This window comes from Mobula birostris, chromosome 26, assembly GCF_030028105.1.
Source record: "Mobula birostris isolate sMobBir1 chromosome 26, sMobBir1.hap1, whole genome shotgun sequence".
In the NCBI taxonomy this organism is placed as follows: Eukaryota; Metazoa; Chordata; class Chondrichthyes; order Myliobatiformes; family Myliobatidae; genus Mobula; species Mobula birostris.
Genome location: NC_092395.1, coordinates 38,411,897 through 38,556,075, shown reverse-complemented (window position 1 = coordinate 38,556,075; position 144,179 = coordinate 38,411,897). Strand labels below are relative to the sequence as shown.

Sequence of the window (144,179 nt, the reverse complement as noted above, 5' to 3'; positions counted from 1 at the left end):
CAGGAAGTGCTTCCATCACAAGTGTTCGTCGTTTTCTGGCTGAAAAATTTCCCACTAAAATTCCCTGTGACCCCTTACCCTAAATCTATATTCTTTAATTTTATCCACAAACACCCAATAATAATACTAATCTTCCCTAAACTGCTTGCACATTCTACTATCGTTTGTATAGTATCATCTGTATTGTGCTCTACATAAGACTCAAGGCAGGAGGAGAAGAGAAGCAGCGCGCTGTGCGTGCGCAGCCCTCCGGTGAAAAATGATATCATATCTGTTAAATAGGGGCCGTGGACAATTCTGATTTGATGAAGATGGATGTGAAAGCACAGAGGAACGTCTGGAAAAATTTCTGAAACACTCGTTCGCTGCTGTTGTTACTGTGCGGTCGGGAATCTTTCGGAGGGAAGGCCTCAAAATCCCTGGCTTTGCCTGCTGGTGGTGACCGAGAAGGAAGTCGAATCGTTCGGACAGAGATGGCGCTCAGTACTCGGTGTTGGAGAGCTGATCAGAGCTCGAAGTTTTCGGATGATTCAGAGTCGGACCGTGGTCGGGTATGGCAGGGAGAGTTTTTCTTCCTTCTCTCCGTCTGCGTGAGATGTGGGACATTTGAGAGACTTTGAACTTTACTGTGCTCATGGACTTCTTCATCAAGTTATGGTATTGTTGCACTGTTGTAACTATATGTTATAATTATGTGGTTTTGTCAGTTTTTTTCAGTCTTGGTCTGTCCAGTGTTTTGTGATATCACACCAGAGGAAATATTGCATCATTTCTTAATGCATGCATTACTAAATGACAATAAAAGAGGACTACGTGTCTTCATAATCTAAAATAAATCTAAAAAACAGCCCCCCTCCCAGTACATTGGACTCTCAAATTGTTTTAGTTGTGACATGCATCATAAAAACAAAATGCTGGAAACACATGGCAGATCAGGCATCAGCTGTGGATGGATTAACAGTTAATTTTTCAGGTTTCTATAATTCCTGTGTTCTCTTCTGCTTTTGTTCTCAGATTTCCAACATACACAGGGTTTTTTTATTTAAATTTCACTGTAGGTAAAAATCTAACAGATGCAAAAAGTCCATCATTTGTTTGCCTGTGTTCAGATAAATCTAATCCTGTAGTTGCTAAACGGCCCACTAGATGTGAGCTTGACTGACTTAATCACCCTTCCATCACCCTTGATTCACAATTTGTCGCCAACCATAGTGTTCACAACAACATCTTAAAGGATCCAATTGGGAATGTGGTTGATTTTATTTTATATGGCAAGATATTTTGATGTGGAATGCATTGAAAAAAAGGATAATGTCATCAATTCAATACTATTTTTCAAAATGTAGCTGAATATACAAAGAAAAATGTTGCTGAGATACAGGGAAATATTTGAGAAAAGTGTTAACTGCGTAGCCCTTTCAAAGAATTAGAATCAATTGTAATATCACTAACATTTGTCATGAAATGTGTTCCCTTTGCAGCAGCAGTACAATGCAATACTTGATAACTATGGAAAAACCGAATTGCATTAAGTATATGTGTATTCAATAGTTAAGTAAGAAGTGTAAAAACAGAAATAAAAAGTAATGAGGTAGTGTTCATGGGTTCAGTGCCCATTTAGGAATTGGATGGCAGAGGGACAAAAGCTGTTCCTGAATCACAGTGTGTGCCTTCAGGCTTCTGCACCTCTTTCCTGCTGGTAATTATGAGAAGAGGGCAAGTGCTGGGTGGTGGGGTCCTTAATGATGGTGCTACCTTCCTGAGGCACCGCTCCTTGAAGATGCCTTGGTTACTATGGAGTCTCGTACCCATGCTGAAGCTGACTAATTTTACAAATTTCTGCAACTTCAATCTTGTGCAGTTGCAACCCCACACCAGAGGGTGATGGAGTCAGTCAGAATGCTCTCCATGGTACATCTGTAGAAGTTTTCAATTGTTTTTGGTGACAAATGAAATCTCCTCAAATTCTGAGTGAAATATAGATGCTATCTTTATAACTGCATCAATATACTGGGACCAGATTAGGTCCTCAGAGATATTGACACCCAGGAACTCAAAATTTCTCACTCCCTTCACTAATGATCCCTTATGAGGATTGGTTTGTGTTCTCTCGTCTTACTCTTTCTGAAGTCCATATTAGCTTTTTGGTTTTACTGATTTTGAGTGAAAGCTTGTTAGAAACATAGAAAACCTGCAGCACAATACAGGCCCTTCAGCCCACAAAGCCGTGCCAAACATGTCCTTACCTTAGAAATTACCTAGGCTTAACCATAGCCCTCTATTTTTCTAAGCTCCGTGTACCTATCCAGGAGTCTCTTAAGGGACCCTATCGTATCTGCCTCCACCACTGCCGGTGGCAGCCCATTCCACGCACTCACCACTCTCTGCGTAAGAAACTCACCCTGACATATCCTCTGTACCTACTTCCAAGCACCTTAAAACTATGCCCTCTCGTGCTAGCCATTTCAGCCCTGGGAAAAAGCCTCTGACTATCCACACTGTCGATGCCTCTCATTATCTTATACACCTCTATCAGGTCACCTCTCATCCTCCGTCGCTCCAAGGAGAAAAGGCCAAGTTCACAACCCAGGCAACATCCTTGTAAATATCCTCTGCACCCTTTCCATGGTTTCCATGTCCTTCCTGTAGTGAGGTGACCAGAATTGAGCACAGTACTCCAAGTGAGGTCTGACCAGGGTCCTCTTTAGCTGCAACATTACCCCTCAGCTCTTAAACTCAATCCCACGATTGATGAAGGCCAATGTACCATATGCTTTCTTAACCACAGAGTCAACCTGCGTAGCAGCTTTGAGAGTCCTATGACACCACTCAACTAGCTGGTATACCTTGCTCCTATACGCGTTCTTGCCACCATCTGAGACTCTGCCAACAATGGCTGCACCATCAGCAAATGACAGATGGTATTTGCGCTATGCCTAACCACACAATTATGTCTGTAGAGAGAGCAGAGGAAGTTGCTGAGCACACATCCCTGTGGTGCACCAGTGTTGATTGTCAATGAGGTGGAGATGTTATTTCGGATTCGCAGTGATTGTGGTCTTCCGGTTAGGAGGTCAAGAATCCAGTTGCAGGGGGAGGTACAGAGGCCCAGGTTCTGCAGCTTTTTGATCAGGACTGCAGGAATGATAGTGTTAACTGCTGAGCTATAGTCAATAAACAGCATCCTGACATAGGTACTTGTATTGTCCAGGTGATCCAAGGCCATGTGGGGAACCATTCAGATCATATCTGCCATAGACACATTGTGGCGATAGGCAAATTGCAGTGGGTCTAGGTCCTTACTAAGACAAGTATTATTTCTAGCCATGACCACCTCTCAAAGCATTTCAACATTGTAGATGTGAGTGTCACTGGATGATAGCCATTAAGGCAGTTCTCGCTGCTCTTCTTGGGCACTAATTGTTGACCTTTTGAAGCAGGGTGCGAACCTCTGACCATAGCAATGAGAGATTGAAAGTGTCTTTGAACACCTCTGCAAGTTGGTTGGCACAGCTTCTCAGAGCCCTACCAGGCACTCCATTGGAGCCTGCCACCTTGCGAGGATTCACGCTCCTGAAAGACAGCCTGATGTCAGCCTCCAAGACAGAGATCACTGGGTCATTAGACGCTACAGGGATCCGCATAGCTGTGGTTTTATTCTCCCTTTCAAAGCGACCATAAAAGACATTGAGCTCATCCGGTAGTGAAGCATCGCTGCCATTCGTGCTATCGGGTTTTTTTCCGTAGTAAGTAATGTTCTGCAAACCCTGACAAAGATGGCATGCATCCAACGCTGCCTCCAAACTCTCTTGCGATTGTTTCTTAGCTCTTGAAATAGCCCTCCATAAGCCATATCTGGTTTTCTTGTGCAGTCCTAGGTCACCAGACTTAAATGGCACAGATCTAGCCCTCTGCAGACTATGAACCTCCAGGTTCATCCATGGCTTTTGCTTTGGGAATGTACAGCAAGTTTTCGTAGGCACACACTCATCCACACCGGTTTTAATGAAGTCAACTGCGGCATACTCATGCAGATTCAAAGATGAATCCCTGAATACAGGCCAGTCTACTGACTTGAAGCAATTCTGTAAGCACCCTGTGCCTTGCTGCTCCACGCCTTCTTGGTCCTCAGTGCTGGTGCTAGCAGAGCTACAATGGGCAGAGCAACCTCCATCTCCACTGTGGAATTCTGTGTTTCCATGACCAAGAACATTTTGAAATGCCTTTACTTGTGCCAGAACAGAGAATAAACAGCTGCATCTTCCCAAAACATTCAAATTCACATCAAATCTAGCTTCAAAAAACATTTAAGTAATAAAGATGGAAAACAAGTGCCAAGACAAAAAGGAAAATGATACTCAAAACTGGCCTTTGAGCATAAATATCACAGACTGTTATGGCATTGAACGAGACAGTTTGGCACAATAAATCTATACCGACTCTGGTTAGAGGACCCCACCCATCTCACGCCATTGCTATTGGATCCACATCCCTGCATAAACTAGTGTCTCTCAAGACTGTATCTGTTTCCACAAATAGTTTACTACTTCTGCATAAAAAATAAATGCATGTTCACTTTTATGCAAAACATTTCACCCTATTTACCTGTCTAAACTGGTTATTGTATGGTCCACCTCTACCTTGCTTTCTCTAGTCCAATCATACAGCTGGTATCCCTCATCACTGTATTCATTTGCCACCTTCTCAGTAATCCTCACAACCTGTGCAAAGATCAGTTTGCAGTACCGAGAAATGAGAGATTCCTTGGGTTAAAAACTGGAAATAATGGAAAATAATTCTAGATTGGCTTTGTAAACTAGTCTGTATCAGCTCTCAGGCAGGGTCATAGTTTTGTCCATGGCTTAGGTTCTGAGCCTCAGCACTTAAAATTGTACAAGCTGTATTATGAAAAATGAAATCCATTTGCTTGGTGCTTTCAACATATTTGCCTCTACTTGGGTGTCACCTTTCCTTCAACAGGCCAAGCAATTTCAGAACACTATGCAATTTTTTGGTCTGAATACTGCAAACCAATTGCCAAAACTAAACAACACACATCAAAGTTGCTGGTGAACGCAGCAGGCCAGGCAGCATCTGTAGGAAGAGGTGCAGTCGACGTTTCAGGCCGAGACCCTTCGTCAGGTCACTCTTCCTTCAGTTAGTCCTGACGAAGGGTCTCGGCCTGAAACGTCGACTGCACCTCTTCCTACAGATGCTGCCTGGCCTGCTGCGTTCACCAGCAACTTTGATGTGTGTTGCTTGAATTTCCAGCATCTGCAGAATTCCTGCTGTTTGCCAAAACTAAAGGTGCAAATTTTCTGCAATGCTAGCCTACAGGAGGAGTGAAATTCCATTCCACACTCGAAGGATTGGCACACTTCAGGCTTTGTTTCTAAGATAAAAGACCGGATGCCTTTTACTTTCTGCTGACTCAATATGTGAATTGTTAAATATGCTTGAAGGGTCAGAGTCATGCAGTATGGAAACAGCCATTCGGCCCAACATATCCATGCAAGCTAAAGTGCACTCAGCCATACCAATCACATTTCTCAGCATTTTCCCGGTAGTCTTTAATAGCTAAAAAATAGTCTTAAATGTTGTGCACTATTCTGATTCCCCAACTTTTATATTAAAACCATTCCATGTATTCAGCACTCTGAGTGAACAATGTCCCTCCCCACCCCCCCAGATCTGGTCTAACCCCTACCCTAGACCTATGCTCTCTAGTTTTATCCACAGATACCTAACAAAACTAGTCTGTGCTAAGCTGGCACATTCATCTTGGATGCAATTTTCATTGTTGAATAGGAAGGATTTCTGTATCATTTCAGCACAAATCCCTGAATAGCTCCTCAGTACTTTAGATTTCCAATAGCTTTAGTCACGATGTGTAAAGGAAAAGCTAAATGCTGGGTGTTTTAATGTTAAAACAACTGATGGTTTAGGGTTTTAAAAGTAGTTTGCTCTGTGCTCCTTTTTGTTTCGGATTTCCGACATCTGAATTTTAAAAAATTCCTTTGTATGTAAAAGTCAGAACTGATATTGTAAAGTCACTTTCTGCTTGTTTAAATTGAGATGAATTTAATCCTGTTATCTGCTAGAAGTCACACTGAGATACTGACTCACTTTATCACCCTTCCAACTCCCCTCACCTTGTCCTCCAACAAATGCGCATAACCCGCTCTACAAATTATCTCTACATTATACATTATTCCTGATGACCAATTCAGCACATCATTATGGTGTGACACAGAGTCAGTGAGAAATGAATAGTTAACAAATGCATTCGGATGTTCCTGCACAACTTTTATATATTGATCAGTTGCTTGAATTATGATCCAAACTATGCATTATAGTAAATCTTCATGGTTTCATAGATTAACCATTCTATTGTAGGGAATTCCTTGGAATAGAAATACTCAATAAATGCAAAACCTGCCAAGCTATCCCACAGGAATGCATCTTTTTCATAATACTGATGTAGTCAAAACTGATGCAAAGTAAAACAAAACATGATATTGATCAGAAGTGCGCAGTATTTGCAAGACTTAGAGTATGTTATTGACATGCAGTAAATGGAGCAGCTTAGAATTTAGTGGTTGGCAGAAACTGCAGAACCGACTTCTGGAACTTTGATGCAGAATAATTAAATATGAATGTAAATGTTGTGGTTAAAGTGATAAAAATTCCAAAGAAATTGTTTTTGTTGCTGTGTTCGATGTCTCTGTTTTATAATCAGGGCCGGTAGGCTGCTTGCTGGGCCTTTGCTGCAGTTGCAACTGTGGAAACACAACTGTTCAGGAAAACAAAAGAATTTACCATACTCAGTGAGCAAAATCTTATAGACTGTGCAGAAAACCTCAAGTCACAAGGATGAAATGGAGGATAGATGGACAAAGCATCCAATTACATTCATGATATTGGAATTCAAATAGATAATTCATATTAATTTGAGGGAAAGGTATCTTTAGTGAATGATTCTATTCCATGCAGACTACCGTGGTTGGCTATTATAAATCTGGGAAGCTATTCAGGCTTAAAATTTTGTGTCTATTTATCTTTTCTTCAGTAGTGTTCAGGAACTCATTGTCTCTGAATAATGTTAAACAAATTACATGGTGAAACCATATCAGGGGTGTCAGCAATTTTATTACAGTATTATGTGTATCAGATTTGTCAATTTATTTCTCCAATAGATCTTCTCCAATGATCAATTTTGTGTTGAAGTCACATTTTCTCTTGGGTTCTACGATGCTCTTTTCATGGTCATAATAATCATTGTGTCAATTTCCAAACTGACTAACTCAAATGGGCAGTGAGCATTTTATAGGTTTCAACAGCCAATAAAATGACTAGAGGGATAAAGAGTGTTAGCTACACCCAATGGATGCAAAGACCCATGAAAGACGAGTTCAGTCTTCAGAGGCAAAATTCTGTTCTCCATATTGGTGATTTTACTATATTTGATTTCTAGACATGCTTGGATGCAAGTATGCTGTGCCATATTTAAGCACCCAACTAGAACGTTGTTTCCCATTTATGGTCTTTATCCAGATTTCAATTTTTGACCTTGAGTCAAAAAAAGCTTTATTGCTGGTGGGTATACACAAGCTTTGTACTGATGAAGCACGGGAACTTAGTGGTCATTTCCCTCTGTATTCCAAGGATTCTGATGTCAATTTAGTATTCTTGCAGATCCTCCTATTCAGAATAACTAATGTTGACAGATCAAGATGATGTATGGAGCAATTTCAGCACTTTTGTACAACACAATCAGGAGTGTTCATTTCTTTTCAATTTGTACTAAAAAGATTCTGAGAATCAGCATGATTTTTTAAACAAAAAGAATTTTTCCATCCAATTTGCAGTAAAGCTGTTGTAAATTTGATAGTTCACATCCTGTTGACAAAATTATTGGTCACGAGAAATTGAAATGGATGACTGAATCGAAGGTAATGGAGATAATGGCAAATCATGGACCAGTTTCTGATGCTGTTCACATGTCACCTGTTTTCCTGAATTTCAAAGGTTCAGGTAAAGATGTTACTATGCTAGCATTCACTATGATTTTCTTATCATATCTCAGAATCTATCACTCAGGGTTAATTCACAATAATCTAATCATATACATCTAGATATTAATCAGTATACTCAAAACGTGCAGGGCATAAATCTTCGACCTTGTCCCAGCCAAAATATCAAGGTAAGTTATGCAAGTTTCATTCTACCATCTCCCATCAAGCATATAGAAAAAGATAGAATGTTATTAACATGTTAATATGATTTTCTTCTACACAAAACTAAATTCTGAAGATAAAGTAACTTCTAAATTTTATTTATTATGCAAAACTGAATAGAAGTGTTACTTGGAGTTGGAATTGGTTTATTATTGTTACATGTACCAAGATACAGTAAAAGCTTTCTCTTTGTCTGGCATCTAGGCAGATCATTCCATACACAAGTACTTTGAGGTTAAAAGAATTACAAAAATGCAGTATATAGTGCTATAGTTACAAAGAAAGGTCTGTGCAGGTCTTAGAATTGAGATGTGAAGGAGCAGATGATGATATTTGTAATGAGTGGATCTGCTGATAAATCACTTTAACTGTCATCCTAACCTGTACTAACACTTAATCCCCCACTGTACTGATTTCTTAAATCTCCACAAATACCTACTGTTTTCAATATTAAGCCTCTCATATTGCATTTGTAATCAGGTCTCCTCGTTCATGACCTTTCCACCAATGAAACATCCAATATCCACCTATCTATTTTATACAGTTGAATAAGGACACCTTTCATTTTCCTAAATTCCAAGGAATACAGAGACAAAGTATCTTGACAGGAAAGCTCACTTATCTCAAGAATTAGCACGCTGTATTTCCATCATACTACCTCCAATGCTACTGTATCCTTTTTCAAGATTCAAGTACACTTATGATCAAAGAATGGATACATTATACAACATTGAGATTTGCTTGCTCACAGGTAGATAAGGGGTTAAAAACCAGGCGTGGTCTCACAACAAAGGCTAAATGTAATGTGCATGAATCATAAATGTATGATTCACACACTAGAACACCTAAATTCCTTTAATTTTTTGCAGTCTGTCACCAATTTAGATAACAAACCATCTTATGATTTCTTTTATCAAAGTGCATAACCTCACACTTCCCGAGATTAAAACGGGCAAATGGAGTTTACCTACTCTATACTGAATAAAGTGGCCACTGAGTGTATGTTCATGGTCTTCTGCTGTTGTAGTCCATTCACTTCAACGTTTGACATGAAGTGTGTTGAGAGATGCTCTTCGGACCACTGTTGTAATACATCATTATTTGAGTTACTATCACCTTCCTGTCAGTTTAAACTGGTCTGGCCATTGGCTCCTAATCTCTCTCATTAATAAGGTGTTTTCACCCAGAGAATTTCCACTCACTGGGTGTTTTTTTTTTAATTTTCACACCTTTCTCTGTAAACTCTAGAGGCTGTCATGTGTGAAAATTCCAGGAGATCAGTAGATTATGAGATACTCAAACCACTCCGTCTGGCACCAAGAATCATTTCACAGACAAAATTGTTTAGATCTCAATTCTTTCCCATTTTGATGGCTACTCTGAACAAAAAAAAATGAAGCTCTTAACCATGTCTGCATGCTCATGCATTGAATTGCTGTCACATGACTGGCTGATTAGAGTGCATTAAAAAGCAGGTGTAACGAATGAAGTGGCCACTGAATGTACATCCATTGCAGAATGATTAACACCCTCATCACAACATGCCCTTGAACATATTTTTGTATCATTAGCAAACTTGGAAACCTTGCAGTCTGATTAACTTCCTCCGATTTGTTCCTTCCATCATTAGTGGAGATAGTAAACAATGGAGGACCAAGAACTGATCCCTGGGGTACTCCACCAATCACATCCTTCTGGCCTGGCTGAAATGTGTCATGATGATTATACTCCACAACTCCAATATCCAGTACGTAATGCAAGTCTGTAACATGCTGCCTATGGTTAACCATAATTTTGAAGTTGCAGCTTCACAGGTGTAAAAGAAAACAGTGCCTTTCAATTTCCATTGTCAATAAAATGATTGGAAAATCCACCATGATATCATTGGGTATAGGAATTAGATATGTAAAGATCTAACACTATGGAAACTCTTAGGTTTGAATGTAATTTGCAATGAAAATGTTCGAATACATAGTACCATTGCAAGCATGCAAAATAATGTATTGTGGTGACCCACTCTCTAGCACACACGAACCGGCTCACGAAACAGCGCGCGCAGGCAGAGAGGCCGTTGCCAAAAAGGGCGCCAGGCCATCTTCACGAGCAGGGGGAAAATCCCGCGTGCGGAAAGGGTCTGAGAGTATGCATTCCCCACAGCAGTCCCCCCCATGGAGGGCAGGAACGGGAAGGCTTTAAAGCAGGCTGCAAAGTTTGAATAAACCTCTTTCATCGCAACTCTAACTTACTGACTACATGTGGTTATTTTAGCACTGTGTGTAGCACACCGCTACAATTGGTGACCCCGACGGCCCAAATGATATTTGGGCCAGAGATGACCAACACCGCATCTGTTCACGCAGTTTCGTTAAAACTGCCAAGCTTTTGGCTGCTGCGACCCCATCTGTGGTTCGAACAAGCAGAAGCTCAATTCCACATTCGGCAGATAACCTCGGAGTCCACTCGCTACTACTATGTGCTGAGCTCCCTCGACCAGGAGACAGCTGCACAAGTTGAGGAGTTTATACAGTCGCCCCCGGAGGACGGCAAATACACAACATTCAAAGCCCTGCTCATAAGGACTTTTGGACTCTCACGGCGCGAACGAGCACGCCGCTTAATGCTCCTGGATGGTTTGGGAGACAGGCCGCCGTCAGCATTAATGAACGAGATGCTGGCCCTGGCTGAAGGACACAAACCCTGCTTCATGTTTGAGCAGGCGTTCCTAGAGCAACTGCCCGAGGACATATGCCTGCTGCTGTCCGACTCAGATTTCAGCGACCCCTGGGAGGTGGCGGCCCAGGCAGATGTGCTGTGGAATGCCAAGAAGGAGAGAGGGGCGTCCGTCGCACAGATCACCAAGCCGCGTGCCCAACGGCAGACCAGACCAGGCCCGGCAGCACAGCCTACAAAACCCGGCGACGGGAGTGAGGAGCCAAACGAACAATGGTGTTTCTTTCACCAGCGGTGGGGCACAGAGGCCCACCACTGCAGACCACCCTGCAAATTCCCGGGAAACGCCAAGGCCCAGCCGTCGCTGATGGCTACAGCGGCTGGCCATCAGGACAGCCTCCTGTACGTCTGGGACAAGCAGTCGGGACGCCGCTTTTTGGTCGACACCGGAGCGGAGATCAGCGTCTTACCTCCAACGAGTTACAACACCCGCAACAGAGAACTGGGACCCACCCTGAGGGCCGCAAATGGCAGCACAATACGAACCTACGGCACCCGCACGGTGTGGCTACAGTTCAGCTCCAGCCAGTTCACGCAGGACTTCACACTGGCCGCTGTGGCCCAACCACTCCTGGGGATGGATTTTCTACGAGCCCACAGCCTGCTGGTCGACCTGCAAGGGAAGCGATTAGTCCACGCCAAGACTTTTCAAACGTTCTCCCTGGGTGAAGCACAGTTGCCAGCCTCACACCTGGACTCCATTACGCTGTCCGACGATGAATTCACCAGGGTCCTGGCGGATTTCCCATCAGTACTGACACCGCAGTTCACGGCAGCCATGCCCAGACACGGAGTACAGCACCACATCCCAACCCAGGGACCACCCCTCCACACCCGTGCTTGAAGGCCTCCCCCGGACAAGCTCCGACTGGCGAAGGAGGAGTTCAAGAAGATGGAGGAATTGGGGATCATACGACGGTCCGACAGCCCATGGGCCTCCCCACTGCACATGGTGCCCAAAGCAACAGGGGGCTGGAGACCATGCGGTGACTACCGCAGACTGAACAAGGCTACAGCGCCAGACCGCTACCCTGTGCCGCACATTCAAGACTTCGCAGCAAACCTACACGGCGCAAGGATCTTTTCCAAGGTAGACCTCGTCCGGGGATACCATTAAATCCCTGTACATCCGGACGACAACCCCAAAACAGCACTTATCACCCCGTTCGGACTTTTTGAATTCCTCCGAATGCCACTTGGTCTAAAGAATACCGCACAGACGTTCCAGCGGCTAATGGACACGGTGGGACGCGACCTGGACTTTGCGTTCATCTATTTGGACGACATCCTCATGGCCAGCAGTAGTCGGCAGGAGCATCTGTCCCACCTCCGCCAGCTCTACTCCCGCCTGAGCGAATTCAGCCTTACAATCAACCCAGCCAAATGCCAGTTCGGACTCGACACCATTGACTTCCTGGGCCACAGGATTACTAAAGACGGGGCAACCCCGCTGCCCGCCAAGGTAGACGCGGTCCGCAACTTCCCCCGACCCAACACAATCAAAGGCCTGCAGGAATTCGTGGGTATGGTGAATTTCTACCACCATTTCCTCCCCTTGGCAGCCCGAACCATGCACCCCCTGTTCACTCTGATGTCAGGTAAGGGCAAGGACATTACCTGGGACGAAGAGGCCGCAACCGCTTTCGTTAAAACCAAAGAAGTCTTGGCAAATGCCGCGATGCTAGTGCACTCCAGAACGGACGTTTCTACTGCCCTCACGGTGGACGCATCCAACACAGCAGTCGGTGGAGTGCTGGAACAACTCATCGAGGGTCGCTGGCAACCCCTGGCGTTCTTCAGCGAACACCTATGACCACCTGAACTCAAATACAGTGCTTTCGACCGGGAGCTATTGGCACTATACCTGGCAATCCAGCATTTCAGGTACTTCTTAGAAGGGAGGCCCTTCACCGCGTTCACAGACCACAAACCACTTTCCTTTGCGTTCACGAAGGTGTCCGACACCCCTGGTCGTCCCGCCAGCAGTGAAATCTGTCCTACATCTCCGAGTACACGACGGACATCCGGCATGTCTCGGGAAAGGACAACGTCATGGCGGACGCACTATCCAGACCTACCATACAGGCCCTGTCCCAGGAGGTGGACTGTGCAGCGCTGGCAGAGGCACAGCAGGCAGACACTGAGATCCCCAGTTACAGGACTGTGGTCTCCGGTTTACAGCTTCAAGACCTCCCCGTAGGCCCAGGTGAGAGGACCCTACTGTGTAACGTCGCTACTGGCCAACCCTGCCCCGTCGTCCCAGCAGCCTGGCACCGGCGGGTTTTCGAATCCATTCACAACTTAGCGCACCCCTCCATCAGGACAACCATCCGGCTGGTCGCCAACATTTTCCTGTGGCATGGACTTGGCAAACAGGTCAGTGAATGGGCCAAAACGTGCATGCAGTGCCAAACGGCCAAGGTGCAGCGGCACACCAAGGCTCCGCCGCAGCAGTTCAAACCCACCCGCCGGAGGTTCGACCACATCCATGTGGATATCGTGGGGTCCCTGCTAGTGTCACGAGGAGCGCGGTACCTCCTAACTATCGTAGACTGGTTCACCAGATGGCCAGAGGCGGTCCCGCTCACCGACACCTCCTCCGAATCCTGCGCCCGAGCACTGATCGCAACGTGGGTAGCCCGCTTCGGGGTACCGGCCCACATTACCTCCGACAGGGGCGCCCAGTTCACCTCCAGCCTGTGGTCAGCTATGGCCAGCCTATTAGGATCTCAGCTACACCAGACAACTGTCTGCCACCCACAGTCGAACGGACTAGTGGAACGTTTCCACCGTCACCTGAAGTCGGCTCTCATGGCCCGTCTGGAGGGGCCTAACTGGGTGGACGAGCTTCCCTGGGTCCTGCTCGGAATCCGCACGGCGCCCAAAGAGGATCTGCACACCTCGTCGGCTGAGTTGGTGTACGGCGCACCCCTGGTAGTCCCAGGAGAGTTCATACCAGCCCCAAGGGGGCAAGAGGAAGAACCCACAGCAGTCCTGGACAGTGCCCGACCTGCGACCCAAAGACCTGCAGAACTGTAAGTTTCTTTTTGTACGACGGGGCGGACACCGGGCACCGCTACAGCGGCCCTACGTGGGGCCGTTTAAGGTGATCAGGAACAACGGGTCCACGTTCGTGCTGGACATTGGGGGGAGAGAGGAGGTTTTCACGGTGGACCGACTCAAACCGGCCCATGTGGACTTGGCGCAACCGGTCCAGGCTCAGGCACCGCGGCGCAGGGGCAGACCTCCCAAATAGAGGCCGATCCAGGGGAGGTATCGCCGGTTCTGGGCGGTGGGGGGGGGTTATGTGGCGACCCACTTTCTAGCACACACGAACCGGCTCACAACAGCGTGTGCAGGCAGAGAGGCCGGTGCCAGGCCATCTTCACCAGCAGGGGGAAAATCTCACGCGCAGAAAGGGTCTGGGAATATGCATTCCCCACAGCAGTCCCGCCCAGAGAGGGCGGGAACAGAAAGACTTTAAAGCAAGCCGCGAAGTTTGAATAAACCTCTTTCATCGCAACTCTAACTCACCGACTACGTGTGGTTATTTTAGCGCTGTGTGTAGCACACCGCTACAGCATTTCCTAACCAACATGTAATAAAACAATGGTGAAAATTATTGAAGGTTTATCATCATCTAACTAGATCCAGTGTATTAATTCTTAAGATGTAAATACTCATGGATATGGAGTAGCAAAAATCATACTCAGGATCATCAGAACCATTGTTGATCTCAGTATTAGCCCAACAGCACTTGGACGATTCTGACATGTTGGGGTTTGCACTGAATTTCAGCTGCTCCATGACAAACATTCCTGAACTGGTGAACTTTGCTCACCATCATCTTCTCACAAGCATTTATCATGTGGAGAGTCAGAGGCTTTTTCCCAGGGCTGAAATGGCTAACACAAGAGAACACAGTTTTAAGGTGCTTAGAAGTAGGTACAGAGGGGATGTCAAGGGTTAAGTTTTTTTATGCAGCGAGTTGTGAGTGCGTAGAATGGGCTGCCAGTGACAGTGCTGGAGGCAGATACAATAAGGTCTTCTAAGAGACTTCTGGATAGGTACATGGAGCTTAGAAAAATAGAGGGCTATGGGTAACCCTCTCTGTCTGTATCTTGTTTTACGGCGGTTGGCATCCAGCTTAATGGTGCATTACCGCCACCCTCTGCTCCAGAATGTGCACTAGACATACATTCTAAATCCCTTCACCCAATCTCTCTCTCTCTTTCACACACACACACACACACACACCCCTACACTTCACCCTCCCATCTTTGACCATCCTAGTATCCTATTCCTGTTTATTCGTCATGTTCTATAAAAAACCCCTGTACCCCTTAAAAACGCTAAAAATACCCAGACTTGTGCTCCTCACCCATGCCCAGCAACCCTTTTAATGTGAATTCCTGCATCCCCAACTCTCTTAATTTATTTCTCATCATCTCTCTCTGTATCCCATACTTCCTGCAACACAAAACTACATGTTCTACTGACTCCTCTTCCTGACATTCCTCACACAGTCCTGTCTGGTGTTTCCCTATCATTTTCAATGTTTTGTTTAATGCACAATGCCCCAGCCTTAACCTAGTCCACACAATTTCCTCTCTTCTGTTTCCATTACCTACCCTAGTAACTGCAACACTCTTTTGTATTTGATATAAATGCCTCCCTTTCCCCTCCCTGTCCCATCTTTCTTGCCACATTTGGTTGACTTTTTCCCAGATTACACACTTAACCTCTGCTTGACTGATACTAATGTGCATTTCCACATTTTCTTTCTTTAACACCCTCTTTGCCAACTCATCCACCCTCTCATTCCCCTTCACCCCTACATGTGCTGGAACCCATAGAAATTTTACCTGACCTCCCTGATTTGCAATTCTTGTAACTAACTGAAGGACTTCATAAAGTACATCTTGCCGACTGTTTGTGTGAAAAGACCTTAAACTTGCTAGAACTGAGGATGAATCTGAACATATCAATGCTTTGGCTTGTCTGGCTTTCTGCACCCATTGCAACGCAACCAACACTGCCAGCACCTCCACTGTAAACACCCCTAACTTATTAGATGTTCTTCTGCTGATTCCAATTTCTTTTGCTGGTATTACCACCCCAAACCCTGTCACTCCTGTTTCAGGTTCCTTCGCACCATCCGTATAAATGTGAGTATAGTCATTATACTTTTCCATCACATGACAGTTAAATGCATTTACCAAATCTGTTTTATATCTTTCTTTCCTTTTTACCTCTAACAAATGCCAGTCTATGTCAGGCCATACAAGCTTCCATGGAGCTACAACCGGATAAACTACTGAAGGACTTATCCTCAGATCAAATACTCCACATTCTTTCGCAATATCATTCCCTACCCGACTAAAGGTATCCCTCTGAAACCTCCCATTTTCCCAGCGCTCCTGCAACACTCCTTTAGTAGGGTGAGAATCATTGTGCCCCTGCAAGTTAGCCCAGTAGTTTGCCATCAGTTGCATCCTTCTTAGTTCCAATGGGTAACCCTAGGTAATTTCTAAAGTAAGTACATTGTGGGCCGAAGGGCCTGTATTGTGCTATAGGTTCTCTATGTTTCTATTTAGGGGTTAGCAATTAATTCTGGCCTTGTGAACAATGCTCAAGTCCCAGGAATAAGTTAAGAAAATAATGAGATATTGATTTTGTTATTTCTATAGTCTTATAGTCATAGCCTTTTCCATCATCCCCTAATTTTCTACTTATCTTTGATAACTAATTTTCTTCCTATTATCTCTCACTTGCACTGTTCACAGTTCTTTCTGCACATCCTTCCTAATTGCTTTCTTATTATTGCTCAATTTTAAGTCTATTTATGAGCTAATTTCACCTTTTCTTGATTTTTTTGTAACTTTTTGTTATTTGTCATTTTATATTCCCCTACTTAAATCTATGGCTCTCAATTTGTGTTTAACATCTTTCTCAATATTACTCTTTCAAATCTTCTTTCTCAATTTCTCATGTTGTATTTATTTATTTTCAGTTCCAATCTTCTCTTTTGCTGAGTTCTTTCTTGGTTTGCTTAATTGTGGAAGTAACATGGGTTTGTTTATTCCCCATTTTCCTAATTCCCTGCTTGACTTCCTCATTATTCTGATTATTTACCTACTCTTAAATTATCCTGAATGGATTTATTGTTTTTCTCATCCTTCTCCTGCAGTCAAGTTTCATTTAAACTGGAAATATATAAATTAAATAAAATCTGACTGCAGAAACACTTCGTCATTTTTATCTTTTCCTTTTCTTTCCATATCCTTCGTAACGGAACTGGTTTATGTTAATCTGATTCTGGCTTCTTTCCTTTGCTGATTTACCATACCATTATTGTGTATTCCACATATGGTATGCTGGCATTTATAGCGAGAGGATTCGAGTACAGGAGCAGGGAGGTACTACTGCAGTTGTACAAGGCCTTGGTGAGACCACACCTGGAGTATTGTGTGCAGTTTTGGTCCCCTAATCTCAGGAAAGACATCCTTGCCATAGAGGGAGTACAAAGAAGGTTCACCAGATTGATTCCCGGGATGGCAGGGCTTTCATATGAAGAAAGACTGGATGAACTGGGCTTGTACTCGTTGGAATTTAGAAGATTGAGGGGGGATCTGATTGAAACGTATGAAATCCTCAAGGGATTGGACAGGCTAGATGCAGGAAGATTGTTCCCGATGTTGGGGAAGTCCAGAACGAGGGGTCACAGTTTGAGGATAGAGGGGAAGCCTTTTAGGACCGAAATTAGGAAAAACTTCTTCACACAAGGAGTGGTGAATCTGTGGAATTCTCTGCCACAGGAAACAGTTGAGGCCAGTTCATTGGCTATATTTAAGAGGGAGTTAGATATGGCCCTTGTGGCTACGGGGGTCAGGGGGTATGGAGGGAATGCTGGGGCGGGGTTCTGAGTTGGATGATCAGCCATGATCATAATAAATGGCGGTGCAGGCTCGAAAGGCCGAATGGCCTACTCCTGCACCTATTTTCTATGTTTCTATGTTTCTATATGTTCATCTGTGGACTGCTGGGAACTACTTGTTCTTGTCAATAACACACATGCACCATCAATTTACAGGACATGTCACTCATGGACTTGGGCTAGCTATATGTATTTTCTTTTGTGTGTGACTGTATGTTTACTTGCCATCTTATGTGTGCTATATGTGCCTTGTGCTGTATATGGTTGCACCTTGGCCCCTAAGGACCACTGTTTCATTTGTATTCATGGGTATTCATGTATAGTTGAATAATAAGCAAACTTGAACATGAACTTAAAGCATGTGTGAAATGTACATCAAAGGCTTGCTTTGATGGTGCTAAGAAAGACCCAGAGGCAAAGAACTGCAAGAAATGAATAGAGGTGAAATTGGAGCTCCAGGCAGAGCCAACTTAAAGACCTCAGAAGTTAAATATAATGCACAAAAATCCAAACCTATCCAGTGACGAGCAGCAGTCAACGATCAGTATGCTAAACAGTTATCTGAACATCTTATTGAATATATTGCAACTATCAGTGTCTGGTTAGCCTCTCACCCCAGCATATCAATCCATTCTAAATCACAGCAAAGCCCCTCTTCTCCCCACCACCCCTACCCACTCTTTGCAAACTGTTCCATCCCATTTACTTTGAACAAAGTTGGATGTATGAATTGATCAAACATTCACTACACCCACTAGTCTCTTTAAAAATCTTCGAACAGAGAAGTGTCTATCACAAATTCTAAAATATTTACGTAGAAAACAGTTGGAATATTTGGGAATGGATTAAAATTGCTACTTTAATGTTAAATTGTTCTTTTTCTTTTATTTCTACTAACATGGACTATGGTAATGTCACAAAGGAACCAAAATCAATCACACAATAGCAAACATTTATGTCATTAATTTTAATGTCACATATTCTATTCCCCACCCACTCAGACCAACTCTCCCAGTTGTGGATTTATGTGGTCATATGGAATTTCCACCCTGGTGCATAGTCTTCCTGGTCATGGCCATGGACTGTATTGGTCAGTCATGTTCCTGCCATGCTCTCCTGTGTTAAAATGGACAGCGGGTACAGATTCCAGTAAACATCACACATCAATTCTCATTTCCATCCTTTAACTGTGATTCCCACTCTTTATTGCCTCACATACACACCTCTTGTGTGACATAACCAAAAGTCTCCCCCATTTCCTTATTTATTCAGACAACCTTTCTTTCTTCTTATACCATCAGTGACATGGACTTTTTGAGAAAACTTTAAAGGGCAAGGAAAGACAACCTTTGTGCTCAGAAATTAGCCTACACCCTGAAACAGGACGGGATACAAAAACAGCAACTGCAGGGATCACCAGTAGTATCCAAAGGAGAGATCATCAGAACATTAATTGGAAAGTGCAGCACAAGTATGGTGCCTTCAACATTTCTCAGGTTAGGGGCAGAGAAACCCTTCCTCTTCTCAGTCCCATCAACCACTGAACAATGAGGAACAGCACATGCTGGATACTATGTAAATCTCTTCCAAATCAGGGCCCACTCAAATCAACTGGACTTAAAATCATCATACAGCTTCACTGACAATATCAAATCAAGCCCAGCTTCAGCATTGAATACAAACTAAATAAGATAAATTTATGTGCAAGTATCAGGTATTCAGAGAGAGGTTAGGGGCTTACTGCACTTCACTATACAGAATTTATGAAGAGGTTAGGGGCTTACTTCACACTTTAAGCTAGTGTCACAACAAATGAAGTATTTGACATTTGTCAGTCAGTACCCGGTTGAACACACAGACCCCAATCTCACAAAAGACCTGATGTTAATGATAATCTCAATAAATGTCCTTACCTTTGTAACTACTTTATACTTTATAGTTTATTGTCGGCAAACAAATGATACTAGAACGTACAATCATCACAGCGATATTTGATTCTGCACTTCCCGCTCCCTAGATCACAAATATTAAATATTAAAAATATTTAAAATAGTAAAAATTAGTAAATATTAAAAATTTAAATTATAAATCATAAATAGAAAATATAAAAATGGAAAGTAAGGTAGTACAAAAAAACCCGAGAGGCAGGTCCGGATATTTGGAGGGTACGGCCCAGATCCGGGTCAGGATCCATTCAGCAGTCTTATCACAGTTGGAAAGAAGCTATTCCCAAATCTGGCCATATGGGTCTTCAAGCTCCTGAGCCTTTTCCTGGAGGGAAGAGGGACAAAAAGTGTGTTGGCTGGGTGGGTCGTGTCCTTGATTATCCTGGCAGCACTGCTCCGACAGCATGTGGTGTAAAGTGAGTCCAAGGATGGAAGATTGGTTTGTGTGATGTGCTGCACCGTGTTCACGATCTTCTGCAGCTTCTTTTGGTCTTGGACAGGACAACTTCCATACCAGGTTGTGATGCACCCTAGAAGAATGCTTTCTACAGTGCATCTATAAAAATTAGTGAGGGTTTTAGGGGACAGGCCAAATTTCTTGAGTTTTCTCAAGAAGTAAAGGCGCTGGTAGGCCTTCTTGGCAGTGAACTCTGCTTGGTTGGACCAAGTCAGATCATTTGTGATATTGACCCCGAGGAACTTAAAGCTTTTGACCTGTTCCACTTGCGCACCACCGATGTAAATTGGGTCGTGCGGTCCGCTACTCCTTCTGAAGTCAACAACCAATTCCTCCGTCTTGCTGACGTTGAGGGATAAGTTATCGTCTTCGCACCATGCCACCAGGTTCTTAATTTCCTCTCTGTACTCAAACTCATCATTACCCGAGATACAGCCTACAATTGTTGTGTCATCAGCAAACTTACATATTGAGTTCGAATATATTATTGAAGTGCACTGATACATTTTGTCTTCAAACCTCAATATGTTGGTCCACTAAGAAGTTTGTGAGTCCAGTGATCTTTCTCCAGTTGGTCAGCTGAGATTTGTCTTCTGCCTTTCCACCTTCCACAACCTCTACCCTCTTCTCAAAAGTTTTAATATAAAAGTAATTAATATTAATTCCAAAATCTGAAAGTGGAATAAAATAGAATACTTGGAAGTAGATTGAACTAATTCAATAAAAAATTTCCTTCCTGTACTTCTACTGATATTGACTAAGGCTGTTCACATTGACAGCACCTAGTCTACTTCCTCCCACTCAATACCACTGTTCTTCTCCTTCTTGTTGTTTTACGGCGGTTGGCACCCAGCTTAATGGTGTTATTGTGCAAACAGGAATTTAAAGCTGTCTCCGGGTGACATCACAAAGGAGCCAAGCTGAGCCAATCATGAAGCACCATGTCACAAAGCCTGCCCCAGTGCCTTAGGAGCACCTTTGTGACATGGTGATATAGCCAATAGCCCTGTTTCTGGTTTCCAGGTAATGTCTTTCTTGGTTCTTGGTTCTTGATCCTGCAAAATATTCCGCATGGAATTTAAACTGGAGGTGGCGGAGGGTAGGCTTAAGAAGGAGATTTTTGAAGAAGAAAAGCTGCCTTAAATTTAATTGGGTTTGCTTGTGTGACTGTGTTAGGATTAAGATTATTCCATGCCTTAATTGCGCGGGGGGAAAATGAATTGCTGTTCACATCTGACTTGGTAGTTAGTATTTCAAATTGAGTTGAGTGCCCTCGTCTGCTCCTAATAGGTTTGGGTTTGATGTGGGATTGGTAGTCTATGTTGAGTTGACCATTTAACATTTTGTAAAAACAGGTCAGGCGGTGTTCATCTAGACAGCAAACCCCACATGAACAAGAATTCTAGAAAAGAAACAGAGATAGGTCTATATACATACTTTCCTCTGCTTCTTCAAGTGAGAGATCCAACACTTCAAAATATATACAAAAAAACCATCTCTATCTTTATAGCAGTTTGTTTGCATCAATACTAGAAGGATGTAATATAGATATAACTATTATGTTTGAGGTCTAAAACCAGCCTATGTCCTGAATCTGGAAGATCTTCAAAATTGAAATACAGGGATTATCAGTATATGAGGAAGAGGAATCACTGGAATATTATTTGAAAGTTCATTTTTAGAAGTAATAATGTACAGTATGAAATTAAATCTGCATTTCCTCTTCAAAAATTCTCAGGTAAAGGGTTATAAATAAAGCCAGTTCTGTGTCATTAACCACTCACAGGGCAGGAACTGCAGATTCAGGATGATAACATCTTTCTAACATCACACTCAACCAAACCAAGTCATCGTCGTGGCTATCCCTCGAGGTCAAAGATGATGGTCTTCGTTCCGTACAGAGCAAAGACACCTGTACGTGTATTTGTCTAACGTGTACTTGATGTTGCACTCCAAGAAGCACATGATACTTCACAAGTCAACCAATTGATTCCAGTGGCATGGAAACCACGACGATTGGAGCTGATGGATTTGTTGCAGCCTTCACCCGCCTTCACAGCCGTTAGTTTGAAGTAAATTCATCCGCCTATTCCACCGTTGAGGTCTTGGTTGGATTGTTCTTTGTCAGGGACCTCACCCTCGACCTTACCGCCATGGGTGACCCTACCAGGAGCATTGCTCTCGGGATCTCAGGACCACACAAGCTTCTCCACCGTGACAAGGTGACAATCCACGGAGAAGCAAACCAAGTAAGACACATCTCACAAGCAACTTCTAGCTTCGTTGAAACCATCAACCAACACACCCCATTTCAGCTCAGGGAAGACTACAGAATAAAATTTCCTTTACATTTGTCAATTTTTTCCCAGGTAGGTAGGGAATAAGTTGCACTCAGTTTACTCCAGAGTTAGTTTATCACATTAAAAATATGCTTTTGTCAAATGACTCTCAATGGCTGAACTCAGCGTCATCTTTGTTTGATGAAAATCTCAGTAATATTAACCACCTTCACAAGCACTATAAACTGCTGTTTCATCTCGACTTCAGAACTAAGTTTTGATTCAATGAATTGCGCTTTTTGAATCCACCAAACAGCAATTTTTCAGTTCCAGATCAACAGCTAATGAGAATTACTAAATGGCTATTATTCTTAATTTGATTCCACTTCTCTTTTAGAACATTTGAATGAAACACATACATTAAAATTAAATTATGCGCTCTTCCAAGTGGGCTGGGCTTGGCAACATTGTCTCCCTTCGGTTCCTCCCACAACATCAACTGATCATATATAAGATAGGTCTCCATGTGAAGTCACAAAGCAACCAGGCACTAGTCACAGAGAAGCAAAGATCTCTGTCACAAAGTAGCCCCACGCCCTCCTACTCAAACTATTACATTGTCACATGATCACTTGCAGAATACTATCAGTATTCCCACCAATCCATCTCCAAGGACAAAAATGATAGGCACTTTGCAGCTTTATCTTCCATCCTCCAACTACGAAATCCCACGGTTCAAAGTCTATTCATGTATATCTCCATGTTCCAAGCCATGTATAAAATAATGAAGTATGAAGTATAAAGGATGTTCCCCAATAATATTCCCCAACCCTTCCGCTGCTACATTGACAACTGCATTGTGCTGCTTCATGCACTTATGCTAATCTTATCAATTTCATCAACTCTGCCTCCAGCTTCCACACTTAAATTCACCTAGTCCATTTCTGACAACTCCCTCTCCTTTCTTGATCTCTCTGTCTCCATCTCGAGAGACAAACTGTCAACCAACATCCTTTACAAACCTACCAATTCCCACAGTTATCTTGACTATACCCCTTCCCACCTTATCTCCTTTAAAAGGCTATTCCCTTTTCTCAGTTCCTTCTCCTCTGCTGCATCTGTTTCCAGAATGTGGCTTTCCTTTCCAGAACATCTGAGACATCCACTTTCTTCAAAGAACTGGCGTTCCTTCCCTCCACCATTGAAGCTCATCTGCATCTGCTCCATTTCCCGAACATCCACGCTCACCCCATCTTCATGCAGCCTTAGCAGTGATAGGGTTCCTTGTGTCCTTCCTCATGAACCTCCAAATCCAACACATCATCCTCTGCAACTTCCGCCATCTCCAAAGGAATCTTACCACTAAACATACCTTTATCTCCCCCACAACACCGTATTCTGCAGGGATCGCTCCCTCTGTGATTCTCTTGTCCATTCGTCCCTCCCCACTAATCTCCCTCCCGACACTTATCCCTGCAAGCAGCCAAAGTGATACACCTGACCATTCAGCTCCTCCCTCACCTCCATTCAGGGCCCCAGACAGTCCTTCCAGGTGAGGCAACACCTCAGCTGCAAATTTGCTGGGATTGTCTATTGTATCTGATGCTCCCAATGTGGCCTCATTGATGAGACCCATCCTAAATTGGGGATCACGTTGTTAGCAACTCAACTCCATCTGCTAAAAGCGGAGCTACCCAGTGGCCAAGCATTTTAATTCTGACTCCCATTCCCATTCCAACATGGCCTCCTCTTGTGCAGGATGAGGCTACCCTCAGGGTGAAGGAGCAACACCTTATATTCAATTTGGGTAGCCTCCAATCTGATGGTATGAATATCAATTTCTCCTTTCAGTAAAATAAAATTCCCATCCCTTCTTCTCTTCCTCTATCTCACACTTTGCCCATTTACCTCTTCTCATCTGGCTATCACTTCCCCGTGGGCCCCTTTCTCTCATAGTCCACTCTCCTCTCCTATCAGATCCCTTCTTCTCCAGCCCTTTACCTTACCCATCACCTGGCTTCACCTATCACACCCTTTTGATTGTGGTGCCTTCCCCTTTCCTTTCCAGTCCAGAAGAAGGGTCTTGGCCCAAAACGTCAACTGTTTATTCTTTTCCATAGTTGCAGCCTGCCTGCTGAGTTCCTCCAGCATTTTGGGTGTGTCGCCATGCATATCTCTGGTATTAAAGAGAAATCCAGAAACTCAGAAATTCTCCCTTTTCTTTGTGTCCTCTGAAGTCTTCCTGCTCTCCTGGACCAATTCAATGATATTTTCTGCATTATGATTATTCTCTAATATCATTCTGCAGCCCATGAATATCATGAGCAAAGATGGGTAGAAATTCAGGAAAACACGAGGAATTCGCAGATGCTGGAAATTCAAGCAACACACATCAAAGTTGCTGGTGAACGCAGCAGGCCAGGCGGCATCTCTAGGAAGAGGTACAGTCCTGACGAAGGGTCTCGGCCCGAAACGTCGACTGTACCTCTTCCTAGAGATGCTGCCTGGCCTGCTGCGTTCACCAGCAACTTTGATGCGTGTTGCTAGAAATTCAGGGACATCATCCCAGTATCACCTGTTTCATTAAAATTGACATTAACTCTCATCCTCAGATATAATGACAATTAACCACATGGTACACATTAGCACAGCTACATCATTCTCCAGTGACTTACGTTCAGTCCTGACCTCGATGCTGTCTTGTAAGGTTTCTATGTTCTCCCTGAGACTTTTTGGGTTTCTCCTGAACGGTCTAATTTCTTCACACGTTCCAAAGATGTGTGTTGTTTGGTTAAATGACCACTCTACATTGTCCCCATTGTGTTTCTAAATAGTAGAATCTTGGGAGAGTTATAAGAATTCAGGAGAATGAGTGAGTGAATCGTAGAGCTCCAATCCAGACTTGATAATCTATGTGATGTGTTTCACTGTTGACTATGAAGTTGAGTGAAGTCCCTAACATGGCAGTGCATAGCAAACCGTGAGTTGGCACAGAAGTAGAGCAACCCCCTGGACTGGTCCTGAGGGTCAGATGCTGAAAGTGACAGTGGTCCGTACCATAGGTAAAGCTGTCAAGGTCTTGTCTTGTCCATACTGCACCAACCACCGCTGCTGGGCAATAAAAGTGCAGGAGCAATGTGTGGTTAAGTGCCTTGCTTGAGGACCCAATCTGCTGCCTCAGCCGAGGCTCGAACTCGTGACCTTCAGATCACTAGACCAATGCCTTAACCACTTGGCCACGCGCTAAAAGTTGCAGGAGTTCAGAAATGTCAGTGAAGACAAATAATACATTTTACGTGTTAGTCGTTTAATGAGCAGTTTCAGGAGAAATAAGTGTTGGACTAGTATAGATCCAGTGGTGCTATGACTAAGGTTAGTAATAATTGTTAGATCCATCACTTAAAAAGAAGTCACTCAAGAAGGTGGGGCAAAAGGTGCATTAACCAATTGCGGTGAGTTAATAACTGTCGTTGGTAAGGTTTAGGCTTTTCAGTAACCTAGACTACTGTCCAGCTAATCCAAATGGCATCAAAAATCTTCAAGAAACAATAAGTTGATTCTGACAAGAATTTCAACCACATTGGTCTGAACCATGACAAGTGGTGTTCACTTGGAGAAATCTGTTCTTTATTGAAGTTTCAAGCTGTGTGTTATTGAAAGTCAGATACATCTTCCCTGCAATCCTTAGCAGAGTCTCTGCCAAAAAATCCTTCAGTAGACAGATGCCAACTTGAACTCTATTCACCACTCTGATAGACGATGTGACACTCATGGTGAAGTAGTGCCCAGATGAGTCCTCTATGGATGTCTAACTTTGGGAACTTTTCATTTCATCCAAGTGCCTCTTCCGGGTCTCACATTTTTCCATTTGGCAAGTTGAACTTTCCTTTAACTCTACAATGAATTAATGAGAAGCAATGTGATATATGTCATATCTCAGCTGAGACAATCTACCTAAACTAAGGTTTCTCAGAATGAAGGCAACCTTGTCTTGAGAGCAGTACAGGCACTTGTGCTTTTGGCTCCCTGAGGTCTGCCTTTTTTTATTCAGTCAGGGACGCAAGCCTCCCAGATTGGGCTAGCTTTGAATGGTCTTTCCTTAATTGCCTTAAAAGGATTGGTGGTGAGCTGCTTTCTTGAACTACTGCATTCCTCAAGTTGTGGATGTACTCAGAATGCTGTTAAGGAGTGGGTTCCAGGATTTTGACCGACCGACGGTGATGGAACGGCAATATATTTCTGAGCAACTTCCAGGTGGTAGTGTGCCCAAGCTTTTGCTGCCTTTTCCCCTCAGAATGGTAGGGGAGGTGGGTTTGGATCTTGGTGAGTTGATGGCATGTGGCCTACTAGTATAGGCATCAGTAATGGAGTGAGTGAATGGCTATGGGCTGGGTGCCTATCGGGTGCTGAACATTGTGCAACTATCAGTGGCCATCCCTACTTCTCACTTTACAATTGAAGGAATGTCATGAATGAAGCAGCTGGGAATGGCTGGGCCAGGACACTCCTGCAGAGACGCCCCGTGGCAGAGATGTGATTCCCAAGCACCACAAGCACCTTCCATTGTCTTGGGTATTATTCCAAGAGAGGAGTGCTTTTCTGTTATTCCTACTGCCTCCAGTTTAACCAGTGCTCCTTGATGGCATACTTAAATGCAGCCTTAATGTCAAGAACAGTTACTCTCACTTCATTTCTGAAGTAGCGCTCTTTTATTCATGCTTAGTCTAAGGTTGTAATGAGCTCAGGAGCTGAGTGATTTTGGCAGAGCTCAAACTGAACTTCTTTGAGCAGGTTGCTGTCTCGCAAATACCATTGGATTACGCTACCAATTGTCTCTTCCATTACTTTGCTTTTGATCCAAAACAGCGGTACAATAATTGGCTGGGCAGGGTAAGTCTTAATTCTTGTGGACAGGGCAACTTTTCACATTGCTGGGTAGCTTCCAGTATTGTAGATGTACTGGAGCAGCTTGGCAGAAAGCATAACAAGCTCTGGCAGCAGGGTCTTCAGTACTATTGCAGTAATGTTTTATCCAATGTCCTTCTCTGTTTCTTGATATCTTGGATTAGCCGAAGACTGGCATCTTCCATGCCAGGGACCATTGGAGGTGGCTAAGATGGATCAGCCACATGGCACTTCAGACTGAAGGTTCTTGCAAATGCTTCATCTTTCTGTCTTGCATGGAAGTGCTAGGCTCCCCCATCATTAAGATTGAGGATATTTATAAAGCTGCCTCCTCCTCCAGCACTGAGTTGTTTAATTTTCCACCACCATTCACAATTTTTACAAGAGCAGCTTTGGGAGCGTCCTGGCTGGCAGCATCATCGTTTGGCACAGGAGTGCCAAGGCATCTGACTGCAAGTCCCTGCAAAGGATTACGAGGACTACTGAGAGGATCATTGGGATCTCCCTTCCACCCATCCGAGATGCTTATCAGGAGTGCTGCGTGCACAGGACCCTTAGCACTGTCAAGTATAACTCACATCCATCCCATAATCTCTGTGACCACCTCTCATCAGGCAGGAGACACCGTACCATTAGGACAAGGACTGTTAGGATGGGAAACAGCTTCTTCCCCGAGCTGTGAGACTACTGAACTCTCTGCCACCACCCAGGTCTCATCATGTATGAAGCACTAGTAGTGTTATGTTGTTTACTTTTTAACTTGTGTTATAACTGCACGTTATGCTAAATGTCAGACTTCTGAAATATATCTCATAGTTTGTTAATTTATTTGTGGTAATCTGACTTAGTGCTGTGTGTGAGTTATACATATTGCGTTGAGAGGAACATTGCTTCATTTGGCTGTATACATGAAAACAGTTGAAAGACAGTAAACTTGATCTTGAACAACTAGATGTGATAGAAATGCAGAGCTTAGAATTGATACGTTGGTTGTAGGTCATATTAGCAGAGAGAACCACAGCCAATGGACCATCCATGAGCTCCGTGGCATCTTGTTTGCGTTCTTTGGCGTACAAACAGTCGTAACTTGTTGATTCCTCATTCTGACGTACGTTTGTTGTTGCCCCTGGCACGCTGTCCTGCACACTTCACTGAACAAGAATTGATCATCTTTGGTGAAAATGGTAGAGCAGATTATCCACATCATGAGGATGTAGATTATGGTTAAGTATAATTCTGCTGCTGCTGATGTCCCACAATGCTTCATAGATCCTGAGCTGCTAGATCTGTTTGCAGTCTGTCCCACTTCGCATGGTAGTGGTACACAATAGAGTGAAGTGTATTTTCACTGTGAAGATGGGAATTTGTTTCCACTGTGAGATGGTCATTTCTTATCGGGCTGTTTCGGCCAGATGCATTTGCCACAAGTCGATTGGAGAGGATGGGACCAAGTCGATTTTACCCTCTTGTTATTGTCCTCACTACCTGCCACAGAACTGATCCAGTAGGGACGTCTTTTAGCACTTAGCCAGTCCTGTCTTTAACACTGCTGCTGAGCCCCAGTAGATGGATGTTGAAGCCCCCAATAAGAATCCATTCTGCACCTTTGCCTTTCTCAGTGTCACCCTTGAGCATGGAGTTCTACTGATTCTTCAGCCGGGAGTTGGGGGGTGGGGGAGGTGGTGCAGTAGGTGATAATCAGAAGAAGGCTTTCTTGCCCATGTTTAACCTAATGGCTGTCATGTTGACTGTAAGGTATAATTCCTTCAGTATGACTCTGCCATGTTGTTGAGTGACAGAGCTCCTGATTTTGGGACAAGTCTGCAGATACTGGTGAGGAGGACTCTAAGGGGTCAACCATTCAGTTTTTGCCATTATCACTTCCAGTGCCGATGTTAATTCCTGGCAATCCATCTATTTTTTTCTCCTTGTGGTTTTCTATCAGTTTACTACAACAAAATGGCTTTCTAGGCAACTTCGAGAGTCATTAAGAGTAAACCATATTGCTTTTGGCTTGGAGTTACATTTAGGCCTGACCAAGCAAGACCTCCCTCTGTACAAAATGAACCAAATGGGTCTTTACAGCAATCAGCAATAGTTTTCATGGCTATCATTAGATTTGTTAATATGTATTTATCACTATTTGTCATAGTGGGATTAGAACATAGAAACATAGAAAACAAGTGCAGGAGTAGGCCATTCAGCCCTTCGAGCCTGAACTGCCATTCAGTATGATCATGGCTGATCATCCAACTCAGAACCCTGTACCAGCCTTCCCTCCATACCCCCTGATCCCTTCAGCCACAAGGGCCATATCTAACTCCCTCTTAAATATAGCCAACGAACTGGCCTCAACTGTTTCCTGTGGCAGAGAATTCCACAGATTCACCACTCTCTGTGTGAAGAAGTTTTTCCTAATCTCTGTCCTAAAAGGCTTCCCCTTTATCCTCAAACTGTGACCCCTCGTTCTGGACTTCCCCAACTTCGGGAACAATCTTCCTGCATCTAGCCTGTCCAATCCCTTGAGGATTTCATACGTTTCAATAAGATCCCCCCTCAATCTTCTAAATTCCAACGAATATAAGCCTAGTTCATCCAGTCTTTCATCATATGAAAGTCCTGCCATCCCAGGAATCAATCTGGTGAACCTTCTTTGTACTCCCTCTATGGCAAGGATGTCTTTCCTCAGATTAGGGGACCAAAACTGCACACAATACTCCAGGTGTGGTCTCACCAAGGCCTTGTACAACTGCAGTAGTACCTCCCTGCTCCTGTACTCGAATCCTCTAGCTATGAATGCCAGCATACCGTTCGCCTTTTTCACCGCCTGCTGTACCTGCATGCCCACTTTCAATGACTGGTGTATAACGACACCCAGGTCTCATTGCACCTCCCCTTTTCCTAATCGGCCACCATTCAAATAATAATCTGTTTTCCTGTTTTTGCCACCAAAGTGGATAACCTCACAATTATCCACATTAAATGCAACTGCCATGAATTTGCCCACTCACCTAACCTATGCAAGTCACCCTGCATCCTCTTAGCATCCTCCTCACAGCTAACACTGCCACCCAGCTTCGTGTCATCCGCAAACTTGGAGATGCTGCATTTAATTCCCTCATCTAATTCATTAATATATATTGTAAACAACTGGGGTCCCAGCACTGAGCCTTGCGGTACCCCACTAGTCACTGCCTGCCATTCTGAAAAGGTCCCGTTTATTCCCACTCTTTGCTTCCTGTCTGCCAACCAATTCTCTATCCACATCAATACCTTACCCCCAATACTGTGTGCTTTAAGTTTGCACTCCTGTGTGAGACCTTGTCAAAAGCCTTTTGAAAATCCAAATATACCACATCAACTGGTTCTCCCCTATCCATTCTACCAGTCACATCCTCAAAAAATTCTATGAGATTCGTCAGACATGATTTTCCTTTCACAAATCCATGCTGACTTTGTCCAATGATTTCATCGCTTTCCAAATGTGCTGTTATCACATCTTTGATAACTGACTCTAGCATTTTCCCCACCACCGATGTTAGGCTAACCAGTCTATAGTTCCCCGGTTTCTCTCTCCCTCCTTTTTTAAAAAGTGAGGTTACATTAGCCACCCTCCAATCCTCAGGAACTAGTCCAGAATCTAAAGAGTTTTGAAAAATTATCACTAATGCATCCATTATTTCTTGGACTACTTCTTTAAGCACTCTAGGATGCAGACCATCTGGCCCTGGGGATTTATCTGCCTTTAATCCCTTCAATTTACCTAACCCCACTTCCCTACTAACATGTATTTCCCTCAGTTCCTCCATCTTACTGGACCCTCTGTCCCCTACTATTTCTGGAAGATTATTTATGTCCTCCTTAGTGAAGACAGAACCAAAGTAGTTATTCAATTGGTCTGCCATGTCCTTGCTCCCCATAATCAATTCACTGTTTCTGTCTGTAGGGGACCTACATTTGTCTTAGCCAATCTTTTTCCTTTCACATATCTATAAAAGCTTTTACAGTCAGTTTTTATGTTCCCTGCCAGTTTTCTCTCATAATCTTTTTTCCCTTTCCTAATTAACCCCCTTGTCCTCCTCTGCTGGACTCTGAATTTCTCCCAGTCCTCAGGTGAGCCACTTTTTCTGGCTAATTTGTATACTTCTTCTTTGGAATTGATACTATCCCTAATTTCCCTTGTCAGCCACGGGTGCACTACCTTCCCTGATTTATTCTTTTGCCAAACTGGGATGAACAATTGTTGTAATTCATCCATGCGATCTTTAAATGCTTGCCATTGCATTTCCACCGTCAACCCTTTAAGTGTCATTTGCCAGTCTATCTTAACTAATTCACGTCTCATACCTTCAAAGTTATCCTTCTTTAAGTTCAGAACCTTTGTTTCTGAATTAACTATGTCACTCTCCATCTTAATGAAGAATTCCACCATATTATGGTCACTCTTACCCAAGGGGCCTCTCACGACAAGATTGCTAATTAACCCTTCCTCATTGCTCAATACCCAGTCTAGAATGGCCTGCTGTCTCGGTGGTTCCTCGACATGTTGGTTCAAAAAACCATCCCGCATACATTCCAAGAAATCCTCTTCCTCAGCATCTTTACCAATTTGGTTCACCCAATCTACATGTAGATTGAAGTCACCCATTATAACCGCTGTTCCTTTATTGCACGCATTTCTAATTTCTTGTTTAATACCATCCCCAACCTCACTACTACTGTTAGGTGGCCTATACACAACTCCCACCAGCGTTTTCTGCCCCTTAGTGTTATGCAGCTCTACCCATATCGATTCCACATCCTCCCGGCTAATGTCCTTCCTTTCTATTGCGTTAATCTCCTCTCTAACCAGCAATGCTATCCCATCTCCTTTTCTTTCATGTCTATCCCTCCTGAATATTGAATATCCCTGAATGTTGAGCTCCCATCCTTGGTCACCCTGGAGCCATATCTCTGTGATCCCAACTACATCATATTCATTAATAACAATCTGCACTTTTAATTCATCCACCTTGTTACGAATGCTCCTTGCATTGACACACAAAGCCTTCAGGCTCGCTTTTACAACACTCTTAGCCCTTATACAATTATGTTGAAAAGTGGCCGTTTTTGATTTTTGCCCTGGATTTGCCGGCCTGCCACTTTTACTTTTCACCTTACTACTTTTTGCTTCTTAACCTCTGGATATGGATACCTAGAATGTCTATTCTATCATCTTGGTTTGTCTGACAAGTAAACTCAAGTCAAAGTCAAGGTTGTGGTCACTGTTGCTTCCATACCTTAAAAAGCTCCTTCATGTCAGCTTCCTGTTTTGCACACCTTTTGGATAAAGGGTCTTTCTTCTTCAAGAACAGTTCCACAGCAAACTTTGTGGGCTCCCCTGCCACCCTGGAAAGATCCTGCTCTACTTCTTTGGTGGTACTGCAATATCCATTCCTTACCAACATTCCCCTATAGCTAAAACAACACCGGTTATATTTTTGGCGTGATTCTTGAAGGACTATTTCATGAGGTCCAAGCTATGAGACATTGTACAGCAAAGCAGTGAGTTCAACTCCAGCATTAGCTGTTCAGAAGAAAATTAAACTTTGCATCAAGGGAGTAGTATATTCTATTTTGGAATAAATGTCAGGACTTTTAGCACCTTTACAGAGATTAATGGAACGTAAATGCTAGTAAAATAGTCCAGATGAATTCTTAGCCATCTGTTTTCAATACAAATGACACTGAAAATGTTGCATTTAGAGAGGTGAGAAGACTAGAAAGCTGTGCTTTGGAAACCACGGGTAGATGAGGAGCTGAGGCACATGGAATGCTGTACTCCAGATTTACCTAATTTTCATTGGCCTTCCCATATTTATATTGAAACTGTACTAATTTCAAGCCACATCCGCTAATAACAAAAGATTGAATCTTCATATTTCCCTACTTAAAGAGCAAACTTAACAGTTTTTGCTGCCAAGGTTTGAAGACCCAGCCAGTTCCATCACGGTCATAACCTTCCCTGTCATCAAAGACATCTTCAAGAGGCATTGCCTGAAGAAAGTGGTATCCATCACTAAGGACCTTCACCTTCTCATTATTCCTGTAGGAAGGGGGCAGAGGGGCTGAAGACCCGCACAATTCAAAAACAGTGCCTTCCCATCCACCATTAGCTTTCTGGATGGTCCACGAACCAACGAAAAAGACCTTGTTATTCTTTTGTTTTGTACTATTTATTTTTGTAATTTATAGTAACTTTGTATCTTTGCACTCTACTGCTACAACAAAACACCAAATTTGATGTGATATACGTCTGAGCTAATGAATATGATTCTGATTAAGATCACACCATCTGCAACTTAACCATTAATTATCTACATTATCCATAATATATTACAAACTGCAAAACAACTCAGCAGAAACATTTTCATCAGCAGTATCTAAGCAAGTCTAAGCAGCAGTAACAATAAAACTTATCGCAATTATGTCACTTAGTATTGGAGGAGCAACTACTCCTGCAGATCAGTGAATATTCCTTCTGGGCCAGGGCCACTGGGGGGCAGTGTTGCTCCATTTTATGGACAGGATACTGGTACATACTCCTCAAGTAAAATCTTCATTGTTAGCAGAAACTGATAGTTTTTAGAAATCCCATGGTGAAATATCATTGCACATGCCATATCATTCTAGTGCTGACATAAAAGAACTTTTTCATGAATCATAGTTTTTTTCAAAGGATTTGTACATTTAAGTAGCTCTGGCTGTGCTGTTGCTCACATCAGTACACAGGATTACTTTCAGAATGCTTCACGTAGGTGGAAGCAATTTGTGCTGACAGAAGTCATGTTTTTTACCTATGCACCATACTGAGTTGCCAGTCTGTGGCAGATTTTGCAGAATAACACATGGAAATCACAGAGGAATATAGAGGGTGTAAATGTTTTAGTTGTATTAATCCACACACAGTCAAACAAGAGTAAAGGCAGAGTGCCCATTCCCTCAAGACACAACCCAGACACTACTCACTGGGAGTCAGATAATAGGGTGAGTAATGCACTTGTAAAAAGCTTCTCTCTAAATACTAGTGGACAGGATATAGACCAGAGAAGAAGCCACCAGGCCCAGTATCGAGCAGTCGTGGACCACAGCTGCCCAGGAGATGGTACTCTAGGACCTGGTCACAGGGCCAGGTTTAATGACATCACAGATGTGGTCAAAGTCCCTAAGCACATCAGCTAATGTCTTTAATCAATGGGTGCATCTGTGCAGCTTGTAACACCCACCTCCAGCCAGCAACTCCTGGGGAATATTATCCATCCCAACTGATGGTCACATACTGACCACTGCTCTCACAATCCCTCACACTCAGATGCATTCCTCAGAACTCTCACGCTCTTCCAAGCATTTAGCCATGTCCAGAGCAAACACTTGTACGACTCTCTAACAAACAGCACTTTCACAAGGAAGGTTGCTGAGTTACAGCAGATTTGGAGCAAACTATGGGGGAGATTTTTACTCTGCGCAGGCACGCACTGATGTTGAGGAAAGATGTGGTGCATCCATGAGATTTACAGCACAAAAGGTGTGGCATATTGACAACAGTTACAAGACGTATATGCCACTCTCTAAATGCGTAATAGATACCTAGCCTTGTGGTTGTCCATAATCATACATTGTGACAAAGGAACGTTATGATACCATCACTACTAGCTATATAAACCCTCTTCACCGAAGGTATCTTAATACACCATTGAACCTTGCAATAAAACTATTGAGTAGTCTGAGTACTTTTAGAGGCAAAGTGTTCAGCTAGGAAAGGAGCCCGCGCTATAGTGGTGATGAGGATGAATTTTGTATTTATGTGGAGCAACCAGCGATTGATGGAAACCCTAATGAATAAGCTGATTCACACTGACACTGTAATGGCCTGCTGAGGGCATGAGGATACTGACAATCTCCGTAGATGTGATCCTACAGGTAGCCACACAACTTGGCAGCACAAATAAGGGGCATTTCTAACACCAGACTTGAGGGTGAAAGGCTCCATCCTGCAGCAGAGGGTGAGGATGACCAAAGGAGCAGTCAGGTGAGGAATTTGGAGGGAGAGCCTGCAAATAAGATTTGGTGGAAACGCACATGATGTTTGAAGCATTATCCAAACCTGAAAGCATGTGTTGGATTCCAAAGGACATCATGAGGTTGTACACAGTTTTATTTGAAACCTGGAGTCAAGACTTCTAAGTATGGAGTCACAGCCAGCTCCAAGTCAATACCCAAACATCTTCCAGCAGCTGTTGCCTGAGATGTTGGCCTTGGATAAGATATAGACCTGCTTATAAGGGCAGGGATACTGCTTTTGATGCAAAATTCTTTATAATATCTGTGACAACATCCAAAATACTGCAAAAATATTTTCTAATCCTTAAATACAATTTCCTTCTTAACTACTTACAGTAACTGAATATTTACTTTCAATGTATCTTTGTGCCTCAATGTTTTCCAATCTAACTCTATTTAGGTAATACTCCTCCTTTCTATTTTTCTTTTCTTTTCTTCTACCAAAGCAGTTAACTTCACATTTATGCACAGTATACTGCATCTGCCATGTTAATTGGCCTCTTGTTCAGTTTGTCTAAACTGTGTGGAAGCTAATTGAATCCTCTTACCACCTCAGGCAGATGTCATACAACAAATAAGGGCTGTAGTAAAACCTCCAATAGTTGCCATCCACGTTCAGATCGCTGCTGGTCAGATTTCCTCTCCGAAATTCATACGTTCCAGGTTTATGCTCAAAGAAACATTGAGGTGGTCAGAAGAGGTAGATGGTAACGTAGGAACATTGTGACAATGGCATTGCATTAAGAGGTTGTGCATTGATAAATCCGTATTCCCATTGACGGTAGTGAATAGTCGCATCCTGACTTGTGTTAGATCTTATAATGAAGGTAATGGATAACCTGCTAATAGACTGTGTGTGAATGAGCATAATGTAAACAATGATACATATTTCCAAGATTAGATGGTGTGCAACTTGGGTGTGGTTTGCAGACAAGGAATTTGATGTTTTTGTCTTTCCAAGGAACTTGAAGGCAATCCATAGTGTGTGAGTAAGCCATTATGTATATACCCCATGTCACAGTTATTTTCACCAATAATAGATTGTATTTGGCTTCATTGACAGCAGGGTTAGGGAAGGGGGGATACAATCAATACTGGATGTGAGTAATGGATTTGAACTCCCTGTATGCCATAAATGCACAACCTGTACTGAAATGTCAGTGCAGTGCTCATGATGGATATTCACCCCTTGGTTGTTTGCTAATCTCAGCTTCCTAATCACAGCATTTTGATGCAAGATCAAAAACAGATGCAAGTAAACTTCCAAACATATGTATTGTTTAACTTCTGGTCATAAATGGGAGTTGGATTTCAATTTTTATATGTAAAAGGAAAGCAATAATCAGCTTGAAGTTAAAAACACAGCTTTGCAAACTAGCTCTGTTTATAGTATAGACACTCTGTGAGAAGTAAGATACTACTCACTGCACATGTTGTATTGGTGTTCAGAGGTGTAGTATAAGACGATGAGTTGTTTAATTTGTGTTGTTTCAAAAAGACAAGCTGACTAAGTTTAGTTCAAGAACAGATGGATAATATCATTTGGTATATCAAATAGCTGATGTGTTTATAGTTGGAAGGTTTTATGTACTCATGGAAGTCAGCTTCACAGCAATTGCAACATTAGTTGTGGAACCGTCCTCCAAGGTGCTTTTAGAGATTTTGTGTTAAAAGGATATCTAAGGAGATAACATATGTGTGTCAAGTCACCCAAATGGGAGAAAAGGATATAGATGTAGTGAACAGTTCAAGCTCATTAGGAATGGGGATAAGGAACATCAAGAAGCTGTGGAAGAAACATAAGGTGAACTAGAATCCATTCCACAAGCAGGAGGAAATCTGCAGATGCTGGAATTTCAAGCAACACACATAAAAGTTGCTGGTGAACACAGCAGGCCAGGCAGCATCTATAGGAAGAGGTACAATCGATGTTTTGGGTCGAGACCCTTCGTCAGGACTAACTGAAAGAAGAGCTAGTAAGAGATTTGAAAGTGGGAAGGGGAGGAATGGAGCCAAGAGCTGGACAGATGATTGGCAAAAGGAATATGAGAGGATCATGGGACGGGAGGCCTCGGGAGAAAGAAAAGGGGAGGGGTGAAGCCCAGAGGATGGGCAAGGAGTATAGTGAGAGGGATAGAGGGAGAAAAAGGAGAGAGAGAAAAAGAATATATATATAAAATAAATAACGGATGGGGTATGAGGGGGAGGAGGGGCATTAACGGAAGTTAGAGAAGTCAATGTTCATGCTATCAGGTTGGCGGCTACCCAGACGGAATATAAGGTGTTATTCCTCCAACCTGAGTGTGGCTCCATCTCGACAGTAGAAGAGGCCGTGGATAGACATATCAGAATAGGAATAGGACATGGAATTAAAATGTGTGGCCACTAGGAGATCCTGCTTTCTCTGGCAGACAGAGCATAGGTGTTCAGTGAAACGGTCTCCCAGTCTGCGCCGGGTCTCACCAATATATAGAAGGCCGCATCGGGAGCACCGGACGCAGTATATCACCCCAGCTGACTCACAGGTGAAGTGTCGCCTCACCTGGAAGACTGCCTGGGGCCCTGAATGGTAGTGTGGGAGGAAGTGTTCAGCAGAGGAGGACAAAGGGCTTAATTAGGAAGGGGAAAAAAGATTATGAGAGAAATCTGGCAGGGAACATAAAAATTGACTGTAAAAGCTTTTATAGATATGTAAAAAGGAAAAGACTGGTAAAGACAAATGTAGGTCCCCTACAGACAGAAACAGGTGAATTGATTATGGGGAGCAAGGACATGGCAGACCAATTGAATAATTACTTTGGTTCTGTCTTCACTAAGGAGGACATAAATAATCTTCCAGAAATAGTAGGGGACAGAGGGTCCAGTGAGATGGAGGAACTGAGGGAAATACATGTTAGTAGGGAAGTGGTGTTAGGTAAATTGAAGGGATTAAAGGCAGATAAATCCCCAGGGCCAGATAGTCTGCATCCCAGAGTGCCTAAGGAAGTAGCCCAAGAAATAGTGGATGCATTAGTGATAATTTGTCAAAACTCGTTAGATTCTGGACTAGTTCCTGAGGATTGGAGGGTGGCTAATGTAACCCCACTTTTTAAAAAAGGAGGGAGAGAGAAACCGGGGAATTATAGACCGTTTAGCCTAACATCGGTGGTGGGGAAAATGCTAGAGTCAGTTATCAAAGATGTGATAACAGCACATTTGGAAAGCGGTGAAATCATTGGACAAAGTCAGCATGGATTTGTGAAAGGAAAATCATGTCTGACGAAACTCATAGAATTTTTTGAGGATGTAACTAGTAGAGTGGATAGGGGAGAACCAGTGGATGTGGTATATTTGGATTTTCAAAAGGCTTTTGACAAGGTCCCACACAGGAGATTAGTGTGCAAACTTAAAGCACACGGTATTGGGGGTAAGGTATTGATGTGGATAGAGAATTGGTTAGTAGACAGGAAGCAAAGAGTGGGAATAAACGGGACCTTTTCAGAATGGCAGGCAGTGACTAGTGGGGTACCGCAAGGCTCAGTGCTGGGACCCCAGTTGTTTACAATATCTATTAATGACTTGGATGAGGGAATTAAATGCAGCATCTCCAAGTTTGCGGATGACACGAAGCTGGGCGGCAGTGTTAGCTGTGAGGAGGATGCAAAGAGGATGCAGGGTGACTTGGATAGGTTAGGTGAGTTGGGCAAATTCATGGCAGATGCAATTTAATGTGGATAAATGTGAAGTTATCCACTTTGGTGGCAAAAATAGGAAAACAGATTATTATCTGAATGGTGGCCGATTAGGAAAAGGGGAGGTGCAATGAGACCTGGGTGTCATTATACACCAGTCATTGAAAGTGGGCATGCAGGTACAGCAGGTGGTGAAAAAGGCGAATGGTACGCTGGCATTTATAGCAAGAGGATTCGAGTACAGGAGCAGGGAGGTACTACTGCAGTTGTACAAGGCCTTGGTGAGACCACACCTGGAGTATTGTGTGCAGTTCTGGTCCCCTAATCTGAGGAAAGACATCCTTGCCATAAAGGGAGTACAAAGAAGGTTCACCAGATTGATTCCCGGGATGGCAGGACTTTCATATGAAGAAAGACTGGATGAACTGGGCTTGTACTCGTTGGAATTTAGAAGATTGAGGGGGGATCTGATTGAAACGTATAAAATCCTAAAGGGATTGGACAGGCTACATGCAGGAAGATTGTTCCCGACGTTGGGGAAGTCCAGAACGAGGGGTCACAGTTTGAGGATAAAGGCGAAGCCTTTTAGGACTGAGATTAGGAAAAACTTCTTCACACAGAGAGTGGTGAATCTGTGGAATTCTCTGCCACAGGAAACAGTTGAGGCCAGTTCATTGGCTATATTTAAGAGGGAGTTAGATATGGCCCTTGTGGCTAGAGGGATCAGAGGGTATGGAGGGAAGGCTGGTGCAGGGTTCTGAGTTGGATGATCAGCCATGATCATAATAAATGGCGGTACAGGCTCGAAGGGCCAAATGGCCTACTCCTGCACCTATTTTCTATGTTTTCTATGTGTAAGGGCATGTGTAGCACTTGTTCCCCTTACAAAGATAAGTGCCGGGAGGGAGATCGGTGGGGAGACTGCCTGGGTCCTTGAATGGTAGTGAGGGAGGAAGTGTAAGGACATGTGTAGCACTTGTTCCGCTTATAAGGATAAGTGCCAGGAGGGAGATTGGTGGGGAATCCATTCCTCTGGTTTTGGTTTCTGCAACAGGCAACTTACTTGTCTGCACCATGGCATGTCTTTTCAGCTTACAGAAATTGTACCTGTATTTTGTAAATCCTTTACGATTAAGAAATGCTATCAGTGTAAGAAATTCTTTGTGTTTTAGAATTGATTTGTGATTTGGAAATGCTTATGATAGAAATCCACTGTGAGTTTAAATGTGTTTTAAAAATGTTTGGATTTAAACACGTATCATTAAAAATAAATGGACTGTATTTTAAACTACTTTGTTAGCTGTGAGCATCTTCTTGGTAGAGAGAGGGGTTATCACAATGTGCATTGGTAATATCAGAACCCAAGTGCAGAGGAAAAGACAGACTCCGATGTAGGCACAGCATGAGAGTTTATTGAGAATAATTCTAAAAGAACACCAATGGTTCGGCCGAACAATACAGCAAGAAATAATATTCTCAAACCGAGGATCCTGTGATTAGCACTAATCAAGCACCTGCTAAATAATGCAAGCAACACAGAATCCTTGAGCCTATCAAAATAAACTGAGCAAGTTTAAACAGAAGGCTCCAGGAGACCGCATTACAAAGGGTGAGTCACTCAACAAAAACACAAGGAGATTCTAAATGATTAATAACTCCTATTAAGCAAAAATTAACCAATTCAGGTGTTCTTAAAAACCTCAGAGCCCAAAGCTCTCTGGCGCCCTACACAGGCCTGAAGAACTCATTACAGGGGACCCACCACTCGAATAGTGGGTGTTGGCACTAAGCTCACCATGGGGAATAAACAGAAAGTGAACTAGTCTTTGACCTTTGGGTAGTAACAGTATAATCTCCCTTTAGTGAGAGTACTCATGGCTATTTATATCTGATGGTACTGAAGGTCTACATTTCAGTTTAGAGCTCAGCAAAGCCAGTAGCATCACATGTTAAAGGTATCTTTTGTTATCAGAGCGTCTGTGGTTTATATGAACTATCCTACTCAGACAACATCCCACTGGATTCCGCAGTGTTAATAGCAAAAAGGGAACTTTATCCAAGGATGCCAAATATTCTTAGTTCCACGCCATTGATGTTCTGAGCAGATGGGTAGCAGCAGCATGCTGACGGTTTCTCCAGCATCTAAGTGAACTGACAGCAAGCAAAACATCAGTCAGCTCCTTATTATCAGTGGGAAATCCTGCTGCATGCAAAATAGCTGAGACGCTTGCCTACGTATTTGAGTGCAAACAAGAATTAAAATGCTTTGCACGTGATAAACCTAAGTCTTCAATTGTGTTTGAAACTTAAACTCTCCTTTATCAGATGTATAATCCAAAAAATGAATACAATAAAGTGAAAGGATTCTGTGCTGTTTGCATTATTTAGCTTGATTAGCGCTAATCACAGGATCCTAGTTTTGAGAATATTATTTCTTGCTGTATTGCTTGGTTGAGCCATTGATGTTCTTTTAGAATTACCCTGAATAAACTCCCATGTTGTTCCTACATCAGAGTCTGTCTTTTCCTCTGCACTTGGGTTCTGATATTGCCAGTGCACATTGTGATATCCCCTCTCTCCACCAAGAAGATGCTCACCGCTAACAAAGTAGCTTAAAATACAGTGAAAGCTGGGTTCTGTCAGAGATCAGATAAGCAATCATTGTGCAGATGGATGATACGTTTATGGTTCCATAAACATATACTTAGTACCTGACTACAGAACAAAAAGAATAATGTGCAACTATTGAAGGTGGAAAAGTATGGCATGGTCATTTGTAATAAAATATTTAGCAGATTTCAACACATAATTAAAGGCAGATAGGATGCCAGCCTAGATAATGAAGCAAAGATGTAAAGGATGAACAATTACACCAACAGTTGGAGCTGGCGTGGCCACTGTGACTGGAAACACCACCATCTTGCCCCCTCCACACACACACACACTTCCTGGGCTGTGTGCACTCAGTCCGCTGCTGACGCTTGACCGTACTGCTAGATCCAGGTCAAACCACATCATCAAGTTCGCTGATGACACAGCAGTGGCTGCCCTCATCGACGATGACAACAAGACAGTGTACAGAGAGGACGTAGAGCAGCTTGTAGAACAGTGCAAGCACGACAACATGTTTCTCTTTTTGGACAGCACTAAGAGATATTTGTGGACTTTGGGAAGGTGCAGGCTGACCACTTCTCACTGCACATTAACAGCTCCCCCCATAGAGAGAGCTTGGAGACCCAAATTTCTGGGAGTACGCATAGTGGACGATCTCGTCTGGTCACCCAACAGCAACTCTTTAGTCAAGAAATCCTAGTGTCGTATTTACCAGGAGTTTGAAGAAAATGATGCTCCACCACTCCCCCCACCGTTGTAACCAATTTATACAGGAGCACTATTGAGAGTATCCTAACCAGCTGCATCAGCATCTGGAATTATGAAGTATTTGACAACAAGACTGTAGAAAAGATCGTAAGGACTGCTGAAAGAATCATTGGTATCTCTCTTCCACCCTTTCAAGATACTTATCAGGAGCTGCATATGATGGGATCTTTGCATTGTCAAGAATTCTTCCCATCTATCCTATAATCTCTTTGACCACCACCCCCACCCCCCACACCATCAGCAGGGGGTGCCACAACATTAGGATAAGAACGTCTGGAATATATTGTTCTGTTTGTTAATTTATTTGTGTGTGAAGGCAACAGTGTATGGAGGTAAAGTGGGTACGAGATTATACAGGGGACTTGCTATTTATGGTCTGAGACCAAGACTGCAAGATCGAGGCACAAGAAGCTGCAGATGCTTAAATCCGTATTTTTAAAAAACAATGTTTAGACTTGTGTCAGTGGTCACTTTTTACGGAAGAAGTGAGTTTGTGTGGCCGCTCTCCTCATATGCAGACAAAACCATGCTTCAGCTATTCTGAAATGTATGTGATTATGGCACTCTACTTTATTTTGGTTTCCTTCAGCTTTTCAATGTTTTCTTTCATGTGGCCGATTGGCAGGTGGGTGATCTGTTAATTTTTTGTGTGCAAGGGGAGGAATGGGGGTTTTGATGCTACTCTTGCTATTCTTTTCTGCGAGTGAGGGAGTCGAGGATTGTTATTGTCGCTGTTTTCTACAGAGGAAGGGGTGGAGGATTTTGAGATCTGCTAAGTTTGCTTCTTTTCTTTTTGTGCCCAGGAGGAGTTGAGGGACTTTCTTTCATCAACACCCACGGTCTTTCTGTATTTCATGGCTACCTGGAGAAGACAAATATCAGAGTTGCATGCACATGCATACTTTGACAATAAATGAACCTTTGACCATTGAGGTGATTCAGGGTCTCAAATGATAATTTCAGCAATTTACTTTCCTTCAGCTCCAGAGATACTGATCAAGTATAAGAGCAGGCAGTTAATACAAGAATTTTATACACCATAAACAAACACTCCCTTTCTATTTCAAATTATAAGATTATCAGAACGATGTACACTCCTTGTAAAGGTTATAACATGTGAATTTTGATGATATTTGCCAGAACAGAAGGAATTTACACTATTTCTGAAGCAAGATCTTTAATGGATACCACATTGAGAACAAGAGGCTGATGGGATATTTTATGAAGATAAAAATTTGAAGGGTGAGATGGAGAATAGGAAATCCCAATTTCTCTCAGCAGAGAAGTCATACCCAGAGGAGACAGAATTAAGATAATAGGTGACAGAGTTAGAGAAGAGTTCACGAAAAGTATGGCAGGGATCTGGAACTCTGCCAGAACAGATGGTAAAGACAGAAACTTTCCATGCGTTTAAAGTCACTTTGATGAGAGATTTGACCTGTGTATCTTTGGACTGGAAACTTCTAACTGGGATAAAATTGCTTACCTTTTTTGTTTGTTCAGATGGCTATGGTGGGCCGAATTTCTTTCCTGTCTGATGAAACTATGTTATAATTCCCAGTTTGAACATATCAAATAGTTCAAAATAATAATTAGTTACTTTGATTTACAATAAAATCTATTCATTTATTTGCATGTCTCTTATTTCGATAAAAAATCTTGATTGAAATTAATTATCTCTTCATCTTTTGAATTCTCTTCACCACATAAATGGCTCAAGATGTGAGTGTCATAAAAGATTCAACATTCATCTTGATGTCCTGACATAACAGCATCCTCAATATAGCAGGACCTATATTGTCAATGGACAACCCTACTAGTCAGAATGCACCAGACCACTGTGGCCAGCAGTAACTTTGAGCACACTGCAGCAAATCACACAACTAGTTTCAGTCATTTTCAATGCTGAAGAGGAGGAGAGTAATATCATTAGTAAGCAACATTATTTCACAGGTTACAGACCATTGTTGGATCTCCGTTTATTTTCTGACAACTGGATCCTATAAAGGATTACAAGGACTGATGGTCTCTCTTCCAACTATCTGAGATATTTATCAGGAGTGCTGCATATGCAGAGCCCTTAACATTGTCAAGGATCCCTCTCATCCATCCTGTAAGGACCTTCCCACCATCAGCCAGGAGGTACCATCGCATTAGGACAAGAGCTTCTGGGATATATTATTTTGTTTGTGAAGTTATTTGTGGTGCTGTTGCTTTCTGTGTTGTGTGTGAGCTATGCGTACTGTGGTGTGCACCTTTGTTGGGAGGAATGTTGCTCGGTTTGGCAGTACGTAAGTACAGTTTGAAGGACAACAGACTTGAACTTGGAAAGATAATTAGAGGAGGAGAGAGGACATACCAAAAGGACTAACCATCATTTTTTCCCCAGCTATACAAATGAGGCTGGAGAACTTAAGACTGTACCGTCATGATGGCGGGAGGAGAAGATGGCGGCGTGACACAGCGCGCGCAGCTGTTCTGAATGATATCGATTATGTGTTAACTAGGGGGCCATGCACAATCCGGATTTGATGGGGACAGCCGTGAGAAGCACGGAGGAACACCTGGAGTAACTTCTGAAATGCCTGCTTCGCTGCCGCTGCTACTGCGCGACCGAGAATCTCCGGAGATGAAGGCCCCAAATCCTCGGCTTTGCCTATTGCCTGTTGCTGGGGTTGGGGTCGAAGCGCTCGGCAGAGATGGTACTCGGTGCTCGATGTCGAAGAGGTGATCGGAGGCTCGGAGCTTTTGGACGGACTCGGAGTCGGACTGTGGTCGGATGCTTCCAGGATGCTGCATCGGCATGTTTGCGGCGCTGGAGGTTCACCGTCTGCGTGAGAAGATGGGACTTTTGAGAGACTTCGAGACTTTTACTGTGCCATGGTCTGTTCTTATCAAATTACGGTATTGCTTTGCACTGTTGTAACTATATGTTATAATTATGTGGTTTTTGGCAATTTTTAAGTTGGTTTGTCATGTGTTTCTATGATATCATTCTGGAAAAACATTGTATCATTTCTTAATGCATGCATTACTAAATGACAATAAAAGAGGACTGCGTGTCCTCATAATCTAATCTAACCGTACTGTGGTTTAAAAGAGAAATAACAAGCAACCGCGTATCAGTAACATTGTAGTTTAGAGAATCCAAAGGAATGGTTCCCCTAACTCCATATTGCACACTCCCAAACTGCATTCCATTTGCCACCTTTATCTGCCCCGCTAATATATTGATGTCTTTCCACAGTCTTCCTCAATATAAACAGACAGGCAATTGTTGCATTCTCTCATGCCATGGATCTGCAGTCAATGTATTTGAGGAAGATAACAAGCAAGGGTGTCCACGTTAGATAGCAAGATACTGAAAAATCTAGAAGTATCTTGCACGCATGACCCCTGAAGGCAGCAGTGTATGGAGGTAATGTGATAAGGAGATTATACAGTGGATTTGCTACTAACGGTCTGAGGCCAAGACTGCAAGATCAGAGGCACAAGAACACCATAATTCCATCCAGATTCGACAGGAAGCTCAGAGGCCTCAACCTTGACCCTGCCTTGCTCAGTTGGATCCTGGACCTCCTGTCAGAATGCCGGCAGGTGGTAAGAGTGGGCTCCCTCACCTCCACCCCTCTGACTCTCAACACAAAAGTCCCTCAGGGCTGTATATTAAGTTTCCTCCTTTACTCCCTGTACACCCATGACTGTGTCGGCACCCACAGCTCTAAACTGCTAATTAAATTTACCGATGACACTACATTGGCCTAATCTCAAACAGTAACAGGGAGGCCTGCAAGGAAAAAGTCATATTTCTGACACAGTGGTGTCAAGAAAACAACCTCTCCCTCAAATGTGGCAAAAACAAAGGAGCTGGTCGTGGATTACAGGAGGGAATGGAGACAGGCCAACCCCTATTGACATCAATGGATCTGGGGCTGAGAGGGTAAACAGCTTTAAATTCCTCGGCACCCACATCACCGAGGACCTCACGTGGTCTGTACACACCAGCTGTGTGGTGAAAAAGGCACAACAGCACCTCTTTCACTTCAGGATGGTTGAGGAAGTTTGGTATAGGCCCCCAAATCCTAAGAACTTTTAAAAGCATCCTGACCCGCTGCATCACTGCGAGGTATGGGAACTGTACCTCCCTTAATCACAGGACTCTGCAGAGAGTGGTGCGGACAGCCCAGCACATCTGTAGTTGTGAACTTCCCATGATTCAAGACATTTACAAAGACAGGTGTGAAAAAAGGGCCCGAAAGATAATTGGGGATCCGAGTCACCCCAATCACGGTGTGTTCCAGCTGCTACCGTCCGGGAAACGATACCGCAGCATAAAAGCCAGGACCAGCAGGCTCCGGGACAACTTCTTCCACCAGGCCATCAGATTGATTAACTCTCTCTGATTTGAGTGTATTTCTATGTTACATTGACTGTTCAATTTATTATAAATTACTAGATTGCACATTGCACTTTTAGACAGAGACATAATGTAAAGATTTTTACTCATGTATGCGAAGGATGTAAGAAATGAAATCAATTGAGCAAGAGGCTGCAGATGCTTAAATATATATAACAAAAATAACAAACTGTTGAAAGAGCTCAGTGGGTTGAGCAATATCTGTAGGGGGAGAATGAATTGTCACATCCTATTTCAGCTAATGCAGGGTCTCAACTGATATTCCATGAATTTATTTTCCCAAAATCCCCAGAGATGCTGCTCAACAAACATTACCATAAACGCAAGAGATTCTGCAGACGCTGGAAATCCAAAGCAACACTCACAAAATGCTGGAGGAATTCAGCAAGTCAAGCAGCGTCTAGGGAAACAAATAAACCGTCAATATTTCGACTGAGGCCCTTCTCTAGGACTGGAAAGGAAGGGGGAAGATGCCAGAATAAAAATGTGGAGGGAGGGGAAGGAAAATAGCTAAACGTCGATAGGTGAGGCCAGGTGGGTGGGAAAGGTGAAGGGCTGGAGAGGAAGGAATGCACAAGAAGAGGCCATGGACCAACGTGTTGAAATGGGAATGGGAAACAGAATTAAAATGTCTGGCTACCGGAAAATTCAGCTTTTGGCGGAGGAGCAGAAGTGCTTGATGAAGTGGTCCCCCGATTTAGGAAGGGCCTCTCCAATGTAAAGCAGGTCACATCAGACGCACCGGACACAACAAATGACCCCAGCAGAATTGGAGGTGAAATGCTGCCTCATCTGGAAGGACTGTTTGGGGCCCTGAAGGGAGGTGAGCAAGGAGGTAAATGGACATTTGCAGGGATAAGTGACGGGATGGAGATAGTGAGGAGGGACAAGGGAATCACAGAAGGAGTGATCCCAGCAGAAAGCGGAAAGAAGGGGGAGGTAAAGATACATTTGTAGGTAGGATTGCTTTGGAGATGGCGGATGTTGCGGAGGATGATGTGTTGGATGTGGAGGCTCATGGGTGGTAGGTAAGGACAAGAGAAAATCTAAGACTGTTAAGGCGATGGGAAGACAAGGTGAGCACGGATGTTCGGGAAATGAAGGAGGTACGAATAAGAGCAGCATCAATGGTGGAAGAAGGGAAACCATGTTCCTTGAAGAAGGAAGACATCTCTGATTTCTTGGAATGGAAAGTCACGCCCTGGGAACATTACTGCTTTATTTCTGATCCTCAGATTAAAGGAAGGATATGACACTCATTGTAAAGGTTATCACATGTGAATTTGGATGATGTTTGTCAGAAATGAAGAAATTTACAGTAGTCTGAAGCAAGGTCTTTAATAGGAGTTACATTGAGAACAGGAGGCTGATAAGATACTTCACGACAAAAATATGAAGGGTGAGATGGAGAATAGGAAATCCCAACTCTTCTTAGCAGAGAAGTCATACCCAGAGGAGACAGGATTAAGATAGTAGGTGACAGAATTAGAGAGGAGTTGAAGAAAAGAATTTTCACCAAAAGAATGGCAGGGATCTGGAACTTTGTCAGAATGGATGGTCAAGAGAGGAACTTTATGTGCATTTAAAAATCACTGATGAGAAATGTGACCTGTGCGCCTTGGTACTGGTAGCTTCTAACTGGGATAGAATCGACTAGTTTTTTTTGTGTGTGTGTTCAGATGGTTAAGTGGGCCAAATGCTTTTTTCCTGTCCAATGAAACTATGTTTATAATTCCCAGTTTGGATATTTCAAGTATTTTATGGGTCAAAATAATAATTCATTAAAATCTATTCATTTATTTGTCTCTTGGTTCAATAAAAAATCTTGATTGAAATTAATTATCTCTTCATCTTTTGAACTCTCTCCACTATGTAAAATTCACATTCATTTTGATATGCTGGCATAACAGCATCCTCAATATAGCAGAATCTCAATGGACAACCCAACCAGAATGCACCAGACCAGTGGCCAGCAGTAACTTTGAGCACACTGCAGCAAATCACACAACTAATTTCAGTCATTTTCAATGCTGAAGAGGACAAGAGTAGTATCATTAGGGAGCAATATTATTTCTCAAGTTACTCACCATTGTTGGACCGTCATTTTCTGATCCTTAGGGTTCTTCCAGGAGTCATGAATGGCGAGCAGTCTTAATTCTTAACCATCATTTATTGTAAAGTACAAACAAACATACAAATATGAAGCAAATTAATTGAAAAACAGTGAAACAAAACAGCAAAGGAGACAGATCTCTGAAAAATCCATCACCTTTATAATCAAGATACGAGGAACTCTTTATCTAAACTAAAACTATCACTGGTTGCACAATTATTTCATGTGGGTAATGTGCTGATAGTTGGCCAATGAAAAATGAGAAAGGTGATAAACCGTTAGTTTAGCTGCTATACCAGTTTCCGCCAGTATATGGCAATGAACCACCACATACTATGAAAAATACATGCGTTTGTTAAAAGGCACAAATGATTAAAATACAACTTTAGTAAAGGTACAAATTATTAAACTACAACTTTAGTCTTACATTCATTTATCTTACAAAAAGTATTTTAAAAATAATGGTTTCCAACACCATTAGTCATGGAAATCAGCAGCAGTATTTTCACTCTTGATGGGTCTTAATATAGGAGTTTAACAGCAAGCACCATCATTAACAGTAGGGCGACCGTGCTTTAAAAAAAATCCATCCATTCCTACTTATGAAAACTAGTATTAACAAATAGTCATAATGCAGAATAATCGTGAGATAAAGCAGTCAATGCTAGAAAATCTCAGTAGATCAAGCAGCATTTGATAGTTCCCCTTTCCTCACTTGCTGCCTTCCCTAGTCAGTCTGTACAGCATTAGTTTTCTGTTTTCATCTCAAATTTTTGCATCTACGTTCTTCTTATTTTTGATTTTGACCAAGTAGTGAAAGTCAGTTGGAACAAAGTGTTTCCGGACACTTTGAAAGCTGTTCCAAAATTACCAAATAGGTCTCTTCAATAAAAAGCTATTTAACAATTGAGGAATGTACTGTTAGTTTCCTCCACTTAAACCACTAGTATGCTCCTACTTAAAATAAAACCATTTAACTATTCTTTTTTTCCTACTGTAAATGACCATCTCAGATGGAGACAAGAGGGTGTACAGGAGTGAGGTATGCCAACTAGTGCAGTGCTCTCACAGCAACAACCTTGCACTCAAAGTCAGTAACATAACAGAGCTGATTGTGGACTTCAAGAAGGGTAAGATGAAGGAACACATAACAATCCTCATAGAGGGGTGGGAAGTGAAGAGGGTCAGCAGTTTCAGGTTCCTGGATATCAAGATCTCTGAGGACCTAATGTTACATACCTCAAGGAGATCTTGTGACTTTCTTGTGAGAATCATGTAATGGTCTTTTGGAGGTCACCTGATGTAATTTTCCTGCCGATGTGAGGTCACGTGAGGACATGTTCACCACGGGTATATAAGGGAAGACCTCAGATGACACAGTTAGTTTTTAGTTTTTAGTTTTCCAGCTAGAACATTAGTGTGTCTCTGTTTCTGTTGCGTATTTGTTTTTATGACACAGTTTCATTTTTAAAATGGAGTGTACAGTCTGTTGCAAGGTACAATCGTGCTGGACTGGCAAATTTTGCTAGATGTGTTGATGTACCTTTTCCCAGCAGTATTGGAGAGTGAAGACTTCATCGAAGTACAGGATATGAAGGATTAAAATAAGTCGGGAATGTTCGGCAGTTTAATAAAGGATCGACCTTATTGAGTCTTCGTTGAAGAAGTAGCGACCTGCATCGAAGATAACTCTTGCCAAAAGAGCTAGGAAGTTCATGCGGGATTTGCTCTCTAGAAACTAAGGTCAGTTGTTTTAAGCTTTTATTTCCTTCATCATGAATCCTTTGGACAGGACCAGCAGGAAAGTTACGTCTATGAAGAAATCCTTCTCCAGAGAAGTCTCTCCCAATTGAACGTATAAATCTGTTAGACTTTAGAATTTACCATTTTAAGAACTGTATGTGATTTTACCGCTTTAAGAACTGTTTTCGCATTTAAAGCTTTAAAAACCAGTGCCGAGTGATGATTTGTTGAACGGCCACATAGCGATTAACTTCCGTTTAAGGTTTTCGTTTGTTTTTTATTTTTTATCCGTGTTTAATAAATGTTTGGTTGTTTTTATATAACCTGTCTCGATTGATATTCATTGTTGCCGGTTATGTAACACTAACCTGGTTCCAACATATCGATGCAACTATAAAGAAGGCAAGACAGTGGCTATACTTTATTGGGAGTTTGAAGAGATTTGGTATGTCAACAAATACACTCAAAAACTTCTATAGATGTACCATGGAGGGCATTCTGACAGGCTGCATCACTGTCTGGTATGGCGGGGGGCGGGGGGTGGTTTACTGCTCAGGACCGAAAGAAGCTGCAGAGGGTGGTAAATTTAGTTGGTTCCATCTTGGGTACTAGCCTACAAAAGTACCCAGGACATCTTCAAGGAGCAGTGTCTTGGAAAGGCAGCGTCCATTATTAAGGACCTCCAGCACCCAGGGCATGCCCTTTTCTCACTGTTGCCATCAGGTAGAAGATACAGAAGCCTGAAGCAAACACTCAGTGATTCAGGAACAGCTTCTTCCACTCTGCCATCCGATTCCTACATGGACATTGAACTCAGGAACACTACCTCACTTTTTTAATATATTATTTCTGTTTTTTGTATGATTTTTAATCTATTCAATATACGTATACTGGAATTGATTTGCTTGTTTATTTAATATCATTTTTATTTGTTTATTTATTCATGAATTCATTCATTCTTCGTCTATATTATGTATAGCATTGAACTGCTGCTGCTAAGTTAACAAATATCATGACACATGCCGGTGATAATAAACCTGATTCTGATTCTGATTCTAATTCCACTTATGTACGTTCTTGTTTCTCATCACTTGCTTTTCATCCCAGGATGTTCCCTTGCTAAACAAAAGAGAGAACATTCATAAATGCCTACATCCAGTCCACTCAGATACTTCCAGGATAATTCTATGGATATATAATATTGATAATTCCTTGCAATACCAGGATTATCCAATACTATATCCACTGTCATCTCAAAATTTAGCCATGCAAGGTCTATCAAGCAAAATTAAACAACTGCATGTGTTGCAGGAACAAACTTGAAAAAATATATATGGTCTTTACTTTGAATGTGAGTACACTGGGCTCAGGTATTTATGAATATCCTTTTCTCTTATTAAGGGCAAAAACATGAATGGAATTAACTATCATGTTGTGTATACTGGAATCTGAAGATTTTAGACTTCTACGGCAAGGAGTTGCCAATACTCTTACTTACACCTGGAGTATGAAACTGAAAATATAAAATAGTACACAAGATGCTGGGAGTATTCAGTTGGCCAGGCAGCATCTGTAGAAAGGGAAATAGAGTTATTGCTTCTTATTGATGACCTTCCATTAGAATGGCCTGAGTTAAAGAATTAAATCTGTTTCCCTCTCTGTAGATGCTGCCTAACCTACTGAGTATTTGCAGTATTTTCTGCTTAACTTCACCCTTATGAAGATTTCCCAGATCTCCATCCCCAATTCTGATCTATTCACAATTACCACCATCATTCCTCTCCAACTACAAATCCATAGGGAAAGCATGAACATAAGAATTTCTAACTAAGAATGTCTTTGCTTATTCCTCCAAATGTTAAACTTTGTGTAACTCCACGTCCTCTAGGCAGAAAATACAGAAGCTTGTAAGTGTACACCAAGCTCGGGGACAGCTTCTATACCACTGTAAATAAGACTACTGTATAAAATGATGGACTTGGCCTTACAATCTAATTCATTACGGCATTGCACCTTATTTCTGCCTGCACTTCATTTTCTTTTAAACAATGTCACTTTATTCTGAATTCTGTTCTTGTTTTTCCCTTATTTTATCTTAGTGAACTGATGTGATGAAATGATCTGTATGGAATATATGAAAAAATGTTTTCATTGTACCTTGGTATATCTGACAATAACAAACCAATTTGTACAATTTTTAAACACTTCAGGAAAGGAAAACAGATTTACATTTCAGGTTGGAAATCCTTCTTGTGAAAAAATACGTTAGTTTTAAGTGGCATAAAGCGAGAGGGTGAGATGAACAGGACAAAGAATATCTCTGAAAATTGCGGCGAGGTTACCAAAGTGTTATGCTGTTTATGAAACCGTCGAGTTGATAGGGTAACATACAACAGTGCAGCATAGTAAAGGTCCTTCAGCCCAGGATGTTGTGTCAACCTTTTAACCTACTCTGAGATCAAACTACTCTGCCCTCCCACATAGCCCTCTATTTTCCTTTCATCCATGTGCCTATCTAAGAGTCTCTTAAATGCTCCTAATGTATCTACTTCTACCATCATCCATGCACATACCACTCTTTGTGTAAAAACCCTAAGTCTGATATTCCTCCTATACTTTTCTCCAGTTATCTTAAAATTATTGCCCTTAAAATAGCCTTTTCCTTCCTAGGAAAAAAGTCCCTAGTTGTCTATGCCTCTTCTAAGCTTGTGCACCTCTATTAAGTTACCTGCCACCCTCCTCTGCTCCCAAGAGAAAAGACCCAGCTCGTGCAACCTATCCTCAGAAGACATGATCTCTGATCAGGCAGCATCATGGTAAATGTCCTCCGCACCCTTTCTAAGGCAGCCAGACTCAACATTAGATTGCGAGTGTAACCTAACCAGATTTTCATACAGCTGCAAAATTAACCCATAACTCTTGAGCTCAATCCTCCAACTAATGAAAGCTAGGACAACATACACCTCGCTACCCTGTCAACTTACACAACAGCCTTGAGGGATCTGTGGATTTGGACACCAAGATCCCTCTGTTCCTCCACACTGCTAAGAATCCTGCCATTAACCCTGAACTCTGCCTGAAGTTTGACCTTCTAAAGTGTATTACTTCACACTGCTCTGGATTGAACTGCGTCTACCCCTTCTCAGCCCAGCCCTGCATCCCATCAATATCTCATTGTAACCTGCAGCAACCCTCTACACTATCCACAACACTACAAACCTTTGTAACATCTGCAAAATGGCTAACACACCCTTCCACTTCCTTATCCAAATGATTTGTAAAAATCACAAAGATCAAGGTTCTCAGAGCTGATCTCTGCAGAACACCAAGTCACCAACCCCTAGGATTCAAGATTCAAATTGACGTTATGTGTATATCAAACCATACATGCAGTGAAATACATCATTTGCATTAATAACCAGTCCTCCAACCCCAGAATAAACTATCTTCAGTCTCTAGCCTTCAGCAGACTTGGACTCACAAACAATAGGGCTTCGAGTTCTCCAGTGGATTGGCAGAAATTCACCAACAGTCCTTGACCTCAGGGCTTCTGATTGATACTTGGTATCGAACCCAGGACCTACATCACCAAACGCTAGGCCTCGAAATCTGGACTTACTGATGATGGAACCCTGAACGTTAGGCCTCAGACTTCAGTCTCACCGAAGCACATACCCAGAGGATCATCTGACCTTATGCCTCCTGCCTGGATGAAACTCCAACTCTGGAACCTTCCAGCAATGAACAAAGCCCAGGTGTTCTGCCATTCTGGTTACAGATGTCCCACACAGACAGGTTTCCTTGGATCCTGACTTTCTGGATGAACATGCCATGGAGAAGCTTGTCAAACACCTGACTAAAAAGCAGATACATCACATCTACTGTTCTACCTCCTTTGATTTGTTTTGTCACTTCCTCAAAGAATTCAATCAGTCTTATGATGCACAATCTACCCCTTACAAAGCCATGCTGATCATCCCTAATCGGATTATGCTTCTCCAAGTGCTCGGAAATCTTGTCTCTAAAATTTCTGTCCAATAGTTTGTCCACTACTGATGTAGAAATTACTGGTCTATAATTCCCAGGTTTATCCCTGTTACCTTTCTCGAATAAAGGAATAACATTTGTGGTACTCCTCCTGTGACCAGTGAGGACACAAAGTTATTCACCAAAGACACAGCAATCTCTTACCTTGCTTCCCATAGTAACCCTGCGGTATATACCATCCAGCCCCGGGACTTATTTATCCTGATGTTCTGATGAAGGGTCTCAGCCCAAAACATGGACTGTTCACTTTTTTCCATAGGTGCTACCTGGCCTGCTGAGTTCCTCCAGTATTTTACATGTGTTTCTTGGATTTCCAGCATTGGCAGATTCTCTCTTTCTTACTTACTTATAATGTTTTTCAAAAGTACCAGCACATCCTCTTTCTTACAGTTGACATCTTCCAGTATATCAGCCTGTCCTCACATTCATCAAGGTCCCTCTCACTAATGAATGTTGAAATAAAGTACTCATTAAAGGTCTCCCCTACCTCCTTCATCTCCAGGCACGTGTTTCCTCTTTTAACTCTGATAGGTCCTACTCTCATTGTAGCCATCTCCTGCTCTCCAAATATGTGTAGAACGCCTTTGGATTTTTCTTAATCCTACTCACCAAAGCCTTCTCATGTCCCCTTCTAGCTCTCCTAAGTCCATTCTTAATCTCTTTACTGGCCATCTTATAAATCTCAAGAGGCCTATCTGATCCTTGCTTCATACTTTAAGTATGCTTCTCTTTTCCTCCTGACTAATTATTCCACAACTCCTGTTGACTATGTTTCCTTTTGCTGCCTCAGTGGGACAAACTTACCCACCAAACCTCATCAAAGTTCTCCTTAAAGAACCTCCGCATTTCCATTGTGCATTTTCCTGAGTACATCTGTACCCAAATTTACCCTCCCTAGTTCCTGACTAATAGCATCCTAATTTGCCCTCTCCCAATTAAATAATTACCCACACATTCTGCTCCTATCCCATAGCCATAGTCCAAGGCTATGGTAGAAGTCTGGGCTATGGTCACTGTTGCCAAAATGCTCACCTGCTCACCCACTGAGATATCTGTCACTTGACCTGGTTCACTGTCTAGTACCAGATCCAGAATAGGCTGTCCCTATTCGGCCAGTCTGCACATTGTGTCAGGAGTGAGGGAAGTTAGTGTGAGACATAAAGCTGTGAAAGGCAGGTCAGAGATGCAGTCAAAAGGAGAATTTAGCAGATCTGCAGATTAAACAGTGTCTTTGGAGAGATAAAAACTGGTTTAATGTGATAGCAATCAAGAGGTTCTGCCAATGCTGGAAATCTAGAGCAACACAAACAAAATGCTGGAGGAACTCAGCAAGTAGAAGAATCCATGGAGGAGAATGAGCAGTCGACGCAGCAGTCCGTGATGACAGAAAAAGCAGGTCTGTGCACAATATTCCCAATATAATCTTAACAGGATCCCATATAACTAAAGAACACAATTCCTCTTGAAGTCAAATCACCTTGCAATAATGGACAACACATCTCTCGCCTTCCAAACTGCTTGCTGTTCCTGCATGTTACATTTCAAGGACACACCGGTCCTGCTGAATGCCCATGTTATTCTCTCACAACAGTAACGGTTCTTTTTCTTTTTTTTCACACATCTGCATGTTCTGCCTGAGAAATGCTCAAAGTGGCAGCATTGATCCACGTTAGGGGATGACTATTAGGAAAGCCATAAGATTAACGAAACAGTTTATTTATTTCTACTTTCATTTCAACATTATAGTCACCATTAGTCTCAATTATAATAATACTAGATTTCAATGATTCAATATTTTGTTTATGCAGAGAAAATTTGCAGAATAAAGCACATCAGAATTGAAATCAGGTTTAATATCACCGGCACATGGCATGAAATTTGTTGTCTTTACAGCAGCTGTACAATGCAATACATAACAATAAAGAAAAAACAGTGAATTAGAGTAAGTATATAAAATGGGTAAATTCAATAAGTAGAGAAAAATAGAAATAAAATTTAAGTAGTGAGGTAGTGTTCATGGGTTCAGAAATCGGATGGCAAGGGGAAGACGCTGTCCCTGAATCAGTGAATGTGTGCCTTTGGGCTCCTGTACCTTCTTCCTGATGGTAGCAATGAGAACAAGACACATCCTGGGTAATGGGGGTTCTCAACGATGGATGCCACCTTTTTGAGGCATCGCTCCTTGAAGACATCCTGAATACTATAGAGGCTAGTGCTCATGATGGAGCTGGCTAATTTTACAAATTTCTGCAGCTTGTTTTGATCCTGTGAAGTAGTCCCCCCTCCCTCCCCACACCATACCAGTTACACTCGTGATCCTTCAATAAGGACTAGTGTATGTTCCCTTGTCTTCCCTTTCTGAAGTTCAAAATTAGTTCTTTGGTCTTAATGACTTTGAAAAAAAGCAGCTACATTACCACTCAACTAGCTGATCTATCTCACTCTTTTATGCCATCTCATCACCTTCTGAAATTCTGCCAACAATAGTTGTGTCATTACTAATCTTATAGAAACATTTGAGCTCTGCCTAGCCACACATTCAAAGGTGTAGAGAGGGTAGAGCAATAGGCTAAACACACATCCCTGTGATGCACCAGTGTTAATTGTCAGTGAGGCGGAGATGTTATTTCCAATCCACACAGACTGTGGTCTTCTGGTGAGAAAGTTGAGGATCCAGTTGCAGAAGGAGGTACAGAGGCTCATGTTTTGGAACTTTTTTTTATCAGAACTGTAGGAATAATTGTGTTAAACACTGAGTTGTAGTCAATAAACAGCAGCTTAATGTAAGTATTACTATTTTCCAGATGATCTAAGGTCACATGAAAGGCCAATGAGATCAAATTCACTGCAGACCTATTGTGGTGACGGGCAATTTGCAATAGGTCCAAGTCCAGGTCCTTCCTTAGGCAGGAGTCTATTCTAGCCATAACCAGCCCGTCAAGGCACTTCATCACCGCCAATGTGAATGCTACTGTTCAATAGTCATTTAGGCAGCTCACTCTGATCTTCTTGCACACTGGTATGATCGTTGTCCTTTCAAAGCAGGTGGGAACCCCCGACTGTGGGCAATGAGAGACTGATAATGTCTTTGAACACACCTGCCAGTTGGTTGGCACAGGTTTTCACAGCCCTACCAGGTACTCCTTCAGGGACTGTTGGCTTACGGGAGTTCACTCTCTTGAAAAAGAGCCTGACATCAGCCTCCAGGACAAAGATCACGTGGCCACTGTATGCTGCAGGGATCCTTATAGCTGTAGTTTTATTCTCCCTTTCAAACCATGAATAAAAGACATTGAGTGCATCTGGAAGTGAAGCACCTCTGCCACTCATGATGGTAGGTTTCACTTTAATGAACTGCAAACCCTGCCGGAGGTGACGTGCTTCCGATTCTAACTCCAATCTCATTCGGAACTGTGCCTTTGCTCTTGCAAGCTTTTGCAGTACAGAGCTTAAGTTCTCTTGCCAAAAGTTAAAGCTTCAAATTTTAATTTACTTAGTTATTGACCTTTCTTTCATTTACATTCTAAGCACACATTTTTCCACATCTGCATAGAGTCTGGTCTGATTACTATCTTTATAATACCTTCCAGGATCTGCAAGCATCGAGTTAAACCACTCACAGCCCAGCAGTGTCTCAACAGGAATTTCTCAGTGTGCACCCATTCTACCTTTTGTGGCCTCATCTAAACCCTGGAAGATAGTTAAATAGAAGTATCACAAAATTCATAAACTCTACTTAGATTATGAAGACATGTAGTCCTCTTTTATTGTCATTTAGTAATGCATGCATTAAGAAATGATACATTATTTCCTCCGGTGTGATATCACAAAACACAGGACAGACCAAGACTGAAAAAACTGACAAAACCACATAATTATAACATGTAGTTACAACAATGTACAATACCATAACTTGATACCTTATACTTTATTGTCGCCAAACCATTGGTACTAGAACGTACAATCATCACAGCGATATTTGATTCCGCGCTTCACACTCCCTGGATTACAAATATTAAACATTAAAAATAGTTAAAATTAGTAAATACTAAAAATTTAAATTATAAATCATAAATAGAAAATATAAAAATGGGAAGTAAGGTAGTGCAAAAAAACCCGAGAGGCAGGTCCGGATATTTGGAGGGTACGGCCCAGATCTGGGTCAGGATCCATTCAGCAGTCTTATCACAGTTGGAAAGAAGCTGTTTCCAAATCTGGCCGTACGAGTCTTCAAGCTCCTGAACCTTCTCCCGGAGGGAAGAGAGACAAAAAGTCTGTTGGCTGGGTGGGTCATGTCCTTGATTATCCTGGCAGCACTGCTCCGACAGCGTGCGGTGTAAAGTGAGTACATGGACGGAAGATTGGTTTGTGTCATGTGCTGCACCATGTTCACGATCTCCTGCAGCTTCTTTCGGTCTTGGACAGGACAACTTCCATACCAGGTTGTGATGCACCCTAGAAGAATGCTTTCTACAGTGCATCTATAAAAATAAGTGAGGGTTTTAGGGGACAGGCCAAATTTCTTCAGTTTTCTCATGAAGTAAAGGCGCTGGTGGGCCTTCTTGGCAGTAGACTCTGCTTGGTTGGACCAAGTCAGGTCATTTGTGATATTGACCATGAGGAACTTACAGCTTTTGAACCGTTGAACTTGCGCACCACCGATGTAAATTGGGTCATGCGGTCCACTACTCCCTCTGAAGTCAACAACCAATTCCTTCGTCTTGCTGACATTGAGGGATAGGTTATTGTCTTCGCACCATGCCACCAGGTTCTTAATTTCCTCTCTGTACTCAAACTCATCATTACCCGAGATACAGCCTACAATTGTTCTGTCATCAGCAAATTTATATATTGAGTTTGATGGAAACTTGGCTACACAATCATGGGTGTACAGTGAGTACAGCAGGGGGCTGAGTACACAAGCCTTGTGGGGCACCGGTGCTCAGAGTAATTGTAGAGGAGAGCTTGTCCCCTATTTTTACAGCCCGGGTCTTGTCTGTGAGGAAGCTGAAGATCCAGCTGCAGGTCTGAGTGCTAAGGACCAGGTTCTGGAGCTTAGGAATCGGTTTATTTGGAATGATGGTATTAAAGGCAGAGCTGTAGTCAATGAAAAGGAGCCTTACATATGCATCTTTATTCTCCTGGTGTTCTAAGGAGGAATGTAGGGCCAGAGAGATGGCATCTGCCATTGACCTGTTGCTCCGGTAGGCGAATTGCAAAGAGTCGAGGTTGACCGGTAGGCTGTGGTTGATGTGTGCCATAACCAATCTCTCGAAGCACTTCATAGCAATTGATGTCAGAGCCACAGGTCGATAGTCATTCAGGCATGACACCTTGCTCTTCTTCAGCACTGGGATTATCGTTGCCTTCTTAAAACATGAGGGGATCTTAGACTGAAGCAAGGAGCAGTTGAAGATGTCAGCAAACACTCCAGCTAGCTCGCTTGCACAGGCCCAGAGAACCAGTCCCGGGACGCCATCTGGGCCCGTCGCCTTCCTTGGATTTATCTTCAGGAAGGCCCTTCTAGGGTGTCCATGAAGAAGTCCGTGAGCACGGTAAAGTTCAAAGTTTCTCAAATGTCCCACATCTCACGCAGACGGGAGAAGGAAGAAAAACTGTCCCTGCCATGCCGACCACAATCCGGCACTGAGACATCCAAAAACTTTGAGCTCTGATCAGCTCTCTGACACCAGTACTGAGCGCCATCTCTGTCCGAACGATTTGACCTCCTTCTCGGTCGCCAAAAGCAGGCAAGGCCGGGGACTTTAAGGCCTACCCTCCGAAAGATTCCCGACCACACAGTAACGACAGCAGCGAACGGGCATTTCAGAAATTTCTCCAGATGTTCCTCTGTGCTTTCACGTCCATTCTCCATCAAATCAGAATTGTCCACGGCCCCTATTTAACAGACATGATATCATTTTTCACTGGAGGGCTGCGCACATGCATTCGCGCTGCCATCTTCTCCTCCCGCCTTCTACTTACCAATCTGGATGAAAATTGACAGCCTTAAATACACTACAGTAAATGCAGAGATAGGAAGAATCAGAGAGCTGGAATTTTTAAAATTTTGACATAATGAAAGGCATCCAGAGGGACTGAAGTGTCCTTGGTTTTGTCACTGAGAGTTAATATGCAGATATGGTGAGCAACTTGGAGGTTAAACAGCATGTTGGTTTTTATTACGTGCCCTTAGACCAAGAGCAAAGATGCAGTTGTGCAATCTTAACTTACCCTGATGTGACTGAATCAGGAATATTATTACATGTCTGACCAGGGAGAATCCAACCTGTAAGAGACAGAGTACTGTTAACGGTCATCGTGTTGATTCCTGGTGTAGGACAGCTTGCCAATTATAAAAGTAAAACTATGCAACTAAATTTATACTATGTATGAACAATCTGCTGGAGGAACTCAGCTAGGTGAGCAACATCTTGGAAATAAAGGAATTGTTGGACGTTTTGGGTTGAAACCCTCAAGCAGTCCTGATGTGAATCTATGATTTGATTGTCGAACTAAAAAAATCCAAAGCATGATGTATGTTGGTTTTGGACTCTACTCTTCTTTGATATAACTGATGTAAGTACAATAAGTAACTCAGTAGAATCAGTCTCACTAATCCATTCCTCCCCCCCCCCCCAGTTGTAGAGAACAAATCCCAAAATCCCACAAAGGCCAACCAATGCCTACTCCTCTCACTATGCCATCCATCATCTGTCATCCTTGACTACCAGTTATCATAATGGCACCCTTCTGTGATTGCAAACATTGAATAGTTTTGCCACGTAAAACTATTTTTTGTTTCATCGTTCAACCACTGCAGAGAGTTAAACAGAAAGATCGCAACACCCTCCTAACTTCACGTTCAGGATTTGGAGCTGACAAAGCCTGCACTTGTTGTCTGTCCCCAATTACCCTTTGCAAAGTGATAATGAACCATCTTCCCAAACCACTATACTCTGGTTGAAAAAGATTCCTCTCAGATCTGTTATGAGTTCAATAATTTTGACCCTGCGGGAAGGAAAGAACAGCTGTGGACATCAAGATCAGAATGCTCGAAGTGAATTGATGAGATAAATCAAGATAGATCATAGAACAGAAATAGGAATTCACCCCACAATCTCTTTGCTGACCATGGTGAAAAGCCAAACTAAACTCATATGCACACACATTGTCTCTATCTCTCCTTTCCCTCTTTATTTACCTGTCTGAATGCCTCTTAAATATTTCTTCCTCTTCTTTACACACTGGTAGTTTCTTTATCTACCTAAATTTCTTATCCATCAAGAAGGGTCTCTTTCATCAGGGCGAATAATAGAGAGGCACTCCACATATGTACTGAAGCAACAGGGCAATAAATGGAACCCAGTTCTTCAGAAATACTGAAAGGATCAGGGCAGCAGAGGCCTTACACTCCCCTTGAATCAGTGGATGTTAATTTGACAGGATTTAAAATGTTATTCCACCTGATAATGCCTGGAAACATAAATTGAAATGACCTTATTTTGTTCTTTGCACACTTTCAGAAAAATGAACTCTCTGGTAAATTAAATACAGATTACAGAATTCATCACACGTGCATTAATATTAAGTAATTCAGAAGGAATTGAGAAACTAATATGACATGACAACCTCAGAGAAAATAATTAGCAATTTGCAAATCTGGATCGGTGTTTGAAGATCCAAACCTCTACTGACATGCTGGATTTAAAAAAAGATTAGAGATGCAGATGAGGGCATTTTTCTCTAAATGAGTGAAGAAGTTTTGGAAATCTGCACTGGAGGCTGAATCGCTGAATAAGTTCAAGGTCGAGACAGGCATATTTTTGATTTATAGGGGAACAGGCAGGATTGCATTGTGTGTTTTATTTGACCAAGACATGATCTACAATCAATCTTACTTAGAGAAAATAGAGCTTGCAGCTATTTCCAGGTGAAATCATGACAATTTAAACACTTGTATTAAGCTCTTCTGAACAAAATTCACAATCACCAGACACACAGTTCAAGATATAATCGCTTGATATAAACTGGAACTCGAAACTCCAGATAACAACCCGTCATGATACTCTCAGAGAACTGAGTGTATAGCAGGCTTTCTCTTTACTACACTTGTGATTTTAAGGGGGCATTCTGCTGACATCAGGATACTTCGCAAGGCAAGTTTGGAACTGACTGCAAACTGTTCAGGCATCTCCCTAAGTCCACTGGGTATACTTAGACCAGCAGGGAGTACAGCTCTTCTTGTTGGGCTCTTCATTCAGTGGATGTCTCAGTGGCGATCTGCCAGCAGCACTTCAATACTGGAGCCTTCAGGGTAGATACTGCAAGTAACTCAGAGGGTAGGGGACTTGAAATGTTCACCCTTCAAACAAAAAAAATCTCCAGTGACACCAGGTTGTAACTGGACATTACTGATTATTTTGCTTATAGGTTTTCTTGTGTATGAATCGAGAGCTGTGATTTGGCCGCATTCTTGTGTCTGGACTGCTCTACTGGTAGCGGCCAAGGTTGGAGAAGTGAGCCAAATCACAATCCCACTATCACTGAGTTAAATAATGGTACTTGGACCCACAGGCGAAGTTATAATACTGTAATTTCAAGTAGACTCACGCTGTTTCTCACAAACCCGTCTTCTGTTATTTTCCATTAAAAAATTTCCAATTTACATTAAATTTGGAACACACACCCCTTTGAAATTCTTCCAGTCACACTCCCTGTAAACTAACAAAATCATTCATTCATTCAATTCTCTTTGTGTCTTATATGGCACATAAAGACCCCCGCCAGAGAATACATTTGGACTTCTCCTTGTTGAAAATTGGACTTAATTCTAATCGGCTCAATAAGCTAAGCGTATTTATTCTCCTTCCATATTTGTTCCCTTGCTATATGGGCATCACAACAGAGTAGTGATTGATTTACAGTGACAATGATCTCCAATCTGGGTTCAATTCCACTGTTGCCTGTAAGGAGTCTGTACTTTCTCTCCGTAGCCACTTGGGTTTCTCCCACATTCCCAAAAATGTTAGTGAGTTGTAGGCACAATACATTGGCATTGGATGAGTGGCAACATTGCGGGCTGCCCTGTACATTCCTCATAGATTGGATTTAATGCAAACAAATCATTTCTCTGTGTGTTTTAATGGCTTGACTTACATGTGACAAATATAGCTAATCTCTCGTAGATTTAATTTCTCATGATGTAATTGATTCAAAGAGCTTTGTCAGGGAACTGGATCGTATAGTTTATTAGTATGCTGGAACTTTCTTTGATGCAGCACCAGTGTCAACTTGAGTCCCATCATAACTTGTTTAATATCAGAAGTCCAACAATAATAATAACTAGCTTCGTATCTAGAAACAATTGTAAAAACACAACTTGTGTTGTTGGTTCATATGGCCATGTTAAATTCAACACAGCTGACACATCTGTAATCACCTTATACAGAAAATACAAAAAAAATACAACACAGGAATAGGCCCTTCCTTCCATGATGTCAATATAAACTGCGCATCTGCCTGCACATGGCCTGTATCCGTCCATTCTCTACCTGTTTATGTGTCTTTTTAAGTACCTTTCTAATGTTGCTATTGTATCTGCTTTCGTCACTTACCATGGTTTACAGATACCTGGTACTCTTTGTGTAAGAACTTACCTTGTAAATCTCATATAAACATTCCCCCCTCAGCTTTCAAAGCAATATCCTTTAATATTTGACAACTCCACCTCAGGATAAAGACTGACTCTGTACATTATCTTTGTGTTTCTTAATTTTACATACATATATCAGATCTCCCCTCAGTCCTCATCACTCTGGAGAAAATAATCCAAATTTATCCAATCTCTCCTTACACCCAATATTCTCTAATCCACACAAGAGCCTGATGAAGTTCTTCTTCACCCTTCTTGGAGAGACTTAGAAGATTGTGGTCCAAATGCTGGCAAGAGGGACCCACTTGGATGGACATCTTGTTCGCCATGAATCATGACTCAATCAGTCAATCAGCCTGTTTCCCTGCCGTATGAGCTCTACCTATGTAATTGATTCAAAATGTGTTATCTCCAAACTGATTGTGTATTTTTTTGGTGTGCTGAAACACTCTTTGGTATGGCACCAGTGATATTTTGAGACCTATCAAAACATTGTATGAGATGAAGAGTCCAAGTGCTGTGAAGAGCAGGACTATGGCCCAGGAGCTGGGCAGTGAGATGAATCTCGTTCATTTTGGCCTGTATGGGCACATTGGACCAAATAGTAAGTTTCTGAGCCATATTTTTTATGATTTATGTTAATCTGAGTAAGCATCTCCCATAATAGGCCGAGCAGCACCATCTTCTCCTCACCTTATCAGTATTCTATGGTTTCTTTCTCAAGTCCGACAGCCTTCCCTAGCTTTTATGATCATGCCCATCCCTCAGTTTCTCCTGGGTCTACTTAGATCTAGAGTATATGCATTCAACTACTCCAGCAGCAGACCAATTGCTAAAGTAGTTGGATGATTTAGTCTCTTGGACTTCAGACAGAAAAAATAATTATATTACTTCTGAAGAATGCTTGATTCAGTAATGTGAATGATCAGGCACCCAAGCCTTTTGCAATGGCTATTCAATTGCTGGCACACTTTATTTAGTGTTCATTTAATTATTGAGGAGCAAATAGAAAGAGCTGGTACTTGATGTGATTTTAACCCAGTTTCTTTATTCTATCATTCCAAAGTGCTGAGAATTTTTTACAGGAATCTGGTTTGCTACTGATAGAGCACTCTGCAAACAAATATGTAAAAATTGACATAGATATACATGGACGTGGAGTTATACAGAAATAATCATTTAGACAAATCAATGGAAACATTCTAGGTTGGAAATCTTCCCATCTATCCTTTTACCATGGATTTGTGAATTCTGAGGATTGATGGTGCTGGCTGTGAAGAACACCGGAGTTGGGATCTCCTGAGAAGAAGCTTACGGGCCTGGGGAGGTGTTAATGTTGGTGTTTTGTGTGGGCACGTGGCTAAGTGGTTAAGGCAATGGACTAGCTACCTGAAGGTCGTGAGTTCGAGCCCCAGCTGAGGGAACGTGTTGTGTCCTTGAGCAAGGCACTTAATCACACATTGCTCTGTGACGACACTGGTGCCAAGCTGTATGGGTCCTGATGCCCTTCCCTTGGACAACATTGGTGACGTGGAGAGGGGAGACTTGCAGCATGGGCAACTGCTGGTCTTCCATACAACCTTGCCCAGGCCTGCACCCTGGAGAGTGAAGACTTTCCAGGCGCAGATCCATGGTCTTGCAAGACTAACGGATGCCTTTTTTGAACACAAGAGTTGGGGAGATGAGGGAACCTGGGAAAGACTCCAGACAGTACTCATTGTTATTGATGGGATGGGAATAGATGGATTTATTGGCAAGTAGGGCAAAATTTGTGCCGAGGAGCTATTGAAGTGGGAAAAAGATTGGTCTTGAAGGGGACTGCTTATTAGAAAAAAGTTGGTTGGAGTAAACCAGGATATATGGTGGTGGTTTCCTCCAACTCACATGAAAATCGTTAGAACTCTTCTTTGTTCTCTTATTGCATCAGCTATCTCATTCGCTTACCAAATGTAGACAACAAAAATCAGATTCAATTAAAATTGTCTTTATTGATCACAAGAAGCTAACTGAAACATTCATTATTACATGAACAAAATAAATGAACAAGGGTTTGAAAAATAGGTAACATAACTATATATGCTGATTATCAGGGATTCATGTTCAACTAGCATCTAGAGTCAAATGAATCATCATCACAGAGATTTCAGAAAGGCTACAACAATGTTATTCACATCAATCAACTTCTAGATGGTCTATCCTCTAAAAATAATCATTCCTGCTATTGAAGTCTAAAATCTTCAGATTTCAGGATATGCAGCACACATGCTGTTGCCTTTAATAATTCTCAGGTAACCATTTTCACCCCAGGATGTTCCCCAGCTGTATAAAAAAATAAGAAAAATCGCAAATATCTGAGTCTACTCTACCCACATTGAAAGTGAAAACTCTACATTTTTTTTTTGCTTATTTATGCCAAGCATGCATTTTCTTTTAATTTGCTTGGATGGACTTTAGCTGCAAATGCTGACAAAATGGCTAGGTCATTGAAATTTTGGGGATGTCAAGGTAATATGACATGGATAATTCAATGCAACACCAGCTGATACTAAAAATATAAATTAATTCAGAAGATACTAGGAGTTTTCAGCAGAATACTGGAACTGAATTAATGCTTCATGTTGAGGACCTTTCATTAGAATAGTCTGAATTGAAATGTTAACTCCATTTCTCTCTCCGCAGATGCTACCTGACTCGTTGAGCATTTCCAGCATATTCTGTTTAATTTCATTTTTGTCCATAGATTAGTTGTAAGCCAATGAAAATCCATTCAACAGAAGCCAAAGATTGTTGCCCCTCGAAGGGCAGGACAAAGGTTTCAGCTGCAGTGGATAATGCAGTGAGCTCCCATGTCAGCTCAAGACAGGACAGAGTCTATTCAAGGGTGAAGCATTACCTGGCATTTGGCCAGAGATTGAACTGAAGTTGACCAGAGGCATTCAGAGCACTAGATTTCACTTTATGATGAGCCAAAACAAGGCAAGATATTTCCATGTAAAGGAATGTTCATGTGAATGAAAAGATACCTGGTAGGTCGGGGATTTTGTCAGAGAGCTTTAAACAGCAAGAGGACAAGTGACATATTCCCTTATGTTGTAAACGTTACTGTGGAAAAATAGATGGATTTTGATATGATCCACAAAATTTCAACTCGGGTGAAGTCTCTGTACCTTAATTCACCCTTCACTGGGAAATCGAATCCCCAGCACTTGGTACCAGTATCATTCTCATAAAATATCCAGGATTTAAAAGTGTACCATCTTGACAGATGTTCACCCACAGTAGTTACTTACCTGTTTTTAACAATCCAGAAACTCTTTGGGTTCTGATCCACGTATCCCACCGAGAGAACGAAATGATCAAAATGCTTTTTGTCACAGTTCACGTTGTCATAGATACCTGCAAAACAGTCAGAATTATTGCTGATGTCAACGGTTCCAAAGTCATATCTCAAATCCTGTTCAAATAGATTGTGAACTCTGAGTACAATCATGTGTTTTTTTGTCCCAGAATCACTAATGTGGAGAAGTGTGAGGTTATGTGTTTCAATAGGAATGAAAAGGCTGATTGTCATCTAACTGGAGTGAGACTGCGAATTAGTGAAGTTCAAAGTGAGGTACATTTTTCAGTGCTTGAATCACAAAAAGTTAGCAGTCAGGGCCAACATCATTTCGAACAACGATGACCTTATTCTAGCATATAGGACACTAAAAGGGCTTGATAATGCAGACAGAGTCAGAGCATCTTACAGCAGGGAGAAACGCCTTTCAGCCCAACTCATTCAGCCCAAGCTAGTCCCATCTGCCCTGTCATTTAAAGCTTAGATTTGTAGAAATTTCCTCTCTCAGGTGGTAGTGAATATCTGGAATTCTCTGCCACATTTAAAATAGCCAAATATTTGAAAGATCGAGAACTGAGAGTTACGGGAAGCTGGCACAGCAGAATAGTTGAGGTCAGCATAGATCATCCTTGACATTACTGAATGGCGGGATATGCTTGGGGAGGTTGGTGGCCTTCTCCTGCTCCTATGTTCTTATTAAGAAGACAGAAACAGTCTTCTTGTAAAGAGAAAGCTGAAGGTTTGTGGTCAGAGCGGGCACCGTTCAATAAAGGATTGAAGGATTCAAATCAATGAAAGAGAGGCTGCAAAATAAAAGTGGTTAGTCAAGGGGAGAATGTAATTTGAGAAGGCAGTGGTATGATGACAGCAAATCCAGACTCTGAAAATATTTTCCTCTCCATTCTTCTTCCTAGTCGTCTTCTGAAGAATAATTGGGGAATGAGATCTGAATGACAGTGAAGGAATATAAGGTTACAAGGTTCTTTACCTGACTTATAAAACCTCCAGGTACTATGTGAACAATGAACAAGTACAGAAATTGGTCCAACATCTGCAACCATTTGAGCCAATTTTTTGTCTTTATTGTTCATAAACTTTCTGAATTTCTTAATTCTGATGACACTCTTATTGCTATTGAATAAGCATTTATTATTTTTCAGTAATTAAAAGAAATAAATGCATGTTTAACAAACTGATAAATAATAATTTCAATGAACTTAAAAATCCTTCACATTGTATTGGACAAAAACTTCCATTCTTTCATTGTCCAACCCTTGCTGATGACTTCTATTATTCCCACAGGATGCAGGCATAAAAATTCCCAAACTCCTCCTCCTAAACATCCACTTCTCCACTGATTTAGTGTAGCCCACCTACAAAATACACTGCAATTACTCACCTCAGCTACACTGACACACCTACCAAATGCACAAGTCTACTGGTGAGAAGGAATATCAACACCCATAAGTTCTACTCCGTGTCGTAACATACCTCTGTTCCTTCATTGTCACTTTCTAATTCCTAGAACTTCTTATCACCATCAGCAGGACTGCAGAGGATTAAGGAAAGAATAAACATCACTGAAAGATACTATAATTTAAACAGAACCACTTAATGAAAGTGATAATCAAGTGCTTGACCCACTATGGGGATAAATGACATCCCAACTCCAAACTTTTAGAGTGGCTTCTGACTATGATTTCATATAAGATTAACTGACTTCTGAAAACACAAGTTGTTGAATGTTGTCATTAAACTGGAACATCTCCAGAGATCGTTGCGTCAGCTACGTTAGATTACATGAAGAGGAAACAGTTAGATATTGAATGCACCTTTGCTTTGTATGGGTATGATTTATGAGTCTGAATGCCGTGATCACGTATGCATTCAAAGGCATGATATGGCAAGCCACCCTTGCAGCCATAATTCTTATAATTTGCAGAACAGTCAGTGATACTTTGTTCACTCAGTTCCACGTGTTGCTGCTTTATCTTAGCCAGTTGTCCTTCCAGAGCACCAACAGCACTAAATGCATAGCAGGAATTACAGTGGCCCTGAAGGAAAAGCAAGTAAGTTAGAAATTGTCAAAGTTTATTACTTGTATTGAATTATAATGGTGTGAATAGTAGGAATTGCTCCCATGAGGACAAGAAGCACCAAGGTTGTTCATCTAATTATTTAATTTCATACTCCTGCACTTTCCTATGAATTGATTCATTTTTAGTTGCTTAAAAACAATGCATTACACAATGACAAAGCAAAAGCCCTGGTCCACCATACCAACTGTTGCAAACAGAATTCCAGCCCTCAGAAGCCGCTCTCAGGGCTTGAGAACAAGAAAAGTGTAAGGTGACGACGGTGACAGAGGAAAACACGTGGGTAGTATGTTCCTCTTATGACTTCCTGCAGTTTCTCAAGATCATCAATGTGGCAAAAAGGTGCAATCCACATTATCCTTCTGGTCTAGGAGAACCCAGACTCCAAATCCATTTGCTTTTATTTGTTCAAAAAAACATCATTTGCAGGGGACCATTTATTGTCCTTCCCTATCGCAGATGCTCATCCTTTTCAGTGAGAAGATAAGAGATAACTACCAGGAAAAATATACAGGCCAGGCAGCTGAGGGAGACGGGTCTCTTCCACTTCAAGCAATTCAGGGGCAAGATTCTTTTTTAATTCCAGATTATTCATTATTAGCAATTTAACTGTGCCTGAGATGCCTTTTGTGTGATGGTGGTATTTGAACGTGTCCAAACATCATTCATCCAGACCTCTGGATTGCAAATCAAGCACCTTATTCCCGCTATAACTATACCCCTCGACTCCACTCTCTTTTCCTATCTTATCCGTCTCCTACTATATTTCAAGACCACTGCAGCATGTTTTTTTCCTGTAGGTAATTCTATGATTTAAAACTCTAAAATTCCCCATCAATCAGCTCTGATTATATTGTGTCTGAAGTTCCTTCAATACCTTCAGATAACCACAAAGTTAGATCTGAGTGTGGAGATTAAGAGGTTCCAAAGGTCATGGAGTTATAAAACTGAAATTTGGTAGCTAACATGAAAATATACTTCAATGCAATTTGGAGTAACACTTTTCACCTAATTGTACTATAATCACCTCATTGCCAGTACCTTCTCAAACAAGAATGTACTCAAGGAAGAAGTTTTAATGCCAGTCTGTTTTTAAGGGTAAAGCACAACTTCTTCAGTAAATCACCTGTGCCTACTAAAAATCCTCAGACACAAAATATTTAACATGAATCATTCTATAGCCCCTACTGACTCCGACAAACTAACCTTTCTGCGTAATTTAATGGAGCAAACGTTGTGAAAAGGCAAAGGTACCTGACTCCTTACAGTTGTGACCCATTTTTTACTACGCCAGTCTACTTTTGAGGGCAAAGCATCAACTTCTTTAACTTCACCCTGTTCTTCTTGTCCAACATCAAATAATACCTCATTGGTGTAATTTGCCAATTCGTACAACCTCAGGTTAGTGAACAACTGAACCAACTCTGTGGATGTCCAGAAGGAATTATTATTACAAGATTATTTCCACAAAGTATAAAAAGGCAAGATCTATTTGTTTCTGCAAAACTCATTCATATTGGTCCAATAATCTCATAATTCACAAAAGAAAATTGTACATAAGAGAACAATGATATTTCTTCTTAGATGAATAATGGATAAAAATTCTGAAAAAAGGGCAAAATCTACCAAAGGAAATATTTGAATTTTTGGCTTCTACTCTCGTAAGGAAGAAATTGGCAAGATATTCAATGCCAGTAAGACAAAGATATAAATAGTAGGTGAAATTATAATAATTATCTTCAAATTATAAGGTTGTACCAGCAACAAAAACTAAACCAGAAGAATATAAAGACAAAACATACAAAATGCTGGAAGAACTCTGCAGGTCAGGCAGCATCTATGGAAAGGAATGATAGGTGAAGCCAGGTGTGGGAGAATGTAGGTGGGTGAGGAAGATATCATTTGCCAACATTGCACCCATTTCCCTCTCCCTACTTTCTTAATTTTGCTTCTTTCTCCCTTCCTTTCCAGTCATGATGAAATGTCTTGGCCCAAAACATCAACTATTTATTCCTTTCCACAGATGCTGCCTGACCTGCTGATTTCCTCCAGCATTTTGTGTGTGTTAAAGCAGAAATATAGCAGAGCAGTAATAGCTTGAGTTTCTGGGGAAAAATGAGGAAAGTGCAGGACAGATGAATTACAAAAATTACAAAGAAATACTCAAATGGCAAATAGTATGACTGTGGCTGACAAGGGAGGTCAAATCTAATGTAAAAGCAAAAGAGAGGGCATACAACGAAGCAAAAATTAGCGGGAAGATAGAGGATTGGGAAGCTTTTAAAAACCTACAGAAAGCAACTATAAGAATCATTAGGAGGGAAAAGATGAAATATGAAAGTAAGCTAGCAAACAATATCAAAGTAGATAGTAAAAGCTTTTTCAAGTATGTAAAAAATAAAAGAGAGATTAGAATGGATATAGGATTGCTGGAAACTGAGATCGGAAAAATTTTAATGGGGGACAAGGAGGTGGCAGATGAACTAGATGAGTATTTTTGCATCATCTGCACTGTGGAAGCTACTAGCAGTGTGCCAGATGTTGTTGTGTGTGAAGGAAGAGAAGTGAATGCAGTTACTATTACAAGGGAGAAGGTGCTCAAAAAGGGTACACAAGTCACCGGGACCAGGTGAACTGCACCCTAGGGTTCTGAAAAAGGTAGTGTTAGAAACTCTGGAGGCATTAGCAATGATCTTTCAAAAATCATTGGATACTGGCATGGTGCCAGAGGACTGGAGAATTGCAAATGTCACTCTACTCTTTAAGAAAGGAGGCAGGCAGCAGAAAGGAAATTATAGACCAGTTAGCCTGACCTCAGTGGTTGGGAAGATGTTGGAATCAATTGTTGAGCATGAAGTTATGGAGTACTTGGTGACACAGGACAAGACAGGACAAAGTCAACATGGTTTCCTGAAGGGTTAATCTTGCTTGGCGAACCTGTTGGAATTATTTGAGGAGATAACAAGTAGGATAGATGATGCAGTGGATGTTGTATATTTAGATTTTCAGAAGGCCTTTGACAAGGTGTCACACCTGAGGCTGCTTACCAAGTTTGTGTTTGTCCATCATCGTTGATGAGGACCTTGACACCATTATGATGGTGTCAAGACTAGCGCGTGATTTGGATTTAAGTGAGGGAGAGTTGCGCAGCGTCTGCCTCACTCTCTCTTCCCAATTCCCATCTGGATCCAGTGGCAAGACAGAGTCGAGACGGCTGGAGATTAAGAACCGATGGTATTACAGGAAAGTTGCTAACATGGTTTGAGCATTGGCTGATGGGTAGAAGGCAGTGAGTGACAATAAGAAGATCCTAGACTGGTTGGCTGCCAGTGACTATTGGTGTTCCACAGGAGTCAGTGTGAGGACCGCTTCTTTTTATGATGGAAAAGGTGGCTTTGTTGCCAAGTTGCAGATGATATGAAAATTGGTGGAGGGCCAGGTAGTGTTGAAGAAACAGGTTGGCTGCAGAAGAATTTAGACAGATTGGGAGAATGGACAAAAATGTGGCAAATGAAATACAATGTAGGAAGATGTATGGTCATGCACTTTGGTAGTAGAAATAAATGTGCTGACTATTTTCTAAACAGGGAGAAAATCCAAAAATCTGAGACGCAAAGAGACTTGGGAGCCCTTGTGCAGAACACCCCAAACGTTAACTTGCAGGTTGAATCGGTGGTGAGGAAAGCAAATGCAATGTTAGCACTCATTTCAAGAGGGCTTGAATACAAGAGCAGGGATATAATACTGAGGCTTTCCAAGGCACTGGTGATGCCTCACCTTGAGTATTGTGAACAGTTTTGGGCCCCTTTTCTAAGAAAAGATGCGCTGGCATTGGAGAGGGTCCGAGGCGGTTCACAAGGATAATTCCAGGAATGAAATGGTTGTCACACGAGGAATGTTTGATGACTCTGGGTCTATACTCGCTAGAATATAGAAGGATCAGGGGGGATCTCATTGAAACCTTTCGAATGTTGAAAGGCCTAGATAGAGTAGATGTGGAAAGGATGTTTCCCATGCTGAGGGAGTCTAGTACAAGAGACCACAGCCTTAAGATAGAGTGGCATCATTTAAAACAGAGATGTGGAGAAATTTCTTTGCCAGAGCGTGGTGAATTTGTGGAATTTGTTGACACAGACAGCTGTAGAGGCCAGGTCATTGGGTGTATTTAAAGCAAAGATTGATAGCTTTTTGATTGGACATGGAGTCAAAGGTTATGGGGAGAAGGCCGGGGAATGGGGTTGAGGAGGGGGAAAAAAGGATCAGCCATGATTGAATGGCAGAGCAGATTCTATGGGCTAAATGCCCTAATTCTGCTCCTCTGTCTTATGGTCTTATGGTCTTAATAACACCTAATGCCTTACTTTATTAGCTGGCTTCATAAACTGGGAAGTGAACTCAGCTTTATGACTATTTCTTTCCTTAAGAACATTATATTAAACACATAATTCTCATAGCTTCAAAAAAGCTAAAAGCAAGTGGATGCACAAATATCACATAAAAATGGCTGGTGATTTTCAAATTTGCCATTCACTGGCTAATTTGGAGATCTCTCCAGTCCTTTAGGCATCAGCAGGTTAGATGGTGGGGGTCTCTGATGCATCTCCAGGTCTCTCCAGACTCATCACTTGATGACCTATCAGGACTGGCTACTTTGCTGACATGACTATATTTTTTGTCTTACAAATTTGATTGTATAAGTGGCAAATTGCCACCATTGCTTGGTGTTAAATATCAAAAATGCTGTGGAGATGTTATTCTTCAAATGGTGAAGCTGGATTTCGTCACATCCGACTGAAGAACATTAGCTGACAATGGGCATGTAGAATAGACAGAACTCCCAAACTACCCCAAAAACAATGCAATAACATCTCAGTACTTCAGTAGAATATCAGCCTGTATCTCTTACTATACTAGAGTAGCTCTTCCCATAGCTCTGCTTCCAGATTTCCCATTCCTCATTTATGACTGGATTGGCCAAGGCCTTCGACATAACAGCCAGGACTCACGTCACAAAGAGAGAAAGCTCCATGGAAAAATGTTAACGTATAAAATGACTGACGTTATTGTTAAGAGCTAGAAGAAATGAAATAAGATTTAAGTGAAACAATGAGGTAAGTGTATAATTGCACCTCTCTTTCCCTGTTTCAGTGATTCCTTTTGTGTGAGCTTGCCATGGCCTCTTCTCCATTTAAGCACTTCAACTAAACAAGTGATTATTACCATTCAGGTGTAAGATATGGTCAGTTCCCTCAGCCTCCCAGTTCCTGCCTTCCTGTCGAGCAGAGGCTGGATAGCCATGAGCTGCTATTCTGATCAGGGACAGCAATCGGTTGGGTAGACACGGGCTAGCTGAAATCACAGCTTAAGAAGATAAAAGAGCCATCTATTCCTTCTGCAGGAAAGTAAGAAACAAGATTTATACTTCTTGATTCAAATAATAGGAAGGATAGTTTGTCACTGATTATTATTAATTAGTTTGTGGAGAAACACAGTTGATGAGACTTCTACTGAACTTATCTTCAAAATAACTGAACTTAGAAAGTAAAATCATTAATTCTATTGTAATAAACACCACATATTATTCATGTCGTTCCAACATTACCTGCTTAAGTGAAAGTACAAAGCCATTCATTTTCTATTAATTCATCTGGTTCATTATCTAAAGCTCATTGATTTCCATATTTCCTTTTGACATAAGAGGAGGCTGTTCAGCCCATCAAGTTTATGCCAGCTCATAAAGCAATCCCATTCCCTTACTAACTCCCTATTCATAGATCACCCTACAACACTGCCATTTCCATCAATTCCACTCCACAACCCCCCCCCCCCCAAAGATTCTACCACTCACAAAATTTACAGTGACCTATTAATCTACGGACATGCACTACTCCAGCCTGTGGAAGAAAACTGGAGCACAAGGAGGAAACCTACATGGTTACAGGGAGGATGTGCAAACTCCACATACATGGTGCTGGAGGTCAGGATCGAACTTGGGTCTCTGGAGCTGTGAGGCAGCAGTTCTACTAATTGAGCCACTGTGCCACTCCTTTAGTTTCCTATCACACAAACCAATAAATTACATGACACTATTTTATGGTACAACCTTTCTACCCAGAAAGATTTTCATTGCTCTGTTAAATCACTAAGGTTACTTCAGTTAGCATTTTGGTTATTTCATTTGATCAAGTGTAGATTACATTATCATCAGACCATTCACAAGAATACAATAGATTAAAGAGAATATATGCTTCTCACCTTACACTCTTTCTTCAGCCACTCAACCTTCTTGAGTCTCACTTGTGCTCTGCTGGAGATTTGTCTGGGGTTCATATACCCTTAGAAGTTACAAAATAAACTAGTTCTCTCCCAAAGTCCATCAGGCTCCCCATTATATTTGTTTCTTTTCAGACAAGATAATTTAACACCTGTTTTGAGGCTTCAATCATCAAAAGCCTAGAGTTAGCCAATTGAGACAAGAATATTATGCATAATGTAAGTATCTACTCTTAAAAGATTTTGTACCTAAATTGTGATTGTTCGATGGCTTCTCCATGGAAAATCTCATTTCGTTTTGTGAATGAATTGCCTAAGCATTTTGGTCAAGGTACTCCCATGCTCCAGGACCGTTACCATGACCACAATCCATTTGAATGGTAACCTGGGAGTGTGAATGATGACAGGGCCCTACAGTCTCAAGGATTTAAAATAATGAGAGGTGATCTCATTGAAGTGCGCAGTTATCTTAAAGGATTTAGCAGAGTACTTGCTGATCTGATGTTTCCCTTTGCTGAGGGAGGCAAAACCAAGGCTGTTAGTCTCAAGATAAGGGGTTAGCCACATAGGACAGATTTGAGAATATTTTGTGTTCCAACACAAAGGATAGAAAACAATTGAAATTAGGGCTGTGGTGTTTCAGTCACTCAAGACAGAAATATATGTTTAAATATTAAGAAAATCAAGGGATTTAAGAACATTAGAACATAAGAAATAGAAGCAGGAGTGGATTGTCTGGCCTGCCGAGCCTGCTCCACCATTCAATAAGATGATGGTTGATCTGCCTATGGACTCAATTCCATCTATCCTCCTTTTCCTTATTACCCTTAATTTGTCTGCTATACAAAAATCTAACTCTGTCTTAAATATATTTAATGAGGTAACCACGACTGCTTCTCTGGGCAGAGATTCCACAGATTCATTACTCTCTGGGAAAAGCAGTTTCTTCTCATCTCTATCCTAAATCTAATCCCCCAAATCCTGAGACTATGTTCCCTAGTTCTAGTTTCACTTAATATGGGAAGTAACGTTCCTGCCTCTGTCTTATCTATCCTTTCATAATTTTATATGATTCTATAAAATCCTCTCTCATTCTTCTCAGTTCCAGTGTGTATACTCCCAGGCGACTCAATTGCTCCTCATAGTAGGGAGACCTGAACTTCACAGAACCACTGGTACCCTGTCCAATTGCAGCATAACCTCCCTGCTCTTAAATTCAATTTGTCTAGCAATGAAGGTGAATATTCCATGTCCCTTCTTGATAACCTGTTGTATCTTTATACTTTATACTATATACATATAGTACCACAGACTACCGGTCAACCCCAACGCTTTGCAATTTGCCCACCTGAGCAACAGGTCAACGGCAGATGCCATCTCTCTGGCCCTACATTCCTCCTTAGAACACCTGGAGAATAAAGACGCATACATAAGGCTCCTTTTCATTGACTACAGCTCTGCCTTTAATACCATCATTCCAAATAAACTGATTCCTAAGCTCCGGAATCTGGGCCTTAGCACTCAGATCTGCAGCTGGATCTTCAACTTCCTCACAGACAGGACCCAGGCTGTAAAAATAGGGGACAAGCTCTCCTCTACAATCACTCTGAGCACCGGTGCCCCACAAGGCTGTGTACTCAGCCCCCTGCTGTACTCACTGTACACACATGATTGTGCAGCCAAGTTTCCATCAAACTCAATATATAATTTTGCTGATGACACAACAATTGTAGGCCGTATCTCGGGTAATGATGAGTTTGATACAGGGAGGAAATTAAGAACCTGGTGGCATGGTGCAAAGACAATAACCTATCCCTCAACGTCAGAAAGACGAAGGAATTGATTGTTGACTTCAGAAGGAGTAGCAGCATCGGTGGTGCGCAAGTGGAACAGGTCAAAAGCTTTAAGTTCCTCGGGGTCAATATCACAAATGACCTGACTTGGTCCAACCAAGCAGAGCCCACTGCCAAGAAGGCCCAACAGTGCCTTCACTTCCTGAGAAAACTAAAGAAATTTGGCCTGTCCCCTAAAACCCTCACTAATTTTTAGATGCACCGTAGAAAGCATTCTTCTAGGGTGCATCACAACCTGGTATGGAAGTTGTCCTGTCCAAGACCGAAAGAAGCTGCAGAAGATCATGAACATGGCGCAGCACATCACACAAACCAATCTTCCGTCCGTGGACTCCCTTTACACCGCACGCTGTCGAAGCGGTGCTGCCAGGGTAATCAAGGACACGACCCACCCAGCCAACACACTTTTCATCCCTCTTCCCTCCGGGAGAAGGCTCAGGAGCTTGAAGACTCATACGGCCAGATTTGGGAACAGCTTCTTTCCAACTGTGATAAGACTGCTGAATGGATCCTGACCCGGATCTGGGCCGTACCCTCCAAATATCCGGACCTGCATCTTGTTTTTTTTGCACTACCTTACTTTGCATTTTTATATTTTCTATTTATGATCTATAATTTAAATTTTTAATATTTACTATTGATTTGTAATCCAGGGAGCGGGAAGTGCAGAATCAAATATCGCTATGATGATTGTACGTTCTAGTATCAATTGTTTGGCGACAATAAAGTGTAAGTATATATCTGCAAGCCAACATTTTGCAGTTCATGCACACACAGTCCCAAATCCCTCTGCACAGCAGTGTGATCCTTTTATTTCAATTCCTTAATTTATTTCCTTTGTTATCTACATCTAGCTCTCCCTACTTTTACTGCCCTTGTTTTTAATTGGAAAATACTTTTGTTGAGCATGGTGAAAAATCTTTTCCACTGTTCCTCAACTGTCCCACCAGTCTACACTAACCAGCTCCTCTCTCATCCCATTGTAGTCTCCCTTATTTAGCCATAAATCAATGGTTTTAGATCAAACTATTGCACTCTCCATTTGTATGAGAAATTCAAACATACTGTGATCACTCTTTCCAAGAGGATCGCGGACTACAAGGTTGTTAATTTTACCTCACTCATTGCACAAGACCAGGTAGCATTTTGCTTGAGCGTTTGGACAGCAAAGTGGTGCTGAGTGACAAAACAAGTCATAACTTATTGAATGAGAAAGTATGCAAAAGAGAAGGAACAGCTTCCTCTGCATCTATTTCTTATGTTCCTATATATTTTCTAAGCACCTCTGCAGCAGAACTGCCATTTATTGCATTCCAGTACAGTGTACTATAGAAATTCATTACAATTCTGTTGCTTCAGAACTTTTGTAATAAGTTTCTCATTTCACTAAATATGATCTTCATATGGGGTGTATGGGGTGTCAGGGAGGGGTAGCACCTCTGGTGGGGGAACATGTCATGCCCTTTTCAAGGTGGTTAGCCCACCTTTGGTCCCCACCTGGCACTCAGCTCTCACCTGTGGCTCCCCGTAGCTGTTTGCATGTGACAGCAGCCACACCCCGGGCAACGGCTTCGACAAGCCAGCTAAACCAGGTGAGGGTAGCCGACGGGTCTCAAACCCTCGGTGAGATAGGGAGTTGTCTATCCCAGCATGTGAAGACAGACTCCGGCGGATTGAGCGGACGAGACCAATGGAAGGTCCAACGGTCAAGAAGGCGGTCTCTGCAAGCGTCGTGGAACGTGTAGAGCACGACAAGACACAGAAGACATCCTGGTCATCCACTGCACCTAGTCCCATCTCCAGCCGTCTCAACTCTGTCCTGCCACTGGATCCAGATGGGAATTGGGCAGAGAGTGAGGCTGACTCTCCCTCACTTAAATCCAAATCTCGCGCTAGTCTCGACACCATCATAATGGTGTCAAGGTCCTCATCGACATCGACAATGGGCGAACACAAATATGATCTTCATAAGTTCATTAGCGTGCATTGAAGAACAGAAAGCTTTTAGTTATAGTTGTGTAGACTTTTCACATCTGAAGTATGTAAGAGAATGAAGGCATTTTTCAAACTGATATCAGGTTTGTACCCTTGTGGTTTAGTCAAAAAGTCTTCATTGTCAATCCTTATAAGAACAGATACCAAACCAAAGAGCGACAAGTAAGCAAGTGTGAAGATCACTCCGACTGCCACTGTCAATTAGACCCAGTGGTGCATGACAGGCAGGAGTCTCATGGGTCTCAGGAAGTTCTGATTTAGCTTATCTTATTGTGCATTATGTAATTCTCCCATCCAAATGAGTTTCTCAGCAATATCGCCCAGAATTTATTACTTTTTACAGGTGTCAGTGTCTCTGTGGAACATCTATCATCCATATTCTCTCACAATGACAGCATTCTGAAAGTGCAATCTGGTTACTTATTGAGAGGAAGGATTGGTCTGAGTGTCCCAAAACCCTTAAAATCCCCACAGAGCATGGATATCCAGAACATTGATGATATTAATATAACTTACATAACAAACATATACTGTACTGTAGACACCAGTGATAGATTTTGGGAGGCTTCTGCTCTTGCTGCAGTGGAGATCTCAATACCAGAGATAGTTTGATATATTGTTGCTTGCTGGAAAGGAAGGATCTAATCTCCATACAAATCCCTATGAGAGATTAAATCTCTCTCCATTTCACCTTTCATTCTAAATCTATGACTTCTAGTTCTCACCCACTCGGAGCATAAAGTCTGCATGTACTTTATCTATACTCCTCATAGTTCTGTATACCTCTATAAGATACCCTTTCATTCTCCTATGCTCTGGGGATAAAGGCCTAACCTGCTCAACCTTCCCCTATAACTCCGATCCTCAAGTCTCAGCAACGTCCTTGTCAACTTTCTCTGCATTCTTTCCAGCTTATTGTAAACTCAAAATAATCTGCAGATGCTGGGGCCAAGCAATACTCACAACACGCTGGAGGAACTCAGCAGGTCGGGCAGCATCCGTGGAAGCGTTTCCACAGATGCTGCCTGACTTGCTGGGTTCCTCCAGCGTGTTGTGAGTGTTGCTTTCCAGCTTATCGATATCCCTCTTGTATGCTGGTGACCAGAACTGTATACAACAGCATATTACTATGAAGGAAGCACTGAACCATCGTTATATGTTCTGTCTGCCATGGATGCAACAGAAACTGACATGAGATCAAGAAGTTGCAAGACAAAAAAAGTAGAGCCGTTTAGGGGCACACCATTTAGAGCTGCTGCTTCAGTTCTCGAGGGAGATGGTTTCACTCTTGAACAGGGTGGTTCCTGTGTGGAGATTTCACGCTCTCTCCTTAAACACTCCATGGTCCAAGTGTTCTGCTTTCCAAAAGATCAGTCAAGTGAACTGGCAATTCTAATTTGCCTCTTGGTGTAGGTACATGGCAAAAAAGAATTGAAGGGGAGTTGGTGGGAATGTGTGAGAGAGAATAAGTTTCAGAGGTATAGGGAAATAAGGAAGTGAGATTGGGACTACAGGTATTGGGATTGCTTCCCTTGGAGAACTGGCATGGACCCAAAGGCCTCTTTCATAACTGTATGTATTTTACTGTATATTTGCACAATATTACCATAAATCTTTTTTTGAACTATGTGCTTACAAAAGCGAATATAATTAACAGCAGGTTGTGATTTCTGCTCCATGTTAAAACATCCATTGCTAAACCAATTACACCAGATAATACAGATTTTCAAACAGGATTGACAGTAAAAGAACGTTTCTGTGAATTCTGACATAGCAAATAATGGGAAAATTTTGAGTCATTATTTTGTGAATATTTCTTCAATCTCGGGCTCAGGAAGCATACAAATCAATGCACATTCTGCCTGAGATTAGATTGTCTTCTCCTTATCCTCTGTAAAATGTCTACAATTAAATATTTCTGCCCCATGAGCTAATCTTTTAACAAGCATTCGGCTCATTTGGATAATTTCTGCAATCCATGTTTTCATGAAATTATCCTGCTTCCTTTGCAGGTGAAGTGACTCACTTTAACAATTATAGTTAATTGTTCATAATTTAGCCTGATTTACCATTACTGACAGAGTGAAAACGGAGCTAGTCTTAGACCGATGCAGCAGAAAAGTATTGGTTCCTTTCAAGAATAAGTGAGAGGGTCAGAGATATGATCATCTCAATAAATTCATCCAGATTTCAATATAAAATGTGAACTAACATAAGTAATTCTTTAATGGCAAACCAATTAGCAAGAAGTATAATACATTATAAATGAAGAATTGGAAATAATTACAAAGGACAATATGTTACTTGATTTGAGATAGAAATCTAGGTTTTCAAAGACACTCGAACTTTAAGGAAGCCTATGGTAATCTGAGATGCAGTCAGGTTAAGTTGGATGTCGCTGAAGCCATGGATGTCAAAGAACACTGGACCTTGCCATCTATTGGGCTGAATGATGTTGGCTGTAGCCAGCATTTCCAAATGCAGCCCAAACTTTTGCTGCCCAGGTTTATGCTGTAAGCCCATGACTTGCTGATTGACCAATGCCAGTGTACCAGTTACTCCTGTCTGTCATTGGACTCTGGTTGGATACAATGATAGACCCCAGTTGTACTGGGATTTCCCAGAATTGTTCAGAGAAACCTCTGAATATCAGCCATATCAAATGCCCCTCCCTAGGGTGCTCTGGCCAGTGGATAGACATTTAGCAGTATAAGGCCAAAGCAACACCACTGCTGAGGCTACGTAACATCTTGCTGGATGTCTCTCTCCATTTTCTCATCCATTTATAAAAAAAATCACAAAGAAAAGGTGTCCATGTGCAACACCACTAGTCACTGGCCTCCATGCAGAATACGCTCCACCTGCTGCCGCCCTCTGCCTTCTGCGGGCAAGCCAGTTTTGAATCAACCCGACCAAGTTTCCATGGATCTATATTTCATGACTTTCTAGATGAGCCTACCATGGGGAATGTCATCAAAGGCATTAATAAAATCCATATACATCGCATCTACCACTCTACCTTCATCAATTTGTTTTGTTACCGCCATAAAATACTCATCAAGCACAACTTGCCCCTCACAAGGCCATGTTGACTATCTCTAAAGAGACAATGGTTCTCCAAATGCTTGTGAATGGTGTCCTTAAGAATCTTCTCCAATAGTTTGCCCATCACTGATGTAAGAGCCATAATTCCCAAGATTGTCCCTATTACCATTCTTGAAGGTACATCTACAGTAGCATGCATGAGGCCTCCATCTGTCTGGGTTGACCATGGATATTGCATGGAAGATATTACGGAAGAAATGTGGCAAATGTTTAGGAGATATTTGTGTGGAATTCTGCACAGGTACGTTCCAATGAGAAAGGGAAGTTATGGTAGGGTACAGGAACCGTGGGTACAAACCGTGGTAATAAATCTAGTCAAGAAGAAAAGAAAAGCTTACAAAAGGTTCAGAGAGCTAGGTAATGTTAGATATCTAGAAGATTATAAGGCTAGCAAGAAGGAGTTTAAGAATGAAATTAGGAGAGCCAGAAGGCCTTGGTGGACAGTATTAAGGAAAACCCCAAGGCATTCTACAAGTATGTGAAGAGCAAAAGGATAAGACGTAAAAGAATAGGACCTGTCAAGTGTGACAGTGGGAAAGTGTGTATCGAACCGGAGGAAATAGCAGAGGTACTTAATGAATACTTTACTTCAGTATTCACTATGGAAAAGGATCTTGGTGATTGTAGTATTGACTTGCAGTGGACTGAAAAGCTTGAGCATGTACATATTAAGAAAGAGGATGTGCTGGAACTTTTGGAAAGCATCAAGTTGGATAAGTCATCCGGAGCAGATGAGATGTACCCCAGGCTACTGCGGGAGGCAAGTGAGGAGATTGCTAAGCCTCTGGCGATCATCTTTGCATCATTAATTGGGATGGGAGAGGTTCCAGAGGATTGGGGGGATGCAGATGTTGTTCCTTTATTCAAGAAAGGTAGTAGAGAAGCCCAGGAAATTATAGACCAGTGAGTCTTACTTCAGTGCTTGTTAAGTTGATGGAGAAGATCCTGAGAGGCAGGATTTATGAACATTTAGAGAGGTATAATATGATTAGGAATAGTCAGCATGGCTTTGTCAAAGGCAGGTCGTGCCTTACGAGCCTGATTGAATTTTCTGAGGATGTGACTAAATACACTGATGAAAGAAGAGCAGTAGATGTTGTGTATATGGATTTCAGCAAGGCATTTGATAAGGTAACCCAAGCAAGGCTTGTTGAGAAAGTAAAGAGGCATGGTATCCAAGGGGACAGTGCTTTATGGATCCAGAACTGGCTTGCCTACAGAAGGCAAAGTGTGGTTATAGACGGGTCATATTCTGAATGGAGGTCGGTGACCAGTGGTGTGCTTCAGGGATCTGTACTGGGACCCTTACTCTTCATGATTCTTATAAATGACCTGGATGAGGAAGTGGAGGGATGGGTTAGTAATTTTGCTGATGACACAAAGGTTGGAAGTGTTGTGGATAGTGTAGAGGGCTGTCAGGGGTTGCGGCAGGACGTTGGTAGGATGTAAAACTGGGCTGAAAATGGCAGATGGAGTTCAGCCCAGATAAGTGTGAAGCGGTTCATTTTGGTAAGTCGAATATGATGGCAGAAAAAAGTATTAATGGTAAGACTCTTGGCAGTGTGGAGGATCAGAGGGCTCTTGGGGTCCAATTCCATAGGACACTCAAAGCAGCTGCGCAAGTTGACTCTGTGGTTAAGAAGGCGTACGGTGTATTGGCCTTCATCAATCGTGGAATTGGATTTAGGAGCTGAGTGGTAATGTTGCAGCTATATAGGACCATGGTCAGACCCCACTTGGAGTACTGTGCACATTTCTGGTTGCCTCACTACAGGAAGGATGTGGAAGCCATAGAAAGGGTGCAGAGGAGATTTACAAGGATGTTGCCTGGATTGGGGAGCATGCCTCATGAAAGCAGGTTGAGTAAACTCGGCCTTTTCTCCTTGGAGCGACAGAGGATGAGAGTTGACCTGATAGAGGTGTATAAGATGATGAGAGGTATTGATTGTCTGGATAGTCAGAGGCTTTTTCCCAGGGCTGAAATGGTTGCCACAAGAGGACACAGGTTTAAGGTGCTGGGGAGTAGGTACAGAGGAGATGCCAGGGGTAAGTTTTTACTCAGAGAATGGTGAGTGCGTGGAATGGGCTGCCGGCAACGGTGGTGGAGGCGGATACGATAGGGTCTTTTTAGAGACTTTTAGATTGGTATGTGGAGCTTAGAAAAATAGAGGGCTATAGGTAAGCCTAGTAATTTCTAAGGTAGGGTCATGTTCGGCACAACTTTGTGGGCCAAAGGGCCTGTATTGTGCTGTAGGTTTACTATGTTTCTACGTTTCTATCCTAGTTGTCTAGATATGCAAGCCAGGGCACTTAGACATGGAGAGCAAGTTGTTGCCCATATAGTAAGCTCCTCCTCTCCTCACATCTGACAAACCCAAAGGAACAGCAGAGGCTGATACAGTTTGGCACCAGCAGCATCACACGAGTTGCCAGTCAGTGTTGAACTCAATGTAGTACTGCCTTAGGGACTCCAGCTCCAGAGTTTTCCCTTGGGTTTACTCCCAAAGCCTTCCCCATGAGTGGGTATAGCCACAAGGCAGCAGAGGTTCGAGATCAGAGTTTAGAGCTGCCAACCATGGCCAATGAACCCCATCTGCCCGAAGTGACTGGTCTTAAGGCACCTGTAACCCTCCTTTGCCTCTTCTGTCAGTAGAAATGGTTCCACCGGGTTTAGTAGCTAAGCCACTTGTGAAGGTCTGGAGCCAGACTTGGATGTCAGAGGCTATTTCAGGCGGACGTCATTGGGGGCATTTAGTACATAGTGGGAACTTGCCCCATTACCAGCCCCTGGCTATAACAACCTTAATGAACCAACATCTATAGTTAGGGTTGCCAACTGTCCTGTATTAGCCCGGACATCCCGTATGTTGGGCTAAATTGGTTTGTCCCATACGGGACTGCCCTTGTCCCGTATTTCCCCTGCTAAGGTAGAGCGTTCCTATGAAACCTTCCTTGCCAAGATGGCATAAAGCGAAGAAGCAATTACCATTAATTTATATGGGAAAAATTTTTGAGCATCCCCAGACCCAAAAAATAACCTACCACATCATACTAAATAACACATAAAACCTAAAATAACACTAACATATAGTAAAAGCAGGAATGATGTGATAAATACATAGCCTATAAAAAGTAGAAATAATGTATGTAGAGTGTAGTTTCACTGAACAGAATCGCCAAAACTGATTTGTAGAAAAAAAGCGGCACGTACACGCATGCGCATGTCATGTATGCGCACATCACGCATGCGCACACAGCTGCCCGCGCAAGGCTTCATGGTCATGGGAGTCTTTCTCGGGGTAAACACAAGTGTCCTGTATTTGACTGCTACTTTTGTCCCTTATTTGGGAGTGAGAAAATTGGCAACCCTATCTACAGTATATTTTGTAGATGTAAACATTGCAGCTTACAGTGAGGAGGTGATGGTAGAAAGATTGTGGAGAGTTAGCAGGTGAATTAGTTCCCTTAGAAACCTGGCCATTCATCTACTCATCTGAATATATCTTTATTACTGGTCGGGTTAGATTTTTGGTCTATCTGTTGGTGATGAAAATTTGACAATTAAAATGCCATTGAGTAGTAAGGGACATGATTAAGCACACTCTTGTAAGGATGTCCATTGCCTGGTTCTTCTATAATGAACATTATTTCCTACTTGTCCTCATTTCCTACCAGGGTAGGAGGAACTATTTGGGGTAATGTGTGTAGTTCTGGTCACCACACAACAAGAAGGATGTGGGAGTTTTGGGAAGAGTGCAGAAGATGTTTACAAGGATGTTGCCTAGTTTTGAATATATTATTTATACGGAGAGGATGGACATAAGTGGAACATTTTCTCCGAAACACTGGAGACTGACCTGAGAAGTATATAACATTATGAGAGGCATAAACAGCATGATAGTCAGAGACTTTATCCCCAGGGTGGAAATGACAAAAACTACAGGGCATATGTTTAAGGTGAGAGGTTGAAAATGTAAGGAAGATTTACATGTTTTTCTTTACACAGGAATGAAAGCTGGATTGTGCTGCCAAGGAGATGATAGAAACAGGTATGATAGCAACATTTAAGAAACATTTAGCAGGCACATGAAGCAGTAGAGAATAGAAGGATATTGTCAGAGTGCAGGTAAATGGGATATGTTTACAGTGCTTTAAATTTAGTCCAACCAAAGCTTCTTTTATTTTACAGTCCTCTCAAAATGAATGAAAATATTGCATTGGTCTCCTTACCACTAACTAAACCTACAAATTAACCTTTAGAGAATCCTGTACTAGGATGCCCTTTGAACTCTGATCTCTGAATTTGCTCCCCAGTTAGAAAATTGTCTTCACTTTATTCCTTCTACCAAAGTGCATAGCTATACACTTCCCTGCACTGTATTCCATCTCTCTCCTTTGCCAATTCTCCTTAATGTACCTCCAGTCTGATTCCTCACTGTGTTTGAAACTTCTACTCCAGCTCATCAGTTCCTAACCAAAGTTTCTCAATCTGTAGTCACTTGCTACACTAATTTCCAATACATCTCCTCTACTTCCACAGATCAATTTCATCCTTTAAATATACAAGTCTTTGCCAATTCAGAATCAGAATCAGGTTTATTATGACCAGCATGTGTCATGAAGTTTGTTAACTTAGTAGCAGCAGTACAATGTTACACATGATAATATAGAAAAAGTAATTAAGTAAATCAATTACAGTAAGTATATACACATATATTAAATAGTTAGATTAAAAATAGTGCAGAAACAGAAATAATATTTTAAAAAGTGAGGTGGTGTTCACGGGTTCAATGTCCATTCAGGAATCGGTTGGCAGAGGGGAAGAAGCTGTTCCTGAATCGCTTAGTATGTGCCTTCAGGCTCCTGTACCTCCTTCCTGATGGTAACAATGAGAAAAGGGCATGTTCTGGTGATGGGGTTCCTTAATGATGGATGCTGCCTTTCTGAGGCACCACTCCTTGAAGATGTCTTCAATACTATGGAATTTGCAGTAGGGTTCTGTTCCTGCAGACTGTGAACTGTTCATAACTCAGGCAGTTTGTAACCCAGAAATCTAGCTGCAAGCCAGGTTTCCAGGTGGCAGAAGATGACGGTTCTCCAACAGCTGCTGGCAAGTCCATACCACCAGGCTCTCGATGCTTGTTGGTATGTACATCGGCTGGGTGTTTGTAACCCGGAGAGAGCCTGTGAAGCTGCACCATTGCCCCTGCCTCACTGAAGTCCCACTTCATCAGTCAACACTCCATGGATCATTGTATTATAAAACCGCTGTATTGGTTTAAAGTTGCTGTTGAATCATAGTGAATTATTTGATGGAATTTTACAATTGATTTTGAAGCTATTTCCTCTGCCTAGTGAAGCACTAGACTGAAAGTCAGGGGTTAAAAACTTTATTTAGGCTGACTGTAGGAGAAACCAATCAGGTCAGTAGCTTGTGAAAATTTGCCTTAGAGAATTCTGATATTATGTCAAAATATATATCAAGCTGAGTTTTTTTTAAAAATAAGATTCAAGGGATATGTGGAGTGAGGAAGAGAGTGGATTTGATCTGGAAGGGCAGTAATGCTATTAAAAGGTGAAGTAGACTCCAGGATACCATGAATCAGTTCTGTTCCTATTTCTAATCTTCTGATCTTTTTAAGACACTTCCACCACAATGTGATTGGCTGCCCTACAAGAGGCAGCCCATTATTTTTACATTAGATTAGAAGGAAAATTTTAAAATGTATTGTTTTGTGTACAGTGTTTCAAGACGTTCTGAGAAAACGATTGGTGTGCTAAAAATGAAAACTTGTCCACTTCTGCTTTCACTTTTCTCTTCATCACAGGAATTGTCATTGAACGAAGAGCCTTGAGCAGGTAATTTCTCCAGCACCTCTCGCTATTCTCTTACTCTTCTGCTTCTTTACGGTTTTTGTTGATTCTATTATGGTTATTATTCTATTATAAATTTATTGAGTATGCCCACAATAAAATGGATCTCAGGGTGACATATACGTACTTTGAACTTTGAGAAACTGCACAACATAGTCATCCTTATGACCCAGTGGGGAATCGCAAAGGACATTTCCAAACTTGATCAGAACCTGGAGTACAACTTCAGGAAGACAATAACTTACCCAGTGGTTGTAATGATCTTTATTTGGAGGTAATTCGCCTCACTATAGGAAGGATGTAGAAGCATTGGAAAGGGTAGAGAGGAGATTTACCAGGATGCTGCCTGGTTTAGAAAGTATGCATTATGATCAGAGATTAAGGGAGCTAGAGCTTTACTCTTTGGAGAGAAGGAGGATGAGAGGAGACATGATAGAGGTGTACAAGATAATAAGAAGAATAGAGTGGATAGCCAGCGCTTCTTCCCCAGGGCACCACTGCTCAATACAAGAGGACATGGCTTTAAGGTAAGGGGTGGGAAGTTCAAGGGGGATATTAGAGGAAGGTTTTTTACTCAGAGAGTGGTTGGTGCGTGGAATGCACTGCCTGAGTCAGTGGTGGAGGCAGATACACTCGTGAAGTTTAAGAGACTACTAGACAGGTATGTGGAGGAATTTAAGGGGGGGAGGGTTATATGGGAGGCAGGGTTTGAGGGTCGGCACAACTTTGTGGGCTGAGGGGCCTGTAATGTGCTGTACTATTCTATGTTCTATGTTCTATGTAATAGGTAATGACATCAGCCAGGGCTGATGAAGATACTTCTCATGGCCTTTTGTAGCTTATGCTAAATCAAAAAACATTTGGGATGTGTTGAACCATTTCAGCATGCAAGCATCATGTCTGCCTTCATGGAATGTGGCATAGATTTCCAGGAATTTTTGCGCTGTATGGATACTGATTAAATGAAGTGCTTTGTGGTTGATAAGTTCTATTGATTGGTTAGTAGATGCTCTGTTTATCATGTGTTTGCTATCAATAAAACTCTGCACCTGTGAGGCCAGGGGAAAGGAGAATTCCAATCCTTAAGTCCTCAAATTATTGTCTGCACATGAAAGCTTCACTATTTTCCTTTCCCTATGAAAGAACCCATTCAGTATTTGTCTTGTGCAACTTTGAGAATCTAATGAAACTGCGCAGTTCCACAATCAACTGTGATCATCTTAGGCTTCAAAAGCACTTCTTCTCTGATAAGTCAAGAAGTTAAACCTCTGTCTATACATCCTCAAAACAACAAGTTCATGCCTACTATTGCTTCCTTCTCTGCTGACCATTGTAATTCTATCTATTGCTAATCCTTGTTAATATTGAGCTGTATCCCCTTCAGTTTTCTCAATTAAAGGCAACTATTCCTGAGACGTATCTTGAACTTCCCTGTGTGAGTATCTCAAACATCTAAATATCTCTCACTCTTTCGGTGAACTGTAAGTGAAGAACCTTGAGCAACATTGGGCTTTAATCTTCTTGACAATTTTACAAAAAAAAACACTGTAGTTGCTGATAATCTGAAATAAAAATAGGAATGGTGGAAATGCTCATCAAGTCAGCCAGTGCCTGGAAAATTAAATTTTTAGATCACCCCAATAAACCACTGAGAAATCTTGAAAAAATTCTCTGGTAACTCGCCTTGCCTTTATTGATCTCACCAATGGCCCCGAATGACACTGGAAGAGACCAATTTAAATGTGCCCATAATTTTTTGATATAATGCTGCTCTTGTAGGTAATGATAGCCATTTAAAATCTGCAAAGAAATTCCACAGATTGGATCTAAATTTGCCAATAATTTTCACGCATAACCTAAAAAGTTAAAGTGTAGGTTAAATCGACGGAGTTAAAGAGTTAAAGGCTTTAAGTTCCCTCTTTTTAATTGACTGGATTCCGGAACAGAAATATGAACTCCTATGGTCAGACGGACATTTTAACGGCGGCCTGCATCCGCAATCTAACTTGCTGAAGGGGGCGGGTAGACGTTTAGATTGATTCAGAAAACAACCAATAGAAAATCAGAACAGAAGAAGGAACTTCGTCACCCGGAAATCTGGTGGAGAACCGGTGGTGTTTAGGCGCAGAAGTTTGGTTGAAGTGGTCACTGTGAACGGCTGAACAATGTCGGAGCGGAAAGTCTTAAATGTGAGTGTGGAGGGGTAGTGGCGGTCCCAGAGATGGGGTTCCGTTCCTGATTACGATCCCAGTTTCGCGTGTCCAGTCATAGAGATCTCCCACAGCTATCCCCCTCACCTTTTATCCGGACACCTCTGCTCTCTCCACCATACTGCTCCCCTGTACCCCACTCTCCTCCACCAGATATCCCGCACCCTTGAACTTCCCCTCCTTTTCCTCGGCGTTCCACAAACCCTCCACCCCAAACCCCACCCAAATCTTCCACCCCTCGCCAAAAACTCTTTCCTGCCTATTGCAGGACCTTGTGAATTGTTGGGGATGTCTTTTGAAATCTGTTACAGACTAATGATGCATCTACATTTTGTCATGTTACTCCTTAGAGACTACTTCAGCTGTACCCACTTGGTAGTATGTTATCTGTTTGAACTTCAGTGCTGAAATACCTCTGATGCCAAGACATACACAAGGGTACAGTGAGTTAAATGTTCCCTTCAAATCCAGTCCACAGTGCTGGATAAATAGCATTTTAGAGGAGGAACTAATTGTCCAGTACCAAATTACTGGAATCACTGATACAGGTAAAAGGGTCAACTTTATTCACCACATGCATTAGGAATTTGCTGTGGTGTGTTGGTCAGGGAACAACATACAACAAAAACAACATTCAACAATTATAAAGAACAAAGAATTATGTATCTAAAAACAAAATTGGGAGGTTAAAATAAGGATATAGAATAAAACTTGCATAAATTCATAAATGCCAACATATAATAACAATGTAGACAGCATTATAAGAAAGTGGTTTATAGTGCAGTGATGGAAGTAATAAGTAGGGTGCCACTTTAGCTTTGCGGTGCAATGCTATTTGAGCTTAGGGCACCAGAGTTCAATTCCAGCTCTGTCTGTAAGGAGATTGTACGTTCTCCTTCTGATCACATGTCCTCTGATTTCCCCCCACCCCCAGTCTAAAGACGGAGGTTATTTGGTCATTGTAAATTGTCCGGTGATGAGGCTGGAACGGCTCATTGAGCCAGAAGGGCCTGTTGTGTGCTGTGTCCCTAAGCAAACTACAAAACATGTACTCAAATAAATGAAGGGGGTGGAAGAGCTAACTAGAATGGTTGATTAGGTTAACTGCTTCGGGGGAGAACTTTTGAGATGGCATGAATTTTTGTTTTAATAGCCCTATGGTGCTTTCCTGAAGGGAGCATTTGGCAAAGGCAGTTTACAGGGAGGGTCAGTTATATTTATTCTGCCTGCTTCTTTGTCCTGGACACATACAAAATGAAATGGAAGGAGAAGGTCATAGTCATAGAGACATACAGGCTAGAAACAGGCACTTTGGACCACTGATTTCAGCAAGCATCAACCTAATATTTACAGTGATCTCTTTTTATGCTCTGCACATTCATGTGACTCCCTCCTGATTCTGCCACTGACTTGAAAGGTAGGGGCAATTTACAGTTAATCTACAAATCAACTGACCTTTGGAATGTGGAAGGAAGATGGGGTACCTAGAGGAAACCATTGTGCAGGGAGAAACTCTGCATTGATTGCATCTGAAGTCAGGGTTGAACCTAGAGCTTTGCCACTGTGAGGCTGCAGTTCTGCTAGCTGTATCACCCTCTGCCATACTTCACCTTGATGCTGTCACTCCATTCCAACATCTGCTTTCTTAATAATGCTTATCAGAGCATGTACACCAAATGAGATTTTGTTACTGATTGGTTCACCATATATATTGCCTCTTTCTCTCCCTAGAAATACTACCCACCGGATTTTGATCCATCAAAAATCCCAAAACTCAAACTTCCCAAAGATCGACAGTATGTGGTCCGGTTAATGGCTCCTTTCAACATGAGGTGGGGACAATGTTCTATCTGTTGATCAGTTTGTAATTAATTTTGTACTTCCTTGAAAATATTTGTAACAACAATAATGAAGTTGATTTAGTTTTGACTTGTGCCCTGAGAGAGTTGAAAGGCTTTATATTAGCCCTCAGGAGAGTTTTTATGTCAGAAACTGATCTAATCATATGCTTCATTTTTAACTTTGGCTCAATTGTCATATAATTTGTTTACATTACTGTGCTGCATTATAAATAACTTAATGTTTGAAGGAAACAAGGAAAATGTGAATGTTTTCTGGAACTTCTCACCTCCTTTAGTCTTTCCTTCCACAACCAACAGGTCATTTAAACTCATCCAAGTTCAGCATCGCCAAACTATCGCTCCTGAACTTGGTATTTTTCACTGTATTTTGATCTTTATTAGAATAGCAGCAGAAGCAGGGTAGGCCAGTCAGCCAGTAGGCACATGGTTGATCCAATTGGCCTCAACACATTTTCCTGCATTCTTCCTGAACTCAATGGCTGCTTTGCAGTTTAAATATCTGTCAGGCTTCACCGCGAATATTTTCATGTATTCATTTGGTTATGTGCAGGTAGATAAGATTAGTGTCATTTGGCATCGTGGTTGGTACAGACAGCATGTTCTGATGGGCCTGTTCCTGTCCTCAACTGTTCTGTTTTATTTGTTGTCTTTTGCCTCCTCAGCTCTCTGGGGTGGGTGTTGCCAAAGATTTGTGACCCTCTGAGGATAAAGGAATGTTTCTCCTCTCTCTCTGGAACAGAGAATCCCTTTATACTGAATCAATCTCCCCTAGATCTCAATTTCCCCACAGCAAAACATTCTCTCAGTATTCACCCTGCCATTCCCCATTTATGTTTTACTAATATCACTTCCTTTATTCATCAATGCGTATCTGCCCAATCTGCTTCATGTGTCAACCTCTTCACCTCAGGACTCAATCTAGTGAGCCATCTCTGCACAGTCTCAATTATGAGTACAGGTGTCCCCCGCTTTTCGAACGTTCGCTTTACGAAACCTCACTGTTACGAAAAAAAAAAAGCAGCAGGCGATAAAAAATTCAGCACGCAAAAAAAAATCAGCCAGTGATAAAAGGCAGCGCACGCCCCGAGCAGCCGCTCTCCCCCGGATTCGGAACGGCATTGCTTTAACACGTGCCTGTGAGCAGCCGTTTGCAAGATGAGTTCTGTGGTATCGGAAAAGCCTAAAAGAGCTTGTAAGGGTGCTACACTTAGCGTAAAACTAGACGTAATTAAGCGTTTCGACTGTGGTGAATGAAGTAAGGACTAAGTGAGTTTGGCTTGTGGAAGCTGACGAAGATGATGTTGAAGAGGTTTTGGCATCCCATGACCAAGAACTGATAGATGAAGAGCTGATGCAATGGGAAGAGGAAAGGATAACAATCGAAACCAAATGCATTAGCGAAAGTGAAGCAACTACGTGAGATTTTCGCTGCAATGATAAAGTACGACTTTAATTTTGAAAGGGTATGTAGGTTTAGGGGATATTTGCAAGATGGTTTGAGTCCTTACAAAGAACTGTGTGATAGAAAAATGCGCGAGGCTCAGCAGTCAAGCAAGCCTTCCACATCAGCCACAGCAGATGACGAACCTCGACCTTCGACATCGAGGCAGACAGTCATAGGAGAAGATGAGCTGCCTGCTCTAATGGAAATAGACAACGAGATGACACCCCAATGTCCCACCACCCCAACACCCAGGCCGTGGACAGATACTGTACTGATTCACGGAGAATGCAGCAGTAGCTGGGAGGCACACAGCACATCTTTAAGAAAAAAGCCAAAATAAACATGCTAATTAATTACGTGCTGGGCAGCTCCTAATCAATTAGCATGTTTATTTCGGCTTTTAAAGATGTGCTGTGTGCCTCCCGGTTACTGCTGCACCCCTGCATGCTTTGCAGCAATGTATCGGTCGGCAGCCTGGAGGGTGGGGGCCACTGCACCAGCCAACCTGCGACGACTCAGTCTAACACACCATCCTCAGTGTGCTCAGCACTGTCTTCCCAATTCCAGTAAGTGATACTACCCTGTACATATTATTTCTACTTTATATCGGCTGTGTATTTTTACGTGTTATTTGGTATGATTTGGCAGCTTCATAGCTTAAAGGTTACTGGAGAGCGCTTGCGCCATGTTTTTGCCAACAGCGCTTGCGTGAGATTTTTGCTACAGAGAGCAGTGCAGTAATGATTGTGGAAAAGTATTTCTACTTTATATAGGCTGTGTATTTATCATATCATTCCTGCTTTTACTATGTGTTACTGTTATTTTAGGTTTTATGTGATATTTGGCATGATTTGGTAGGTTATTTTTGGGTCTGCGAACGCTCAAAAAATTTTCCCATATAAATAAGTGGTAATTGCTTCTTCGCTTTACGACATTTCAGCTTACGAACCATTTCATAGGAACGCTCTACCTTCGGATGGCGGGGGAAACCTGTACATCATTCCTTAAGTATGGAGACCAGAATCATTATTCAATCCTCCTCCTGAGGTCTCACCAGTATCCCGTAAAGTTGCATCTTTATAAGGTCTGCTGGAAATCCAAATACACTACCTCTGCTGTTTCTATTTTATTCACAACTGTTTTCTAATCCTCAAAGAACTCCAGAAAATTTGTCAGACACCAGTTTCATTTCACAAAGCTGTGTTTACTCTGCTTGATTGTATTATGATTTTCTAAATGTTATGCTCTGCTTCCTTGATGAATTCCAGCATTTTTCCAAGGACAGATTTTAAACTAACTGGCCTATAATTTTCTGCTTTCTATCTACTTTCTTTCATGAATAATGCTGTGACACTTGCAAGTTCTAATCCTCTGGAATTTGTCCAGATGTTGGAGAATTTTAATAGATTCTAATAAACCCATCCACTGTCTCTGTAGCTACGTCCTTAAGATCCCAGGCTGTAGATTGTCGGGTCCAGAGCACATGTCAGCCTTTGGTTTGTAAAGTACGTTTGTACTACTTCATAGTGATTGGGTTTGTTTTAAGTTTCATGCTCTGCATAGTCCCTTGATTATTTGTGAGGAGTTTGTAACATCAACCACAAAGATTGAGTCAAAGTAATTATTTAGTAATTCTGCTATTTCTTTATTTTCCATTATTAATTCTCCACTGTTATGTTCTATAAGGCCAATGTTTACTTCAGCTACTGCCTTTCCCTATAACTATGATATATATCAGCTTTTATATTACTTGCTAGTTTATTCTCATGCTCTTATCTTCTGTGTGTAATTTTTATAAAGTCCTCCTTTGCTGGTTTCTAAGACTCCCCCAGTTAGTTGACTTCCCACTAATCTTTGCAACATTGTATGCCTTTTTATTTTATATCATCTGTAATTTCCTTAGTTGGTCAAGCATGGAACATCCTCTAGAGCAACACACACACACAATGCTGGTGGAACGCAGCAGGCCAGGCAGCATGTATAGAAGGAAGTACAGCCAACGTTTCAGGTCGAGACCCTTCGTCAGGACTAACGAAAAAAAGAAATAGTAAGAGCTTTGAGAGGGGGAGGGGGAGACCCAAAATGATAGGAGGAGACAGGAGGGGGAGGGATGAAGCCAAGAGCTGGGAAGGTGATTGGCAAAAGGGATACAAGGCTGGAGAAGGGGGAGTATCATGGGATAGAAGGCCTTTGAAGAAAGAGTGGGAGGGGAGCACCAGAGGAAGATGGAGAGGCATCCCCTCCCCCTCCCACTTTCAGATTTCTTACTATCTCTTTTTTCCGTCAGTCCTGATGAAGGGTCTCGGCCCAAAACGTTGACTGTACTTCCTCCTACAGATGCTGTCTGGCCTTCTGCGTTCCACCAGCATTTTGTGTGTGTTGCTTGAATTTCCAGCATCTGCAGATTTTCTCATGTTTGCGTTTTCACATCCTCTAGAGCCTTTCTTTCTCACTAGTGTATAAGCTTTATGATATTTATGAAATATCTGCTTAGCTTTTTGTTGCCTGCAATCTGCTATCTTAGCCTTCACAGTCTACTTCGGCCAAGTTTGTCCTCATACCATGGGAATTGCCTTGATTTAAATTGAGGTCACTAGCTTTACCCCCAGGTTTCTCACACTGAAATTGAATTGAAATTCTGCCATACTCTCTCTAATACTTTTCCTAAGGAATTCTTTGCTATATTAATCCTGTTTTATTTCACAATACCATTTCTAAAATAGAGTATTCCCTGGACCGTTCATTAATGTACTGATCTTATAAAGCCATCCCAATTACACTCAGTCTGCATGTCTTCAAGATTGCCTTACCAATTTGATTTGTCTGCTCATGATTCTTTCTTATTGTCATTATCATTTTGCCCATTATTTCCTGATTTATACCCTATCCCAAAATGTAACTACTAATAATCAGCTTGTATATTATTCCCACCATCCCCCACCTAGCTCTATCTATGCTTTATTCTTCTCCCCTCCTTGGCCCATCGTGACCCCTCTCACCACTCACCCTCTCCTCTTTATACTGACTATCTCCCTTCTCCACGTTCAGTCCTGATGTAGGGCTTCAACACAAAATATCGTCAATTCCGTTTCCCCACAGATACTGCTCGGCCCACTGAATTCCTCTAGCAGATTATTTGTTACTTCTTAGCCTTCATTTTCTTTCTCCACTGCAGTGCTCCTATATCTCAAACCTCTGAGCCAGTATCATTTCTCACTACTGTAGTGATTTTAGTCTCTATCAACAGACCTTTTGCTTTTTGCCTATCCATTCAAAATGTCAAGTACCTCTGAGCATTTAAGTTCCCAGCCTTGGTCACTTGCCACCATATTTCTATTATAGCTGGAAGGCTATACCCATTTATTTCTATTTGTGCCAACAACACATTTATCTTGTTTCGAATCCTGCATGCATTCAAATAAAGTGCTTTCAATGTTATCATCGTTTTCTTTATTCTGCCTGATTTTGCTACTGAACACTCATATCACTGTCATTACCCTGTATTAACAGTTTTTCCTTTGTCCTTGCCTTCATAAATTCCTTCTGAGCTGAACCCTTATTCTCTATTTCCCACTCTTAACTGCATCCAAAAGGGACAATCTGATTTTGAACGTGAGTGCTTTTGGGAGCTCTTGCACGACCTGTCTGTCATCTAGTTTGTTTTAACAGTGCTCCCTTCATTCTCTGCCTCCATCTGCTTAAGCTGTGATATGCTGACCTTTCTAAAGATGTTGTTTCCAGACTTATCCTCTCCAAGTAAATTAAGTCAATCAACTACACTAGCTGCATGTATTCCCAGCCAGTATTCCACTAATCTGTTTTTCAAAATCAACACATGCACTTAGGAACAGGCAGATTATCCCTTGACATATCAATTGACAATAACACTTTCCATCTCTGACACGTTACATACAGCAAGCTATTTTTAACTATTATCAATAGTTAACTGATTAGAGATAATAAAGATGCTTCTTCACTTCCCTGGTAATCCTACCACATTATAAGATTTAAGTCTCTGCACATCTATTTTGGATTTGATTTTTTTTTATATGCTAACATAAACAAGATCCATCCCCTCACTACTCCTTTCTTACTTTAATGCCAAATGTAGCCCCTCATTTATTCTGGTCTTCATAACAATAACAGAAATGTATACCAGAAGAGCTATTTCAGAACCGACATACAGAAAAACCATAGCTGTATATTCCAATATAAATTCTAATCTGTGGAATATGATCCAAATCGGAATGTATGCTTGGGATGCATTTCTATTTCAATTTGAATCTACGTTTACTTGTACAAGTTTGTGTTGGGCACGTGGCCAAGTGGTTAAGGCATTCGCCTAGTGATCTGAAGGTCGCTAGTTTGAGCCTCAGCTGTGGCAGCGTGTTTGTGTCCTTGAACAAGGCACTTAACCACACATTGCTCTAGTGTCTGTGCGAGGAGTGACGCCCCACACAGACTTCCAATCTGTGCCTTGTAAGGCATGAAAATGCCCGACACAGGCCTCTCGTGGTCTGAGTCGACGTTCCCTCCCCTCCCCTTGTACAAGTAAACAGAGAAGATCCTTAGTATCATTCAAAGGAATATGAACAGTACAGTACCAAGCAGATCCTTTGGCCCACAGCGTCTGTGCTGAAAAAGATACCAGCCAAAACATCTCCCATCTACATGTATGTGGTCTATATTAGTCCATTCCTTGTCTATTCATATGGATTTCTAAATACCTCTTCAATGTTACTTTTATGTCTGCTGCCACTTTCCTTGGTAGTACTTTCAAAGCGCCAACCACTTCCTGAGTATTAAAAACAACTTGTTTTGTAAATCTTCTTTAATCCTTGCCCTTCTCACCTTGAAGCTCTGCTCTCAAGCATCTGATATTTCCACTTGGGAAAAAGACTCCGAGTATCTACTCTATCTAGAACTCTCATAATTCTATCAGGCCACCCTTCAGTCTCCGACACTTCACAGAAAATAATTCAATCTCTCCTCGTAGCTAATAATCTCTCATCCGGACAACATCCTGGTGAGCAACTTCTGCACCCTCTGCAAGGCCTCCACATCCTTTCTGCAATCCAGTGACCAAAATTGGACACAATACTCCAAATGAGGTCTCATTAAAGTTTTATACAGCTTTAATGTGACTTTCTGACTTTCATACTCAACAGCCCAGCCGATGAAGACAAGTTTGCTATATACCTTCTTTGCCACCCTATCTATGTGTTTTCACTGTAAGGGAACTTACAGCTTTCAGAGAGCTTGCACCCCAAGTCCCTCTATACTTCAACGTTCCCAAAGATTCTGCCTTTCACTTTCTGCTGAAGAGGAAACTCTTCCCGTACATTATCTGACATTCTTTCTTCAAGTCACCAAATGTCATCAAAACAAAAAGCAAGTTATCGAAAAAGTTATGGTATAATTACCACTATTAATTATTTTAATGTTCATTCTTGTATTTATAAATGAAAATGGTGATTTTAGCTGTGTCCGAAGTTCAGGCTTGAACTTCCCGTAATAAAATTTCACTCCATTTGTTAGTATTTGTTAGATAGAAGAATGCTTCTCCATTAGCTGACTTTTCCCACTTTTATTCTCTCAGTGCATTCCCATAACTCTGCCTAATGGACAGCATGGTAGTGGTTAGCACAATACTTTACAGCACCGACATTAACCGCTCAGGGTTCAATTCCCACTGCTGTCTGTAAGAAGTTTGCACATTCTCCCCATGACTAAGTTTTCTCCAGGTGCTCTGGTTTCCTCCCACATTACAGAAACATGCACAGGTTAAGTTAGTAAATTATAGGCATGCTATGATGGCACCGGAAACATGGTGATACTTGTGGGCTGCCCCAGCACATTCAAGATGCAAATGATACTTTTCACTACATGTAAACACGAGGAAATCTACAGATACTGGAATTTCAAGCAACACACATAGAAGTTGCTGGTGAACGCAGCAGGCCAGGCATCCTCTTTAGGAAGAGGTACAGTCGACGTTTCGGGCTGAGACCCTTTGTCGGGACTAACTGAACGAAGAGCTAGTTAGAGATTTGAAAGGGGGAGGGGGAGATCCAAAATGATAGGAGAAGACAGGAGGGGGAGGGATGGAGCCAAGAGCTGGGCAATTGATTGGCAAAAGGGATATGAGAGGATCATGGGACAGGAGGCCTAGGGAGAAAGAAAAGGGGCAGGGGGGAAAAGCCCAGAGGATGGGCAAGGGGTATAGTGAGGGGTCAGCGGGAGAAAAAGGAGAGAGAGAAAAAGATTGTGTGTGTATATAAATAAATAACGGATGGGGTACTAGGGGGAGGTGGGGCATTAGCGAAAGTTTGAGAAGTCAATGTTTATGTCATCAGGTTGGAGGCTACCCAGACGGAATATAAGGTATTGTTCCTCCAATCTGAGTGTGGCTTCATCTTTACAGTAGAGGAGGCCGTGGATAAACACATCAGAATTGGAATGGGACGTGGAATTAAAATGTGTGGCCACTGGGAGATCCTGCTTTCTCTGGCGGACAGAGCGTAGGTGTTCAGCGAAATGATTTCCCAGTCTGCGTTGGGTCTCGCCAATATATAGAAGGCCACATCGGGAGCACCGAACGCAGTATATCACCCCAGCCGCCTCACAGGTGAAGTGTTGCCTCACCTGGAAGACTCTCTGGGGCCCTGAATGGTAGTGAGGGAGGAAGTGTAATGGCATGTGTAGCACTTGTTCCGCTTACAAGGATAAGTGCCAGGAGGGAGATCGGTGGGGAGGGATGGGGGGGGGGGGACGAATGGACAAGGGAGTCGCGTAGGGAGCGATCCCTGCGGAATGCAGAGAGAGGGGGGGAGAGAAAGATGTGCTTAGTGGTGGGATCCTGTTGGAGGTGGCGGAAGTTACGGAGAATTATATGTTGGACCCGGAGGCTGGCGGGGTGGTAGGTGAGGACAAGGGGAGCCCTATTCCTAGTGGGGTGACGGGAGGATGGAGTGAGAGCAGGTGTGCGTGAAATGGGAGAGATGCGTTTGAGAGCAGAGTTGATGGTGGAGGAAGGGAAGCCCCTTTCTTTAAAAAAGGAGGACATCTCCTTCGTCCTGGAATGAAAAGCCTCATCCTGAGAGCAGATGCGGCGGCAACGGAGGAATTGCGAGAAGGGGATGGCATTTTTGCAAGAGACAGGGTGAGAGGAGGACTAGTCCAGATAGCTGTGAGAGTCGGGACGAAACTGAAGCACTTGGAGGAAACCCATGTGATATTAAAGAGAATGTGCAAACCCCACACAGCACAGGGTGTCACTGGAGTTCAGAAATAAACCTGGGTCACTGAAACTGAGGCAACTGCTTGTACTAGCTATGGTAATGTGCTGCCCAAGCTCTGATTTCCCCACTTCTCCCTCCCTGACTCTGATCCTAGTCCTCTCCCTCCAGCATCTCCAGTCTTTTAGTCATCTCATGCAGTTGCTCTTTTCCAAGAGGGTGACGGATCTATGGCACTGGTTGAAAGTTTGTAGCATAGATGCTATTTCACTGCATTCTTTCAAGAACAACGTGAACTATTATAAGAACAGTAAACACAGTTGGCTTAGACAGGATCCATGGAAAGAGAGAAGAATAAGTACTTCATATCAATAATCTTTCATCAAAACCGAATTTTGATCAGCCAGTAATGTTAATACTGTTTCTCTCTACGTGCTGAATTATTTTCAGCAGTTATCGTTTTTGTTTGATTTGCAGCACAGTGACCACCTTGTCAAAGAACTGTGTGTTCTGTTCATAAATCATGACTAATGCACCCTCTGAAATAGTTCTGATTGTCTAAAGGACACAGAGGGGAATTTTCCAAATTATATTTTGTGAATTAGCCACCCTTTTTGTTTCCAATCAAATTAAAGTGGATGCCGCTACAGATGGAACTTCTATAACAAGATGCGTGGTGCGTGACTAATGTATTGGAATGCCTTGGATGGGCCATTTGTCTTTGTTAGTTGGTCAGTTTCTTTTGTTCTTGTTGTTTCAGATGTAAAACATGTGGAGAGTATATTTATAAAGGCAAGAAATTCAATGCACGTAAAGAAACCGTACAGAATGAAGTGTATCTGGGACTGCCTATTTTCCGCTTCTACATCAAGTGCACCAGGTGTCTGGCAGAAATCACATTTAAGGTAAATATTCTTGAAATTTACTTTTATTTCATTTGTAACAGTTTTTTTTTCTCCTCCAAGTTGTATTTGCACTGAATCAGTTCAAAAGGAAAATAATTTGCACATATGAAATGGCATTGCTTATTGGAAATAAATCATCCTGGCCCCAGCAGATAACTGCTAGTGTTTCTTGGGGCAGTGTCTTTGGCCCAGTGATACTCATCAACTTCATTAAAGATATTTCTTCTGTAGTAAGGTCCAGAGCAGGGATGTTTGCTGTTGACTGCTTCATGGTCAATTCCATTCGCATAATCTCTTCATTCCTCAGCAAATGAAGTAGTCCATGCCTGCATGCAGCTAGAGCTAGACAACATTCAGACATGACTGATAAATGGAAGGTGATATTTATGCCACAACAGGGACAGGCAATGAATAGAATCTGACCGCCAAACTTGATATTTGATACCATCACCAGGCCCTCCTAAAACAGCTACTAAGCAGATGAGATTTTTTTAGCTACATGTAGCAAGCCCAACTAGGGGACAGTGCTGATTTAGTAATGGAAGAACATTTTTGTGGTAGTTTATGGAAAAATGAACTGGAAGCAGCTTCATAAATCAGTATCTGAGCAATGTGTGCATTTAAGATGAAAGATGACATTTAAGTAAACTAATGTACCTAGAGGCTTTTGGAATGGTAAGGTGCATGGAGGGGAAAGAAAGTCGAAAAAAGAAGCTCGTCAGATTCTGAGAGCTTAATACGGTGAAATTAAATAGAAATTTAGGAAGGTATGATAAAAGAGAAAGTATGAAAAAATGTTGGTATTTAAAATCAATGAAAATATAAGTGTATTTTTAAGTACACAAAGAGCTGATGGATAACTAAGGAAACAATAGGCGCTCCTAGAAGCTAAATAAATAACCTGTATGTGGAGGCAGTGGAAGTTGTTAATGAATACAGTGCCTTGTAAAAGTATTCAGCCCTTGCTCACACAAATGAATACTACAACCAGGGATTTTAACTGAGAATTTCTGTTTGTGAACTACGTGCTTTTTTTCACAGTAGAGTTCAAAAATTGTGAAATTCTTAAGTGTGAAAAGCTAAAAATTCAAAAACTGAATTGTCAACAGTTCAAAAGTATTCATCCCCATTTGCTCAGCACTTAGTTGAACCACCTTTTCCGGCTATTTACAGACTTTTTGGATAAGTCTCTGTGAGTTTTATACAATGTGATGGAGCAAGATTTGTCTGTTCCTCCTTGCAAAGTTGCTCAAACTGTGCAGGATAGTTGGGGAGCGGCGGTGGACAATAATATTGAGGCCCCTTGACAGAGGCATTTGAATCGGGTAAAGTCAGAACTGTGATTGAGCCACTCAAGGACATCGATTTTTTTCATTGAAAGCCACTCCATGGTTGCTCTGGCAGTGTACTTTGGGTCGCTGTCATCCTGAAAGACGAACTTCCTCCCCAGTTTAAGCTTTTTGGCAGATTTTTCTGTATTTAGCAGCATTCATCTTCCCATCAGTCCTGACCAGATTTCCAGTCCCTGCTGCTGAAGAGCATCCCCATTGCATGACGGTACCTCCACCATACTTTACACTAGGATGGTGTTACCTGTCTGATGCGCAGTTTTAGATTTATGCCATAAGTACTGCTTAATGTTAAGGCCAAAAAGTTCAACTTTAGTCTCATCCGACCATAAAACCTTCCAGATCTTGACAGTATCTTCTCAATGACCTTTTCAAAGTCTTTATGGGCAAGGATATGTTTTTTTTTAGCCAGGGCTTCTTCTTTGCCAACCTTCCTAGATACCCTTTCTGTGCAAGACTTTAGAGATTGGAGCCATGAACTTCACCTCCAATTGCAGCCACTGACCTTTGCAGCTCACTCAATTGGCATCACAATAGCCTCCCTTACAAGTGCTATTCTTGTTCAGTGACTCAGCTCAGGGAGGTGCCCTGACCTAGGCAGTGTAGCTGTGGTTTTATATTTTGTTCAGTTTGTTACGATGCTCCGAGGTATGTTCAGTACCCTAGTGATGGTCTTGGTACCTTTCCCCAAATTTGTGCTTCTCTATTATCATTTCCCTGACCTGAATGCTCTTTATTTTCTTCATTTTGGTTTGGTCTGTTGAAAATCTACCATACTGTTGGACCTTACAGAGAAGGGGGGTATTCTTATGAATTAACTGAAAACAGGTGATTCTCCAATTTTCTACATCAACAAATTAGGTGAGTTGGTAAGATAATATATAGTGTTGCTCCTGAAGAAAGTTGGCGTGGTAATTACAAAGGGGATGTATACTTTTGATTTGACATCGTGCACAATGTTTTGTAGATTAGGTATAAAAATGCTTTCAATATATTTTAAGTTAAGAAAATGAGACAGTAAAATGTGAAAATAGTTGTGGGGGTTGAATACTTAAAATCCTGCATTTTGTGACTATTGTCACAAAAGATGGGATGATGTATATAAGATACACAAGTAAAATATTGGAAGGGATAATGGTAGTAAGAGGGAGGTATGAGTGATTCACCATCTTAGAAAGGGATATGTTTCCAGTCCTGGATGTCCCAAGCTATTAAAATAAACAGGAGGCAATTCTTCGATTCCCTGTAGTTATAGGGCTGGTGCCAGAGGGCGAAGGGACTGTTAAAATACCATAAAATAAAAGGTTTAAAGGATCAACCAAGTAATTACAGTCCAGTTAGATTAACTTTAGTTCTGGATAATTATGTGAGTATCTAAGAGACATTGTAAAAACTGATTTAGAAAAGTACACATTAATCAAGGACGGTTAAATGGATATGTAAAGGGAAAGTCATGTCTAACTAATTAGGAATTTTCAATGTGGTAACAAAACGAGTAGGTGATGGCAGTATACTTGATGTGGTTTACTTGAATTTTAAAATGACATTTCATATCGTCCCTTATGGCAGGCTGGTTAAAACAATAGGGCTGGGGGAGTGGGTAGAGTGAAAAGTTGATTCCAAAACTGGCTTAGTGACAGGAAGCAAAGAGTAATGAATATCAAAAGAAATTGTAAATGACAGGGATTTAAGATAAGACCAAAATCCTGGCAACAATTGGCAAATCTGACACCTAACCATTTAATCCCTTTACCCTGTTCAGATCTGACATGTTTTTTTATACAGTGCTGTCTGACCTGCTGAGTGTATCCAGCATTTTCTGTTTCTATAGCAAAGGGTTGAAAAATGATGGAAATACTCACCAGGTCAGACTACATATGGAGGAAAAGACAAATAGTTAATGTTTCAGGCAGAGATCCATAGTTAAAATAGTTCTGACACATGGTCTTTAACCCGAAATGCTAACTCTGTTTCTCTTCCTACAGATGCAGCTTGACTCGCTGAGAATTTCCAATATTTTCTGTTTTTAATTTAATTTGCAGCATCAGCAGTTCTTTTTTATTTTCATCAATGCTAGGAGATCAGTAGTCCTTGACAATTATATCATCATTATTATGTGCCGTGTCATATGACCTAGATGATCATGGTCTTTTGACCGTGATTTGTTCTTGGCAGATTTTTCTACAGAAGTGATTTGTCATTGTCTTCTTCTAGGCAGTGTCTTTACAAGACAGGTGACTCCAGCCGTTATCAATACGCTCAGAGATTGTGTGCCTGCCACCAGTGGTTGCATAACCACGGCATGCAATATGCACCAGCTCCTCATATGACCATCCACCACCTGCTCCCATGGCTTTATATGACCCTGATCAGGGGGCTAAGCTGGGTCTATATGTTGCCCAAGGGTGACCTGCAGGCTAGCGGAAGGTAGAGACGTATCTCCACCCTGTTATATAGTGACTTGACAGTCAACATTAGTGAGTTGTGATAGTACATCAAATAATATGCACTGGAACCACAGTGACCTGGTGATAAAGCGTGTATATGTTTAAGGTGATAGTCAAACATAATAACATTGGTTTGAATATTTCTGACTATAGATGGAATTGCAAGTGCAGAGGGTTCCTTCAGTCCCCTGTGAATTGTGCTGCTGTTCATCAAAGGCCAAAATATATTTGACTATTCCTTTGATTGTAAATGACACGATCTAATGTGGCTTTAAAACTGAATAGTAGAGTGTCCACAGGTGCGTTGTTTCCAGCTAGTTTAATAGATTGGAGATGATAGTCAATGCAGGCTGATTCTCTGTCCTTTGCATCTCCACCCACAAGCCACCCTGTGTGTGCATTCATGCAACTTGTCCACATGCACAGAAACATTGTAGGAACATTAACAGATCTAGGTGAAATTAATTTAGTCTGCTTGAGCCAGTGAGATCTTATATTCTGTGTGCAGGCAAACAGGTAGCTGCTTGTTAATTATATTTATCTTTAACCCACTGTTTAGTATGCATTTGTGATGATCTAAGCACTTGGGAAAATATTTTTTGAAAATCTTCCCTGTTTGGGCCAGAGCATGTACAATCATTGTTGTGGTATGTGTAATTTTATAGACTGATCCTGAGAAGACAGATTATGTGGTGGAACATGGAGCAACGCGGAACTTCCAAGCAGAAAAGCTGTTAGAGGAGCAGGAGAAACAAATTCAGAAAGAACGGGAAGAGGAAGAGCTGAATAACCCAATGAAGGTATTGCATATAATTATCAGCACAGAAACAGACCATTCTGTCTGTCAGATCTTTGTACTGCAGATGCCACCACCCATCCCATCCTCACAGATTCTTGCTCTTAACTATCGAGCAGAACTAGTATGGTTTCAGAGCCTCGATTACATTTTCTCTTCAATTATTTTTTGGATGAAGATTTGGAAAGGAAATTCCTTTATAAAGGCTCAGCACTTTTACTTAGTTGAGTAAACTTTGAAATTCAGACACCATAGAATTGAGAGGGATTGGGGCTATGAGACTCAAGAATGGTCTTAACAGAATTAGAACAATCTGTTTAGATAAAAGGTAAACATGGGTGTGACCAAGAGATGTACTTCCATTTAAATTACAAATTGTTCCAGTTGTGTTTTGAAAAACAACCAGGCTATCCAAATACTGATTCAGTCATTTAGATAGACTATGGCTGATGTGCACATGGACTTCATCAAGCAGCCTTGCTTAACAGGAATGTACATGTAAATTTTCAATGACCCAGCCTTGATGTTTTTTGGGGAGAATCTTCTGTATTTCCACATTTTGTATAAGGAATTTCTTTCTGATATTTCCCCTGTATAATATAATACAGGAACACACCCCTTGTTCTGGACTTTTTTTCTAACAGCCTTATCAATTCTTCAGTCATAACACTCCAGTCAGATCTTGTGTACACCAGGGGAATATGAGCCAATCTTTGCATCCTCCAGTGTATAGTTCTTCTGCTCATATTTCCATTCTAGTGAACCAGCATTACATCCCTTTCCCGAGGGGCAATATCCCATTACTAAATATTGCTCAAATTATTATCTAACTGAGATTCTAACACAATAGCACACCTTTATATTGTCTGTTTTTCCTATAATAGCCTTAGATATGCATTGCATATTTGAGTTTTTTTCATGGATGTATAATATATAAACAATGTATAATGTTGTCAAAGGTAAAGTCATAGTCATATTCATGGTCATACTTTATTGATCCCGGGGGAAATTGGTTAAGACTTTCTCCTGTGTGTTCCAGGATCCCAGAATCATTCTTCACTTTTGAGCTTAGTCCGTCATGAAAAAGGGAAAAACACCAGATTATCAAGATGACATTTGATATCACTTATGAAGTGCCTTTGGAGATTACTGAATAGTCTTCAGGGGCAGGAGTCTGAAATTTTCTCTCGTAAAACAATGACTCCAAATGCTACCATCCAGTATCCCAACTATGAAAAGAAGCAAAAGTGAAGGAAGCTTGTATAACTTTGTTTTTGCAGGGCTTTAGTTATTCCAGTGCTCACAGGTTCCCTTTTGTAATCATTAAGGTTCTAGAAAACAGGACAAAAGACTCTAAGATGGAAATGGAGGTCTTGGAGAACCTGCAGGAGCTGAAGGAACTGAACCAGCGTCAGGCCAATGTGGACTTTGAGGACATGTTACAGGAGTATCAGAAATATGATGAGGCTCTGAAACGACAACAGGATGAAGACGATGAGCGAGAGATGAGGTAGGTCAGCTTTCAGAATGGAGAATTGTTCAGTTCTCTAAAGGTGATGACCTAGAACATTAAGCTACAAAGAAAATAGTGAATTTAGTTAGTGTTTGTGGGGTTAATGTTATATAAAATGAGTATAGGGCAGCGGTTCCTTCTTTTCAATGTACTTATAGAAAACATCCAGCAGCAGAATTGACTGAGTTTAAAAGCAATTATAATCGGACCAACAGTGATAAAAGTAAGTTTGATACTTCTTTTTATGCCAAGTAAACCCTTTTACAGTGGCTCAAAATAAACTAGGCTCGGTAGCTATCTCTAGCTAACAGCCACGTGACTCTGCATGGGTAACGGTAAGACGGCCCTCTTCAATAAGCTACACACATCTAGGGTTGGTATGATTAGGGTTCAGCACAAACAGGAAAGTTGGAATGCTCCGTTAAGGGAACGAATATTACAGTGGATGCTATATAAATACTGCCCTGTGCGAAGTTATCCTTCAAAAGGAAATAATGGAACTTACACTGGCATAAACTTAAAGTGGAAGTATATTTACAAATATTTCAACTTTAACAAACAGTTAACAGAAAAAGGGTCCAGCCACAGTTCGAACTTCCCACAAAATCCGTTACAAACTAACTGGCCAACTCAGGAGTATTGGCATTTCCTGCACAGAGAACTTCTTACAGCTATGTTTCTCCTTCAGGCGGGGGCCCATGATCATCTTCCACTCTCTCTGCTCCGTACTTCACTTCTCCCCCAACTCCTGAAAAAAGACCCAAAGCCAACCCACAATCTAGAAATCTGATTTCCCCCCCCCCACCCCCCCAACCAATCTTTTGAATGTTCCATGGCATCCCTCTGGACAGAATATTATCAAGACAACACCGATCGGCTGACACAACATTCCTAAGCGGATCAAATGACTCCTTGTCTTAACAGTAACCAAAATACTGGGCTGTAAAGTTTGATTAACAGAACACATTGTTTTACAGGAAAGCTGCAGAAAATAAAATACTCAACAGCATAATGGTAGTAATACAATAAAACTTGTCTCTTAACCAGGGTATTACACGTTTGATCATTCCCTCCTTAACACTACATATTTTACCTTGTTTTCACCTTGTATTTTTCTCTCCCCTCCCCTCCCACCTTTTAAGTTTACTCCTCACCTTTTTTTGTCTAGTCTTGCTGAAGGGTCTCGTCCCGAAACGTCAGCTGTACTTTTTTCCATAGATGCTGCATGGCCTGCTGAGTACTTCCAGCATTTTGTGTGTATTACTTGGATTTTACTACTAGAACATTTCTCTGGTTTGGAAGCTCTGAGTCCAGGCAAAATGTTACTATTGGCACCCTCCCTCCTTTGATTGTGGCTCTGACAACAGCCCTGCTTCCTCTCCCGCGCCCCACCCCCTGCATTCCCCTAATACAGCAATAACAAAATACGTCATATTTGATCGAGAATGATCAAACTTATTATAACTGCACCCCTTTATCTTAATTTTTTAACTTTGCTCAGAAATGTATCATTTTTATAAATTAAAAGAGGGACCTTGCACTCTCCCTACACTCCTTATCTTTTCCCAAACATATATTACTGTGTAGAGAGCCTGCAAGAAAAAAAGGCTGCGTTCCAAATTTTTTACACTTGTTTCAATCCCACAAGGTCCATGCTAGAAAGTGCCCAGGTAAAGAGAATTCTGGAAGACTCTGACTCAGATGAAGAGTTGCGTACATCTTGTAAGCAGAAGCCACAAGTGCCTAGCAAGCCCACGGATATCCTCAATGAGGTAGGAGAATTATGTCAGTTTGAGTATTTAAAGCTAAGGATTGGATTCTCTGCATTGTTATAAAGCAGATATATTTCAGGAAACTCATTCAATCAGAGGCTGCAGAAGAACCCTGTAGTGTTCCTGTTTCTGCCATCTAATACAGAGGTCCTTTCTATTTGTTTATTACTTGTGTATGAGGGATTCCCCCATCCCCGAATTTAACGTGTGTTTTCTGCCATATCTAAAACAGATATCCTTATCTGTTCCATTTGTAATCTTACCTTTGTGTAGACTCCTCTTGGTTATCATCTTCTGAGGATTAGCACCCCATTTCTCTAGCCTTCACACAAATGATGAGGCCCTCTAACCTCAGAGTTGTACCTTCTTCCAATCTACTGCTTCCATCATTTCTTTTGATGAATGATGCAGGACTCAAGTAAATAAAATGGAAAATCCAATGTTTTTGTTGCAGCAAGTGACCTGAGCTCAGAATGATTAGAAAATGCTGATTTCCCGGCGTGTCACTGGGTAAGATTGAGCACAAAGATCAGAGATTCCAAATCCAATTTGTAGTAAGATGAAGATCACCTCCACATTAAACAAGTAGGTTTGTGACAGTTTCTTTCTGATTATAACATAACTCATTTGGCCCTTTTGGTCTTTGCTGGTTCCCAGTAGAGCAATCCCATCAGCATCAATCCCTCTCGTTATTAACCTGTGGCTCTGCAATTTATTTCCTCCTACTATCCCCTTCCATTCAATTATTTTGCCGTTTACCTACACTATGGGGGATTTGCTAAGCCATTTAACCTCTTGGAGCAACTCTTAAGAGAATAAAAGCTTTACTGTGAACAGGGTAGATTTAGTTGAGGTAGAATATGTTAATTGTCATCAAATCATACACTTGAAGAACAATAGCAAGAGCAACCTACTGGCAGGCTGGCTGTGCCTTTGTGAATTGTGCACTGTACATGTGAACTTGAAGTGAAGTAATTGAGTGACTGAGAAGCCATGGGTGAATTATCTAGATATGGGGAATCAGAGGTGTGAATCAGTTGCCTCATGGACTGATGACGAGCTATGAACAGTCCTGGTTTGGTTTGACTTCAAGAAGTTGCAAAGCACGTCAGACCTTGTTTTACAATTTTATTAACTACTTCTCTTCCTATAGAATTCTGATCATCAGAGTAAGAAACTGAAGCAAGAGAGTTGGGAGAGGAGTGTGGGAAAGCTCAGTGGAAAACTTCAGTTCTCTCAGCTGGTCGTGAAGAAAGCCCAATGCCCAAAAGCAGATTCAAAAAATCTGGAGAAGGGAATCAATATGCAGAATGGTTGCCCAACAAGCATTGGTGAGTGTTGAGTCTAAAATAAAGGGAATCAGTTCTGTTTATTTCTTTTCATTTGAATTTGAGTCTGCATTATTAAAAGCAAAGGAAGTGTCATTTTATTTCTCCAGGCACCGTGGGGCTCATTACTGAATATAGCTAATAAAAGTCCCAAAGTGTGCCTAATCTTCTATGAATCTCAATCCTGCCAATCTTTGGATCTTTGAAATTTGATTAACTAGGAATCCTTTTCTGGTAGTAGTGTTACACAGAGTTAGACTGTTGTGGGTTCAAGTAGATGCCAGAGATTTGAGCCCAAGGTTTTGGCGAGTACCATGTTTTGTTTGGATGGTTAAACTCCCTTGTTGGCCCCCTCAAGATCTGGTCCTAATTGAAAAAAAGCAGTGAAATTTTCCTGACTGTACTTCCTATACAGCTTCTCCTGTACTATATCAACATTTGTGGGACCTTATTTGTATTCAAATTAGCTTTGCTTTCCAGCAGTGGACTAAGACCTAATGCTGACAAGCCTGTGTGATAACTGTTGTACAATGATCATCTATCTTAAAAGTATTCACATACAAGCATCTTCCATTCCTCAGAAGTAGAGTGGAAGCAAATCATCCTCTATCCCAAGGCACTGCCTAATAAGAGACACTAAAAGCACTTGGCTGTAATGTTTTTTAAAATTTTGAAGATGTGCTATATGAAACGCCATCTTTTATAAATTGGAAAAAGCTGGAAATACTCGACAGGTCAGGTAGCAACAGAGTTCACGTTCCAGATTGATCCTTCATCAAACATTAGAAAATCTGCAGATGCTGGAAATCTAAGCAACACACACAAAATGCTGGAGGAACTCAGCAGGTCAGTGTGCATATATGGAAAAGAGTACAGTTAATGTTTTGGGCCGAGACCCTTCATCAGAACTGGAGAAAAAAGATAAGGAGTTAGAGTAAGAAGGTGGGGGGAAAGAAATACAAGGTAGTAGGTGATAGGTGAAACCAGGAGAGGGGGAAGGGTGAAGTAAAGAGCTGGGGAGCAGATGGGCAAAAGTGATAAAAGGCTGGAGAAAGAGGAATCTGTTAGGAGAGGACAGAAGGCCATGGGAAGGGGGAGGAGCACTAGAGGGAGGTGATGGGTCGATAAGGAGATAAGGTGAGAGAGGGAAAAGGGAATGGTGAAGGGGGGAGGGGCAATACCTGAAGTTGGAGAAATTGATGATCATGCCATTAGGGTGGAAGCCACCCAGACGGAATATAAGGTGTTACTTCTCCAGCCTGAGTGTGGCCAGACATGTCAGTCCATGCCTCCTCTACTGCTGCAATGACGCCCCCTTCCGAGCAATGAAGGAGTACACTAGGCTGGAAAGCACACTTGTATGAATGTAGGAATGAGAGTTGAATTAGGTTGTAATACAAGACTTTATAGTAAAATATTCTGATTCCACAAGAAAGCAAGACAGAAACTGCACTCTTGGATCAACCCCAGCAATGAGGAAAATTTTTATCCCATGCAAGGAGGACCTTGTATTTTATTTTATATTTGCCACATTCCAGGGAGTATTAAAATGTTTGACGTGAATCTGATCACAACAGTGCATTATCTCTCAGCCCATTTACTTAAAGAGCCAGCTGACCTATATTAGAGTAAATGGTTCCTGAGTTGCTGGTGTGGAGAATGTGTTACCATATTTGAAACTCCTACCCTGGTTGATTTTAGAAAACCTTTCTATCCTGTCTTAGAACCTGGAACCTTCCCTCCCTGACAAATTCTGACTCCACTATCAAGCACTCACATCTTACTATTTTAAGTTACCCTTATTAGTTAAAGGTGGCATTTTATTATAGCAATATTCCACTGAATGGCCAGTTTAAAGGGATCAATATAAGGTTCATATGATCCTGTTGGCATCTCATTTTAATGTTTCACTTGAAGAGCAGCCTCTTTAACAGTGCTGTCCATATTATGCTAAATGCAGTTTAGGTAGTGTGTTTGGCTATTTGTGTAGGATTTATCACAAGCATTGTATATAATTGTTGAGAATGCCAATCTTGGGAGAGATTCAAAAACATTCGCACTTTAGTGAAGTAGAAAATGAATAGATGTTGGGAAGCCCAGGAAAGTATTTTACCCTATTTTTGTCTCATGTTTTGTTTTGTTTAGGTGCTGCCGAGCAGAATTCTGTGACGTTGCCAGCAACAGAAGCGATACCAGCTCAGTGTGTGCAAGAACAGCAGGCATCAGCAGCCAACAATTCATCCCTGAGCCTGCTGGGCACATACTCAGACAGTGACAGTGAAGGAAGCCACAGCAATTAGGAAACACAGTTGATTAAGCCAAGAATGGAGATGAACAATTCTTCATTTATAGTTTTTCACTGAGGTACTGGATCATTCCTTTTTCCATATTGTTAGGGGTGAAACTTCAGTAACAGAGAGAATAATTTGACTTTTTTTTTGTCATTCACTGGAATTGCTGGTTTCTACAGACTTGGGTACAAATAAGACTGACGAAGTACTTCATATTATAGAAGTTCCAGCACCATTAGAATTGTTCATCTATTCACAATGGTGCATTATCTCTCTTTGCCTATTTAAATAACCAATTGACCTATATCAGAGTAAATAGTTCTTGAGTTGCTGGTGTGGAGACTGTACGTAAGGTGTTGATTAAAAAAATCTTTCTGACCTGTCCTAATTTGGAACCTGGGACATACGCAGCCCCCACCAACCTTGACCCCACCACCATTCCCGCCCTCAAGCACTCACACATTAATATTGGTAATCCACAATACTAGAGTTCAAGCCGCAAGTGTTTTACATACTTCCAAGTAAAATACAATTTCATCTGTACTCTGTTTTGTCACTTGTCATGGATATTGTAAGATTTTTGGTAATGTAGTTCTGAAGCAAGCTCTTTACATTTTTGAATAAATGGATAAACTGCATCTCAGGGAGGCTCTACCTACGGGACAAAATAGTCTGGATAACAATTTAACCTGAAATTATTATGGTGTAAGTTTACAAAGTAAACATGTAAAGTGGTTGTAATAAGAATTGTTTGTGACAGACAGACTGCAAAAGATTCTCTGTAACTATGAGTCATAATATTTATAGGTATAATCATTTGCTTCTATGATCTGTAAATGTAATAAATATGTAAATAGAATTCATATAATTGAAATAGTTCTGCTGTATTATTAAATCTAATACTTTAGCCATGTACTTGATTTAAAATGTTTGAGTGGCTGTTACAGCTGGAGGTAATGTTTTAATAGATCGGTTCAGTGTTGGATTTGCCAGTCTTAGTATTTAGTGATCTTTTTTACAATACATTTTACTCTCATTTATTCTTCTGTCTTCTCATTTTCAATGCATGGCTGATACTTTCTATTATTTTTAAAATGTTCACTGTTACCATGAAAGCCTCTCCCAAAAGCCTGAATTTGGATTTCCAATTTTTAATCAAGAGTGATGTAACCTGAATTTGTCTTGTGCCATCTGAGTATGTGCATCATGACTGTTTGTTTTCCCAGCACACTCTAGTAACGGTCAGTCGGATACAGGGGAGGATACTTGAGATTAGTAGGAAAGTTCTTCAATTAACTGCTTCAACTTTAAAAAGCATTGTAAAAATTTGACCCCAACTGACAGAAAGAAAAAAATAAATCTTAACTGTTTCCTCCTTTAGAAGCCGTTCCAATGTCTTATATTTGTATGGTTCATGGAGAAAGTGGCAGATGAGGCATCTAATTTCATCATTCTGAGGTTTTAGAAATTCAGGGGCAGTGATGCAGAAGAGGTAACAGAAAATTTGAGGAAATAAGGGGCAGGAACAAGAGGGGTCAGCTGTGATTAGGGGAGGGAATGAAACCCAGCTGCCGAGAACTATAATTTCTGATCAATCTCTGCTTTAAGAGCAGTTGTGGCAGCTGTTGTGTGCTATGCGAAATCTCCACCCTGAAAAGAACAGAGAATGCAGGCAGCAAAGAATTGAAAGCATTGGAGTGAAAGTCAAGAATGAAATGGAAGAATACAAAGATATCAAACGTGGTTAAGCTGTTCTTTTGAGAGGTAGGTGCAGTTGCAGGATAGCTAGGTTACAGGCATGGACTATTCTGGAAATTACAGTTGGGGAACTTGAATTGTTAATTTGAATATTGTACCATATATAGACCATAAAACAGAGGAACAGAATTAAGCCATTTAGCTCATCGAGTCTACACTGCCATTTCATCATGGCTGATTTATGATCTCTCTCATGCCTTCTCACTGGAACCTTTGATGCACCGACTAATCAAGAACCTAACAACCTCCACTTTAAATCTACTTAATGACTTGGCCTCCATTGCCATCTGTGGCAATGACTTCTATAGTTTCACTACCCTCTGGCTAAAGAAGTTTTCCTCATCTCTGTTCTAAATTGACGGCCCTGTATTCTGAGACTGTCCTCTGGTCCCAGACTCACCCACTATAGGAAACATCCCCACAACCACTCTATCAAGACCTTTCAGTATTCAATAGGTTTCAGCGAGGTCCACTCCCCCCGCCCCCCCCCATTCTTCTAAACTCTAGTGAGTACAGGCCCAGAGCCACCAAACGCTCATCATATGTTAAACCTTTCATTCCTGGATTCATTCTCGTCAACCTCCTCTGGACCTTCTTTGCTAGCACATCTTGGATAAGGGCCCAAATCAGCTTACAATACCCCAAGTGCAGTTTGACCAATGCCTTATAAAGCCTTAGCATTACATCCTTGCTCTTGTGTTCTAGTCCTCCCAGAAAGAATGCTAACCTTGCATTTGCCTTCCTTACCACGAACTCAACCTGCAAGTTAACCTTTAGGAAATCCTGCACAAGAACTGCTGAGTCCCTTTGCACCTATGAATTTTGAATTTTCTCCCCATTTAGAAAATAGTCTACGCCTTTATTCCTTATATCGAAATACATAACTATACATTTCCCCACACTATATTCCACCTGTCACCTCTTTGCCCATTCTCCTAATCTCTTAAGTCTTTCTGCAGGCTGCCTGTTTCTTGAATACTATCTGACCTTCCGCCTATCTTCGTATCATCTGCAAATGGCCACAAAGCCATCGATTCTGTCACTCAAATCATTGACATATACCATGGAAAGAAATGGTTCCAACACTGACCCCTGTGGAACACCATGAGCCACTGGCACTAGAAAAGGCCCCTTTTATTCCCACTCATTGCCTCCTACCATTTAGCCAATTTTCTATTCATACTAGTACAGGTTTCCCCCACTATCCGAAGGTAGAGCGTTCCTATGAAACAGTTCGAATGCCGAAATGGCGTAAAGTGAAGAAGCAATTACCATTAATTTATATGGGAAAAATTTTTGAGCATTCCTAGACCCAAAAAAAACCTACCAAATCATACCAAATAGCACATAAAACCTAAAATAATACTAACATATAGTAAAAGCGGGAATGATATGATAATACACAGCCTATATAAAGTAGAAATAATGTATGTACAGTGTAGTTTCACTTAACAGAATCGGGAAGATTTAGCCAAAACCGATTTGTAGAAAAAAAAATTGGCACATACACGCATGCGCATATACCTGCCCGCACAAGTCTTCACGGTCATGGTAGTCTTTCTCGGGGTAAACACAAGTTTAAAGTGGGTGCCTTTTTTCGTAAAAGCGAAAATCCTCTTTTGGTTAGCGATAACAGGTACTAATGTAGGTCTTTCGTAAAAGTGAAGTGGCGTAAAGCGAATGTTCGAAAAGCGGGGGACACCTGTATCTGTCCTTTAATACAAACGCTTCTTATCTTGTTAACTGCCTCGTGTAGCACCTTCCCAAAGGCCTTCTGAAAATCCAAGTTAACAACCACTGACTCTCCTTTGTCTGTTTTTTCCTGTTATTTCTTCAAAGAATTCCAATAGATTTGTCAGCCAAGGTTTCCCCTGAAGGAAGCTATGCTGACATGCGCCTATTTTATCATGACCCTCCAAGTGCCCTGAAATCTCAACTTTAATAATGGACCCCAACATCTTCCCAACCACTGATGTCAGGCTAACTGGCCTATAATTTCCTTTCTGTTGCCTTCCTCCCTCCCTGGAGAGTGGAGTGGCATTTGCAATTTTCCGGTCAGTCCAGAACCATTCCAAAATCTAGTAATTCTTGAAGGATCATAGCTAATTCCTCCACAATCTCTTCAGCCACCTCTTTCAGAACTCTGGGGCTCAGTCCGTCTGGTCCAGGTGCCTTTCAGATCTTTCAGCTTCCCAATCACCTTCTCCATCATAACAGCAACTACTCACTTCTGCCCCAAAACACTCAAATTTCTGGCATATTGCTAGTGTTTCTTCCGCAATGAAGACTGACATAAATACTTTCTTAGTTTATCCACCATTTCTTTATCCCCCATTAATACCTCTCCATAGTCATCTTCCAGTAGTCTTATTTACTCTTTATATATTTGAAAAAAATACTTTCAGTCTTCTGTTTTAGATTATTGGCTAACTTACCATCATATTTCATCTTTTCTCTCCTTACAGCTTTTTTAGTTGCCCTATATTCGTTTTTAAAAACTTCCCAATCCTCTAACTTCCCACTAATTTTCAGTATATTACATGCCCTCCCTTTTCCTATTGTACTGACTTCTACTAACCTTGTCAGTCATGATTGTGTCATCTTGCTTTTAGAATACTTCTTCATCTTTGTGGTGTACCTACCCCTATGCCTTCCGAATCACCCCCAGAAATTCTGGCTGTTCTGCCATCAAACTTGCTTGTGTCCCCTTCCAATCATCTTTGGCCAGCCCTTCTTTCATGCCTGTGTAATTCCCTTTACTCCACTGTAATACTGATATATCTGACTTTATCTTCTCCCTCTCAAATTACAGAGTGAATTCACTGCCTCCACCCCTACCTTAAGTTCCCTAATCAAATCTGGTTCATTACACAACACCAAATCTAGAATTGCCTTCCCCCTGGTGGGCTTAACAACAAGCTGCTCTAAAAAGACATCTCATAGGCATTCGATAAATTCCCTCTCTTGAGATCCAGCACCAACCTGATTTTCCCAATCTGCCTGCTTATTGATAACCCACATCATTATGATAACATTGCCCTTTATACATGCCCTTTCTATCTCCCATTATAATTTGTATCCCACATCCTGGCTACTATTTGGTGGCCTGTATGCAACTCCTTGAAGGTCTTTTAACCCTTGCCATTTTTTTTTAAACTCTACCCACAAGAATACCACATCTTCAGATCCTATGTCACTTCTTTCTAAGGATTTGATTTCATTTTTACAAAGGTGCCACCCCACCTCCTCCGCCTACCTGCATGTCCTTCCGATACAATGTGTATCCTTGGATGGTAAGCTTCCAACTATTATCTTTCAGCCACAACTCAGTGATGCCTTCACTGTCATACCTGCCAATCTCTAATTGTGCTGAAGATCATCTGCCTTATTCTGTATACTACATGCATTCAAATATAACATCTTCAGTCCTGTGTTCATACTCTTTCCAATTTTGCCCCCATGTTACAGTTCAACACATCCCACTGACTGCAATTTTGTCCCATCATCTAGCTTTCCTTCCTCACAGTTTCACTACATTCTGCACCTGCTTGTATACCAACTGCCCTGTCCTCAGCCCTATCACTCCTGTTCCCATCTCCCTGCCAGATTAGTTTAAACCTTCCCCAACAGCTCTAGCAAACCTGCTTTCAAGGTTATTTGTCCCCTTCAGGTTCAGGTGTAACCCGTCCTTTTTGTACAGGTTATACCTTCTCCAAAAGAAATGCCAAAGCTCCAGAAATCTGAAACCCTGCCTCCTGCACCAGTACTTCAGCCATGCATTCATCTGCCAAATCATCCAGTTCTTACCCTCAATGGCACATGGCATTAGAAGCAATCCAGAGGTTACTACTCTGGAGGTCCTACTTTTCAGCTTTCTACCTAACTCCCTATATTCCCTCTTTGGTACCTGCTCCCTTTTCCTACCTATGTTTTGGTACCAATATTTACCACTTCTGGCTACTCGTCTTCCCCCTTTAGAATGATGTGGATGTGATCGGAGACATCCCTGACCCTGGCACCTGGGAGGCAAAATATCGTCCAGGTTTCTTTTTCACGTCCACAGAATCTCCTGTCTGTTCCCCTATCACCTCTGCTCTCTTTCCCCATTCCCTTCTGAACCACAGAGCCAGACTCTGTGTCAGAGACCAGAACACTGTGGCTTCTCACTGGGAGTCATCTCCCACCACAGTATACAAAGCGGAAAGAAAATTGATTGGAACAGTCACAGAGGTACTCTGCACTAGCTGCCTATTCCCTTTCCCTGTCTATCACCTCCTCATTCTCCCTTATGATTCAAAGGTTATCAGGCTGCAGTTTCAGTTCCTTAACATGGTCGTTTAGGAGCTGCAGCTCAATGAACTTCATGCAAATGTAGTTGTCAATGAGACTGGTGGTCTCCCAGAGTACCCACATCTCATGCAAAGAATATACTATTAACTCTGGACCCATTGTCAGTGCACTAGCTATGTTACTAATAGATAAAGAAAAAAAAATTAATAGAAACTTACTTAGAACTTCTGCCTCTGCTTGCCAAGCCTGTTGAAGCAAAGCTAGATCATTTCCAACAATGGCCACTCCGCTTACACCTCCTTTCTTTTTATTGTCTTATATGTTTAGTTATCCTTAATACAGAATTGTAAAGTACATGTGATCAATGAGAAAAATCTACTGGCATTTACTTTGATTTGAGCAGTTCTGAAGTAGTCATTAAGTTTTCCAAATGAACGTATAAGCTGCATCCCAAAGAGTCACTGTGTCTGGGAGCATGTAGTATACATTCAGCATTGACTACCCTGTTAAAATACAACTTGTACTCTGTAAATACATACTGTTTTGTTGCCTGGTGACAGAAGTGAAGGAAGGGCCTTGCATCTTTTAAGCGTGTCATCAATCATAAATTTGATTTAGTGACAGAAATAAGCCCATACAATTCCAAACAACAATGCCTTGCTGATGAAAATTGATTAAACCAGAGTACAATAATTTGGCATACATCTTCATATAGTGCCTTGATAAAGTATTCAGTTGCCAACCCTTTGTTCACATAAATATGTATTACAACCAGTGATTTTGATCAATTTAACTGAGAATTTTTATATGTGAATCACATGCTCCTTTCTTCACAGTAAAACCCCAAAGCAGGGAATATTCTAATTTATGAAAAACTTAAAATTCAAAAACTAAAGCATCAGCAGTTCAAAAGTATTCATCCCCCTTTGCTCAAAACTTAGTTGAACCACCTGTTCTGGCTGTATTAGCTGGTAGTCTTTGGATAAGTCTGTTAGCTGTGCACAACATGCTGGAGTAACATTTGCCCATTCCTCGTTGCAAAACTGCTCAAGTTGTGCAAGGTTAGTTGGGGAATGGCGGTGGACAGCAGAGATGTTCAATCAGGTTAAGGTCACGACTCTGACTGGGTTACTCAAGGACATCAGTTTTCTTCAGTTGAAGCCACTCCATGGTTGCTCTGGCCTGATGAAGGGTCTCGGCCTGAAACTTTGATGTTTACTCTTTTCCGTAGATGCTGCCTGGTCTGCTGAATTCCTCCAGCATTTTGTGTGCGTATGTTGCTTTGGGCTTCCAACATCTGCAGGATTTTCACATGTTCCCCATAGGATGCTACATCCACCATATTTTACAGTAGGGATGGTGTTACCTGACTGATGTGCAGTATTAGATTTATGCCACAGGGGCACCAGAGAGAGGTGATGGGCAGGTACCCATTCCCATTCTGACATGTCAGTCCATGGCCTCCTGTACTGCAGTGATGAGGCCACACTCAGGTTGGAGGAGCAACAACTTGTATTCCGTCTTGGTAGACTCCAACCTGATGGCATGAACATCGATTTCTCGAATTTCATCATTCCCATTTCCCAACCTCATCTTATCTCCTCACCTGCCCATCACCTCCCTCTGGTGCTCCTCACCCTTCCCTTTCTTCCTTTGTCTTCTACCCTCATCTATCAGATTCCCTCTTCTCCAGTTCTTTATCTCTTTCACCAATTAACTGCCCAGCTCTTTACTCACCCCTCCCCCCCTTCCAGTTTCACCTATCACTACCACCTTGTAATTCTTCCTCCCCTACCCCACCCCCACCTTCTTGTTCTGATTTCTCATATTTTTACCATTCCTAATGAAGGGTCTCAGTCCAAAATGTCAATTGTACTCTTCCATAAATGCTGCCAAGCCTGCTGAGTCCCTCTGTGTGTTACTTTGATTTCCAGCATCTGCAGATTTTCTCTAGTCTTGAATGCTCGTTTGTTTTCGTTTTGGTTTGGTCTGTTGAAAATCTACCATATTTTTGGTCATTATAGAGAGAGGGGGTATTTACAGTATTCTTTTGAATTCATTGAAAATAGGTGATCCTCCAGTTTTCTACATCCACAAATTGGGTGAGTTGGTAAGGCAATACTGTATATTGTAACTTAGGAATTTTAGCGTAGTAATTACAAACGGATGAATACCTTTTCAGCCTCACAATTTTCACAAGTCATATTATAATATTTCACAACCTTGTTTTTTAAGTAAAAAAAAGAATGATCATTTTTTTGGAATTAAATAAAAAAATGCTATGGTCAGCAGCTTTACCATCTGTGCCATTCATCTGGTGATTTAGGTTAAATGTTCAAAATGAATCGAGGTAGTTACTGGGATCTAGATTTTGACTCCATAATAAAGGCAGAAGCAGTGATAGCATGGAAATACAGATGCATCCTTCTAAATCATAAAACATCCAGATGAATGAATCATAAAACACTCCATAATCATTCCTGCAGCCACACTGCGTCTTTCCCAGTTAATAGCAGTGTGGGAGTATCATCGCCTTAAGGACTACAGTGATTTACAAAAACTGCATACTTCTAAAATACTGTCTTACCATCCAGACTTGTGTGTGAAGAATTTCAGGATGTATATTGTATACATTTCTCTGATATTAAATGTACCTTTGAATGTTGCCGAGAACACATGGAGTCATAATCCCAGGGGAAATCTGAATCTTCTGTCCCAGAATATAATGGTGATGTGTTCTTTACTAGGTAATAGTTTGACTTGTCTCTTCTATCATGATGTATACAGATTCATTTCAGATCATTGGATCCATCTGCATTTGGTCTCTCCAGGAGCCTTATGATTTCAGCTACTCAAAGGATAAGAGGAAGAAAATAACAATGACTAAATTTAGAGATACTATGACAAATATCCTTCTCATGTTTAAAGTAATCAAGTAAGCTTCTGTCTTGTGTGACTTACCTTGTATTTTGAGATTGTGACTTTCTAGTTGCCATTACAACCAGGAGAGAACATCGATCCTCCAACTCTTCAAGCTCTTAAGAATTTTGTACATTTAATGATTTCATTCTTTTTTCTTCTAAACTGCAAGCTGCTCTCTGCAGAGCTACTCATTTCTTGTACAGGTCGACCTTCGCTAATCCGGCACCATTGGCACCTGAGGAGTGCCAAATTAGTGAAAATGCCGGATTACAGAAGGATCACATTAAGCAATAGCTAATGGCCTCATCATACCTTTAAAATATCATGTAAATCAGTGCGTTTGATAATAATGAAACAAATATTAAATGAGTAGCAAGTGAAATTTTAATGTAATATACTGTACAGGCACAGATAAAATAAAGGGTACAGGTAAATGTACAGGAATTAACTTATACGGAAAAGTTGTGCACTTCCGCTTCTAAAGTGAAACGTTTAATATACCTTCAGGCAAAGTTACATGTCTGCAAGTGTGGGGTTGTCAGGATCATCAATATCTTCATTTTGAAAATGAGTGAAATAGCAGCTGAAACTGGTTGGTGGTAGCACATCTGGGTGAGCAGAAGTTGATGGCACTGGATTTTGAAGTGTTAGCTCCCCTTTTGCACTTTTTCTAGCAATTTTCTTGAACATATCTTCCAAGGTAAGCTGTTTCATATATTTTGGTCTCTCTCTGATTAGCTTATCCTGCAGCATATAAACGCTCATTCTTTCTTGCTCTGTTATAAAACTTTGTTGCTCTAATCCTTTCAGCAATTCACCTGTCAACTTAATTAGCCTGTCAATAGAAAGTGTCTCTGCTACAACTTCCTCACCTTCATCACTGCTTTCTCCTCCAATATCTTCCTTCTCTGGACGTACAACCATCTGCACAATTTCCGAGTCAGTATAATGATGAACAGTAGGCTCATCCTCATCTATATTCATCCATTCTTCAACATTGTCATCATTGAACCTTGATGCAAGATCCTTGGCAGCAGGATTAATTAGCTCTTGAGCAAAAGAAAGCAGATCACGTATAATCTGTTTTTCCTTGGAAACTCTAAAGCCTGTAAAGTCATTTCCAGTGTCTTCACCAGGTGCAGACTCAAACATTAAACCTGGCCACAATCTATGCCAACCATTCTTCAGTGTGGATGGCCCTACAGACCTCCAAGCATTAGCAGCACAGTAAATCATCTCTTTCATATTAAAATCCTTTATAAATTCCTTTGCCGGTCTGCCAGCATTAACTGCACTCAAAAGGCGCCTCATAAACAGGGAATGGTACTTCGACTTTAGAGAACGTAATATGCCATTGTCCAGGGCTTGAATTAATAATGTACAGTTAGGTGGCAGGAAGATACCGAAAGCATTGTTTTTTACCAGGAGTTCTGCTTTCAGGTGTGCTGAACTGTTGTCTAAAACAAGCATTATCTTACCGTTGTGGTGCAGGCCAACAGAGTCACAGTGAGCTCGTGCTTCGGGAAGGAACTAATTTTCAAACCATTCTAGTGTAATGCTAGTTGTAATCCATCCGTTTTTGTTAGCACGGTAAATTACAGGAAATTGCATCTTACCTTTGAAGGCCTTGGGACGTAAACTTTTGCCAATGACCAGTAACTTACATCTGTGGGCTCCTGCAGCATTAGAGCAGCCTAGCAAAGTCACATGATCTCTCGATGCCTTATACCCTGTTGACGATTCTGCATCTGCTGTTGCAGTGTTCTTCTTGGTGTACATCTCCAATACAAAGCAGTCTCATCAGCATTGTACACCTGTTCGGGTTTTGCATCGGAGACTAAATTGGCAAACTCGTCAACAAACTGCTGCTGCTTCCTTGTCTGCTTTTCACCACACACTGCACGAAACTGTAAGCCATGACACTGCTTGAACTGATGAAGCCAGCCTTCACTATAGTCACACTCATAATCTAGCCCTAGTTCTTCATGAAACACTTTTGCTTGTTCCTTCACCATATCTCCAGATAGTTCAACACCTTCACTTACATGAAGATTAAACCACGTTATCAGCACTTTATCTAGTTCTGAACTTCTTTCATTGTTTTTCTTGCACACATCTATTTCTTTGAGCCACTATCAGCAAAAGAAATGTAGCAGTTTTTCTTTCTGTTTCTTTATATTGTACACTGTGGAAGAGCCAATGTTGTAACACTCGCACAAGCTCTTCACTGATACACCACTGTCCAGTTTTTTCAAGAGTTCAACCTCAGCTTTAATGGATAATGTGCGGTGTTTTTGCTTCACAGCATGAGGTGCATTTCTTTCACTCACTGGGGCCAAATAAGAGCAAATAGTATTAATAAATGCAGGAAAATGAGGAGGAATCGCCTGTCTGCTTACAAGAGCGGGCCAACATGTGAACAGATCTAGCGCAACCAAAGCAATGCGCAGCAGATTGGTACAGTGGCCGGGGATATTTGAAAGCACAGTTGCGCGGAAAATTTGAAATCGGTGCCGGATTATCGAAGGTGCTGGATTACAGGTAGTCGGATTAGTGGAGGTCGACCTGTATTATGATCGTCACCTCAGTGTGCTGATGTAATGATATGATCTGAATGGTAGCATGCAAAACAAAGGCTTGACACTAAGAGTATGTGACAATAATAAACCAATGTATCGATTTACAGAGATAATTAGGGAGTGAAAATGCTCTGAGAGCCAGCATGAGTTAGGTGGACTGAATGGCCACCTTTCAGGTAGAAAGGTAAAAAAGGCAAATAGGATGAGGCAGAACCCTCCATCTCAATGATACTCTTTTATGGAGATTAACATCCAGTGATATGTAATATTACTGAGCCCATCTGTTTCTGGATAGGGACTATACGTTAAAAACATTTTCATTGTTTCAGGTCCTGATGTTACATGAGCAGTAATGTTCTACAGATTTCACTAACCAATTTCCCCTGCCTATTTTCCAAAAACAATTGCAGTTTCTGTATCTGTTTTGGATGAATAAAGGATCACTAAGTACGTTTCCTTGACACAGTGATCTGAAATCATAATAAAAGGCAGCTTAACCTCAGTCGTAATATATCACCCTGCTGTCAAGCCCAACCTTGGTTTAATGTGACCCATCCATTTGAATTCACAAAGGGTAATTGCAGTAAATCTCAAGGTCAGTTAGACATTAATTGCCATTGGCTGATATGTGTGAATAGCCGTAAAATTAATGCACTTTTTAAAATGCTCTTGACACATTGAAGTGTGATATTAGAAATACTACTGAGGAGTACTCACTGTCAGACCTATTGGTACAAAATGACTTGCTTACAGACATACCTCAAATTTATTCTCCCATTATTCTCCAAAAAACAGCTGAAATACTGCTAATAGGCTATTTCCTATCTACGGCTGATTGATTTATACCCAAATCTGTAGCTTGTACCCAATAAAAATGATAGGAAGATCTTTTTTCTTCTAGCAGATGAATATGCCACATTGAGGCATGCTATTATTCTATGAAACAGAGTTGAAAGTTCAAAGTAAATGTATTATTAAAGTAAACGTGTCACCTGAGATTCATAGATTAATTTTCTTGCAGGGATTCATTTTAAATACAAAGAAATATGATGTGATTTTTTTTTCTCTTTGTGCATTGGCTGTTGATCATTTTTTAAATGGGTTGTTTCAGATTTCTTGTTTTGTGGCTGTTTGTAAGCAGACAAATCTCAAGGTTGTATAAATTATACATCGATAATAAATGTACTTTGAACTTTGAATCAATGAAAATCCACATACAACAAAGATGGACAAGCAAGCGTTATGCAAAAGACAACAAACTAAATACAAAAAGAGAATAAAAGCAAAATAATGATAATAAATAGCGAAAGCATGAGTTGTAGAGTCCTTGAAAGTGAGTCCATAGTTTTGGAATCAGTTCAGTGTTGGTGTCCATACCGCTTCATTCTTCAGTCGGAGAAAACACTGAGAGGCCACGTTTTCATTCGATCAATTCTTTATTTAATTTGATCCGAGGAGAGGTAACCACCATACGCACCTACAGCGTCTGGCAATCAACTCTGCCTAGCACAAGTACAAGGTTACATTTATATCCAAAAAAAAAAGGTTTCAGTTAGCACCTGTTTCCCCTGTCCACGCTTATGACGGATTTGTGGTTAGCAATTTCATTATGGTCACAACAGCTTCACCTGCAGAGATACAGGTCAGTAAGCGCTTCTTTGCTAAGAGATGAGCATGCAGTTGCAACATCCTAACTGTGCCCGGTTCTGTTGTCTAGTTCCCGCCCCTGCTATATTTTCCAGGTCACATACACCATTTAACCCTTCCTATCCCGTATTCTAACCCCCTTTTCACTTATACATTGGGGTGAATGAAGTTGAGTGAAGTTATACCCTCTGGTTCAAAAGCTTAATGGTTCAAGGGAAATAACTGGTCCAGAGCCTGATGGTGTGAGTCCTGAGGCTCCTGTAATTCCTTCCTGATGGCAACAGCGAGAAGTGAGCATGGGCTGAATGGTGGGAGTCCGTGATGATGGATGCTGCTTTATAGATATGCTGAATAATGGGAGAGCAATGCAATTCATGGTAACTGGGGGAGATTACAACAGGGGTGCCTGAGAGTGGCCCTCAAACATTCTATCTTGGACAACTTTGCAGTTAACTGAATACTGGCCACTTACTGAGCTGACACAGAGCTAGGAGTTACTGGGTGATTGGTATTTCCTTTCAGGTCTAATATAGGTGATCGTCCCTTGTGATAGCTAGAGGTATTGCAGAAATTTTTCAAAAAATCAGTCAGCTTTAAGAGTCGTGGACTCATACAGAATGGAAACAAGCCCCTTGACGAATTGTGTCCATGCCAACCTTAATATCCATCTATTCTAAGCCCATTCTTCAGCACGTATCCCATAATGTTATATGCTATAGTGAAACAGTTCCTTATCTAATGCCTCAGGTAGTATGTTCCAAATTTCAATCACTCAGTGAAATATTTTCTTCATCAGGTTCTCCCTCTTCTCTTTACCTTGAACCTATGCCTTCTGATTTTAGAAATATATGCTATGAGAACTGTTTCTTATCCTCTGCCATATCTATGCCCTCATAATTGGAATACCTCATTCAAAGCCCTCACTGCTGTCACCCTCACCAGCCACCAACTCTGCACCACACACCTGCTTCCCAAGTTCTGTCTGTCAACACAATAATATTCATTAATCATTATTGATATGCTCCATTTGATCCGTGGTAAAGACAGCAAGCATGTAAAGGCAGACTGAGTAAAGAGCTGTCACCAGTTGTAAACAAATGTTCTGTTCTTCTGAGAATGTGATCCCTCCTCATCCCACACTCACCATTCATGGGAAATAATCTCCCAACATTCTGCAAAGGTGTAATAATAACAGGGTTGTTGTGGGAGATTTTAATTTCCCAAATATTGATTGGCATCTCCCTAGAGTGAGGGGTTAGATTGGGTGGAGTTTATTAGGTGTGTTCAGGATGGTTTCTTGACACAATATGTACTCAAGACTACAAGAAGAAAGGCTGTACTTGATCTGGTATTGGGAAATGAACCTGGTCAGGTGTCAGGTCTCTCAGTGGGAGAGCATTTTGGAGAAGGTGATCACAATTCTATCTTCTTTACCATAGTATTGGAGAGGGGTAGGAACAGACAAGTTAGGGAAACATTTAATTGGAGTAAGGGGAAATATGAGGCTATCAAGCAGGAACTTGGAAGCATAAATTGGAAACCGATGTTCTCAGGGAAACGTGTGGAAGAAATGTGGCAAGTGTTCAAGGGATATTTGCCTGGGGTTCTGCGTAGGTACGTTCCAATGAGACAGAAAAGATGGTAGGGTACAGGAACCGTTGTGTACAAAGGCTGTTGTAAATCTAGTCAAGAAGAAAAGAAGAGCTTACGAAAGGTTCAAAAAACTGGGTAATGAGAGATCTAGAAGATTATAAGGCTAGCAGGAAGGAGTTTAGGAATGAAATTAGGAGAGCCAGAAGGCCTTGGCGGACAGGATTAAGGAAAGCCCCAAGGCATTCTACAAGTATATGAACAGCAAGAGGATAAGGCATGAGAGAATAGGACCAATCAAGTGTGACAGTGGAAAAGTATGGAACTGGAGGAGATAGTAGAGGTACTTAATGAATACTTTGGTTCAGTATTCACTACAGAAAAGGATCTTGGCGATTACAGGGATGACTTGCAGCGGACTGAAAAGCTTGAGCATGTAGATATTAAGGAAGAGGATGTGCTGGAGCTTTCGGAAAGCGTCAAGTTGGATAAGTCATCAGGACCGGACGGGATGTACCCCAGGCTACTGTGCGAAGCAAAGGAGGAGATTGCTGAGCCTCTGGCGATGATATTTGCATCATCAATGAGGACGGGAGAAGCTCCAGATAATTGGAAGGTTGCGGATGTTGTTCCCTTATTTAAGAAAGGGAGTAGAGATAGCCCAGGAAATTACAGACCAGTGAGTCTTACTTCAGTGGTTGGTAAGTTGATGGAGAAGATCCTGAGAGGCAGGATTTATGAAAATTTGGAGAGGCATAATATGATTAGGAATAGTCAGCATGCCTTTGTCAAAGGCAGGTCGTGCCTTACAAGCCTGATTGAATTTCTTGAGGATGTGACTAAACACATTGATAAAGGTAGAACCGTAGATGTAGTATATATGGATTTCAGCAAGGCATTTGATAAGGTACCCCATGCAAGTCTTATTGAGAAAGTAAAGAGGCATGGGATCCAAGGGGACATTGCTTTGTGGATCTGGCTTGCCCACAGGAGGCAAAGAGTGGTTGTAGACGGGTCATATTCTGCATGGAGGTCGGTGACCAGTGGTGTGTCTCAGGGCTCTGTTCTGGGACCCCTACTCTTCATGATTTTTATAAATGACCTGGATGAGGAAGTGGAGGGATGGGTTAGTAAATTTGCTGATGACACAAAGATTGGGGGTATTGTGGATAGTGTGGAGGGCTGTCAGGGGTTACAGCGGGACATTGATAGGATGCAAAACTAGGCTGAGAAGTGACAGATGTGAGGTGGTTCATTTTGGTAGGTCAAATATGATGGCAGAATATAGCATTAATGGCAAGACCCCTGGCAGTGTGGAGGATCAGAGGGATCTTGGGGTCCAAGTCCATAGGACACTCAAAGCACACAGACACAGGTTGACTCTGTGGTTAAGAAGGCATACGGTGCATTGGCCTTCATCAATCATGGGATTGAGTTTAAGAGCCGAGAGGTAATGTTGCTGCTATATAGGAGTCTGGTCATACCCCACTTGGAGTACTGTGCTCAATTCTGGTTGCCTCACCACAGGAAGGATGTGAATACCATAGAATGGGTGAAGAGGAGATGTACAAGGATGTTGCCTGGTTTGGGGAGCATGCCTTATGAGAATAGTTTGAGTGAACTTGGCATTTTTTCCTTGGAGCGATGGAGGATAAGAGATGACCTGATAGAGGTATACAAGATAATGAGAGGCATTGATTGTGTGGATAGTCAGAGGCTTTTTCCCAGGGCTGAAATGGCTAACACAAGAGGACATAGTTTTAAGGTGCTTGGAAGTAGGTACAGAGATGTCAGGGGTAAGTATTTTACGCAGAGAGTGGTGAGTGCATGGAATGGGCTGCCGGCGGTGGTGCTGGTGGTAGAAACGATAGGGTCTTTTGAGACTCTCGAATAGGTACATGGAGCTTAAAAAAATAGAGGACTATGGGTAAGCTTAGGTAGTTCTAAGGTATGGACATGTTCGGCACAGCTTTGTGGGCCGAAGGGCCTGTATTGTGTTGTAGGTTTTCTATGTTTGTAATATTTGTTACATTAAACCTTTACAAAATTTTCGTTCTTTTCAGTGAGATTATCTGATAATACTTCTGATCTGATAATGAATTACTTCCTCTTGGGACAATCTCCTCATCCATAAAAATCCAGTAAACTTCCATTGCAGGCCCTTTATTGAATGAATGAATGAAATTTATTTCGGTCAGTACAAACATAACAAAAAGCATCATTTTCAACGATGATTTCATAGGACAAAATGACAACAAAAAAAAACATATGTATTCTTTAAAACGGACCATAAGGGTGTAGGCTGAAGCTACAGCTTATTATGCTTAGCCCTCTTACTTATACAACAACATATTTGGCGTCAATCATCACATCAAAACAAAAAAATTCATAATCTTTTAACACAAAATCCAATTCCAGGTATCATTTATTTACATTACTCTGATTCATTTTAAATCATGTATTTTATATTTGTTCATTAAATTATTTTAAAATAATTTTTTAAACTTGTTAAGTGTGGTGCATGTTTTTAAATTCTCACTACAACTGTTCCATAGATTCACTCCTCTGACTGAAATACAATGGTTTTTCACATTTGTTCTTATCCTTTGTTTCTGAAATATGCATGTTCCTCTCAAATTATCTTGACTTTCTCTTATTTTAAACCACCTTTGCATAGTTTGTGGTAGCTGTCCATTTTTTACTTTATACATAATTTGTATTATTTTAAAATCTACGAAATCTCTGAATTTTAAAGTGTTTAGTTGATTAAGTTATGGATTGGTTGGCTCAATAACTTGTATTATTTACAATTCGTATGACTTTCTTTTGGAGTAGAAAAATTGAGTTTGTATTTGTTTTGCATGTATTTCCCTGTACCTCTACACAGTAAGTCATCAAAGTTGCTGGTGCACGCAGCAGGCCAGGCAGCATCTGTAGGAAGAGGTGCAGTCGACGTTTCAGGCCGAGACCCTTCGTCAGGACTAACTGAAGGAAGAGTGAGTAAGGGATTTGAAAGTTGGAGGGGGGAGGGGGAAATCCAAAATGATAGGAGAAGACAGGAGGGGGAGGGATAGAGCCAAAAGCTGGACAGGTGATAGGCAAAAGGGGATATGAGAGGATCATGGGACAGGAGGTCCGGGAAGAAAGACAAGGAGGGTGGGGGGACCCAGAGGATGGGCAAGAGGTATATTCAGAGGGACAGAGGGAGAAAAAGGAGAGTGAGAGAAAGAATGTGTGCATAAAAATAAGTAACAGATGGGGTACGAGGGGGAGGTGGGGCCTTAGCAGAAGTTAGAGAAGTCGATGTTCATGCCACCAGGTTGGAGGCTACCCAGACGGAATATAAGGAGGAGGCCGTGGATAGACATGTCAGAATGGGAATGGGTTGTGGAATTAAAATGTGTGGCCACTGGGAGATCCTGCTTTCTCTGGCGGACAGAGCGTAGATGTTCAGCAAAGCGGTCTCCCAGTCTGCGTCGGGTCTCGCCAATATATAAAAGGCCACATCGGGAGCACCGGACGCAGTATACTCGCCAATATATATATTGGCGAGACCCGACGCAGACTGGGAGACCGCTTTGCTGAACATCTACGCTCTGTCCGCCAGAGAAAGCAGGATCTCCCAGTGGCCACACATTTTAATTCCACATCCCATTCCCATTCTGACATGTCTATCCACGGCCTCCTCTACTGTAAAGATGAAGCCACACTCAGGTTGGAGGAACAACACCTTATATTCCGTCTGGGTAGCCTCCAACCTGGTGGCATGAACATCGACTTCTCTAACTTCCGCTAAGGCCCCACCTCCCCCTCGTACCCCATCTGTTACTTATTTTTATGCACACATTCTTTCTCTCACTCTCCTTTTACTCCCTCTGTCCCTCTGAATATACCTCTTGCCCATCCTCTGGGTACCCCCCCCCCTGTCTTTCTTCCCAGACCTCCAGTCCCATGATCCTCTCGTATCCCCTTTTGCCTATCACCTGTCCAGCTCTTGGCTCCATCCCTCCCCCTCCTGTCTTCTCCTATCATTTTGGATCTCCCCCTCCCCCTCCAACTTTCAAATCCCTTACTCACTCTTCCTTCAGTTAGTCCTGACGAAGGGTCTCGGCCTGAAACGTCGACTGCACCTCTTACTACAGATGCTGCCTGGCCTGCTGCATTCACCAGCAACTTTTATGTGTGTTGCTTGAATTTCCAGCATCTGCAGAATTCCTGTTGTTTGCACTGTAAGTCATGTATGGGGCTATAAGTGAACAGTATAATGTATACAAAGATTCCTGATTTAAGAGATCTTGCCCTTTGTACAGCATTGCAATAGATTTTGACATTTTTGCTTCAACATAATTTATATGTGGTTTCCAACTTAATTTATTATCTATTGCCACTCCTAAAAATTTTGTTTCAGATGCTTTATCAATTTCAACATCATTTATTCTAAGTTTACTCTATGAGTTTGGTACACGGTTTCCAAATATTATGAATTTAGTTTTACTTAGGTTCAGTGATAAACTTGTTAGTATCAAACCATTTCTTTATAATTTTTAGTTCTTTCTCCACTGTATCCAAAAGTTGTTTCAGATGTTCCCCACTACAAAATATAGTTGTATCATAAGCAAATAATATATATTTTAATGTCTGAGAGACCATACATATATGGTTTATATACAAAATGAACAGCAAAGAACCAAACACTGAACGTTGTGGAACCCCACAAGTTACCCTCAAAAGTTTTGAATTCAAGTTGTTTATATGTGCATACTGATACCTGTCTTCCAAATAACTACTTAACCAGTCATGTGCCACCCCTCTAATACCATATCTTTCTAATTTTGTTAATAATAATTTATGGTCAATGGTGTCAAAGGCTTTTTTTAGATCAAGGAATATTCCCACTGTGTATTCATTTTTTTCTATAGCGTTTGATATTTCTTCTACAACATCTATTAATGCTATTCTAGTGGTGCTGTTTTTTCTGAAACCATATTGCTGTTCACAGAGTATATTATGTTTTGTTATGAAATCATTTAACCTTCTTACAAATATTTTGGAAAATTGTAAAAGCAAAGAAACTAGTCTATAATTTGGAAATACATGTTTATCTCCAGCTTTGTATATTGGAATGACCTTGGCTATTTTCATTTTATTGGGAAATTTTCCAGCAATCAAAGACTGATTATAAATATGAGTCAGTGGTTTCACAACACAGTTAATGATGTTTTTAATTAATTACATATCATATCCATTTCAACCTGTTGATTTCTTGCTCTTTGATTTATATACTATATCAATTATTTCTTTTTCCTCAGTTGCTCTAATAAATATAGTGTAAGTGTTTATATTGATAATATTACTATTTACTCCATCTTTATTGCTGGATTCAGTAATTGATTTAGCTAATTTAGTTCCCACATTAATAAAAAAAATCATTAAAACTATCTGCAACCAAATTAGTATCCTTTATTACCATATCATTGTTTAAATTAAAGTAATATGGGTGAATTGTTTTTCTTTTATCCTTTTAAATAATTTCATTTAAAACTCTCCAAGTATTTTTAATATTATTTCTATTATTCTCCAATAATTAACTATAATAACTCTTTTTACTAGGTCTCAAAATACTTGTTAACTTATTTTTATATATCTTGTATTTAATTTCAGCTTCCTTTGTTCTATGTTTTAAGAATTTCTTATATAATACATTTTTCTTTTTACAAGCATTTTGTATTCCCTCTGTTAACCAAGGCTTATCAATATACTTCTTTTTGTCAACTTTTTTAACTAGTGGGCAATGTTTATCATACAAATTAATTATTACAGAAACAAATGCTTCATAGGCTTCATCTACATCATCGACATAGACTGTATTCCAATCTTGTGTAATTAATTCCTCCTTAAGAGATTTAATGGTGCCTTCTGTGATATGTCGAATTAACCTACTAGTTTTAATTTCATTATTAATCACGATGCGGCTCTCAGAAGCTACAAAAACAGGCAGGTGATCGCTAACATCATTTATGAGTAAACCTCCTGTTATTTTCCCATCAGTAACATTTGTAAATATGTTATTGATGAGCGTAGCACTACTTACAGTTATCCTGCTTGGTTGTGTGATTGAAGAATATAAACGCATGCAAAAACATTGCATTGATAAAATTTGTTATTTGTGTATGTCCATGAGGAATATTAAAATCCCCATAGACAAAAACCACCTTCTCGTTGTTAATGTTATCATACAACCTAGCCAACTTATCTTTAAATGTATCTATGTTGGATCCTGGGTTCTATATATACAGCTTATAATTTTCTTTGATCTCTCAACTTTAATTTCTGCAGTCACACATTCCATAATATTGTCTGAAGCAAAAGACATATTTTCAACGATTTCTCTTTTGTAAGATGATTTAATATATAGTGCAACCCCCACACTTTTATTAAACCTATTAATGAAAAATAAATCATATCCTTCAATCTCAACCATGGCAATTTGCTCTTCATTTAGCCAAGTCTCAGAAACAGCTGTTACAGTAAAGTTATTGAGTAAAGAGTTCAAATATGAATATAATACTTTGGAACCAGTCTCACCAAGGGCCTATATAATTGGGGTAAGATATTTTACAGTATTTTTTTTCAATAATATATATTTTTATTATATTAAAATCATTTTGTTAAAAAGACTAAAGTAGCCTTTGCCCTCCAGAAGAGCAGCGCACTGGCACCACTAGTAGAGCTGCTGTCAATCCTGGGATCAGTCCTTTTCTTGGTTACTGTCTGTGTGGAGTTCGCAGGTTCTCCCTATGACCGTGAGGACTTCCTCCCACATCCCAAAGACATGCAGATCGGCAGGTTGATGGCATGTATACACTGCCTCTCAAATACAGATGAGGAGTAGAATCTGGGGACTCTTGGCAGGGGTATCAGGAAGAAAAAGAGATAATTAAGGATTAAGGTGAAAGGCTGGATGATGGTCAACAAATATTCACTGGGCCAAGGAATCTATTTCTATGATGTAAATCTCAGATTCTAGGTGCAACCTAAACCACTGTTAAGTTTCTATGATTCAAATACAAAATTCCTCTGAGTGTTAGCATTCCTTGTTCTATCATCTATTTAAAAACTTTTTTTGATTTATTAAAGTTAATCCCCCCACATTATATTCTATCTTCCACATTTTTACTCACCACTTAACATATATATATTTTTTTTTCTTCCATCTACCTTTTCCCCACCTAATTTTGGAGGAAGGGTTCATTTTAATTCCTGTTTTGCATTAAAGAACCTAATCTCATTCATGTGGTGGTGCACACGCAGTGCAATTGCTGTTGTTGGGGTGGGATACTGGTGTGGTTCAATCAACATTGCTGCTCTTTCTAATTATGTGGTCTTTCTTTCTTTCTGAAGTGAATCTTAATTAAGAGCAAGGTAAAACTCTGCAGCAATGGCCTTGTTGCTGAATATCCTTCAAAGTTGCTGGTGAACGCAGCAGGCCAGGCAGTGTCTCTAGGAAAAGGTACAGTCGACGTTTCAGGCCGAGACCCTTCGTCAGGACTAAGTGCTGACGAAGGGTCTTGGCCTGAAACGTCGACTGTACCTCTTCCTAGAGATGCTGCCTGGCCTGCTGCGTTCACCAGCAACTTTGATGTGTGTTGCTTGAATTTCCAGCATCTGCAGTATTCCTGTTGTTTGCTGAATATCCTGCTGGATTTCAATACCAAGAGGAAAAGCTGCATTTCATCTGCAACCTCAGAATTCCACAAATACTTCACAGCCATGAATTGTCACCACCATATTAATCCAAGGAGATCAATGTCCTTAAAGCAAAAGTGAAAGAAAAATTGCAGATGTGGAAATCCCAAACAAAAACAGAAAATGCTGGAAATACTTAGTAGGTCAGGCCACATCTGTGGGAAAAGAAACAGTTATTGTTTCAGGCTGGAGACCCTTCATTAGAATTGAAAAAAAAGACAAAATAACTTTATAAGTGTGCAGGGAGTGATGTCTCAGTTGGAGTAAAACTGGGGTGAACAACTGAAGAATGTTATCTGGTTCATATGTGAATGAGAACAGTGCGAGAGGGGAAACATAAGACTGTGAGCTACAGGAGCAGAATTGGCCATTTGGCCCGTCTTGTTTGCTCCACCATTTCATCATGGCTGATCCATTTTTTCCGCTCAGCTGCAACCTCCTGCCTTCCCCCCCTTATCCCTTCATGACCTGACCAATCAAGAATCTATCCTCTGCCTTAGATATACATGAAGACTTGACCTCCACAGCTGCCTATGGCAATGAATTCCACAGACTCACTGCTCTCTGGCTAAGGAAATCCCTTCTCATCTCCGTTCTAAAAGGACGCCCCTCTATTCTGAAGCTGTGTCTTCTGGTCTTAGACACTCCCACCATAGAAAACATCCTCTCCACATTCACTCTATCAAGGTTCTTTCACTATTTGATAGGTTTCAACTAGGTCACCCCTCATTCACTGAATTCCAATGAATACAGAACCAAAGCCATCAAACGGTCTTCATATGACAGGTCATTTAATCCTGGAATTTTTGTGAACCTCCTTTGAACCCTGTCTGGTTTCAGCACATCCATTCAAAGATATGGGGCCCCAAACTGCTCACAATGCCCCAAGTAAGACCTCACCAGTACTTTATAAAGTCTGAACATTACATCCTTGCTTTGATATTCCAGTACTTTTGAAATGAATGGTAACATTGCATTTGCCGCCTTCACCACAGACTCAAAATGCAAATTTCCTTTAGGGAGTCCTGCACAAGGACTACCAAATCCCTTTGCGCCTCTTTTTTTTAATGTATTTTCACTCCATTTAGAAAGTAGTCAACCCTTTCATTTCTTCTACCAAAGTGTATGACCATACACTTCCCAAAACTGTTTTCCATCTACCACTTTTTTGTCCATTCTCTTAATTTGTTTGTCCTTCTGTAGCCTCTCTATTTCCTCAAAACTACCTGCCCTTCCACCTGTCTTCATCTCAGCTGCAAACCTTGCAACAAAGCTATCAATTCCATCATCCAAATCATTGACATATAATGTAAAAGGAATCAGTCCCTGTACGGACCCCTGTGGAGCACCACTAGCCACTGTCAGCCAACTAGACAAGGGTTCCCTTATTTCCATTCTTTGCCTCCTGCTAATAGGCCACTGCTTTATCCATGCTAGTATCTTCTCACCATGGGGTCTTAGCTTGTTAAGCAGCCTCATGTGTGGTACCTCAGCAAAGGCCTTCTGAAAATCCAAGTACACAACATCAACCAATTTTCCTTTGTCTGTCCTGCTTGTTATTTCTTCAAAGAATTGCAACAGATTTGTCAGACAAGACTTTCTCTTCAGGAAATTATGCTGACTACAGCCTATTTTATCATGTGCCTCCAAGTACCCTGAGACTTATCCTTGATAATCGACTCCAACATATTCTAAGCACTGAGGTCAGACTAACTGGCCTATAATTTCCATTATACTACCTCTCTCCCTTCTTGAGTGGAGTGACCGGCAATTTTCTAGTCTTCCAGGACCATTCCAGAATCTGGGGATTCTTGAAAGATCATTACTAATGACTCCGCAATCTCTTCAGCCACCTCTTTCATAACCCTGGGGTGTACACCATATGAAGATGACTTCAGATCTTTCAGTTTCCCAAGAACCTTCTTTCTATAATTGTAACTTAACACATTTCATGACCCCTGACACCTGGAACTTCCACCATACTGCTAGTGTCTTCCACAATGAAGACTGATGCAAAATACTTATTCAGTTCATCTGCCATTTCCTTGCCCCCATTACTACCTCTCCAGCATCATGTTCCAGTGGTCCGATATCCACTCTCACCTCTTTTACACTTTATGTATCTGAAGAAACTTTTGGTATCGTCTTTAATATTATTGGCTAGCTTACTTTCATATTCCATCTTTACCTTCTTAATGGCTTTTTTAGTCGCCTTCTGTTGGTATTTAAATGCTTTCCAATCCACTAACTTCTCACTAATTTTAACTTTATTATATGCCCTCTCTTTGGATTTAATGTTGGCTTTGGTTGTGTCATCTTGCCTTTGGAATACTTCAGAATGCCTTCAGAACATAGACAAAAGAATCTAGGAATTGCAAGATGCAGAACAGGAGGGTAAGCACAGAGGGTTAGCTGGATATGTCATCCACACCCAGCGAAAAAAATCTGTATGGAACAAGATGAACTAATATTACAAATACAAGTGATTCTGTGGATGCTGGAAACCCAGAGTAACACTCACAAAATGCTAGAGGAACTCAGCAAGTCAGGCAGCATCTATGGAATGGAATAAAGAGTTGATGTTGTGGGCTGAGACCCAAAATGTCGACTCTTTATTCCTTTCCATAGATGCTGCCTGACTTGCTGCACTAGTATCACAAACAGATGGCTAATACAGACTGAGAACTCAGGTTACCTGGAATTGTCATATTGGAGTATTAAATCCAGAAGGCTGCAATGCAGAGGTGGAAAATGAGTTGCTGTTCCTCAAGCTGTGTTGAGCCTTACTGTGATGGTACAGGGGGGCCACAGGACATCAGGTGAGAGTGGGTTGAGAAATTAAAGTGGCAGGCAATGGGGAAGCTTGGAGTCACCACTGCAGGGTAAATACAAGTGTTATGCAAAGTGATCACATTTGTTTTCTCCAATGTGCAGGAGACCACATTTCCTACAAAGTGTGGTCAATAAACAGTCATCAGTCAGTACTTCAGAAAAGGTTAAAATAAAATAAAATTTGAAACAGATCAAACTTCACCCTGAAGTGACCTACCATATATGCCTCCTGCCAAGCCATTCCCCGCTCATCCATACCACATCTTCCCAAGGCAGTGAACCCAGGGAGCCAACAAATGCAATAACAAATGAGGGAGCAGCCAAATTCAGCCTGCTATTGAATGGATTCTTCTTGTGATTAAAATGTTTCTTGTAGCCACCATAATTTATTTCCTTCGGGATACTGGAATGAAATAAGATCTCTCTTTGCACTGCAAAGAAAATGCAGTGCTAGGAAGATGAAATCAAAATGTTTAAATGGTACTTTTCTTGCAATATTACAAATTCTGGCAGTAATACTGAAGGACTCAACATGACATCCTTATTGCATTTGACATAGATATCTACTCCCTTGTGCAATCTTCGCTCCTCTAACAGAACTGAGCATGCATATATATTTTTATATATATATGTATAGTATTTTGGCAAGGACATCTGGAGATTATATTTTGATTTCGTGGATTTTTTATTAAATTACAAAACATTATAGTTTCAGCCTGTCGCACACTTGCAAAGCACATTAAATCAACATTTTTTCTTATGAAAATCATATTAAATGAATGATTACAAAATTACGTGACGGAAGAGTGGAACCAAATTGAAATAATGCAATGGAAAAATGTCAACAATGTTCTCTGTTTTCCTCTGTTATAGATTTAAGTGATTTACTCTTTCAATCTTCTGGCTGACAACCCAATTTCTAACAGAGCTATGGAGTGTAACTGAATCTGGCAATATTATAAATCACCCAGCACACTGTAGCCACATTCAGTAGAAGTACAGAGGCAAAACTAGAGGTTACATTACTTTTCCCCTCACAAGTCTTTTTCTGCCTGTCTCAAGAACAAATTTCCCTGCCTGTCTCAAAAGCAGTCCTAAAAAAAACCTCAACTGACCCACTCCATTTCCACAAATATCAATCCCAATGACACGGTACTACCATATATAACTTGTGCAACTTCTTGATTTAATAGGATAAGAGAAACACAAGAATTAGGAACAGGAGCAGGTCATATGCTCCTCAGACTGCCTCTGCTGTTCAATAATATCTGATCTATTCTATTCATGCAATTTTCGACTCCCATATGAACTAAGAAACTACCTCAACCTTGCAAATGTTCAATGTTCCTACACCTCCAAAAATTCAAAGATTTGAAATGGAATAAGGACACCTTATTACACACGTGCTGTACCTTAGCAAGCCCACTCTTGGAGCACTCTGTACAGTTTGGTCACCTTAATGAAGAAAGGATGTATTTGCCATGGGGGAGTGCAGCAGGGATTCATCGAACTCGTTCTATATTTGGTAGGGTTATCTTGTATATGTTGGGACTGTGTTCTCTATGAGCTGTTTCCAGGTCACAAATGGAGACAGGTATCAGTGAAAGACAGTGAAAGACACTTATTACGATACCCGAAATTTGTTGATCTTCCAGTGCAATGAGATGTTCGTAAGGGAATGTTGCTGAATGGCATTCTACAGTAAGGGGTGCACTGAAGCTTGGTACAGCCAATGCAAAGGCTCTGTGGGGAAGGACCACAGTTTACTGGGAGTGGAGGGATGAAGTCAGGTGGGGAGGCCTTCCAACAACGTATCACCCCAGGGGGGCACGAGTGGCAATGGTGCAATTGTATTTCAAAATGTGTTAACACTACTCAATGTATTGACCAAATGAAAATAAGAATGTAAAAGGATTTTGCACTGTATTTTTCTTTTCGTATTTTACTGTGAATAAAATTTATCTTTGAAATAAAAGAAAAAGTCATATTCTGTAGCATTTAGTAGAGTGATCAGAGAATCGCAAAATTCGAGAAAGGTCCGGACATTGGGAGGATGTTTTATCGGCTGAGAAGCCGAAGAGCAGTTTCGGGACAAGTGATAGACTAGTTATCATTGGGATAAGGAGAACTTACTCCCTCCTTGAAGCATGCGGAGGATCAGTCATTGTGTTCAACGATAGATTTCTGGGAATCGGAGTAAATGGCACTGAAGTTAAAAATCTGCCATGACCTCATTGAATGACATCAGATTCAATGGGCTGTAAGACCTAATCCTTCTCTTATTTCTTATTCATGGCCGTCTAAGAGAAGAAATTTCTCCTCATCTCTGTCTTAAGTGGATGACTCCTTATTCTGAACCTATTCAGATTCAGATTAATTTATGCATCACATGTACATCGAAACATACATTGAAATGCATTGTTTTATTAACAATCAAAACAAACTAACGACGTGAAGGGAACAGCTCACAGTGTTGTCACACGTTCCAGCGTCGAAATAGCATGCCTGCAGTGCTTGACAGAACAATAAGCAACAAACAATAACAGTAAAACCAACATCATCCCTCCATCCCACCCAACCATCCACGCACATACACAGTCCTCCAATCCCAGGACAGTCTGCCTTCAGCCTCCCAAGGACTCGTAGATTTGTAAACATCTGGTTTTGACCACCCCAATGGACTCACAGACCCAGACTTCATCAGACTTCCCGACTTCAAAACAACATTCGGGTTTCGATATTGAAAATCAACTCCAGAACTCACCGATGACGACCTTGAATTTTGGACTCTCTGATGACGGGACCCCAAACACTAGGCCTTGAACTTTGGTCTCACTGACTTGCGTACCTAGTTGTTTACCGGCCCTCGTGTCTCCTGCCTCCTGCCACTGAACTCTGAACATGCCAACAACTCACTGACCTGTGAGTCACTACCACTCATCCTCACTGATCTGCCTGCCTGACATCCAACTACAGATGACCCACACCCGCATTGTTGGCCTTTGAATGCACAGTGGGGGCCTGGACTCCAGCATGACCTCTAATTCCCCCATAGCCCTGTCACTAAACCCTAACCTGACCACTATCTCCCCTCTTCGTGCCCAAAACCATCCCTAGAAATCAAAAGTAACAAAGTTTGAGTCACAACCTCAATGAAGATTGCAGCTTGGCTCCATATTAAACCTAGCTTTTCATGACTGCAAACACCCTTTCAGCACCTACCCCATCAATCCAGCTCAGAATTTTATAAGTTTCAGTAAATTCATCATTCTTTTAAACTCTATTAAGTTTAGGCCCAATTTGTTCAATATTGACTCCGTAAACCAACATCCCAGGGATCAATCCAGCAAGCTTCCTCTGAACTATAATAATGAAATGATTTACAGGGTTGTATTGATTAGGAGGATTCTAGTTCATTTCCTCTTTAGACAAGGAGCCACACAATTGGTCACAATGACTTCTGAGTTTAGTGAGGGGGTGGCAGTGTAGTGACAGGGTGAAGTAAATAGCCATAGTTCTTCCTTCAAGTCACAGTCCACTGCCTTTTACCCTGAGCACTGTAATAAGGGAAACATGGGATTTGCTACCACAGACAGAAATTGAGACCATTTAAAGGAAGTTAGGTAAACATACTGAGGAAAGGGGAGTGGAGGTTAATGCAGATGAAGCCAGTTGAGGTAGGATGTCAGAAGTAGATCATAAACACTGACATGTGACTGGATGGATTCATTTTGCCCCTTCATATTCTATGTAAAGGTTCAATGTCAGAATTGTACAATGTATTCTGCCACACTGTCTCTCCCATCCCCTCAAACTAACTCCTCTCACCTTCTACTAATGAAGTTGGCTCAGTACCTTCTGCATTCTCCCAATCATCTTTAGAGGCCTTACAATTAGCCAATACCATGAATGAAGGCAGAGTATTCTCCCACAAGCAATACATTGCAGCCAAGCAGTTGTCCAGTTCTAATCTCAGTGACAGCCAATTACTCGTCCTAATCATGATGACCCATGGTACCGCCACCTAGCTCATTCTCCATCATGACTCCAGTAGCCCTTCTCTGTCTTTGCTGTCAATATTCAGCAGGAGTCTTTACTTCCAGTGATGGTATAGTTAAATCATGTGAGGAGCAATTAAAAAAACATGCTGATTCTCCACACATTGGTCTCAAAAGCATTACTCCTGATGCTTGCACATTTCTGAAGCAAATTAAAGCATCTTAAAGCAAATTAAAACTGAACACCAACCTGCCTGTCTCCTCTGGCCCTGACACCCTGACCCCCTCAAACTGGCCCGGTGCCCAAATGGTTTCCTCACCCATTTCAAAGACGTACAGGTTAGTAAAGTTTAGCACTTTGTGGGCATGCTATGTTGGCACCAGAAGCATGTTAACACTTGTAGGCTGCCCCAGCACATCCTTGAACTGCATTGTCTGTTGAAGCAAATGACATATTTCACTTGTGCTTCAGTGTACATGTGACAAATAAATCTCATTTTAATCTTTTAAT

The 144,179-nt window shown here is 41.5% G+C and overlaps 1 protein-coding gene and 1 long non-coding RNA gene across 3 annotated transcripts; one reads left to right on the top strand and one right to left on the bottom strand.

The window, feature by feature from the left end:
* Positions 1-43,594: 43,594 nt before the first annotated feature.
* Positions 43,595-110,297, bottom strand: LOC140187978 (uncharacterized). 2 transcript variants are annotated; one of them, XR_011883194.1, is made up of 5 exons: positions 110,070-110,297; positions 67,909-68,014; positions 61,198-61,252; positions 49,148-49,217; positions 43,595-45,473 (listed from the first exon to the last, which is right to left on the bottom strand). It is a non-coding gene; the product is annotated as an uncharacterized lncRNA (long non-coding RNA). The 2 variants fall into 2 exon arrangements; XR_011883195.1 differs by lacking the exon at positions 49,148-49,217.
* On the top strand, positions 91,233-115,654 carry yju2 (YJU2 splicing factor homolog). The gene is made up of 8 exons (XM_072243843.1): positions 91,233-91,340; positions 93,093-93,193; positions 102,666-102,810; positions 107,272-107,406; positions 108,731-108,912; positions 110,564-110,687; positions 111,841-112,018; positions 114,161-115,654. Exons 1-8 carry the CDS (start codon positions 91,317-91,319, stop codon positions 114,313-114,315), a joined length of 1,044 nt encoding a protein of 347 aa, XP_072099944.1. The 5' UTR covers positions 91,233-91,316; the 3' UTR covers positions 114,316-115,654.
* The last annotated feature ends 28,525 nt before the right edge of the window (positions 115,655-144,179 follow it).

Bases quoted from the DNA above. Each gene is read 5' to 3' on its own strand.
- yju2 (XM_072243843.1), top strand. From the start codon at position 91,317: ATGTCGGAGCGGAAAGTCTTAAAT. The intron at 93,194-102,665 runs GTGGGGACAATG...TTGTTGTTTCAG, and splicing joins ATGGCTCCTTTCAACATGAG to ATGTAAAACATGTGGAGAGT. The intron at 107,407-108,730 runs GTATTGCATATA...GTAATCATTAAG, and splicing joins AGCTGAATAACCCAATGAAG to GTTCTAGAAAACAGGACAAA.